This window comes from Lathamus discolor, chromosome 2, assembly GCF_037157495.1.
Source record: "Lathamus discolor isolate bLatDis1 chromosome 2, bLatDis1.hap1, whole genome shotgun sequence".
NCBI classification, from domain to species: Eukaryota; Metazoa; Chordata; class Aves; order Psittaciformes; family Psittacidae; genus Lathamus; species Lathamus discolor.
This window is the reverse complement of record NC_088885.1, coordinates 24907342-25051520: the sequence shown is the minus strand read 5'-3', so window position 1 is coordinate 25051520 and position 144179 is coordinate 24907342. Positions and strand designations below refer to the sequence as shown.

Here is a 144179-nt window from a genome sequence, read left to right as displayed (position 1 = left end):
CATGCATATAACCCACAAATATACTTATTTCCAGGTGGTGTATTTTTAAGAGATTAAGTTCTAATTTTGTCACTGTATGTTGTCTTCATTTGCTAGGATGATGATTACAGAGAGAGAGCTAATTGATACTTCCACTAAAAGATTTTCTCTGGATCGCCTGTATAAGGAGCCCAGTGTTTCCAGTGCACAGATGATAGACTGCTGTAAGCGGTTGCTAGAAGAATCCCTGCCGTACCTACAAGGCATGCACCTTTGCATTTCTCACTTCTACTCTGTGCTGCAGGATGGAGACCTGTGCATACCTTGGAACTGGAAAAACTGAGGGACATATCTGATAATCAGAGGAATTGCTTATTTTCCATAAGAGGCTAAAAATATGAATGTTTTTAAGAATAAATTATTTAAATCTGTATTTTGATATCAGTATTCAACCCACAAATTTTCTTTGAACTGCTGCTCAAAAAGAATTGGAGTCCTGGACAATTTGCACAATGCTCAGTATTGATAGTTCTGGAAAGACATTTGTACATTCTCCATACTACTGTAGGAATCCCAGTGTATGGTAGCAGTTGTGAAACCATGTTTTTTTTTTTAGTGAATGATGAAAATATATTAAATTGCAAGTCTGCAAAAGTGTGCATGTGCATGTGTTTTTCAATATCCCAGATAGGTAATCTTGGATAAAGATGTCTCCAAACCAGACATGACATGTTACCTTAAGGTTTTGAATGCAGAAGTTGGGTACTTGAGTTATCTGGTGGCAATATTGACATTTCATATTGCTACTTGAATTAAGAAAGAAAAGACAAGGGAAAAGATATCTACTTTGCAGAAGAAGGCTGTACATTAACTTGGTCTCTGGTTTAATATGCTGGTCCTATATTGTTGCCTGTAACTGTGTGCAGTTTATAGGAGATGCCATTCCCTTTGTTTTCCAGCATTTGCTTCATAAATACAGACAATCCTCTTTACTTACACTAGAACAGATTGCAAATCTCATTCACAACACTTGAAACCTGGGTAGTTCAATGTGACATCTAAAGAAAGGAAGTATTGGTTTGTGTGGGATTGTCTGCAAGAGTAAATAGCTCTCGGTGAGAGCAAGGAGTTTGCAGTAAGGCAAACACATGGTTATTCACTGATACTTTATTCCTTGAAAAAATGGAAGTGTGAGTGTGTCAACACCTTTTCATTGTAATACATGCCAAGATTCATTTCATATTTGGGTTACTACTCTGCAAAATATCTTCTGCGGAGAACCAGCTGTTTAACATTTCTGAACTTAAATAGTTAATCGCCTTGTATTTATATTTTTATTGAGCAGGGAAGTTGTTGTGGGTCTCCTATTAAAAGGAGACTTGTTATGATGGCAGACTTCAAACAAAACCCACCCCCACCCCCCTGTGATCTCAAGCATGTCAATTTTAAAACATTGAGACAGAAGCTGTGATTCCTTTGGGCCTTAAATTCAACCAAATCACTAATAATTCCTGTATAGGTTCTGAAGATCAGTTGATAGTTTCTTCTAAGTAGTTAACTTCCATTTTGCATTACTTCCCCTTGCTCTATCTAGCATCCATGATACTGTCCATGTCCCAGTTGTGCTAAGCAAGTGAGCCAGTCCCATCAGCTGTAGCTTGGCAAGATTCCCTCTTACAGCCCTTTGAAAGTAGGGTTTAGAACCCTGAAAGCCTTTTGTCACGGCAGCTGTGCGTAGTAACGGTTTTCTTGCTTGCTTGAATTGAATTGAATGACCCTTTGCAGATCTTCAGGCAAGAAACAGCTGTTCAGTTTGTACAGGAGATTAAAAACACAAAGTGCCTGAGGGAAGGTGAGTACACTTGATAAAGAGCCTGATGTGATTCTGCGAGGACTGATGCTAATATCACAGAAAGCAGTGCCTACACCTAGGAACCTTCACTTTGCAGCGCAGAGAAGACTAGAACTGGCTGGAGGAGATGTAAGCTGTAAAAAGCCTTTATGAAGTGGAGCATGGGATGTTTCTGTGAGTAAAACACGGTGGTGGAGCTGCTGACCTGGAATGGGCATCGGAGTAGCAAGGGCAGGCAAAAGGGGATGGGACTGAGTTTAAATGTGGAAGCAGTGAAAGTTGTTGCTGTTAAACATTATCAGTCTGGGGTAGATCTGAAGATTCTCACCGTTCCCTCTAAGAGGAAGTAGCCAAAATCCTCTGGTAAAATGTGTTGGCTCTCCAAGGGTGGCATGGCAGCCTGTTTTTCTGATGGTTTTCTCCAAGCCAGGGGTCTGTGCAATAAGCTGAGCAGTTCAGTCCTGCTGCCATCTCACCAGAGATGGGATCAGCTCTAGTACCATTGGAGCGGTCCTTCCCTTTTCTGTTAGGTTTGGGGTTTTATTTTCCTAAGTTCTGAAGGAGATGCATGTCATAATCTCTAAAACTGCTCAGAAGCTGATCAATACACAAATCAAGGTTGTGTATGGGTCAGTAATTCAGCATGGTAAGGTCTGCATCTCAGCATTTGTGGTGCACTTCCTCTGAATTGATTTTACTGCAGATTGGTCTAGTCGACTTTACAAACATGGACTTCCCAGCACTTTTTAACATGCTTAGAAAAGCAGTGAAAAGAAACCCCATAACGGGATAGACTTCACGTGGTTGTTGTAGGTACTTATTTTGACAAGTTTTACTTATTTTGAAGGCGGTCTCAAAAGTCACAGAGAATTGTCCCATTTAGGTAGATGTATATGGGTTAAATGTCAGAATTGTATTTTGCTTCTGACATTTTAATGAGGTAAAGAAAAAAAAAAGGTTTAGAACCCTGAAAGCCTTTTGTCATGGCAGCAGGGTGGAAACGGACAATGATTTGGTTTTAATATTTTTAAACTATGCAGAATACCTTCAATTCTGTTCCAGACTGTGCTATCCACTCACTGTGGAAACAGATATGAGTAATTAACATCCACTATAGTTTTGTTCAGTACAGAATTCCTGCTTGCTCTGTGGCCAACAACCAAAAGCATGCTATGCAGTTTCGAAATCGTCCTCCAAATTAAAACCAAATCCTAGTATTAAATTAGGTGGAGCTGATGTCATAGGTTGCTGTTGTTCGGCTTAGATTTGAGGTTTTCTCCTGTTTAGAAATTTGCCACAAACATTGCAAAGGTAAGTATGAATCTCTGCCAGTGATCAAAGACTTGAAACCTGTGTTGGCCATCCGTCACGAGTTAATAACCCATGATGCCCAGATCGTGTCATTGAGCCTCTGAGAGTGGTTTAGTATTTTAGTGCAGCTGCCAGATGGAAATTCAATGCTAGATTCAATACTAGAATAAAAGAGATGGGGACTTAAGACAAAATTTATCACCTGAAGTTACTTTGATACTTTTTAATGCTGTGACCTTGAGATGCAGGCATTGGCAAAGAACAATTTCCATTTGGTCAGGTGCTAGTGTAATGTTTTACAGTATCAGTTCTGTATGAATTCCAGTGTTACAGGCTTCCTGACAGTGTTTGAACAGCTTGATATGTGACTTTAATATGTATATTAAAATTGTATAAAATCATGTGAAATAAGCCCTTTGTCATTGTTCTTTTGGCTATTATTATTATGATTATTATTATATTGTTGCTGTGATAACAGTCTCAGGGACTAATAGGCTTGTCTTCATGTTTTGTAAGGCATTAAAAATGCTAATAACAAATCTTGAGAAAGACTTAAAAAGAGAAAATATTCCGTAAGGCTAGAGCTGATGTATCAAAGCACATCCAAAATTCACCAGGACTTTCATGGAGAACGTAAATCTCATCACACGTACATTACAGCTAAAAAAATCCCAAAACTTTCTGAGGAAACTGAAATTTTAAAGCTTATTAATTTAAACTTTCTGAGAGTATACAGTATTTGTCTGAATGGGGTTATCCCTGTGATTCCTTGAATGTGTGTATTGTATATGTACAGTACATAAATATTTCTTTATATGCATTAGATTATACAGATTAGTAAAAGCAGAGCCTAGCTGAGAAAAAATAGCTGTAAATACAGTAAAACAGTTGATTTAAAAAGTTCAGAGATGGAGATCGTGCTTTTTTGTTGCATATAAATAGTAGAGTAATTTGACTTAGAAATATGAGATTAAAAACTGGAATCTTGATTCCGTGAATGGAAAAACTGTTTAGCTGTCTCCCTGCTAGGCCCTGTTAAAACTACAGCATATACTGAAGTAACAGAATAATCTTGGGTTGCAGTTTGTCCTTTTCAGCTGCGTATTCCTTACACGATTGCTTAAATGTTGAATAACTTAGTGCTTCTTTTTTGCTAAATCCTCCAATGGGGCGCTGTGTGTCCAGGTAGCCAGACTGATTGATGATGATCTCACTGTTGTCTGTAAAACAAAAAAGCTTTTGAAGGTATTTTATTTAGTAGAGTTGAAATTTAGTATTTTGTAGCTTTTATATTCTGCTAGTGTCTTTTCTGTATTCTTCTGTTTCCATAGTTTTTGCCTATTGTGTGGCTCCATATTTTAGTAAGTTTAAAAGTTTTTTAACTCTTCTGCTTTTCCTAACATGTTTATTGAAAGAATAGGGGTTTAAGTTAGCCCCATCTATGTTATGGACTGTGCTAACTATACACACCCCACCAAACATGCCTTAAACTGAGCTGCTCAACCTCCTTGTACAAATCCCTTGGATTTTGACAGGGAATAAGATTTCAGATGGGTGAGAGTAGCCAAAATTCCTACCAAATATAGCAGCTGCAGCAGCAACATGAACCGGTGTTTAACAGCAAGGTTAGATAAAAGAGCAGGGTTATAATTTTCTTCTTGATTTAGTTCCAGCATCCCGTACCTAGCTGCTTGGGAGAGCATGAGGCAATTTGATGTAGCTTAAGATACCAGTCATCTTTAATCTCTTTAAGATTGTTTCTCTTTAATCATCTGCTTTGTCGTTTGATTTTTAGATGTTGCAGGGGCATAGCTGAGTAGTCAGCTAATGCCTGTGTTAGCTGCATGCACCCGCTCTCTGTAATAGGATATTCTGGGACCATTCACTAAAAGCAGCAATAGGATGAGAACCTGGTCTCCTCCCTCAAGACTGCTCTGTGATCTCACAGCCACAGTTCAAGATCAAGGCGTTTCCTTGATAGTGCTTTGTCCAGCCCACACGTTATTTTACCCATCACTTTGTCATGCTCCTGGGATCCAGTTGTTCTGGGTTGGTTTTTTTAATGGGGTGTTTCAAGTTCATTGAGTCACAGTTGTAGGCTGAGTTTTTGAATTCTGCTTGTGTTACAGTCCAGGGGCATGGGTAACTGTTTTCAGATTGTGTTGATTTCAGACAGTCCATCAGGATAGAACTGGTATTACTACACAAACAGACAACACTCAAAAAAAGAACAATTGAAGACTCAATGCAAATCCCTCAGTTTCACACTTCATTAAAATTAGTAGGAAGTAGTTACTAAGGAGCACTACATCTAGCTTAAATTTGATTTCTTTCTTGCCAGGTTGCAGCCAGGGCAGTGTTGTGCAGAGTCTGCATGATCTGGGGCTCACCCTCCTACCCGGGACCTGCAAAGGTGATGTGGCTTGGAGAGGGAGAGCTACCAAGGGTGAGTCAATGCTGTCTCCACAAGAACTGCCTGCGCAGCCCCGGGAGGGGGTCATCCAATCACTGTAGCCTCTGGTCGGGTGGCCTCAGGAGCCCTGTTCATTTGAAAACCCAAAATAACTAAAAATCCAAAACCAGGCCAACCAACCTCAAAATGCCCCAAAACCAAAGTGGGGAATGGTCTTTCTGAAACTGCTGCCTGGTTTTGTGACAGTGTTGAGAAAGTAACAGTTCATGGTGTTACGAGCCAATTCTCTGGTGCAGTTTTGCACATTTCAAATAAAGGTTCCTGGAGGATGATGCTGCTGTCTTCAAAATGGGCAATCCCTCTAGCCAGGTGATACTTAATCAGGGGGCTGTTGGTATATTGCATGATCAGATGCACATTCCTCTCTGTTTGAGCTTGTGAGACCTTTCTCCAAAGGTCACAAAGTGTTAATCTAAATGTGACTAACCAGTTCACAAAGGTTTTAGCAACAGGGAATGTTGTCAGTATTTATATGATGCCTAGAATATCTGGGTCTCTTGCACTCTTTTATCAGCAAAAAAAAAAATAAAAATCAAATTAATGAGTCAGAATTTAAAAGCCTGTATGGTTGCAAATGTTTTTTCACCGCTCAGATCCTTGCTGTCTTGATATGACAAACTTTGGAGGGAAAACAAGCTGTCCTGTAAGCTGAGGATGTATTATATGCATTCTGGTTTTAGCCAGAAGTCTGTGCTGAACTCCAATATCCCCTATATCGGTTTTGAGATGCTGAAAAGTGGGTGGGACAAAAGGTCCTGCAGGTCTGAACCTCTCCTGGCCAAGATCAGCACCTAAGGAAGAAAATTATATATGTATGTGTGTGTGTGTGTGTATATATGTCTTTCTCACTACTGTATGGTTCTTTCCATCTTTTCTGAGTATGAAAACCATTAATTATAATCTTCTGGTAAGAACAGCATCATCTACAATTCATGCTCTGGTCTAAAAATGAGGAAAAGTACCAACAAGGTTTGGGATTGCTGCAGCTTGGCACCTACAGTATCTGCCCACCCCCTTCCTAATGCAGTTTGTCATGGCCAGCACTGAATGGCAGATCTTAAGAGCAGGTTTCAGCTGAGATCTGTAGGTATAATTTAGTAGTATATTACTTCCTGAGTGGCAGCCCTTTGAAAGCTGTGGAGACCTCACTGCCTTTGTAGGTATCTTCAGATGTCTTCAACAAGTCCTGAAAGAGCTTCTCAGCTCACAGGTCTTTCTTAGAAGCCTTGAAACTTCACTATGTGTTGATTTGAAAAACACTTTCAAATAAATTGTGATGTGAAAAGATACTTTCTCATGCAAGTAAAGCTGTGCAAGGCTGTGCACTGAGTGTAGTATGCCTGCAGAGCTGGTTGGCACTTGAAGTTTCTGTCAGAGAAAAGGACTGCTGTTCTGGTTAGGTGTGTCTCCTGAATTTCTCCTTCATCAGATTATTCTTGGTAGGTACAAATGATAGACTGGTTTATTCTAAATGTCCTTGTTCAAAAACGGCTGAGAAAGGGAGCATGAAGGAATCGGGTGTTGAGTTCATCTCTGTCTTCTTCATTCCTCTCCTCTGTTTGTTGAGCAAAGGCTTCTCCACCTTGAGTGAACATGGACCAATTGGCTGCGATGGTTACACAGTTTGTCAAGAAATTACAAACCAGAGTTTCCAAAACTGCTTTCTGCTTCTGATGAAATAAAAGCTTTGCTGGGTGCAGGCTGTCACTTTGTGTCTTAAACCCTCATGCTCCTTCATAGCATGAGAACATGTACTCCACCTGCATTCAAATATGTTCTAGTATGCTACTCATCTCAGCAGTGGGCTGTAGAGATTGCATACAAATATCAAGTCATCCATGGCATGGGTTAATTGGTAAACCCTCTGTTCCTTTTTTCTTTAATGTTTGTGCTGGTTTTATCATTCTTTCATTGTTACCTTCTTTTGTTATGTTTATTTATTCCAAAGATAAACCGGCCTTTCTTGAGGACAGAGTTTAATATGAAGTGAAACACTATTATGCAGCGATGAATGGTAGCCTAGGTGCAGTTAGCAACTCCTTAAAATGGGCTGGATTTCCTAATGATTGCTTTGTTCTGTACAAATCTGTTTTGCAGACAACTTATTACACTGAATTCCTCTTGGACAGTGGATTTGTGAAATGTTTTCAGCATCACCCTGAGGCAGTAGCAGAAATTGCTTCTTAGGAATAGATAGACATAGGATAAATAACTAAAATGAATAGGGTCTTGCACGCACCCTGCACACTTGGAAGCCCTGTGCAGCTCCTAGCTTCTGTGAGGGGGTGGAAAAGTGACCATTTAAGTGAGAAGAATTTGAGCATCACTGTCATGGTGCACTGTTAAAGTCATGGAATATGTCTTTAGGCAAGAGGCATAAACAAATGACATGTGAAAACAAAATTGGAGTAGCTGTAAGCTCTCCTAGTGTTTCCCTTTCTGCTTTATTAGTCACTGTAAACCTCCTGCTACCTGCATTGTAAGCTTGGGATTATTCTTCATACAATGAGCATATTTAGTGAAATTGTGTCCCATAACTTTAACTGTGGCATACATTATTAAAAATTAATTTAATGGTCCTCTAGGATCCAACTCTGGAGGCAGCAAACAAGCATCTCAACTATGCATTGTCTTCAATTATTTATCAAGAACTATTGGGATTTTCTAAAACATATCTCTAGCGAAGCTCAAAGCTGTTCTAATGCCAGCAACAAAGCTCTGCTACTTAGTTTAACAGAAATGGACATGATTTCCCTGCTGGGTTTTTCTGTTTGAACTGTGTCATATTTTATTGCATTTAATAAAGTTTATTACAAACACAACTTGGTATGAGAAAAATCCTGGTGGTGAGGCTGAAGCATCACTTAATTTTTAATGGGCATTTTGCCAGCAAGAATTTTCATATATCACCATGTGTGTGAGCATAATAAATAGTTTAAGAGACAAATTTGGTTGTATACTAGAACCGTTCTCTCAGCAGTTTGCACTCCCGATTACTTTTCTTCTATCCTCAGTGTTATTCTGGTATGGACTTTGTAGTTGCTGCCAATTCTGTTTTACTAAAGCAAACCTGTTTTCCTGAAAGAAACTGCTTAATTATGGAGCTGCATCCTCACTGTGGGAAAGGGTCTCTGTCCACCAGCTTTACGGTTGCACTGCTGTACAGGGGTCTATGACAAGGGTGAGAAAATGTTACCAGTCTGAGAGCCAGAGTTGAATTCAGGGTGATTAAAATAGTCACCTCTTGTGTGGATACGTGTTGCACCATTGTTGCGCTTCTTTAAGCGCACACTCTTAGCACTAAGTAAACTTTACAAAGTATGATAACTTTTCCAAAAGTTCTAGTTCCCAGTAGAGAATTACGCCAGTTACCCTAAGTTGAATGTGCACTTACAATGCCATCGCTTTTGTGATGAGAAGTTCTTGCATGGCTTCAGTGAAGCTGTTTCTAATTTACACCTCAGCTGATGTGTTTTAACATATTTTGCCATTCCTAAAGGACCGTGTTAGAGTTTGGTGTTTCTGTAATCTCTGCTGGATGCTTTGCATCCAGAAATTGCTGTTTAAATAAGAGTGTGCCAAGTGCCCTGGATTTTTTTCTTAGGATTTTTCAACTCCTGCTATGAACATGTTAAATGCACAGATTTTGTGAAAAGCATTTTTTCTGTAATACCTTACTTTGAAGGGTAGAGCTTGCCTTCTCCCATAGTTTTACTGCGCTATCAGGAAGGCAGAACACAGGGAGAGGTATGGAGGAAGAAGGTAGATTGATACAACTTCCAACAATTCTAACTGAACTTTGGAAAAAACAACATGACTTTTCCCTCCTGCTGTAAGGGGGTTCAGAAAATACTGTACCACAAACTCCCTCTGCAAAGGTAGGCACTGCTGTTGGAAACTGTGGCATCCACTTCTGTCTGCATTTGCACTGTGCAGAGATTCGCTTTTCCCACAGGATTCGTCTTGGAGAGAAGTCCTGGCCTCCCACACTCCCAGGGCTGTGCTGCTTCTGTGGCAGAAGAGCTTGCCATAGCCAAACACTGAACCCAGCTCTTTGTTCTGGGTATTTGCTTACTGATACCTCCAAAACCAACTTAGCTGCAGCCTTGCAGGTACATGCCAGCACCTGCTCCTTTCCCAGTGGCACGGGTGTGAGCTGGAGTATGAGCAACTGGTGACACTGTTTGCACTGACTGGAGGCTTGAGGGGAGCTGATCACCTGCTATCCTTCATCGATGCCAAGGGAGGGTCGAGTCAGTGGCAGGGAACAGCCTCCCCCAGCAGCCAAGGGGGACCTTGAGGCATACTGGTGATGCCTGTGTGGTTCCTTAGGTAACATGCTGAGGTGGATTTGCTGGGAGAAGCTCTCTGGATTTCTGTGCCCTTCTTTTCTTTGGTAAGCTAGATTCATATTTGACACTGGTATGATGCAAGGCAACCACCACCACCTCCTTCCATGCACATGTTTTTAAATTGGGAAAGGGTTTTTAGTCTTCCTGGCCAGATGCTGTCCCTTCCAGCTTTAGAAAAGCTGCTGCACATTGTATACGGACATTTACCACCTCCTGGCACGGTAAAAGTCATGCTTTTACTATCTTTTATCACCTCCTAATGATTCTTCCTGTACTTGCTTTACCTGTGACTAATTCACAAGTAACCCATTTTGAGAATAAAAACATCATTTTCTAGACCAAGTGGAGCATCCAAAGTACTGCTTTTCCACACACACGTTTTTCAAATGTGCCTTTATATTCCAGGCATGTGTGAGTATGTGTGTATTTATTTGCTAGTGGCACCTTACAAAGTTTTATATCTAGGCCACTGTCTGCATGCAGTGTGCTCCTATCACTTGAGGTGAAGAAAGCTGCTGATCAGTCTCTGTGGGGACAACAGGACCCTTGGGTTAATTGAACACCTAGGCCAGGTGTTCTTAAATAGCTGGATCCTCTGCTGAGTTTCCAGCAGACAGAAAATGAATGAGGGTATTAAGTGATGCAGTAGCTCAGAACAGTTCAAAGCCAGAGGAAGGGGCTGTTAAGTACTCGGGCAGTGCTAGGACTTACGTGGACCTCCGGTCCTCCTTCCTTAGCACCACTTCCATTCTCGCTGCAAGGGGAAGGTTTGGCTGATCCTTCAGTCTGGTCCTTGTGAGGGAAGATTGATGCATACTGTTGGATTTACCAGTGTCCATCATCTTCGCCATCGCTGGGAACAGCATGAACCAGCACCTGAAGGACCTGTTGATCTGCACAGAAAGACCAAGAAAGCAAAGACATTGTCAGTGGTTTCTGATCATCATTCAGGTCATGAGCTCTGGGGAGAAACAGCACTTGGTCCTGTGATATACATACAGTGGAGACCAGGTAAGGATCAGAGTGTGTCTGCAGGACTTGTGGAGACCTCAGCAAAAGGAAAGAGTTTGTCATCCCTGCAGTGGTTTGTTTTCAGGTCCACTTCAAACAACCTGGCTGCGAGGCTGGTCACATCAGACATCTGCAATTAGGATGCTACATCTGATGTTATTTCTGTTGCTGAGGGTGATGAGCCAGCAGTGCCTGGGGAGCACAGGAACATGGGGACCTGCAGTGAGCACGTATATCCTGGTGCTGTGAGGGGCTGGCTGGTGCGAAACCTCTTGCCCATAGCTGAGGCTCCCCACGTGGCAGAAAACAACTTGTTCTTGGTTCTCCAGCCAGGAGAGCTGGAGGCTGCAGGGAGATGGGGCAAGGACTGCACAGAGGGAGAGCTGCAGTCCTGGTGAAGCTGAAAGCAGTGTCAGTCTCGTGGAAATGCTTCTTACGCTGGAAATACTTAGGTTTGGTATGGGGTGACTGTGAGAATTGTAACCCTGGTATGGAGAGGCCACACCTGAAAAGACCACATAGTGCTCACCAGCATGAGGCTGCTCCAAGCTCTGGGAATGGGGCTGCTCATGGGGCAGAGGAGGGTGAGCAGTCTCCCCCTGTTCACTCACATTGTCTCCATAGGTTTGCCTTATCTCCAGGCTTTACAGGCTGCTTTTCCTCCCTGACTAAGAGCAGTGATAGTCAGCAATGAGCATCCCTAAGATGCCACCAGGGAAGACAAACGCATCCTGTAGCAGCACAGTTGGCTGTAGACACCTCACCACACTTCTTCACTGTGTGAGGCACCCTTCAGCATGGGCTAAATACCCTGCCTCCCCATCAACACTGTGTGCCGGCCTCCTCAAACATGCGGCAGCAGATGCGTAATGCTTGCAATGCACCATGCTCCCAACACATTCACTCTCTGGCCCTGCTGTGTCCCTGGGTAGCATGGCCAGGCCCCTCTGCTCCAGCTGCAGTTCAGGATGCACTGTTTCAGGCTCCATTAGCTGGTAAAATGAATTACATTCTATCTTCTTGTATAGCACGTTCAAAGACGGAAATATCCAGGTTATTTGTGCGTCTTGAGGCTTGCATTCTCTCTGTCCAGGTGAACTCTTTGGGTTCTAATACAAAATACAAAATGTCTATTTTTAGCCTGTCTCTTTTAAAGGTAAATTTATTGCAAAAGGGTGGTCTAATGCAGAATGAATCTCTCAAATGTTTTAACAAAGGGGAGGAGACCTGGAGCTCTGTCCTGCCAGGGGAGCAGCCCTGCCAGCACAATGAAGGATATTCCACTGGGGAATTTCTGACACACACTGGCCCTATGTTTCTGGTATTTATTATAGAGGGAAGGGAAGACAAAAGCTCAAGGGAAAACAAAAATCTAGGTCTGTCTCACATTATTATAAACTGAGAATTGATAGGCAGGCACAATTGCCTGTTGCTAGGCAGCCAAGAGAGTTGGTTGACCATACACCCTGGGCCTTTAAGGAAAAAGTAAAACAGAGCAGAAAGCTCTGTGTGTGTTAGGGGTGTGTGAAATAGCGTGTAAATAGCATATTAGCATACAGAGATCCAATGTTATTTTTGTTCAGGCTGTTTGGAGATGATTTGGGTGATGCGAAACAAGTCCTGCCTTGGGTAGACAGGATAACCTTGGCTTTGAGATATAAAGTAGAAAGGGAGAGAGGTTGTGCCATGTCAGCAAGGCCAAGCAGCACCTTCTTGGGCTTTAAAGGGTCCCTTAGGGCATGGTCTTGCACCTCCCTAAGAAGCTGCATGTTTGGTCATGGGTCATGGGGTTCAGTTCCTGGGGATCCAAGTTGCTCCTCTCCCAGCCATCAGTGTCCTTCACCAATGTATGAACCAGCTCAAAGCACAGGAGAGCCCCTAGCCCTCATTCCCACCAGTGCTGGTCCTGCAGGAAAGGCAGGATGCAAAACACGCCTGGTGAAGTAGCATCCACTGACCAAGTGCTGGGAGGGAAGGGAGAGCCCAGACCTGCCTGAGAGGTCTTGCTAAGGTCCCAGCTTCCCCCCTTTGTGCTCCTTGTAGTCAGGTAGCTGGAGTGGGAGAAAACCAGTGTCAGCCTGGCAAAACAATCTGACAGAAGGTTATGGGAGGGCGTTGTTATTTTCCTGCTGCTCAGCTAAGCTGAAATGGTAAAATAGACATTACGCTTGGCGAAGGGGGTCCTGGAAGCCAGCTCTGCCATCAGAACCCATGATTATTTTACCACCTTTCCCTTGTTTCTGCAAGCGTGATTTTGCCCATCAGAAAGAGGAAAACCCCACGGCCCATTCTGGTTTGCAATAAGCAGTCTCTAAATCGATGATTTCTGTGTTACACCTCCAGTAGAGTCTGGAAAATTCCTCCTCCAGGCCAGCACTTTTGCAGCAGTCCCTTGCTCACTACCTGTGCACACAGGGTTACCCCAATACAGAACATCTGGCAGCTGCCATGCTCCTTTGCACCAAACCTTGTCTTTCCCTCCACCCTTTGGAAGCTGCTCATGGCCAAGCATTGCTCCCTGTCCACACTAGCTGTACCATGGGCTTCTTCTCCTCGCACACACTAGGTGGATGGATGGGATGGATGTTGGTCTGCAGGGGATTTGGGATGGTGAAAGCGCCCCAGTACCAAACGCGGCTTGCCTGGCAACACAGAGAATGCATGGGCACGTGAGGCCATTGCTGTAACGCACAAAGAGGGGAGGGGAGGCAGCGCTATTGGGCAGGGTCAGGCCACCCCTGCCCCCTCTGCTTCCCCAAGCACGGGCCTAAAAATAGACGTAATCAAGTTTCAAAGAGGAAAAGAAATGAAGAGGTCAAGTGTCACGACCACAGACATGCTCCGAGGCTGCTTTGCTCCCAGCATGGCTCTCCTTCCCTGGGCCTCCCGCTGGCGTTTCCGGACCAGGAGCAGCCGGGGCACGCACCCTGGGCACTGCCATCGGCTGTGACCTCTGGTTGGGATGTTCTTCCTTTCCGTCCCTCCCTGTCTGCGCTCCTGCCGCCTGTGACCAGCTCCCTCTTTGCCTGGGGAAAAGCACCAGCCCTGGGCTCCATTCCCAGCTCCTCACTGTAGTTGCCTCATGGGGCTATAACCCGCTCAGATGGGGCTCCTGATGGAGTCACACTGAGCCCCACTCCGTGCCAGGTTGGATCTGGGAGGCACCCGATGTTTTCCCTTCTCAAGCCTTACAAGCATTGGGTTTCCATGTCTGGCCCATGTGGCCACGCTGCTCTGTCTGATTTTGCTCATAATAATGCGGTGTGTTTCATGCTGGGAACTCAAGACCCAGCGCGGGGAAAGCAGAGGATACAGTGTCCTTGCAATTAGTCTCATTTTTCGCAGCTGGTGAGAAATCCCGCTGTCTTCCTTTGCTTTTTTCTTGCTCAAATAATGTCTGAAACTGTTGGACGATTGTTTTTAGGGGGTATGTGTTCTGTGCAGTATGCGTCAGGATTTGTGCTTTGCTTTCTCTTTCCTTTTGCTGCAGTGAGGAGCACATAGCCCACCACCTGGGTCCAACCAGAGAGACATCTAGACCATCTTCTGTCTCACCCATCAGCGAGTCTGCCCCAGCAGTCTGCATTTATGAAAGTCGAGCTGAAGACACCATATTCCACTATCTAGCAATGTGTGCAGGGCTGGCATGATAACAAAAACCTTTTCTGTGTTTTCCATTTGCAGAACTTCGTGTTTCCTCTCGGGAGCATTATACTCAATGGTTTGACTTTTCTTGCAGCGAGAGAACGTCGCTGAGCAGCAAAACCAGTCTTTGGGTGATTTCAGCTCGCTGTGTCCCAGGGGCAAAATCTGCACCACATCCTGCTGATGCTTGCTGGTGCAGGAGCTGATAATGCAGGATTGCTGCAGGCAAAGCTCTGATAACACACTTCTGCAGAGGGGAGCGGGGTCTGAGACTCTGGGGATGCCACGAAGCATCAGCATGGGAGGAAAGCCCCTCACTCTCTGCTGGGCATCAAAGCACTGCTGCTCCCTCCTCTCCAGAGCTAGGGGCAAGAGGGGAAAAAAGCGACATATTAAATAAACCTCGATGTTTCTGAGGTGTGACCGGTAACTCCAACCACTTGAAATACCCAGCACTGTAGCACTTCAGTGTTTTGCTGTCCCAATGCTTTGTCCTTGTCCTCATTTAATCCTAAAAAGCTCCAGCCGCTGTGTTCCCAGTGCTACCCCCTCTCTTGCCTGCACCTCAGCCCACTTCCTGCATACCTGGGATCCTTCCTTTTAAAGTGCAGCGGAGGATTTCAAAGCCAGTCATCTCCATACCAGTCCACCCAACCCTACCCAAAATAGCTGTGGCACAGAGGGAGGCGGTGACGGTGTACAGAAATTAAGTGTTTTCTAGGAGCAGCAAGTAACTGCGCACACACTTTGCACAAGCCACCCTACCAGCAGCTGATATCCTGGAAGGATGTACGAGCATATTACTGCATTTCCCCTTTTGCTTGCTCCTGCCAGGGCTCAGTGCCCCACACAAACCCCTTTCCCCCTGCCAGAGCCTTGATTCTGCTCTTGCATCCTACACAGCTGCCCTCATCCTCTTCCACCATTGTGCTAAATCTGAATGAATGAAGTTCTGAACAAGTTTATAATGAAAATAAGTAAATTAAGCACTTATACAAGAAGAGGCAGTAGAAAACTTTAATTATTTCTAATTCTTCTCTTTAATTCTCATTAAAAACAGTGAAGAAACTGACAAGTGAGAACTGAAGTTGCAGCTGATGAGCACAGGATTGGTTTGTTCTGCTTTTCAATTTAATACTATTATCATATTGATACAATAGATCAATATATTGACGGAAATATAGTATGTCATGTATCAACAATATAGTTGATTCTTTTTTTAAAAATCCAAAATGTTAATACTAGAAAATCACTCTGAAAGGGCATATTCAGAATAATACCCCTTTTCTTTAAACAAGAAAAAAAATCTACTAAACAGGCATATTCTCTGCTTTAAAATGTGCATTTTTCTTCTTCCGTACATTTTAAATTTATTCTGGCCATGTGGATCCCTTGATACCAATGTGTGGAAAACATGGGGAGTGTTATTTACTGGTTATTTGCTCCATCTGCAATTCCAGGATCTGAGGCAGGATTTGCTTCTGGATTGGTAAAAAAAATGAGCTCAGTGAAGAAATCAAAGAGCTGCTTTAAAAACATTAAACCTGAGCCCTTACAGTAGGAACTTTCCCTGTCCCAGGTGGGATTTGCCGGGCAAACTGATGACAAACCTTCTGTAGGAGATTGTCTCAGCCTGGCTGGTGGTGCCAAGGGGTACCTGGAGACGTCATCGGGGGTTGCATGAGCTCTTAGTGCTCCTGGCTGAGCACAAGAGAGTTCATGGCCATGGGTATCTTCTAACCTGGGCCCCAAGGGAGAGCAGCGCCTGGAAGGCTTTGATGATTGGTTGTGTGTTCTCAAGCACTGCGTGTGCTGGCTTAGTGCACCCCTGGCACAGCAGCCCCGCACTGCTGGTGAGTGAAGAACGTTATTTGGGGGGTTGAAACCTTTCTCTTACCAAGCTGGGGGGCTGTTACAGGCTCACTTTTCCCACCAGAGTCAGTGGGGTCATCTACTAAACTGTGTCGTGTCAGCCCTGTGACTGTCCAAGTATGTGAGCCTTGTGCCAGTGGTGGAGTCACAGGATTACATTGCGTCTGGTCCCAAAGACATCTGTGAATTTGTATGGGCAAAAGATTGCACCTTCTGGAAGCTGATGAAAACTTTTCCCAGAAGAATGCCCTGTATCAATATAATAAGAAGACTTGCTGGTGTGAGGAAAACTTGTCTTTATGTCTGTCTTAGCTGAGCACCTTGAGCAGCTTGAGCAGCGGCACCAAGCCTACCCAAGAAGGCTGGACCCAAGCCCTGTGATGTGTGGTATGGCCTATTCAGGCAGACGGGGAGCCGTGCTGGTGAGCCAAGCTCCAGGTGTTTATCTCAAGGCCTTTTTCCACAGCCTTGGCTGACCTTGGCCAGACCCTCAGATATTTACCCACAGGCAGCAGAGCGGCAGGGGAACAAGAGCATGGCAGCATGCGGCGAGTTCTGGTGCACAAAGCACATGCCCATGGCGTGCAGCAGTGTAAAAACTGTGTCAGTGCCTCTAACACATTCAACAAAAGACCATCACAGTTGTGCTCCAGCTGTGTTCAACCCACAAAACTGACCTGATATATTTCAACAAAAGCTTTTTAATTTCCCTTTGGGAAGTGCTGACGGATTATCAGGAGGAAAACTCAGCTGGATATTGTCAGAAGCTGCTGAGTGGCTCTCAAGGAGGGTGGTGGATGAGCCTTGCTGAGCTCTTCAAAGTCAACTGTGGGTAAAAAATGAACAGTACATAGCAGAAAGTAAAAGAATGATGACAGTGAGTCAGATTTGGGGTGTCTCCTCATCCCAAACTTCCGCTAGCAACAAGTAGCAGATGTCCAAAGAAAGACGAGAAACAGGGTAAATGCAGAAGGGATCTCCTTATACATTGTCCAGGCTTTAGGCACGCAGTGGTGTTGACAGATCTGTAAGTCTCAGGGAAAAACCATATATGAGATCTCTTTTAATTCTTATTTCTGTGATACCTGACTATGGGATTTTTGTCCTGCACCCACATGAGCTCATGCAGCTACTGAACAGGCTTTTCAGAAAGACAACATTATTGCAATAGCCAGATATTCCCTGCGGCTTTCCACATGACTGCTGTGGAACAGCAGCCTGCCAAGCTGTCTAAATCCAGCCAGGAAGCCTACCGAATACCACTCAACAAGTCACTTCAACTCCAGTTTCCTAGTGGCTACATTAATGGTTGTGACTCTGACCAAAGGGGGAATGGTGCATACTCCTCTGAGGCATGAAAGCAAGGCCACAGCATTGTGTTGGTCAGTCCTCTGGAGCTAAAGGGCCATTAAGGTCTGTTGGGATGGCTGCAGATTTCTCTGAAGCTCGCTGGAACATCCCAAAGGTTTTGTGAAGAAAGGAAATGCCTAAAAACACAGGGAAGAACATTTTGTCTGTGCGGGGCGCTTTACCCGTGCACAGTCCTAGGGTGCACCCCAAGGCACTGGCCACCCTGTGATGCTCAGAGGCAGCAGGTCAAGGAGAGGACATGGCCACCACAAGGGGCAGTCCCCGGCTGTAACCCACACTAAGACCACCCGCTTCCTTGGGCTGAGCTGGCAGTAGGAGAAGAAGGGAAAACTTGGTGCAGCCTAATCCAGCATTAAAGTCCTCACTAATTCTCTCCTTCCTGAGGACACCTGAGCCACGGGGCTGGTGCATGGGGGCCAGCAGCTGCCGTCCCAGTTGGCTTGAGCAGCTGCAGCCGTCTGCCGTGCTTGTCTCCAGCAAGGTACCGTGTCTGCAGGATGACACAGGGTTGGATTTCTGCTCCTCGGGAATCACCCCAGACCTAGGGAGAGAGGGATACGGCTTTATGGATAAAGAGAGAGGGGATGTGTCACATAAACCTCTCTGGTGCCACTTAGGAGATGCTAAACCCCAGTGTGTTTCCAGTAGCATTGCTTAGGAGGAGGGAGAAGTGGTTGCACATAGCAGAGCTCTCCCGTTACCTCAGTAGTCTGATCTGGTGGAAGCCAGCAGAAACATGGATGCTGTACTGAAAAGGCAGGCAGAGAGAAGGCAGGGAAGTCCTGTCCCACAGCAGGAATAAGGCATCATGTTGTAAGCAGTTCAGCTAGAGATTTTATCCCCAGTTGCTACCAACAACAAGAGAAACCATTCAGTCTGTGAAGAGGTGAGATGAAAAATCTCAAGAGTGGTTCTTAAATGTAGACTTATAAAAGTAGCAATGATAAGTGAATTGTGGCTTTCCAGCTTTGGATCTTTCTAGCATGGTGATACACACACCCAGATCCAAACTAGCAGTAATATAAACTGTCCTGAAAAAAACATCAGACTGATGAAAACCTAAAAAGGAGAAAAGATACAAGAACAATGTGCTTTGCATTTCCCTGTCTTCTTGGGTTGTGAGACCCACTGACGCTGAAGAAACTTTCAAAATGCATAAACAAACCAAAGAATTAAAAAAACCAGCAAATCAGTAACTCATCCAGATGTATATTCAAAAGTGATGCTCACTTCTAAAATAAAAAGATCAAGATTGTATTTCTAAAATCCTTCCTATGTTATTTAAGTACGGTAGTGAGTATACATACCTATATCCTTCCTTGACTTTGCTTTCTGCCCTTCACACTGTTGGTTTCGGGCTTTTTTAAACCTTATTTTAGGGACTTGAATTTCACATAACTGATGGCTAACTGAGCATGATAAAATGTTTCATCAGTCTTCTACCTTAGGTACAGGTTTGCCCCACCAGTCACTGATGTAAGAGGCTAGTGCTTCTGTTAAAGTTTCTTCCGGGTTTTTTGTATGCTTCTCAAATGTTGGGTAACTTAGCCGACGTCTGTGCTGAAGAGCTAGGAAGAGGCGGATGCCCACCAAACTGCCCAGCTTTGGTGTTTCTAGCCGGTGGAATTGGCAGTTACAATTGCCAACAATAGCAGAACCTCACACCTTGGAGGAGACCTCCATGGGAGAAATGAGTGCATGCGTAACTATAAACAGGGGTAGGTGGTGCCAGCTGCACTGGCACTCTGCTTCTGCATCTCCAGTGAGGCCAGGCGTGCTTAGCACTTGGACTCTGCTGGGCAAGAGTTGGAATCACCGTCCATGAGTGTTAAAAAACTTGTAGATGAGGCCCTCAGTGATATACTGTAGTGGTGGCCTTGGCAGTCCTGGGGTAATGGTTGGACTTGATGAGCTTAAAGGTCTTTTCCAACCTAGCTGATTCCCTGATTCTATAAATTATTTTCTGCTGCCTGGAGAGTGTAATCAGCCCAGCCAGAGACGCTTTCTGGTTCTACTGCCCTTGCACAAAGCATCTGGGCCAGTCTTCACCAGGGCAAGAACATCTGCCTAGGAGCTCTCAGCCCAAGGCGCAGGGGCTGAGATCCACCTTGTAGGACAGTGGCAAGGAAGGTGAGCAGGGGATGGGAGTGACCCCCACAGGTTTCGGTACTGGCTCAACTGCAGGACTGCTCAGTGCCCTCAGGGAGGTCCTGGACCAGAGCCCCACGCCTGTAAAATGGGGATAATATTTTCAAAGCTGGCATGGCTCTCGGGTGACTATTAATGGTCATGACCAGCTCCACCATGGCAGAGATGTGGCACGGCTGCTGTCTCTCTCTTGGGAGAAAAGGCTTAATGCACGTCAGCTGTCCCCACTGGTATTAAAACTGTTATCACCGTTCATCTTTTGGCTGTCTTGATCTTTCTCCTTTTACATCTAAAACTGCATTTTAAAGCTTCAATCTGCAATTTGATCTCCATGGCTTGGCTGGATTCCTTGCAAATAGGGGTTGGAGCTTACTTTTGATTTCTTCTTACATTTCTGGCCACAGCTGGGCTTGAAAACATAAATAGCAGCCATCACGTTCAAATAAAAATGACTCTAGAGTCCAAGGGAAAAAGGTACCATTATTTGGAAGCCGTACTACAAACCAGTGGGTACCCTCCTTCAGAGCAATAAAACACAGATAGTTTTAGTGAATAGGTGAATTTAGTCCCTGAGTTTCTGACCTGAGTTTTCTACTCCTGACTGCTACTCCAGAGTTCGGTTTAATTCAGCAGTTTACGTGAAGATGCCCTATTGGGATAAGGCAGTGTATCCAGCCAGTGTTGCAGAGATGAATGCCTTTATTCTTCTTGAAATAAAAATGGTGTCATGGGTTCTTTCATGCCTCCCCGCAGACAGAAGCTTGATTTAAAACATCATCTAGGGGATCACATCACTAGAAGCACATTTCACTTCCTAGCTCAGTGCGATGGTGTTGACAGAAAGCAATAACGTGTCCTCAGCCATGACGTGCAGTCAGACGTGCTCCAAAGTGTGGCTCAGCACCCAGGCCGCTGTGCCATGGCAGCGACAACCAGGCTTTTTGGTGCCTGGACCATCATTGCAGCATTGCACCCCTTCAATGGAAATATATTTCTATTTGATTCAGTGTAAGTATGGCTTTGTAAAGAGGCATCCCCACTGCAGCATTTACTCAGCTTGGCTTTTGACAGTGTAGTTTATTTTTCCCCATCCACACTGCTATTTTCAGACATAGTTAGTACCAGTATTTCAAGTGTAAAGACCCTTGCTAAGCAGAAACTTCCTCATAATTTATCTATTATTTAAACCACCCTTTGAAATGTGTTTTCTTAATGGTGTCCCAACCTCACATTGACATCACTGGACATCATGGATCGCCTTCATACCCCTGAGGAGGTCTGGAGCCTGGGGCATCAGGAAACAAAGGTGGTTGCTCCTTCCATCAACTGGGAGCGACAGAGCAGCAGGTACCACCACACCTTCCTCTACCCGCTGTCGCAGGAACATCTCTCAGTCCAAGCCTCCTGACCCAAAAAAGAGCTACAAAATCTCTGGGGGTCATTTGTTTTGCCACATCTTCACTGAGTTTCTTGATGGAGGGAGAGAAAGTAAATGTTTTCTGCTTAAAGAGACAAAAGGAGGAGCAGTGGGGTTGCCCTGAGGAGAGCAGGTCTTACTGGGGCTTCCATGGGCTTCCAGCCCCTGCCCAGAGGTGAAGGGCAGCCCAGATGTGGAGAAGCACCCTGAGATGAAGAGTGTTGCTGTTATCAGTCTGTGATTCCCAGGTTCCAGAAAACAGCCAGCCTGAGGGCATGGAGTGCATTTCCTCGCCAGGTACACTTGCAGAAGGAGTGAAACTGACTGAAGTTGCTAAAATGCGATTCATGAGCCCGGTTTGATGTCCTGCCCTGTTGCCCTGTGCGTCTATCGGAGGCAGGCAAGGCAGTCAGAACATTGCTTAAACACTTGGCCATGACAAAAAAACCTACTTTAGCCATCACATGGAAATCTTGACTGCACTGAATTTACTATCAGTAGTAGAGCTGTCTCACCACCACCACCGCCCAGCATGCTTGGCTTTCTGCCCCAGGAGCCTATGTCCTCCAGAGTGAACCCCTTCTGTGCTCCCAGCCCATCCCCAATTTCCTTGTGGGAATTTGCTGTGTTGAATACCATCTTGGGGCTAATTTTAGGGCATGAAGTCTCAGGGTTCATTGTTGTTATGGCTTCCTCAGGTGTCCTCCAGAGATGTTTTCAAGTGAGATGAGTAGGTAAATTCTCCTGGAAAAAAATAGGGGGTTGGTGATTTGCTGGCTTTTTAATGAAGGCAGCTGCCCAGAGAAGTGGTGACCGCTCCGTCCCTGGCAGTGCTCAAGCCCAAGTTGGAAGGAGTCTCGGGTAACATGGTCCAGTGGAAGGTGTCCCTTCCTACGGCAGGGGGGTTGGAACTAGATGATCTTAAGGTCCTTTCAGACCCAAACCATTCTATGATTCTATGATATTCATGAGGCCATTAATATAAGAGGGAAGAAGCTTTGCTAATGGGAAAATGAAGACTCCATGTTAATCATGTGAAAGGGTTTAATGGCAGATCACTAATGAACTCTGGTTCAGCTCTTGCACTGCTCAGATCTCTGTTGTGGGTGGGCACCAGCCCGCACCACTGCTGACCATGTCTGCAAGCAGGGAAAAACTGCTGGGCAGCAAACCTGCGTGTTTCCCTGCAGCCAGGCCAAGGGCTGCCTTTCGTGCCTCTGTGCAGCATCACTTGGTCTGCAGGAGTAAAGGGGCAGCTTTTCTTTCGGGTCTGGTCCCAGAAACAGCTCCATGTGAAGCCTGCCAGCGGGGGGCGAGGCAGCGGCTCCCCTTCTACAACTGAGCTGCTGAAACACAACCCTCGTTTCAAATCAGCTGCAGTGAAACGGAAGGCTTTGAGAAAACAAACTCCCTCCAAACACATCCTTAACTTAATTTCCTCTGGTGACCCTCCTTCTTTCTGGGCTAGGTTTCATGGGTCACTTTGTATTCTTACTATTTTTTTCCTTCTTCTTCTAATTTTAATTCTTGTCTCACCAGGGGTTATTCTTCCATAGGATCCCAATCATGAGTTCTCAGATGGCAGTGAGAGCTGAGATGGAGACTTGCCTGTGTTCTCTCTGCTTTTTTCTTTTCTCTTTTTTTCTAGGTTTTAAGCTGAGCTCTGACATAGCCCATATTTTATTCATTTAGGAGGATTCTTTTACACCACAAGAAAAGTAGATTGTCTGCCTGGTCACGCTAAAAAGATTAAAACCAATAACAAATACAGGGTTTTTTTCCTAAAATATTTTTTTCCACTAAACTCCACTTCTATTGAAATACAGCCATTTGAGCACCATTTATTGATCACATTTCCAAAACCACAGTTGGATCATCCTTATCAACAGTCTCTTCTTACAAAGACAGCAATTTTCATTGCCTTAAACAGGAGTAGGGTTAAGATCCGCTTGCCCTAGTTCAGTCAGCGTAAAACCAGAAGAGCCTGGCACTGTCTCTGTTGGAGCTGCCTTTTGCCACACACCCCGAGGAGGCTGATGAGGCTGGCTCCTGCTCTCCAGTTTACTTTCCCCTGGCCGGGCTTGGTGGCCCATGGCTGCCATGGCTGCTTGGCAGCAGACACCACCTATGCTTGCTGTGGGCTCTGGGGCTGGTTCACACAAGCATGCAGACAAATCTTTACTTGCTAGGCAGAGTTAATGTAGTCTTTGTCACTCTAAAGTAGTGGATTAAGTTATTTTTGCCAAAAATCTGTTCTCGAGTACAGTACTCCCAACCCAGGCGCTCTGGCGAGCTCAGAATTCCACCTAAATGCTGCTGACTGGGATTGGAGTTAAAGGCTAAGAGGTTTTCGTCTTCTCTTCCATTTCTCTTGTTGGCAGAAAGAGTTGAGGTTTGCCTCATGCAATCCAGCCCTGGAGCATTGATGGTGCCTTCTTGGAAGGACGACCTCAGATCAAAACTGGATGGAGAAACCCCACTCTCTTGTAATAGCAAGAGAAAGGTCTCAAAGCGTGTAATCCCCTTTTCTCTTCTGCCCGAGGCACAGCAGCATCAAGCCCACACCTTATGTCTGGCTTCCTCAGTCCTCTCCCACACCTTTGTGGGTGTGTTTTTTATTTAAAACCAAAAAAACACCAGTTTACAAACCCTTCCCAAGGCTGGGATCCGGGGCTACAGCCACATCTCCAGCCTGGTGGTAGCACTGGTGGTGTCCTGCTCCCCATGCAGCCCATAGAATCATAGAATGGTTTGGGTTGGAAGGCACCTTAAATGTCACAGAATCATAGAATACTGAGTTAGAAGGGACCTCAAGGATCATCCAGTCCAACCTTTCTAGACAAAGCATGACCTAGACCAGATGTCCCATCACCCTGTCCAGCTGAATCTTAACAGTGTCCAGTGTTGGGGAGTCCAGCACTTCCCTTGGGAGATTATTCCAGTGGCTTGTTGTTGTCATCGTGAAAATCTTTCCTGTGTCCAGTCAGAATGTCCCCAGGAGTAACTTCAGTCCATTACCCCCTATCTTTTCCATGTGACTCCCTATAAAAAGGGAGCCTCCATGTTCCTTGTAGCCACCCTTCAAATAATGAAGCATGATGATGATAAGGTCTCCCCTGAACCTTCTGTTCTCTAGGCTGAACAAACCCAGCTCTCTCAGCCTTTCCTTATAATACCGGCTTCCCAGTCCCTTGATCACCTTTGTGGCCGTTGTGATCACCCAGTTCCAATCCTCTGCCGTGGGCAAGGACACCTTTCCCTAGGCTGCCTCAAGCACTTCCCGGGATGGGGCAGCGCGGCCCGCGGCCGTGGCGAGGGCAGGGAGCATCGCTGTGATGGAGCCACCAGCCGCTGGGTGCCACTCTTGTCCTGCCGAACCCCGCCGGGGCCGGGCCGAGCTCCGGGGGCCACCTGCAGCGGCGGCCGCGGGGCTGAGCCCGCCGAGCCCGCGACACGCAGAGAGGAGTCCGGACAGAGAGAGCCCCGCGGGGTCCGCACTCGTGTCCCCTGCCCGCCTGTCCGGTCGCTGCTTCCTGAACAAGCCTGAGCGCTCCGCAGCCGCTGCCCTGCGCCGAGGTGGACGGAGCCCGCGGTGGCTCAGCCCCATTGCCATCAGGGAAAGGCGCAGCGGGCTCTGCCCGAAGACCGGGGGTGCTCTCCGTTGTCCCATAGCTTCCCCGTCGGAAATACGGGCCGCGGCACTAGGCAAACCTGTCCAGGAGTAGGAGACAAAACGCGTGCCGAAGCCCAAGCAGGGTAATGCGCCGTGCGAAGCTGGAGACCCTCAGGCTAAGCTCTTGTAACAGCATTTACGTGCTTTACTCCCATTGAATTCAATGAGAGTTTGACACTCGAAGAACTTTGTGGACCTGAGTGTTAGATTACACTAATAAAAGGCAGAAAAGCAAGAGAAGTAGCCTAACACAGGTTTTGAAGCTCTTAATTTGGCAGCAACATTTTACAGCATGTTTTCACAAAGTGAGTTCATTTTGCCCCTCTGCTAACAGTAGGTACTCGTTGTTTTCTTCTTTTTAACTGAGCGGAAACACTGAACTGTGTAGCATCAGGATAATGCTCTAAATTAGTATATTTTCATATTACTTGTGGGTGTTTGCTTTTAAGCTGGCAAAGCACAGACGGGCAACTATCAACAAACACAGGACAGTGGCAAGAGCAGCTGGACAATGCATTGGCTCATCTTTATTTAAAAGTACATAATTAGGACGTCAGTATCAGAAGTCACTTAAAAATGGGGAGCAAGTTATTACACAAGCATCAAACCAGTTTTCCTGTGTTTGTCACCGGTGAAGTTCAGCAATCAGCTGTACTCAGGGACGTTTCAGTCTATTTAGAATATTGACACTGACAGTTCCCAAAGAAAACAAAAACCCGGACATGGGAATGACTTGGTAAGTACAGACTTCAGATGCGACATCTTCTGAACAATTCATTACATACATACCTATCTATCTGTTTGACCCCAGTCCCATCAATCCCAGAGTGAAAACTCTCCCAATGTGGACTTTCAGAGACGCCTTTCTTCTTGGTGCCCTCCACCATCCAAGGAAGCTCCCATCCCTCATGTGCACAGCAGCAGTGTCCCTACGTGACTTTTATATCCACTGGAGATTGACGGATCTAGATCTCCACTGACTTGTGGCCATTAAGCTCTGAGATACCTTCCTGTGTGGCTGCCAGCTATGCTCAATCAGAGGAATTCCTCCTGGAAATGTGTACATTGAGGGAGTGTGGATTGCATGGGGTTTTATATTCTGTAGGATTAACCTTTACTCAGCCTGTATGCTGGGGAGGAGGATTTAAGTGATGTGCTGGGAAATGTCCCCTGAAGATGCTAATCTTTTCCTCTTCTTTCTTGTTTCACTTTAAGATTTCTTCAGGAAATTGCCTGTGGTTTAAATGTGAGATCTCAGATCTACCAGCAAATACATCTCCCAGGGGCCCGAATCTGCATTTCACACACACAAAAAACCACTTTAGCCAGCTCAAGTGTCTGTCAAACCACCAGCACGTAAACCGAGGAAAAGAAGAGATGTAGAGAATGGAAAAATGTGCTCCTGGAGCCAGGGCTGGGACTCAGCAGGAGCTCTGAAAACCAGGACACGGCACTAGAGAAACAGTTTGAATGGCCACAGGAGCAATTATTTACCCAAATAAAAGATTGTTAAAGGCTAAGTGTGCCTTTTCTTGCACAAAACTGCATGCTATTGTTTGGGTGGTTTGAATTTCTGAAGGCTTGATTTCGAATGTAGTCCAGATATAGCTGGAGTGATAAATCTGGCAATTTATCACCCTGGGAATAGAAATCATACCACAGACTACCCCCAAGCTGCCCCTTCTTATAGGGGAATCATGAACACGAAACTGGTTTACGTGCTTCAGAACTGAGCAGCCAGTACTTAGCATGGCAGGCCAAAGAGCATTTATTACCCCAAATCCTGCAACGAGCTGTAAAGATTTCAGTTGTATCCAAAACATATCATCAGTCCTTCTCTTGACTTTTGGTAACTAGAATCTCCCCAAATATCTCTGAGCATTTTCATTACTTCATAAATTTCCCCCAAATAGTTTAGACAAATTATTTTCAGCAGATGGCTTGTTATGAATAGCTTGTGAATTTTTCACTTTGACATCTGTACTGTGTTTACTGGGTGGTTTAGTCAGTTCCTGGGCTGAATGACTGAAGTGTTTGCAAGGCAGGAAGAATGAACACAGGATACTAAATAAGAAACAGTGCGTTTCAAATACATTCAGCTGGCTGCACTCACAAACACTTTCCGAGATTTCCAGTGATCGCTGACTACCCTGCAGATGCTGGATGCTGTGGTGTATGTATGTGTGTAAGGCTTGCAAATCAGACTCATCTCACTCAGACTGAAGTGAACCTCTTCTCATCTTTTTAGCAGCCATGGTATGTAGTCAGAGCTTACTAGCTCACTTTTTGCTCCAACAAGTTGTATTTTAACCACATACCCAATTCTAACTGTCTCAACACTGATGTGGAGTTCTTGTTAAGCAGAGCTTCTTGTTCAAATGGGCTACTTTTATCTCCTTGCTTTGTCTTTCTCAAAATAACATTGAAAGATAAGGTACACTCTTTCTTTGATCACTAATCTCCGACTCTTGAATGTTGACCATGAAGGATAAGTATGCTTGGAACAGAAGTCCTAATGATCAGCACATGGTCATAGTTTCAAGGAATGGGAAAACCAAAACAGAAAGCAAAAACTTCAAACATGGGGGAGACTGGAAAGGAGAGAAAAAGGGCCAGGGTAAAAAAATAAAATATCTTCAGCAGAGCAAAACCACGAAACAAACATGTTTGCTGAGAAGATTTAACATATTCTTGCTTTAGGGGTATCCTCTCCTACCTGAAGACAGTTTAATTACTAAGGAAATCACAATAATAGGGAACAACCCATTGGGATAAAGATTGTCTCTGTGGTAGTTCACATGGCACATGGTACAAAGGGGTCTCAGTACTGCCGTCATGCAAACATTAAACAGAAATAGCATCGGGATGAGTGGCAGGAGGCTGTGAGACTGCATCACTGGTGGCAAAGCTGTCTGCAGCAGCACAGGCTGCAACACGCTCCAGGCTCCAGCTGTGCCTTTTCTCACACCGGATGCTGCTGCAGCCACTGCCTTGGCTCACCCCAAGTCCCCAGCACATCTGGAGAGTCATGGCCAGCCTCAGGTTTCTTGAAAGACTTGTGATTTTCTGTGCTAAGTTGCCATCCAAATGGTAAGTAATAAACACTTTAATAATTCATAACCAGTTGGTGATATCTTCAATAATTTAACAAACAATTTGTCATCTTCCCTGGTGCTAAAAGATGCGGGCTGAAGAGCAGCTGAGAAAGGTTTCATGTCCACCTCACCCCAGCCTTTGCTCCAGCCTCAGCCAGGTGGATGTAGCCTGCAGGGGAGCAATGGGAGCTCACCTCAAGCAGGGTGAGACCCACTGGTCAGAGGGACCAATATTCAGCAGTCTTCTCCTGTAATTGCTGAGTACCCTCAGAGCCCTATTTCTGGAGCTGTACTCCTACCCACTGCCCTGGTGACAAGACACTGAATCCTCACCTCCCCTGTCCCTGCTTTCCTATGGTTAAGCATTACTCTTCCTTGCAGAGCAGCAGAGACCCTGGAAGCCACAGCTCTTGCTTTGTCACCCAAGCTGCTAAAGGACAGCAGCAGGCCTAAGGCAGGCTGGCAAGTCAAACGGCCCTTCATTCCCACACAGTTTAAGGGGCAAGTCCCAACAAGATGGATGTTATCTTCCAAAGGCATGGAGAAGACCTTGGAGCAACGCTTAGTTTATAAAACCAGCTTAGAAGATAAAACGCCAACAGAAATAAAAGACCAAACACGCCTGAGTCAAAAACAGTAATTTTACGTGGTTGGAGTGTAGCATGTATCTACAACATAACCCTGGCATCACATGAAACACAAACAGCATACAGTGAAGACAGCCCAGCTCTCCAGGTGCTTACACCCATACAAGTGCTTAAGATTGTGAGCAAAGCACACAAGGAACACAAGCAGTGTCAGCTTAGGCATAAGGACTATGTAATAACTCATAAAGAAGCACTCTTTTTATTATGTTTTTAAAGAAGTTTCTGCTCTTAATCCAAGTAGTTCCAATCCTGCTGATAGATACGATCCCCTGCACATTGGCATTTTAGGAGGTGTTGTCCTGACTCCAGTGAGGTTATGCTGGCATCTAATGTGATTCTCTGAAACTTAGCAGTTCCTCAAAAGCCCCTTTAGCAAAGGCATTTGCCATGCCTAAATATGTGTTTTCATTTAAGTTGTGTATTTTCAGGTAACAGCTGACAATCTGCTATTAAAAGCATTTAAGATGACCCCAACCTTGCTGCAAGCATCCAAGTAGAGCAAACAGGCAGACAGCCCAGCGGAGCACTGCTGAGCACCAAAAAGGGTGGCAAGGGGAGCAGAACAGAGCATGGAAGGGCTGCTCTGCCCAAAACTCACACCAGAAAGAAGTGCAGCCTATTCCTTCCACCACAATGTCCGTCCTATGCTATGAGGGAAGGTTTTGCAGGGCTTGATCCCAAGAAACAGTCTAGCCCACAAAAGCAGGACAAACTCAAGCAGCACCATTCTTACCCTGCAAATATATCTGCAGATAATTGGCATGGCACAGCATTTTCAAATGCACCAAAGCCACGCTTAGGAACTTTACCTGACCCAAACAGGTGTAAACTTCTAAGCATTACATCACTTCAAACATTCCCTTTGGGCTTACAAGTCACTTTGCTGACTCATGACAGCAGTCTGCTCTTTCTGGGCCTTTATAATGGCAACCTTGTGAAAAGGGAGAGCAAAGGGAGGCGAGCCTTTCCTTGCATGGGAGTGTGCTGGTCCATGGAGATGCTTTTGCCAAGACCTGCGGACCTCTGGGCTCCTGGGGACAGCCGCACCACAGTGGGAAATTGCTGGAGATGGCAGGCAGCCAGCTTGAAGCAGTCCTGGAGGTTTCTATGAACCAAGGGACTTGGACTTTATCCTGTAATGGCTCTTCTGTAACAAGTGGCATCTAATTTATCTTTCAGAGCAGCTAGTATGTGTGTGAGGGCTGGCTCGGTGCGGCGGTTTGCCAATGAAGAGAGCTTCTTTGGGGATTTCTAAATGATGTCATTAATATATATACCCTTGCTCACAGGTCTGCTTAGCCACAAACACCAATGTAACACTAATTAATTCTCAGAAGTGTTCTCCTAGGCTGCTTCCTGCTGTCTTTACCCAGCCCTGCTGATGTTTCTTCTTTGATAGATTTCATTGTGGTCAGGAGAATCCCAACATTGCAGGCACTGTTGGCACAGGGCTGTCCCAAGAGTCACTCCCATTCGATGGCTGCAATATTTTTTACTTCTTTTTGAAGCAGTCCTTCCTCCACCTTACAGCCTTCTCCCTTCAATATCGCAAAACCTTTTCCAAAAGGATACAAGCTGACACATGTCAGGAAAACTGTCAGTCACTGCATGGGCAGAAATCAGCCTTCTGGGAGATGCAATACATTATTCATCATCTTCTGAAGATCATCTAAAGGTCAGGCTATTTTGGCCTCAAGGTGGATAAGATATGCATTCAGCCTTATGGGCTGCCTAAGGTTCCTAGACCTGGAAGCCTGAGGTATTACGCAAGGCACTTGCATAGGAAACCCGAAAAGCAGAGATGTCTTCATAGCTTTGCAGATCACTGCTGCCGGGATCAGATAGCTATTTATGGATTTTTGGAGGCACCCTCGGTCTACCATGTCAGAGAGAATCAGCATTTAGGCTCTGAAAAGGTCGCACTGTTTTGCTGCTGAGGAACTACAGCTGCTACCAGGTTTTCTCCAAGCTCCTGGATCTGTGCAGTCAGAGAATAGAAGTCTAACAAACTTCATCGTAAAATACAAATACATGAATTCAGTTCAGAGCAGCTCCCTGCTAAGGCCAGCGTGGCAAGGTGCCACATCAAGGCAGGGCAGATGCTGCCTCAACGCTCAGCTCCTGCTGTTGGGGCTCCCGAGATGCCTGGTTTCATAGGGGTGTTCAGTGCTCTGGGAGTTTCATTTTGACAGTCAGATAGTCAGCCATCCCCCAGCCATGCTTTGGGCCAATATTGGAAGAATCTTTGGGAGCTGTTAAACATTATGGGAAGTTTCAAACATTTTATTCTTAAAACCCAAATATAATAACCAAGTTAGGTGAACGCTTTTAGGGTGCTATATCAAGAAAATACACAAAATCAATTTTAAAAATATACAGTTTCTGTATCTGGTATTTAAAAGACAATGACTGAAAGACAGTCAGTTCCAGCATAGCTATTACCAAGTAGAAATATTGTTTGCATCCAGGAAATACCATGATATTTTCTGTCTGCTCTGATGCTGCCCTTGTTTTCACTGGTGAAAATTGCCACATCAGAAGGGCTTAAGCTGCACTCGGTTTTCACATCCAGAATTGTGCCTCTTGCACACTCTGCAATATACGTGTAATTAAAAGGACTAACAAGTATAAGAGAGAGCTGGGCTTGTTCAGACAGGAGAAGAGAAGGCTCCAGGGAGACCCAGAGCAGCTCCCAGTGCCTAAAGGGAGCCTACAAGGAATCTGGAGAGGGACTTTTTACAAGTCCTTTACAAAGAACTTTTTTACACAAGCCTGTGTGCTCCCACAGGGATGAAGGCTAACTCCAGACAGGGTTGGACCAGCAAGTGCGTAACCAGCAGGCCAAGGGAAGTCATCCTTCCTGTTTTCAGCAGTAGCAAGACTGTACCTGGAGTACTGTGTCCAGTTTGGGCTTACTAGTGCAAGAAAGATATCAATATACTGAAGCAAGTACAGCAGAGTGTCACTGAGATGGTTAGGGGGCTAGAGCATGATGTCTGAAGAAAAGCTAAGGGAACTGGGTTTATCTAGCCTGAGAAGACTGAAAGCGCAAGAGGCAGCACTCATGAGTTGCAGCAAGGAAAATCCTACCTCGACATAAGGAAAACCCTTCTTTGTTGTGAGAGGTGGGGCAGACATGGGAGCAGGGCCGCAGAGAGGCTGGGGAACCTCCATCCTTGAAGATTTTCAAAGCCATTTCCTCTGCCTGCTACCAACGCAACAGCCACCCTTGCAGGGACTACAAGAAATAAGTACTTTTACCCGGCTTGTTCTTTAATGTCTAGCAGGCGCCGGAGCAACAAAAAGTGCCATTTTCTGAGTGAAGACATGAACATCTCTTAGAAACAGAGAGGCTGTGACTGGCCCAAGGGCAGCTAAGGGCAGGAAGGTGCATGCCTGGGGCTGCAGCAACACTTGGTCTCATCACCTTGGTATGGGTCTTCATGAAATGATTGAAAAAGCTGCTAGTAGCCACAGTTTAGCTGGAATTTGGCCTGGAGTGAAGTCAACAAAAAAGAAAAAAAGCCTCTAACATCAAAGCTTTCCTTTCAGGATCAATTTACACCCTCACATTGTCTGTTGTCTGAGTCAATCTAACAGCTTGCTGCTGAACAGAGAGAGCTTCCTTTGCCTCCTCAGACACCAAGCCTCTCCTGCTCATCCAGCTCTGTGGTCCCACCTCCTCTATTTGAGCACACATCAGCCCCTGCTGTCAGCTGCCCTGGGTGTCCAGAGATGAGCGGCAAAGAGCAGGAGCTAGAAGGAAGGAGCAGGACTTGCCCCTTTCTGAAGTGTTGAGCTGTTAGACTGGCTCAGCCACCTCCTGTCACCTCCTGCCAAAGGGCTGGGTGGGAGGGAGGGAGAAGGAGCCAATGGAGCTGTCTTGCTGCAAAAGAATACCCTGCCGCTGGAAAAGCAAAAGACCAAATTTCCCTAACCTGGGAAGTTAGGGAAGTGCTGGCAAGATCACTTGGACAGGTTCAGTGTGGAAGAGATTCCCTGGTACATGGTGGCTGCAGATGTAGCACCAGTCCTCCCTGAGCACTTACCCTTTTATGCCATCAGCAATGTGAAGACATGCACTGGCTTCTCTGCTGGTCTTGCACAATGGATTGCATGGTATATTGACCCCCTGGCAGAGGGGAAATCACTCACTCTGTACTCAAATGCCCAGAAGGCCAAAACCACAATTCCCAGATGGAGGTTATTCCTCCACCTACCTAAAGCTAAGGAAGCAGGATCCGCAGCTACCTAATGTTGCCTGGCATAGACATTGGCAAGGGGAGATTACCAATTAACCGTTTATTTTTATATAAAAGGAGCATGTGTGAGTCAAATTGTCTTTCTGTTCCATGCATCACAACCTAGAAGGCTGCTTTCCTACCACTGCTGCAAATCCATCCTTCAAAAGTTTCTTGGCTGGGCCTCCAAATCACTTATCTTTGATTCTTTCTAGTGGTCCATAGCGTCTTGAGGCCATGGGACAAAAGCCAGGAGTCCTACAGTGCAACTGCTCACTTAATTCCTTGGGTGTCTTCCCTGCTGATACATAGCAGAGATTGGCAACTAATCTATATATAGTACAGCACCACGGCCGAGACACAATGGCTGCATTCAGCGTGCATACATAATGATGTCAGCAATGGCTGTTTAATTGCATCATGGGAAGTGAGGGAAGAAAAGAATTGGAAGAAAAAGGAAAAAAAAATAGAAAGAAGAAAGGGACCCCCTGGCCCCTCCACTTTACATAATTTCCTTCACTGCCAGATGGGAACGCATGGGAATGCTGGCCCCGCATCTAGGGAGCTCCTTCCCCAAAGCCTGGCATGGCCACATCTGTTTCCCTGATTTCCTACACTTCTGATCTTCTTCACCTGCCCTGCACCCCACCACCTTGGGCGAGCTTCCTGAGATGCTGCTACCGCCATTTGATTTGGCTTCCTGAGGCTCACTCCCTCCTTCCGTGTTTTTACTCCTCTGGCTTGCAGTAGCATCCACAGGCCAGTAGCTGTGAAACACGGAGGAAGGGTAGGGTCTGCACTGCAGAGACCACACAAGCCCCTTGGCTGCTTTTATTTAAACAAATGAGCACCTGTACTGCCGGGCAGTGGTTCGCAAAAGGGGCTGTCAGGCTCAACACAACTCCACCGCTCTGCGGCTAACAAACAGAAGATATACAAATTTCTCTCCCCAGCAGGCATCCATCATCACAAATGTACATGGGTTTTATTTGAGAGGCAACACCCTGCTTTAGTAAAGCAAGAAAGGGAAAAGATCTTCAGAGTGACAGCATTCCTCTCTCTGAAAACTATAGCATCAGTCAGATCAACAGCTTTAAAAGTTTCCCGAATCCTTGCCTTCCCTTTAAAGTTCCACTCCTGCAAACAGGACCTGTGGTACCCTCCATTTTAAGAAAGCTTCCCTTTTTCTTATCCCCCAGCCTATTTATAGCTCCCACGCTGGAGGTATCCTGGGAAGGATTTACACCAGCAGGCGCAGGGACCTTTTGCACACAGAGAGAAGGCACGCTGCAAAGGGACATTTAATAGCCTCCAAGAAACATGTGGCTCCTTGGAACCCATTCTCTGGGAAGAGGCTCTCACCCAAAGGGTCTCAGCCACCTTTTTCCCAATGGTGTGTGAGAGGGTCTCTGGGTTGTGCTGGGAGTGACTGGGTGCTTTTGGCAGCCCAGTTTTATGAAGGACCATGGGAATGCCATCAGCGTCCCACATAGGAGAGGAGAGACCCGCCTGCTCCCACTGCCAGGGAGAGCTGTCCAGGCAAGAGCTTCTCCCTTCTCGGTTCCCTGGAGGAGCATCAAGAAGGGGAGAGGCCTTTCCATGGGTTAGTTCATGTCCCCAGAGACTCTGCAGAGGAGATGGGATCCAAGACTCCAACCTCTTGCATGTCCCATGGGTGCACAACAGAGTCATCCTGTAACCTGAGACTGGAGGAACCACATGATGCAAGGCAGCAAAAGCTTCCTCTGAGTCCATCTTACAGCCTTCCCTACAGGAAACACAATTAGAGCCACAATAAATACTCACATGAACCAGGAACTGTGATTATCACCCTGTATGGCTGCTTGCTTGTTCATTTGCTCTTGTAAAGGAGCACGTGACCTTTGCATCCCTGACCAGTGTTGGTTTCAACACATAAACCCCTAAACATTTCAGGTTCAGAGTAGCTCAAACCCTGTTTCCTGCTAAGGACAATGCAGAAATACCTCCACTTTTCTCTCTCAGCATTCAATTTGTACCTCTGGACCTGACCTGCCTTGATGCAGCTGTGGGAGAGAGCAACACATGAATGTGGGTCAGGATAAGTGCTGCACACAACACAAAATCATCTGAGGGCACATGCTGCTTTCTGAGGGTCACCATTTGCTGATGCTCACAGAATTACACTGCCTGCCCCTGAGGGAAAAGTGGTCTGTCCAGGTCCCCCAGGAATGATGAGATGAGGATGGGTAGCACTTGGACACAGATAGTCTTAAGATGTAGACGATGTCTCTTTGCAACCATCTGAAGAGATGGAAGATTCCAGTGTCCCTCTGAACAGGCTACAGGGTCAGCCATTGTGGCGCTGTTAGGGGACACTCACACGTCCTGGTGCAGGGGGCTGGTAATGAATAGCTGTGGGTGCCAGGCTTCCCTGCTCCTGCAGCCACATTTGGAGGGGAACAGCTGCCCGCGCCCGGAGTTTACACAGCTGTGGGGAAGCGTTAGCAGCTGACAAGCCGTTCTCCCTCAAGCGCTAGCCTATTCCACCTCTTGCACTTAACAGCACTCCCCCAGCTGAGTAAAAGGATCTTGAGGAAGTGAACAAGAAGGAAGGTAGGGTGGACTCCTGAGTTACAGCCGAGTTAACTGTGCAGAGAGGATGAATGTGAAGTGAGGTATCGGGGCAGCAGCAGCAGTGTCAGGAAATGGAAGGCTAATAGCAAAACATTTGTGATTATTAGCCTATAATGTTGGCATCTGCTTTCTATCTCCAGCTGCTCAGAGTCTGCACTTCTTGACCTGCAGAGCATGTCTACAAGACATGTCTATTCTGCCTTTCCTGAAGGGAAAAGAGACCTGATGCAACATTTTGTTGAAGGTGAGTTGGGGAGCCTTTAATACTACTCCAGCATCACTTTTTGTGTAAGTGCTACATTCAGTCAATGAAATGTGGGCTAAACCCTGGATTTAGACCATTCTTAATGGTAGGCATCATATTTGAAAGCTGTGACAGCATTAGAACAGCATCAGGGTAAGAAGAACAGACACCAGCATCTTCTGGCCCTGAGCCCATCCTGGGGGCTGTCATCATCAAAGATTAAAGTGAACACAGGTACTTAGTCTAACAAGAAATCTGATTGAACAGATGGTGAATAGAGGGAGATTTGAGAAGTCTGGAGAAGGAAAATGGTTTTAAAGATGCAGCCCTTGGGAGGTAAAGGTGCTGAAAGTCTTTGTGATGCTAAATACCGTGACATTGTTAGAATTGCACGATTTTCAGCCAGAATTTCTGAAAGGAAGAAGGAATGAATCAGAATGCAGATGGGGGAAAGGTCATTTAGTTTCCTCTCAGGTGTATACCAAGTATTAGGAGAGCTAGAACGAGGCTTAACCACAAACGTGCTCTGTGACACTCGATCAATAAAAACTTTCTTTAGCGCGTCCAAAATGACACCTTTGCATCAGCTACCCACAAAGTTCAGTGCTGTAAGGCAGAACAGTAGGGAATCATCTGGGAATGGAGAGTAGAGGGTTAATCCCTAAATCAGGCCATGTCTCTGGGGTTAAAAGTTATCTCAGCTGTTTGAGTGCAAGACCTTCGCTTCTCAAAGCTTGAGGGGTGTAGAGATGCGGAGATGCACACCAACAAGATCTGTAGATTTCACTTGCACGTGTGTACGGGGGAGGCTATCTCTGTTCCCCTCTGGATCCCATCCCATCCTAACAAGGACATCTTTAAACTCAAGGTGACCTTGCTATAGGGGAGATGGATTGGTGGAGGAAGGGGTGTCAAGAGCTTGAATTAATATGCTGAGCAAGCCAGTTCCCAATGATTTACACCATAGGCACAACACTTCTTCTTTGCTCCCCAGCCCTCCACCCTGCTCCAGACCCAGCATACCATACAGGAAAACTCAGCAACACATGCAGAAAGTTGAGCTTGCTACTGTACTTACTAATGGATCCAATGACAGATATACAGTTGAGTGAGAGTCAGTATGCAATAGCAGGCATGGCAAATGTGGAATCTGATGCAAATTTAGAAGTTAGTGCTCACAAGAGGAAAAAACGAGAAAAGGGAAAAAAAGAGACAAAAGCACAAATCAGGGCTAAAGTGGCTGGATTTAAGTGGAACAGTTGTCCATGGAGTACAGTCATGATGAAAGCCAAAACACAAGATGGACATTCCTCTCAGTGCAATGAAAAAGTTGCTAACAGTGAGCTAAAAATCAACAGCAAAATGTTCCTCTTTCATTTATCTGGTACCTACAAATGTGAAATCCCCAAAGACTCCACCAGCATCAAGGTCTTGCTGCAGCTTTTCCCTGTGGATAGACCTGTTGGAAGTGCTCCCTTCCTTCATCGATTTACTAGCCAAATGCTTCAACGCGCGAGGCAAAGATCCAAGTTGTATGCAACACTGTCATTTGTCTCTGTTAACAAATGAAGAAGGAAAGGGAATCTTGGGTGAATCAGGACAGGGAGAGTTTTAGGTCTTTATAATCCCTGGAAAATACCATGTAGAACTTGAAGCAATAAACTTGAAGCAAGTCTTAGCTTTTTATTTCCACTCTGGTATAGCAGTACTGGAGATGGAAATGTTTTCTGGGTCGTTAGGTGCAAAACAACAACGACAACAGAAGTACGGTCCTACATGCTTATTATTACCTGTGCACATTCAGGGACTTGCAGCAGCTACTCAGCATCTCCTGTTCACAAGCCCTGATGAGCTTTGAGCTTGCACACTGCCTTACTGCTCAACATAGGAGGGCAAACAGTATCTGGCTGCTGGACCATTTCGCACAGGTGGTATAGAGGAGAGCTCTTTATGTGAATGTTTGCCTCTAAAATTACAGCAAAATATCCCCGAACCCACAATTCCTGTACCTGGTTCTATTTAACAAAGCTTTTAACCTCCAGACCCCTGGCTTTTCCAGCTGTATTGCTTTTGGCAGGAACACCATTCTGTTTGTCTTGTAGTGCTGCTGGCAGAAAGCAGATGCCTTCCTTCAAGAAAAAGAAGCTTCCAAGTACAGACAGTGGAAAGCACATCCCGGCATTGGAAGCTGATACTACAGAATGACTCAGGTGCAGTTTTCTGCCCCAATCTATGTCCTATTTTCCACTTAAATATAAGGGGAAAAGGGGAAAAAACCAACACCACCTTTTTAATGCACACTTTAGTTGCGGTGGCTGGGCAGTTAGTCAAGGACAGGCAAATGTTGCCAGAGGTTTTTCACTAGGTGGAAATACCTTCAGAGATATTTTGATGCTCCTTCAGATCTCCTGAAGATCTGGCCAATCATGCCAAGATTTTATCACTGTTAGAACGTTTTAATGGTTAATGTTTTAACACAGTTCCGATGTGATCTTGGCACAGCTATGTTTTCAACACAGTTTAAATGATGGGTTTGCCTTTAGCACAAACTACACCCTTTCAAAAACAGACCAGCAACAGCATATGAACGGAGGGCAAAAGAAAGATGAGAGAAACAGGTGTGAAAAATACTGTAAAGAAGGGAATAAATGCAAGAAATCTCAGCAGAGCGACACAAAGGAGCATGAGCAGAATGCAGAGAAATACCTCAGACACTCACGTAAGCAGTAAGATTTCATGTATTTGGCACAGAGGGACAATAGCCCCGCTAACCAGGATAGCTATTGTTCTTTTGTTTTTAAGAAACAAAAAGGGTAAATGTGAAGCACCAGCTTCCCAGGGAAAAATCATAAAAATAAGTTCTCATCCTGCTGTCTACCAGAACCAGAAGCCTCTTGTACTTCACCTATCGCCCTCGCACTGTTGTTCACCCATGTGTGTTTTTGGCTTAGAGAACAAATGAAATACATTGATGCCTTGCTCTCTCTGGTGGTTTTTTTTTTAATGCAGAACAAGTTAATCGGATCAAAAAAAATCCAGTCAATGCAGTAAGCAGAAAAATGCACACAAAAGTGCTATCTGCTGTGTAGCTGAGCGCACAAGTGCTCCAGCAGCTAATGTTTCAGAATGGAGTATAATATCGGCTTATTCCTTTTAGCTTTATTTCAGCATTTTTTTACAAGGACAAAAAGCCATCCATAATCAGAGGAAGCCTCAAAATATTTCGTTCCTTTGACAGTGGTGGAGGGACAAGAAAAGGACTTTGATTTAGAGAGACGGAGTGCTCAAGTACGAGGATGACAGCTGAAGAATAAGGACCCACTGTTCAGCGACAGTGAATCGCTTATGCCCTTTTACAAGCTCAGGGAGGGTCGAAGCTGCAAACGAGCTTCAGGAGCTTTGGCACAAATACAGTGGATCCTGTCAGCAAGATGGACCTTCCACAGCATCTAGGTAGTCCCGTGAACCCTTTAGAGCCATTTGAAGCATGGATGGGCAGAATTCCCCTCTTCAGCCAGGAAGCTGGAACGCAAACAGCTGTCACTGAGGAAGGCAAGGGGTGTCAGATGCCTGGAGACGTGCATCTGGGAATTTCTGCCCAATTAAAATATTTCTGAACACACAAGATGACGCTTCCTACTGTAGGGAGCTAGTGGAAAGGGTTATCTGGGAAACACACATGGATCCACTGCACGTTTGTTGTTCGGGAAGTTACCATTCTTCTCAACTAACAGGCTTCATCTGGAAAAGGACAAGCTCTGCAGCATCATAATCATCTGCAGCAACCACAGGACAAACACAGGCAAGGCTCAGTGATTTTTCAACCTCTGCTAGCCAAAGCTGTGGTGGGTTTCACCTGCATGTTCAAATGTGAACATATAAAGAACATAGACCCCAATCCTTTAGTGATACATAAGGCAAGTTCTCAGCTGAATATACTAGAGGGGCATAATAAATATAAATGCTTAATAAATAAATATAAATAGTATAAATACAAATAATATAAATGCATAATAAATACTCATGCTGGTTTACAACTTAACACACGTTTGTTGCCCATAGACTCCATCAGCAATTCCCATCACTTGGCCTCCCATAAGGGCATTAGCATTCCCTAGGTGCTCAGTTCTCTGAAGGGCTTTTGGTGAGCAATCCTCACAGGCATGGCTCATAGCTGCCTTTAGTACCTGTCAGCAAAGGAAAAAAGACATTTTTAAGTAGACTATTTAAATTAGTGTTATTTGTGTGTGTAAGGCCTAAACAGTGTTAGTTATTTATATATCTAAGGCCTAAACAGAGGAAGAACATAATTCGGTGTATTTTAATAGCTGGGTTTTGTTTTCTGTGGGTTTCCTTTATTATCATTACTTAATATTATTTTGTTTCGAGTTTATTTTGCTTATTTACAGATTGTTTCATTCACAGCTCTGTCTATATCTTTTAGTACGTTCCACTTTTTAAAACGTTTCAGCATCCCCAATTCTCTTGTTGAGGGTAAGATACCATGTGTCCTCCCCTACCAGCACAAGCCCCACCAAAACGACGGTGGCCACTCACTTGTGCTGCAGCTGCAACTTCTCCTTCCAGCAGCCGCTGGTTGCGAGGGGTTCATTAAAAAACCGTAATTGTTGCGGGTTTATTTAGGTTTGGTCTCGCAGCGAGAAGTGCAAACGGCATCGCCGGTAATTTTTGCTAACTTCATCGCGGCGGTTTGAAGGAGAGGAAACCCCTGCCTGCCCCCGGCGAGCAACAAACCTGGGGCTCTCCCTCCCGGGCGCGGCTGCCCCGGCAGCGACCGCGACGGCGCGGGAAGAAGCCGGTCGCCCATAGACTGGCCGTAAGAAAACAATTAATCGAGCGACTTAATGTTTAAAGCTGCATTAACGCCCTGATGCTTTCAAAGAACGGCCCCCGGAGCCCCGCTCCTTCCCCGCTCGCATCTCGAACCGAAAAAGAAGCGCGAGCGGGGAGGTAGCGCGTCAAACCCAAGGGAGAGAGTGGCGGGGGGTCCTGCTAACGAAAACCGGCATTAAAATACCGCGGGGGGGTAGCAGGGGCCGGGGGCCGGCGGGGCTGGATGCGGGCGGGTGGGGGCAGGTCGGGCGGGCGGAGGGCGAATGTTTCCTGCCCGCCGCCACCGCCCCCCGGTCGCCCCCCGCAGCCGGGCGGAAGTCAGCCCGCGCCGTCGGAGCTTAAAAGGCTCTCGCACGCCGCGCCGCGCCAGTGCCGCCGCCCGCTGCGGGGCCGGAGCCAGCGCCGCCGCCAACACCGCGCCCCCAATTCCCCCTTCCCGAGGGCCGCCCCCCCCTCCACCCCCCCCCGGCTTTGCCCCTCCGCACCCCGCCAGGCAGGGGGAAGGCGCCCAGCGTGATGGCTCTCCCCGGATCCCACGCCGCCTGGGACAGTGCTGCCGCATCAGTGAGTAATTCCTGCTAATTCACCCCCCAGGGCTGGTGGGCTCCGGCTCTGCAGATCGCAGGGGAGGCGGGCGTTTGAGGCTTTTTTTGGCTGTTTTTATTTTTTCCTTCCCTTCCTCCCTCCCCCTCTTCGGGTTTTATATTATTTTTGTTTTCTCAATAAAACACCACGCGAAGAGGCGAGATGACAAAGGAAATGTGATCCTAGGCGCTGCAGGGGCTCAGAGCGAGCGAGAACCGGAGAGGAGGAGGAGGGGACGAGCGTAGCGCTCTCGGATAGCATTGCACAGCGGCTCCAATTTGTGCGAGCGAATATAATACCACCCCCCCCACCCCCCCCCGCCATGAATAATTCAGGGCGGCCGGCGGGGACCTGCCGCTGCTCCTCTGCCCGGCGGCCGCGGCGTGTGCGAGCCGCGTCGAGCCCTCGGTGCTGACCGACCGGCCGGCCGGGAGAGCCCACCGGGCACCGCTTGTGGCTGGGCTCTGTGTGCTCACCGTTCCCCTCGCCACCGCGGGGAGCCCCTCATAAAGGAAGGCGTGCGGCGGGAGCTCTGAGAAGCGAGGGGGGGGTGGGGACTTGGTCTTCTTAGCCTGCCCTTCCGAGCCCTTTTCTTCTTCCCATCTCCTCCTTCGCCTCCGTGTCCCGCCAGCGTGAGTCTCCGCCGGTGGGGTGGGCACCAACGCCGGCCCCCATCCCCACCCCCCGGTCATGCGGTGGTGGAGCAGGCGTCGGCGGGGGAGGACTGGAGCCGGAGAAGTCTGCCTGGCCACTGTGTTTCAGTGCCTCTCTCTCTCCTAGAGCTGCTCTGGATTGCAAAAGTGGAGGGGGGAACTGAAACGAAATTTCCCCTTCCCCCCCGACAAGCACAGGTTTAAAGGAAAAGAGGAAAAAACCCAACGCCCCAAGAAGAAAGAGCGAAACTTGTGCTAAGCCCCTGCTGCCCCCCACCCGCGTCCGCCCGGCCAAGAGGAACTTGCACTGCCGCCCCTGCTCCGTCCTGCGGCCGTGGGAACCGGAGCCGAGCCCGGGCAGACGAAGACCCGGTCCCCGCTGGATGCGGCGGGGATCGGGCCGGTGGCGCCCATGCATTTTCTGTTCAGGAAGACGACAAGTAACCAAACCACGTTGTCAAAGTGCTGACCCGAGGTGGAGATGGGAAGACTGAGTGAGGTATTGACAGATCTGGAATCGATACAATTTGTCTAATGCAGCGGGGGATTGGGGTTTAAGTACATGTGAGGGAAGAGAGGATCCATTTGCTGAGGGAGAACGGGACAGCTATACCTTGATACCAAAAATATCCCACTGCAGCAGCAGCAGCAGCGGGAGCAGCAGCAAGTCCGGTGGCGGAACGGGGCGAGGACCCAGCTCCCTGCAGACCGCCGGATCGATGACACCGTATTTGCAAAACCGGCCAATCGATCCCACTAGGCTAAACGACTGATCGTTGCTAGCTTGCTCGCAAGCCGCTCACAGAACTACCTTCTCCAAACGCCCCCTGCCTCCTCTTGTGTTTTCTGAGCACGTTTTTGTCTTGTTTTCTTTCTCATTTTGGTGAGGGAGGGGAGATAACATTTTTACCCCCCATCGAGGAATCAGGCCCATCGCAAATGGCTTCGTTTCCCGAGTCCGACTTCCAGATCTGCCCGCTGTGCAAGGAGATGTGCGGCTCGCCGGCTCCCCTCTCCTCCAACTCCTCTACCTCCTCGTCCTCATCGCAGACCTCCGGCTCCTCCGGGGGCGGCGGCGGCGGCGGCTCCTCCTGCGGGGGCCCGCCGCGGAGGCTCCACGTCCTGCCCTGCCTGCACGCCTTCTGCCGCCAGTGCCTGGAGGCGCAGCGGCACCCTGGCGCGGGGGACGCGCTCAAGCTGCGCTGCCCCATCTGCGACCAGAAGGTGGTGATCTCGGAGCCCTCGGGTATGGACGCGCTGCCCTCCTCCAACTTCCTCCTCAGCAACCTGCTGGACGTCGTCGTCGTGGCCGCCGCTGCCGACGAGCAGAAGAACGGCCGCGCCGCCGGGGCCGGACCCGCCGCAGGCTCCGGCCCGGGAGGGGGCAGCGGCGGCAACAACCGCCACCACGGCCGCCCTCCGCCGCCTCCCCGCGCCGCCGGCTCCTCGCCCGCCGCTGCCTCGGCCGCGCCTTCCTCGACATCGTCGTCCTCGGGCGGTGGCGGCGGCGGCTCGGCGGCGCTCCTGCTGCGGCGGCCCCACAGCCGGCAGGGCGAGCCCCGCTGCAGCTCCTGTGACGAGGGCAACGCCGCCAGCTCCCGCTGCCTCGACTGCCAGGAGCACCTGTGCGACAACTGCGTGCGGGCGCACCAGCGCGTCCGCCTCACCAAAGACCACTTCATCGAGCGCTTCGCCGCCGGCCCCGCCGCGCCGATCGCGCTCAGCCCGCCCTACCCTGCCTCGCCCTACAACATCCTCTCGGTGTTCCCCGACCGGGCCAGCTACTGCCAGCACCACGACGACGAGGTGAGCGAGTGCGCGGGAGGTGAGTGGCCGCGCTCCCGCCCCTGGCCGGCGCCAGAGGGCCCCCGCCCGCACTGCATGCGGCCCCGAGGGGCGGGCGGGCGGCGGGGACCGGCCGCGGCGCTTCCCCTTCCCTGGCCGCGGTGCGTGGGGGACGCGGGTGGTTTCGGGGGGGGGCGCGGAAAGGCGGCGGCGGCGGCCCGGGAGGAAGAGGTGAGCCGCGGAGGTGCGGGAGGCGGTCGTGGCAGCCTCGGTGCGCGATGTGCGGTGGGGCGTCGGACGGTGCGGGCGCCGCCGTTCTGCGGGCGCTTAGCGGGGTGGCGGGGCCGTGGAGGGGCGATGAGATGAGGAGAAGTCTGGAGTCCCTCCCGAGCCCCTCGACGTCGCTAATGCAAAGTGAAATTACTTCGTGGAATATCCGTGGCGTGTAACCCATTGAAGACAGAAACCCTTGATAGATATGAAGGAAAATGATTGTGTCGAGGGAGGGATCCTTTTCTAATTAGCTGGAGGTAGTCAGAAAGGTAACAAAGATACTCACGCTTGTGTATAGCAGCTTCATCTCTTGCCCTTGGGTCACACCACCTTAGATGTCTCCGTGGTGCAAACGGGAGCTTCACTGATGTAAGAATGGTAGCTTGGCTTTACGTGCTCTTCATTTAAAGCACTTTGCTTGCAAGTTGTGTTTCTGATGATCCTCAGTATTGTGTCACGGATCTAAAAGAGGCTGCGGCTTCTTCAGAGTTGAACTGGGATGTGTTAAGCTTCATCAGAACACAGTTTCTCGCTGTGATGGTCTGAGACTTGGTTTTCATCACCGACTGGAAAATGGCGGTCTGCTGTTCCCCCTTCTGCTCCCGGTGTCAGTGCAGGGGATTTTCCTGGAATTTGCCAGTAACTTCAGTGTTTGAGGTAGTTTCCTCCCAGTATGAAAGTGGGCAGCTTCAGGGGAAAAAAACTGCCCGAGGACAGGGTAGTATGAGAGTTTTCTGTGGGATGCTGCCTTGACTGATAGAGGAAGGCGGTTAGCCTAGTGAAATGTGGTGGTGCCTTTGTCTTGGGTTTGCAAGGATGCTTTTATTATCTCCTCTAATGTTGCTGTACCTCTGAAATAATTTTCTAGGGGGCTCTGGAAGAGCTTTTACTTTTTTCTTAAAGTTGTTGGTATTGGAGGACAAAGTATGAACTTTTGGGAAACTAAAACTTTCAAAGTGTGTAAAATTAAGCAATAGAGGGCTTTTGGCCATAGCAGATAGTATCTTCCAAAGCAGATGTATTCACCACCACTTAGTGAAGATGTAGCTGGGACAGAAGCTCCAAGGTATTTTGTAGACTTAAAATCTTAAATTGTAAAGCGGAAAAAAAGATATTCTATCCTTGCTTAAACTGTACAGCTTTCCTAGAAGTAACTCCTAAAAAAGCTCATTAGCTTATTTTGCATAACTAATTTTCTTTTCATTAGTGTCTTGAAAAGTGTAAAAGAGTAGATGTCTCTTAGGATTGGTTTTGGGTTGCCCCTGTGTCCTGTAGACCTAGAAATTGTTTTAAAACAAGTGAGCATTTTCAAGCCTTTGGCTCCTGTTGAGAAAGGCTTTTATTCTGCAAATTAATGATCTACTAGTGTTCTTGATTAGGGTGAGTTTTGGTGGTTCCTTAAATGTGGGTGTGCCTGATCAGTACTTATCCACTCAAGTGAAAACTTTTGGGAGAGACTGGCTGTTTTGAAGAGTTTATACTGTTAATCTTTCTCACTTTTGCTGGGAAAAACAAAAAGTGGGTGAGGTATACCGCTTTTTTTGTTTGTTTTTGAGACAGGACGGCTGCAAAACTGAGGATTATTGCTTGTTTAATTCTAAGAATACTATTTACAACCTCATAAAAGTGATGAAAATAGAAAGGCAGCCTTCCAAGAGGGTACTTAAGTGATGCATTAAGTACTTTGTTTGGCTGTCTAATAGTGTGAAAACAAACCTAAAATGCAAGGTGGGAATGGCAGATTGGAACCTTAATTTAGTAGTATTAAACAGTGGTTTAACAGTGGTTAAAAGCAGTGGTTCTGCTCAGTAAGTGAGAAGAGCTGGTGACAGAGCAGGGTATTCCTTCAGACTAAGGTCATGCAGGTAGGTTTGAGTGCAGGTAGATCTCATCTGCAGGCTGCTAGAATAGTCATCTTGGGTGTGGAGTTCTCCTTCCCCAGGATGTATCATCCTCACCCTGTTTGGGATCAGTTATAAGGAGTTAAACTGACTCTGATCCTGCCTGTGAGGCTTTTCTGGCGCAAAGCAGCTGTGTACCTTATTTTCTACCTCCTTGCCTAGAACATAACTTCCTGTCTATCCAACATCACTACTTCATTTGTAACCTTCTGTTCTGTTCCTTTCTGGTCTTTCCGCTCCTTCTGGGAAGCACTGTCCATTCTCCCTAATGTTCCCTCTCTCCGCTCCCATTTTGAGACTCCCTCAAGTGAGGAGGGAAATAGCACTGTGGGTGGTTACTTACTGGGTGTTCCAAGTCTCAAAGCAACTACAGATAACGCATTTGCAAGAAAAGAGTGACTTAGTTGTTTGCTCATCAGAGAAATGTTTCAGCTCTTCCGGGATGTCTGGAGCAGTCTGTTTTAATTGAGCTGGTTCTGGTCTCAGTTGAGCTGTTGGAAAAACAACGGTAACCTGTTGTGTGCTACGAGTACATAGTCACTGACAACATAACGGGGAATATCGACTGTTAATGTAGTGGCGAACACTAAAAAAAGTGTAATTCTTATCACTGCTTTCAGGGCGGCTAGTGCCTGTAAATACTACAGTGATGCATGGAAGGAAAGTAAGTAAACTATTCCTTGGAGGGAAAAGTGGCAAAAGCCAGTCTTGCTTAGTCATGGAGCTGCTGCTGAAGCCTGTTCTGGTTGCTTACCACTTGAAGCCTCACTGTTTGAGGTAAAAGGCTATCCTGGCACCAAGAGCAATGCTTAATGTCTACAAATGCAGCAATATTTGTGTTGCAACCCTGAAAGCTTGCTTCTGTGTGACCATGCTTGTATGGCTTAGAATTATCAATGTTACAGTAGTAACTAGATGCTACTGTCATAAAAGCCACTAGAACAGGACTTCAAGCTTGAAAAAGGCTTTACCTTTGTCTTATACATAATTAAATGTGTTAACTGATATGTCAAAGTGTGCTTGATTTGTGTTGTGCTCTTCTATTTTCTTCTAATAGCATTCTCAGTAACAAGCTGCAGACCCAATGAAATGCTTGGAAATTGTTGGGACAGCTGTAGGATTCTTGGATTCAACCTGGATTCAAATGTGTTTGCTATTGCAGAAAGTGGAAAAGGCCATAAGTCTGCAGTTAATGTGGGGTTTCCTTTATACCAACTCTCAGCTGCTGTGTTCTTTAGTGTCACTTAGTGATAATGGTGGATGGTTAAAGTACTTCAATAGCAGACTTCTAATGCTGTCTAGGGAAAGTGCAGAGTTGCTGAATTCAGTCAGCTTAATGGTCTGTGACCCCTTAGTTCTCATATTGCTTTACAGATTCCATTTTAGAAGTGGTTCACGGGCTACAAGGGAAGACCCTGTAGCACCACAGTTCCCCACCACTGCAAGAAAAGATTTTAAAGTTCTTTCTCCCCTTACCCACATTGTTCCTTTCTCTTGCTTACATTAGTTTTGGCTTTGGTCATGTTCTCTATTGAGCAGATTAATTAACAAGCCCAGAAGATTCTTGCCAGATAAGTGAGTTGAAATGGCTCGTGGTGGGGTATCAGTGCATATGAACAAGACTGGCTAGAATTAGTCTGTTGCACTGAATTCTGTTGCTGTATATGTTCCTGAAAGCTTACTGTCTTTTTAGACTACCAAAAAAATTACACTTCTTATTGTCTTCCATATTGTAAAAGATGCAACTTTAGAAGGCTTGTGTATATGTAGGGGAAAGCATTTGAACATTTAACTGTCTTCTGAACTGAAAGCTACTTATCTGGTACCTTGGCCAAATTTGCTCATTGAATTTATACCTTTTTCTAGCATTGGAATAAGTTTATTTGAATTGCAGAGGAATCTGGCCCAAACTGCTGTGAGATAAAAGGAGGGATAGTGTGGCTAGGAAGGAAATGTAGGTTAGAAATGGTTCCTTTTGTGTAATGGCTTGCCATCATTGCCTGTCACTGAGCTTTACTCCATGGTGCTCTTAAAGCTGTCCTCCCACGTCTAACCAGAACAGTTGGCTAACACAAAGGGAATATGCTTGTGTATCCCCACTTCTGTGTCTCTTGCTCAAGGGCTGTTTATGTGAAACTGTGGTATGTGACAAATATAGTGCATACTCTTGCTGTTCCTATTTCTAATGGTTAGGGGTTTTCTACCTCCTATCAAATGACTGAAATTTTTAGGAGGGCATCCTGGAGGCACTGGTCTTACCATGTAGTACTTTGTGTTGCTGCTGTTGTGGCTGCTATAGCTTCAGCTTTAGAGGAAAATGTGTATATGAGCTAGAGAAATTCATACTTCCAATATATTTTTCTGTAAGCAACTGTATTTATTTCCTTATGCTGATGTGCCCTTCATTTGTTGTACTTGTTTTGTCTTTTTTCTTCTGGTATCAAATGCACTTGCAAGTGCCCAATCTGAATGCAATACTTCAAATTCAGTTACTGACACTTGGGTTCTTTAATTTTTTCTGGGTGAAGGCAGCAAGTTATTTGGTTCATATGTGGTCTACATAATGTGGATGTAACATACTCGGAATGAAGGGGTTTAATAATTTCACACTTTTTTACTTGGACTGTTCAGATACCTGGTGCATAACAGGTTGTCTCTTAGGTTACTCTGCCTTACTTGTATTTTAGCTGCTCCTTCTGAGCACACATGTAGCTCCTTTATCTTCTCTGTATGTAGAAGAATTTTACTTAACTGCTGCTTTATTTATTTAACTGATATTCTTATGTTACTGGCCTAATTAAACATGACTTGAGATAGTTTTCAGTGAGTAAAAATGGGAAGAAACAGAAATGCTTCTGTCTGTTCAGGCAAGTTTCATGGAGTGTTCTTACTTTGAGAACATCTTTGAAAAAACAGAGTACCAATACAATAGAAACTTGCAGGCTGCAGCATAGACCTGAGGTTATAATAACCCTTGAAAAAATAGGAGTGGAGATAAGCATACAACAAATAGGTTCTCAGTGTACAGTAACTAGTTTCATGCCTAATTTTCTTTAACTTCAGTTTTACTAAAACTGATGTCTCTTAAGTGTATTTCCTAACTTGTAAGACAGGGTCTGACTCAATTTGCACTTCAGGTGATGAAATCTTGCATCATGTGTAATGAGTTTCTCTTCAGCTGAATCTTCAGAGCATGTAGACATGCTTGCTAGACCATGCTTCCTTGGAGGAAAACTATTTAGCTCCTCTGGTTTAAAGTTAAGAAGGTGTATTACTCCTTTTTCAGTACAGTCTTGGCCCTGTTTTTTCCTAGTTCTCCTCCCATATTCTCTTCCTTCCTGCAGAGTTCTTGGTGTCTTTCCATCAAAGAATCACGATGTGTTAAAAGCACAGATCTTAAGATGTATGACCAATGCACCAAATGCAAGACTAATGTTACCACAGATAAGATTTGACAGAAGGGGTTTATTTTCTTTAGGGTTAATCCACTTTCAACAGAGCAGCTACAAATACAACCTTGGATCATAATTATGTAGTACATAATTTTTGTAATGCTTTTGACCTGTCATTCTAAGACTTAATTAAAGTGTAGAAATACTGGATGGGAATAGGACTACTGTTTGGCACTGCAAGTATTGGTTAATGTAATGAATGGATGTCCCTGATCCCAAGATAGATAAGTCATATGTCCTTGTTTTAGGTGTTCTCATCATGGCCTCAGCTGCAGTTCCTTCCATGGGTTGTTTTCTGCTTTCCCTGGTTGTGCTTGTTGAAGGTCTGTGTGGGTGAGATGGGTTTGGTCCTGTTATTTAACAAATTGTGTTCTCTGTCTAAATTGATTTTTTTTTTTTTGAAAGTCACAGGAATAGACCAAAAACATGTCAGAGAATTGGAGCAATAATACCTGCTGTTTTCTAACTGGAGTTCAAAAGTTTCTTTACTATGTAATATCACTTTGAACAACTTTATCTCTTCTTTCTCCCTTCCCTTTCCCACCTTAAAGAGAAAGTGTAGGTAGCTAGTAAAGGAGTAATATTAATTTCCTAAAGTTCTTTTGACTCTAAGCTAATTTGTTCTTCACCAACCCTCAACAAAATGGCTAGATTCTCAACTATGGAGTCTGTAGGTAATCTTAGGAACTGAAACTGCTGACCAGCTTTGAATACTAAACAGCTCTAGCTGTGCAGTATGACAGGGAGGAAAACTCAGTACCCACAGATGAGGCTCACTATGTGTTCTCTGTTGTCCTGCTGCGCTGCCTCTTGGATATGTGTGCTATACTGGCACTTAAGTGTCAACTTACATGGTCAGCTGGAAGAAGTAAGAGCTCCATTCCATTTCACTTGAGTGTGTAATATGCATTTCTAAAACCTCAGATGGTGGGCTTGTTGGGTAAGATGATGACTGCTAAGCAGTTTTCCCCCATATGTAGGCAAAGCATTGAAGTGACTGAGCCTTAAACCAGAAACTATATGAGAAGCTTATTGTTTTATGATCTGGCATACTTTGTGCTATATGCCTCTGCACTGTTGCTGACTTGGGGAAAATGGCTTATCTTCCAGCAGCAGGTAGGCTGTTTGAAGCAATCTAACTAGCAATGGTTGCAAGTAATTTTTCAGAGTGAACATTCAAAATGCTGAATATTGAGGTCCCCAGTGCTATAGTGGAAAGGGTCTTCACTGAATGAAGAAGTAATAACCAAGGCTGCTCCCAGTACTGGTACTCTGCAGGACTGTTAAAACAGTGACAGCCTGCCCTTGGATCTGGGTGCTTTGTGAGGAGAAGGGTTCTTTAGTGAGCTAAAGGTAATAGTTAAACTTGTGTTGCATCATTTTCCCTTTAATGTTGGTCTCCATGCATAACCAAAATATTTAGCAATCTTGACAAAATACCTTTAACTCATATCTTCTAGTTGTTTGCTTGTATTACATACCCATCCCATACATTGTGTGGGTAGCTGATAAACTACCACCCACTGTAAATATTTCCTTTCCCTGCTTAAGGTATCATAAATTTAGAGAGCTATCAAACACTGTGTTTGGCTGGATTAAAAGGTTGGTAGGGACCTGAGATCTGGCAGTCAAACTTCAACAGGATTCTCAGATGGTAATGTCAAAGCTTGTTGCTGTATCTTACCCTTGTTGTATGTTGTCTTGGGTTATGTAGGTTCTCTTTCCATGTTCTGGTACTTGCTGTCCAGAGTGGCAGACATATGCTAGAAGACTAATTTTATACAGCCTTTTGTTCAGCTGCTCTTGGTCAACAAAAGGCAAACTATTATTTAGGGGAAAATGTCAACTATCAAACTTCAAATCCTCCCTTTTCCCTCCCCCTGTGCTTCAGTGGTTCTTACTATTCAGTCATTCACACTGTCAGATGGTGAAGTGTATACCATTGCCTTAAATCTTCCGTGCAAGCAAAGCATGAAAGCTGTCTACATTATGGATGCCTTTAAGCTTTGTAATCCAACCTAGTGCTGCATTAAGGGACTAGATAATAGAATGCCCTCTTATGTGAGGGTTGGTAGTATGGTCTGCAAATTGCCAGCAAACTAGTTGATACTGGTCCCTGTCAACAAGGCTACTAACCCTGATATTCTGTAACCTTGAGTCATGCCATGTCAGGTGATTAAGGATGTAAGAGATAACAATCATTTAGCTTCTAGGGGCTCCCTGTTGCTGTATCTCTGTGGCTTGGGAGTCAACTATATAGTCCTAAAATGTTTTAGCAAGTGCATGTATATAGGAGGCAGTATGTTACTTTGAAGAAAAACATGCTACAGAATGGAAAGGATCATTGTGCCTCCAAACCTCCTTTTTCCTTTAAAAGCAATGCTGTTAAAGAGTTAAATTCCTGCCCCCCACCCCACCACAGCTCACCCTGCCCCCACTGCTATATGCTGTGTGCCCACAGGCACTGGAGATTTAATACATTGAAGTTGGAGCGTGAAGGCGGTCTGCAGCCTGCTAGACAAAGTCACTCAAATTTCAAGAATACTTGATCCATACAAGGATGTTACTTGAGAAAGGCATGACTTCTCCATAAGAAACTGGTTGCCAAATGAGCAGAGTGTATCCTAAACAGTTTTGTGTATAGATGAGCAAACTGGAAACCAGATTTTCTTTAACTGAAGACTGATTAGCAATCCAGCTAAAGTGGTTTGTAGGAACAATGGTTATTTGTAGGGGAAAATGAAAATTGTGATTCTCCCACCGAAGTGCTTGCAAGTTATAGAAACTATTGTGCAGATAACTAAATTATCTACTATATCATACTGAATTGACTGAACACTAGACTGAACAAATGGCAAATATAACCTTCCCCCCTCTAGTTACTGTAGAAGCAGCTGTAGTGTCACAGTGGTGTCACAACACAGGGTATTTGCTATCAACTTCTTTTCAAGGCTTTTAAATGAATGGGCAAATACTTTGGGAAGAGAGGAGGAACAGTTACGGGGGAGCAATAAAACAGAAATCAGAACTGGAAATGTCAGGCAGTGGTCTGGAGTAGATTCTACCCTGAGAGAAATAACCAAGCTAACAACAACAAAGTATTAGGGAATCGGAATGGGTGAAGTAGAAAAGAATTTCTGGAACACTGTTCTATTTATCCTAGTGCTGCTCTCATACTCAATAAAATGGTAGTAGAAGGAAGATGTAGTATTCTTCTTGCTTCTTCCCCTCTTGTACCTAACATAATTGTGAATAGGTGGATGTAATACTACCTCCCCCAATATCATGAAAGTATTGATTAGAATTGGGAATTAGATGAGGGTTATAAATGGTGGCTGTTGACAGTGACCCAAAAGGTGACAGCATGCACTTTCCTAGAGTGAGAGTGTCGTCCGTCTTTCTCTATTCCAGACAGCCTGTATTTTAATTGACAGTACTGTTTCATGGTAGCTCTTGCTCTATTCTGACATCTGTTTTTTTTTTTTTAAGGGCTCTTGAGCCTCCTAATAGAGCAGAGAGAACTTCTGTTGCTGAAGCATGGTTCCCTTACTTGAGTTACCCTGTATATACCCTGTCAGTGGGATGGTTACTATGGAGGTTAGTGGGCAGTCTTAAGCAGGCTGGTGTTGAGTGGAGGCAAGTCTATGAGGGTTTTGAGGTGACTTCCTCTGCCTAGGTGGCATGCTGCTGGACGGCTGTCTACTCCACACCTTGGGCCCCTCTTGAGAGGTGTTCTTCCCAATGACAGACTGCATGTGAATGCATACAAATTTGATATACTTGATAAGGTAAGTTTCAGACAGTTGTGACTTGTCAAAACAAACCTGATTGTGTCTTCACATTACTGCCTTTCTGGCAAAGGTAATGTTGTTCCATCTTTGCACCTTGCTAAAAAGTAGTTCACAAAGTACCCGTAAATCTGAACTGTAACTCTAAACAGTAGCAGCTGTGTCAAGGCAAACTAACTTCTGTGTCTCTGTACCAAATGCAAGTGGGAAACCTCTAAGGCAATGTTCATGTGAGCCTGAAAGGGAGGGGAGTTCCATTCCATGTGGCTTACTCTTGAAATAATGTTTTCAGGGAGTAATTGTATGCTTTGATCCCATGTGATGCAGCTACATACAATTAAAACTTCTTTATGATCCAGGAAAACAGGCATTCAAGAGAACTAGTAGAGAGATTCTGCTGGAAGTTCTGAAGTGCTGCAGCTAAAATTAACGTAATGCCTGCATTTCATTTCCCCTTGAATGAGCACTTGGCACTGACTGAGTATAGGTAAGGTCAGGATGTCTTTGCAAAGACTGCAGTAGTTGGGTTCTTTGGCCACTTAAGCTTGTAGTGACATACTGTATGTTTGGGCTTGGATTAGGTCCAGAGGCTCTTTCACCTGAACGCTTTCTTGTCAATTCTTTCATTTCCTATGCCTCTGAGTCAGTGAAGTGACTTCACGTAGTACATGATTACTGACAGTATTTACTAGTGTTTCTATCTTGGTCTCTTCGCAACAATGCCAGAAAAACCTTCTATGTTAAGGTTCTCCCGTTTTCACTCTCAATGTAAAAGTGTGGGTGTTAACATGAAGTACAAACTAGAACAAAACAAATACTTGAACCATTCTTACAGTTGATAGTTTAATTTTCATATCTCAGTTCTTAGATGCTACAAGCAAACACACCTTATTTATCTACAGAAAATACCATAATTTTTGTTACAGAAGTCACTGTAACTGTTAAACTGGGTGTTAAACTATATGCTAGCTTTATTTTAATTGGTTTCTGGCTTGCTCATCTAGCCACAAAAACTTTGTGTGGAGGATTTATTCAGCTGATTCATTTGTCAACTAGTTTCTTACAGAGAAGTCACAGCCTTCCAGGTAACATCCTTGTAAATACAATTCAAGGTGAGCATTTTCATTCTGTGTGTTTTCAGTTTCTGAAACCTTAATGCCATGCTATGCCATTCAGCAAAAACCAGGGCTGCTAAGGAGCTCAGGCTGATAAGACCCCTTAATGGTGTGGGGTACAGGCACAGAAAGTTGTCTTCATTATATACAACTATATAATGGGGAGGGAAGTGATAAAATGCTTGATATGCAGGCAAAGCAGAGGGGCTTATGTAGAAATCGGCTAGTTGCCTTTCTAGCCTTGGCACAGGTAACCCTTGTCCTCTTAATCTGCAACTCCTTTCTGCTTCAGCCTTCTTCAAATGGTACGTGTTCTGCATCTGATCCCTTCACACATTGATTAGCAAAAAATAGCTCACATCTAAGAGGAGGGAAGCCAGTGCCAGGCTGGCTAAAATCATTGGACAGTGGAGGTAGCAAAACCCTGCAGCTGAAGATTCTGTAGGGAAGAAGGAGAAAAAGTACTGAAGTTCCTTTTCTCATGGTCAAACCTGTAAATCTGCTCTCCTCCCTGAGTTCTGCCTTAACTCTAAAACCCAAAATTTTGAAAGGAAATTGAATGGCTTGAATGCTTTGAATGAATTTTTGTGAAACCCATAGCTCTGCTTTTCATTATAAAGGATTCTTGTGACTAAACATCTTGCTTTTAAACTGTCATCTTTTGCTACTGCAAGCCACTGTCTGAATGTGGAGCATGTGTTCATTCTTCTCAGCTGTTTAGTAATCTGCTTTTTCTGTTGCCATTCATTTGTCTTCATTCTATATTGTCAGTGTACTTACATAAACATAATATTTTATGTAGTATTTATGAGGGTTTGGCTAGCATAATAAGATTTTTTTTTTTTTTCCTAAATGAAAGATAAAGCTTGACAGTTAATCAATCTAGGAATAATGGAACCAGTATCTTGTCAGAATGGCTGTTTTGTCTTCACCAATCTTGAATACATCTGTTCCAGAAAAAAGTATGGAAAGCTGTATAGTATATAGTTCTAGAGTAATTGCTCCACAAGGTGTCCTATTTTAATTTGTACCTAAAATCATCATGGGGAAGCCTTGAAGATGTCCTGTCTGTCGTACATACTCCTTTAATATTACTTTCCTAATATGAGCAACAAAAACCCTCCATGGTCTCACCTGAAAATACCATATGATATATGAAACTTAATACAGTCTTGGTTGGAGGAGACTATTTTCATAAATGTTTTTATTGATTAAAACTTAAATTAATGCCACCCAAGGAGGTAACATAGAAGGAAACACTTCTCATAATCTGGGGGATAGGTTGTAAAGAGGAAGTGTTGCATGTTGAAACAAGTGCCAAAATAGAATAGTGACACTTCCCAGCTGAGATTACTGTGTGCTATCCAAATATGCCATCAGGAGGTGAAGAGACTCACTGAGGTGGTAGGCTGCCTCGGAAATCTTGTTTACTCTTCCAGGTATTCTTTACTATATGGGGGAACAGTGTCGCCTTTTTGCAGAATTCAAGTGCATTTGTGTATGGCTTACCTTGGAATGGAAATCTGATAAACTACTCATGATAATGAGCATATTCTCATTCTAACTCTATCCTAGTTGTCTGTCCTTGGGGAACTGACAGAATTTGGTTTATTCCTTGCTTTTTGAACAATTATGTCATTCTATGCTGTGGTTTATGATTTTAATAGAAAGGTTCCTGTTAAGAATTTTCCTGAGGTGTGTGCAAAGAAATAGTTGCCACCTGCATTTGCTGGATTCTCAGTTTGGAAATAGGTTGGCAATTTTCTGTTTGGCTCCTCAGACAGTTACATAGTCCCTTGTCCTAAGGAGGGAAGTAAGGGGAAATAACCCAAGGTGACTTCCACAGCTGTAAATCTAGTAACTTGTTCTGGATGCATGTATTCTAAGGAAGTAGCATGTGTTTTTGAGTGCTCTGATGTGAAAAGATAGAAAATACTATGCTTGTGATCTAGGGAAGGAAACTCCTCTTAAGAGGCCCCTGTCTGACCCAGGCAAACTGCTGCCAGCAGTTCACTAGGAGCAAATGGCTGTTGATGAAAGATACTCCGCTAAATCAGTGCAAGTCAGAGCATCATGGTGTGTGCACTGTTTTTCCCCACTTCATGTATCTGTTTTTCTCCAAGCAGGGGAGACATCCCTACCAAATACTCATGCCATGGCTCTTTTTCCATTACAACTAGATAGAAATGCTTTCAGACTGAAAGATCTTTTATATATCAAAGCTTAAAGAAACAAAATGAAACAAACACAGCCAAAACTAATTCTCAAAACGCCCAACTCTGATGTGGTTGAAGAAGCCACTTATTGGAGTAAGCTGACTTGTTTCATGTTTGATCGCATATGGAGTTACAGAGGGAAACCATTCCTTGAGTGCTTTTGTTAAATAAAGCTGTTGCTGTGAATTAAGCAACACTGCCCTGGAATGTTTCTGATCATCGTCTTGCAGAGCTTGTGACCTTTGCACTGAACATGTGAACTGAAACTTCATCTTCCAGTGTTCAATAACCATGTTAGAAATTCAGAGGTGAGGCAGTCTTGGGATTTCCTTAGACTAGCTTAAATGCCAAGTGATATTTAAGTACTGATTTATACAGTTACTCTTTTTTTTTTTTTGTAAATCTAATTCAGATTGAAAATGCTAAAATTTTAAAGCTGAGATTTTCTTTGTCAAGTTAAAAACAGCTGTGTAGATGATCTCTTAAAATGCTTCCATTTATTGGAGCCTACTAAAGCTCTAAAATACAGTCACCTTGGCCAGAAACATCCAGTTACTATTAATCTGGATGTTTGTAGTAGTGTGTACTACTACTGCTTCTTAAAGCAATTGCTTTAACCAAGACCTGGATGTAGTGCCCGAAGAGGCTATTCAGCTTAACTGGGCTGCAGCTGAAAGGGAAAAAGGAGGAGTTTAATATCTGTGCCTCTTGCAGTATAGCACTGTTTGATGCCACTGGACTTCCTACCCTACTAAAATGCCATAAACAATTAGTATTGTTCTTGTTTACCAGATAGAAACACTGCCATCTCTTGGCTATTTGTTGTCCTGACCCTTTTAGCAATTTTCTAGTTTCTCACAATGTTCTGATGTGTGTTCCTGCATTATCAGGTGGTGGTGTGGTGAAATTATTAATATAATGTACTGCAGACCTGAGGTTTTGATGCAAATCTTAATTTACTGATTTTACTTAATTTACTGGAACAAAATGAAGAGGGGGTGCTACTTGGTTTAGTGACTACCAGTTTGCTGACCCATCTCTGTGTATACTTCCCTGGAAAATACGCTATGCTAAGTTTGGGCTCCTGTCCTTGGGTAGGTTAGCTGACTAAACAATTAGGCAGCAGTGCTGGCATCTGAAAGTCATGTCTGGTACAAGTGAATTCTGCCTTTATGCCTTAAAGGGATTGGCAGAATATTTCCTACATACCTTTATTTGAATTTGGTAAAAACTATGTTGATCAACTACTGAATTCTGCATAGTTGGGGAAAGAGGGTCATGCTAGGTTCTGACCACGTTTCTGGCAGCAGTTTCAGCAAAGCTGGCTTGAGGAGTTCTGTAAACTCCTGCAGTAAATACTGCAGCTTCAAAACTACCTATATTGTGTGGGGTTATAATAATTTTAAATCCAGAAGACTTTCCATTTGAGAAGGAAGTTACATGCGTAACTTGCGGTAAGCAGCCTTGTCTATTGCTATAAACATCCAATGCTGGCCACGTCTTGGGTTGTGCAGTGAACCTTAATCCTGAGAATGCATAGCGAAAGTGTCAACTGTGAAACCAGCCTTGAGGAACCTGATGCTGGCTCTTACTCTTAACAAGTCAATCCAACAGGGTGCTGCAAAGACCTGCAGCTTAAAACCTGCCCAAGTGAGGAAGAGGTCTGACTTGGACACTTCTCAGAGGATTTTTCCCATACAACAACTCTTGTGCAAAGCAGTAACATCCATATCTCAAAAGGCAGCAGTAGTAGTTAGTGCAATCCCCACCCCAAGGAGAAAGTTTTAGTGAAATGCAGAAACTTGAGATGGAGACAGGGTGCTTGTAGAACATGAGTGGAGCTCAGTGTTTGAGTGGGATTGTCAGGATGCTGTTGGTGTAAATCCAGCTCCTGTGAATGAACTTTCGGAGTGTCTTGTGGGAGCTGTTCCAACTTTATAGAGCAGAACCTGAGTGACTGGCCCAAGAGAGAGCAAGGATGAACCTTTCTCATCAGTAGGAGAGGAAGGGGAATCTGGGGTGCCAGTCTGTGCTCCAGTGGCTCTTAGTTCATATTACGAATTCCTTATCCCGAGTTAAAAAGATGAGGATTCAGACTTTCTATTAACTGCAGTGCAAACTAGAAAATAAGCTGGAGTTGCTTAACAGCAACACTATAGCCATAGCAAATAAGGCTTAACTGTGCAAACTATATGGTTCCTTTTGTCAGATTTTAGAGTGAGGAAATAGAAAAGGCTGAAACGTACTGCACAAATTTTATTAAGGCTTCTCTTGCATCTTGACTTTTTGTAAGTTACACTTGTCTAGCTTTGTGCATCATAATGTTTAGGAGAGCTCTAAAATTTCATTCTCGAATTTAAGTGGAAAGTAATGACAGTCCTAGAGGTTCTGAAACTGTTCTTGTTTAGCAGCAAAAACACTGGCATACAGATAAAAGGTGTATTGTGCTGATGCTGTGTCATTAATAAAACTGATATCTTGTGTCTTGTATTCCAGCATCTTTACTATTGCAGAATCACTCATTGTATAACCAATGGTAGCTGACCTTTTTAAAATGGAGCCTTGCTGGAGAGGGGAAGGATGGGCAAATATTGCATCTGAAAATTACAGGAAAGCAGTAGTTTTCACAAGTATTCTTTTTGGTAGTGGTAGATTTAGTCAGGATAAAATACTGACTGAATAGTTCTGGCTACTTTGTGGTAAAAGTGAAAAGATGGGAATTTCAGAATTGCTTGCAGCCATCTCAGTGGCTCAGTATTTTGAATGGAAGAACAAAAACCTACCTTTAAGATTTTTATTTTTGTTTTCAGTCTTTTTAACAAAGCTTAAGAGTTTAACATCTCAAAACATGCTTGACCTTCCCACCCTTAAGCCATTTTGACACTCTTTACCATTGCATTTCAACAGGAAAGAAAGATCCTTTTTATAGCCAAATGGCTTCCTCCTTCTCTTCTCCCTCTTTTCCCTTCCATCCCCCACCCCAGAGTGCCTTTCTGGTGCTTAGGCTTCAGCTGCTGCCTGGATACTGGCTACATGTCTTGTTTAGATGGTCCTAAGGAAAAACAGCACAGAATGTGACCGCAGGGCCAACAAGAAGATACCTTTCCTTTCAAATCTGAAAGGAAGCCCTGCCTTTTTCCCTAAACTGTTTTAAATCAATCATGGCTAGGGCTGGAAAACATCTCTTCCCTCACTTCCTGAAATGGTCAAAATCCAAAAGATTTGAGGGGTCTAACGAGTTAAATATGGTGGTGTTCACAGGACTGTTCCCCCATGTACAACTTGCAGTTTGAAATAAACTTTTTATGGGCTCTTGCTTTGAGATGGCCATTGGGAAAGGCTTTGGAAAGGAATAGTGTTGCTCTGGGTGGGATTTTGAGGTTTGCAACTCCATAAAATGCTTGCACTGACAGCAGGCTGGGCTTTTGTTCTTGCATTAAAAGGGACAGCATTAAAACCTGATTTTGGTTCTGAGCAGTGTTAATGTTTTGTGGGGATTGTGGTTTAAATGATGTCTGTCAAGGGAAAGAGTAATTATGTGGGGCAGATAGAGGACAGTGCAGTTCCTACTTTTGGGGGAATTTTCTGGTATTTAAGTGAAGGATGGATGCTGGAACAATGACTTTATGCCAGCCGAGAATGGTGTTATAAGCTTGTGGGGTGGTGGTACTTTTTTTAAAGTTAATCAGCTTGTGAGTGGGGGAAAGCAATTCAACTTGACCTTGTTCATAAAATTCTGCTATAGCTGAAATGGGTTTGCCCTTGTGACAGTGTGTTGTTACACACAAAATAGGAGGCTTGTCTTAAAACATCAGCATGTTCTCCTGCGTTTACATCGCCACCTGTGTGTGCTTGGCTGTTCTGAGGTGCTAGCTTGTGGTTAGCAGTCTCCTTACCACCCCCACTCTGGATAAAGGTGCATTATAGTGAACTGCAGGGAACAGAGGAGAAACAAACAGTGAAAGAAAAGGCTCTTGCAAGAGTTCATGTTGATATCCCTTGTTTTAAGAATGGTAACCGGTACTTTTATCTGTTCAAGAACTTACTAACCATTTGACTTTATAATAGGCTTATACTGCAGTGAGTGGCTATAGATGTATGAGCTGTGTTTTTATTGTACATTGTGATGTTTTAAAGAGTCGTGGAATAAGTGTATAGGCTCAGGAGATGCAGCCTAAACAGTCTGCATGTTCCTGGTGTGACAGAGGTGTCTAAAGATGTGGTCCTTTAAATTTAGTGAAAACACTGCTTGAGTGAGACTCTGGGTTTCATTTCTGTGCTTCTTCTGGAGTAACAGTGCTTGAACTTTGGAATCCACTTTCCCGGCTTTTGTGTGGGGAGGCAGAGCAAAATGGATGTTTGCGATGAACTCAGCACGTGCACCAAGCTTCATATAACAATTATCTGGCTTTTTAACAGCCTTATTTGGCATGTTGAACCAGCCACACAGGGTTGTCGTTATGTATTCATGCACAAGGTGCAGAAAGTGACCTAGCTGGCTTGCGAAGCTGAAAACTGGCTTGTGACTCTGCGCAGAGGCGTATTAACCTAACCCAGCTCTGAGGCTGCTCCAGCTTGTGCTGGAACAAAGATTCTGAAGCATGTTATCAAGGATGTGTTATAAGGACAGTCTCTGCCTCAAGGCAGATCTCAATACGTGCTGCAGGATCTGTTCTACAATGGGTAGCTTAGGCCTAAAACTAAAGGAATTCTTTTAAAATGTGTTTCCCTGTGGGAATGTGGATTAAATAAGGAAATGTATTTGCAAAAAGTGGATTTAATACCTCTTATTCCATTTCCGCTGGGCTTGAACAGGTATATTTTTTTTCATTCATTGATTTTAATAAAAAAATCAGTGGCCTAACATCTGTTGATTCTCAGCAGACCTGAAAGAGGTTGCAAACTGGAATAGGCTGTGCCTCCTTCATTGTGCCTATACCGGTGGGATTTAAGCATTGGCATACACTGACATGTACACTAGGTGGATTTTTGCCTTTACTAAAAGATATGTGGACCCTGCTGAGCCCGAACAGCTACAGTAAATAAATTATATGCAGCTCTGTCTTCAGACTGTTGTTGAGAGGTGCGGATTGATACGTTGAAATGGTTAGCCCTTGCTTTCACTGCCAATTCAGTAGTAGTTGAGATATTTTTGAATTTCTCGCTTATCATGCTGTGAGGGTAGGTTCCGCTCCCGAGATCCTGCACTGTGCTCATGGCTCTGTGTGCAGCCCTCTTCCTCTGCGGTGGGATGGGAAGGGGGCTCAACGCCCAGGGTGCTGGGGAAGTGGACCTCAAGGATAAATACTCACTATACACAGAAGTAGCATATGAGTTGGGGGAATGCTGCAGGCACTAAGGATAGCCTATGCTGAAAAGCACTAATACAAACCTGCCATTTCTGTTTCTAGTCATTGGCAGCTGATGTTTGGCCTCTCCAGAGCGCCCTGAACGCCTCGGGCTCCTCAAAATGGAGGCTGCTTGCTGATACAAAGGCAATCAGCAATGCTGCCAGAAGGCGTTCCCTCCCCACCACTGTTCTCCTCCAGGCTGTGGTTCTGCAGTGGCCCCATGAGTGAAGCGCATGCTTCTGCAGGGAGGAGGGGCAGGCCTGCCCCTCTTATGCTTGGACTGCCTCTTCCCACCACTTGATTTTACACCAGTGTTTACACCTGTAGTATTCCTATTGCTTCCCCAGCACTGGTATAGCAACCCACATCAGGGAACTGATCTGACAGGTGAGCAACTTTAGAGATTATGGACAAGTGCAGTGTAGTGTTCAGCCACATCAGTTCTCTGCTTTACAAAGGTATTGACTAAACTGGGGAGATGCTGATGGGGTAAGCCCTCCTTCACTGGTAGGATTTGCTTGGGTCAACCTTGAAGCAGTTGTAAACCCCCTGCTGCATATTTACAAACACAAATCTGAGGTGTGTGCTGCATTATGTAAGTTTGTAATTCCTTTGGAAGTGAAGTGGACTTCCCCATATTGCTTCCACAGTGCAGCCCTGGGGACCTGTAGTGCTGACTAGAGGGGAGAAGGTGTGTGGGATTGGGATAATTGAGGATCTCTCTGGGTTGCATGAAACCACAGTACTGAACAGCTATCTCTTACAGTAAACGTTGAACTACATGCACCTTCAGGTCCAAAGTATTGACTGCAGTGAATTTGCTTGCTCTTTGTTTTTCCTTCAGCACATTAAACTGTGCTGCTAACAGAAGAGCAGTCTTTATCAAGAAGAGGCATTGGTCCGCTGCATGAACTGAACATAAAGTCAGTTGTTTGAACCAGCAGTGTTACAACCAAAATCTGTAATAGTGGGTTCTTCGCTTACTGAAGCCTTCTACAAATACTGTCTTAGAATGGAGCTCTCAACGCTTCCAGAGTTGTTGAGTTGTAATCATCTATCTTTCAGATTTGCTGCTTGTGTCTGGCACCACAACTTTTCACCTGTCTTCTCATTCAACATTTGTTTTTTGAGTCTGGCTTTAATGTACAAATGTAACTTTGGGTTAAGTGAAGAATATTAATGTACAGTGTAACTGGGGCTGCTGTTCACTGTAACAGTCTTTTGACCTGCTTATTAGTGGGGGCATTGTTCTGGTAAGCCATTCCAGGACCCATCCTGCCAGTTTTCTGCACAGGATTAATCATTTCCTCTTGACCTCCTGCTCTCTTTTCCTAACATGTTGCATTGATCAGAATCCTTAACTCACAAGTTTGCTCCTGTTTTTTAAAAATGTGAGGAAAAGGAGGGGGGAAGGAACTCAGAAATTATATATAATGTCTGCTCTTAACATTCTTAGTAAGCTTTTTCCTTCTTGAGTCCTCCTTTCTCCCAAGAAAAGAAATCCCTTCCTGGTATGTATTAGCTCCAGATCTCAAGCATCTTGACTGCCTCTGTTTCACTGGAATTAATTTTTATTTGAGCATTCAGCTTCCTGCAATATCAGCTTTGCTTATAAATGTCACATTTAAAGCTTTACCTAGTGGAGGCTCTCAGCCACTGATCTACCAGATTAGAGGGCTGTAATAATCTTCCTGATCTGCAGTATTTCCATCATAGGTAAGGCAGTGTCAAGAATACTGCATATGACTCTTAATTTCCCTCTTTTTTTTTTTTCTTTTTATGGCAACAGAGGAAGGTATTTGAGATCATACAGTTCTAATAGAGAAAATTCCATGTTTGTCTTCAATGACAGAACCTTTGTTATGCCTTTGAAGGGGCTGTTGACCTTAAGGTATAAGGGTCTGCTGACAGCCAGTCCCAGGTTATAAGAGTAGAAGAAAGGAATATTTACTCTGTTCAAATTATCTATGGGTCCCTGTATTCCCCTACTGTCTGTGACTGGTGGCTGAACCAAAATGCCCAGGAGCAGACCTCTAGGCTTCAAATTTCACTTCTGCCTGAGCCTGTTGTTCTGACCCACTATGTCCAAGCATGATCTGGCTTTGTGAAGGCTGATGTGGCTTGTGCTTCCTTTCCTGAGGTGTTGATAGCGGCTCCAAAGGAGAGCGTTAAGCTGGAGAAAGCTAATGAGGTAAAAGCAAAGGTCTGGTTCCTCTTTCTGGAAGACCCTCTTTCTGCATATCAGAGGTAGTCTTCCATTCAGCCCTTGCTTTTCTGCAAGCAGGAAAGAAACCAGTGGTAGGACTTAACATCTCGTGGACGTAAATCATTTAACCTGCTTTGTATCTCTTCTGGCTGATAAGTGGTTCTAGGTTTATGGCCTGGCTCAGATCAGGAGTGCTAGATGTCTGAGCACTTCCTGCTACTTTGGAAAACTTGGGGATTCATCTTTGCATCCCAGTTTAAGCACAGAACGCTTACAGAGGAGACTGAACCACGTGACTGACATGTCAAAGCAGAGATTTGGACATTCATTTCTGAATAGTAGAAATGATAAAGCCGAAGTAGGCTGTGAGCTGGAAAGTAAAACTGGATGTGGTTCCCCTATCAAAAGCAAACAGCTTTCTCTCTAATGAAACTCACAGTCCCATGGAGTGAGCTGACTAGAAAGCCCATCTACTAAGCTCATGGAAGCCTGAGCTTGAGACACCATAGCTGTTAGTTCAAGAACTGATGGTTTTGGAGGAATCTCCAAATTCCGTTTTGTCTCCTGCTCCAAGATAGGGTTGTGGGGAAACTGATGGCTAGTAATGTCATCTTGCTCCTCAGAGCAGCATGTTAGGACCAAGCAAAAAGACCATATCACAAAACCCCCCTACCATTTTGTTGCTCTGTATGCATCACAAAGGACTTGGAAGCAAGTGGGCCTTTCCCAGGAACACATCTAGAGATGGAGGATGGCTTGTTGCCTGCTTGATGGTAGACAAAGTGAAGCAAACCTCCTGCACTGAAGGAAGCTTCAGGCTGATGGTTCTGGCGCTATGCAGAGGGGGTCTGGTGCTGGCTGATGGGAACCATACATCTTTTGTATTTCTCTGGTTACTGTGGGGTTGGGGTACCTTCAGCCATGTTGAAAACTCTGTATTAACATAGTTGTTATTAGCTGTTGGCCTCCACACCCAAACATCCTGGGTATTGTCCCTAGCTTTGCTGCTGGCTGTTGAGCTCTGCACCAGCTCCCCGAGCATCTGGCTCTAGTGATAAGACACAGCACACTAGCAAAGATGCAGTCACAGAAGGGGCCCTCTTCATTGCCCCTGGTCTAACTCCCAAAGTCTGGCTTCCTTCTCCCTAACTTTCACTGTAGAAGGTTGCAAGCTGTTCTTACTGTCATTAGGTGATATCAAATGGACCCCTTCAGTTGGGGTGTGGAAGGGGATAGTTGCTTAACACTACCCTCATGTGTGTTATCTTGATGGGATTGCATTGGTGGTGGATGTTTGCAAAAATCATCATGTTAGTGATTGTCGCATAGTTTCTGGTGAATGGCTTCAAGTTTTAGGGTGTTTTACTGTAAACTGGCTCTAGTCCATTTTCAGAGATGAGAATGGGGGTCTAATGGAAAATACTTTCTTCCCCTTCTCCCCCCCCCCCCCCCCCCCCCAGTATAAGCAGAGAAGGTATTTTTCAGCTTCCCATGGCAGCCAGAACAGGGATGAGGCCTATGCACATCAGGGGTAGTCAGTCACCTGGGTGATTCCCAGCTTGTTCCACTCCCATGCCATTTTATGTTGAAGAGCAAATATTGTAATGCTGGTCCAGCTTTTAGTTGCTGGTTACGGCTCAGTGAGTATACTTGAACCCCTGAAGGGCTCTAAGGCATAGTCTTGTCTTATTTCTAGCTCAAATAGTGAAAACCCCTACCTTTTCAGGAAAGGTTTTGTAAGTAGCCGGATTTCATAAGTTTTTGTGGTAGGAGTTGTGTCAGGGTAGTAGTATCCAATCCCAGAAGCAGCCTTATTACCCAGTCCAAAACCAGCGTCACTTGGTGACTGGCCTTTGGTTCTTTTTTCTATCTGAAGGGTCTTAATGAGGAAATATGTGTCTTCAAGTCTAATAGAAGGTTTCTTTTTACCTGGTTTGCTGCTTCAGTGCTACTTGAACTGGGTACCTGAAAGGATCAAGATCAGCTAGTGGTTGTACCTCTTAATAAGCCCAATGGGTGAACTTTTGAAGTTTTTTCTTCCAAGAAATTACCAGTGTGGTCTTTTCAGTGTTTTGTTTTGGCACTATTACTTATTGAAACAGACTTGGTTATTCTTTCACTGGTTTGAGCATTGTAACATTGGGCTCTTTGGAGAGAGAAGTCTTGCTTCCTGTGGTTAGCTCTGTGACTTGTGTATAACAGCTTGTATGTTCAGAATGTGGTGTTTGTATTGGCTGTGTTATCTCGAACCTTTCCTAGAAAGAAAGGGTGTGGGAAGTTGCTCTGCTCATCTCAGTTCACTAAGGTATTTGTTAAAGGTGGTGTGGTTTTTCACCTTGGCAGTGAAAACAGTGATGGTGTTTAAACAAACAATCAATCCACCATGTGACTAGTGGCATAGGGATGTATTTTTACTCAAGTCATTAATGCCTAATTGCAGTTTTCTGAAAGCCTCCTTCTCCCCTTCTTCCCACCAGGGTTGTGGATATATGGCTCAGTCCATGCCTGAAGTCGCTGCTGTGACTCTTAGTTTATGTTTCTCATGTGAAGAGCTGGTAGTGATTAATCCTGGAATACTAAAGCGAAAGATGGTGAGGGGGTGCTTTGCTTTGTTTGAACAATTTGGTGCTCCCTGAAACACAAAGTAAAGCAATAGATTTAATTTTTTTTAAAAATTACCTTTAGAATGTTGTGGGCTGGGTGATCCTTTTAGACTAAAGAAATTGCTTGAAATTGTTTAAATACACTTAGAAATGTCTTACACACAGAAATCTTTCCAGCTGCTTGTGTGCAGACTGGTTTTGCATGTGTGTGCATGTGCTCAGCTGCTAATGGAGGATCAAACATGCTCTTCAAATGTACCTTTGATACCTGTGCTGCTCTTTGCCAAGCAGCAGTAAAACCAACCCCTTTCTAGGAACTTGGAAGCAGCCAAACCAGAACTCTGGCACATACTACAGACATTTGTCAAGGCAGTTCATAAGGAGCAGTCGGGAACTGTTATCAGAGGGCAGCAGCAGATAAAATTTAAGATCATGGGAGGCTAGGGAAAGACAAAACAAGAAAATGGCCTTTGCTTTCTGTCCTTGCTATCTTAGCTATGTAGAAAAATGATTATTAATGGGAGATACAGATAGACTAAATGCAGTGTTCTTGTGCTTTTCAGTCTGAGAGAATATCTCAGGTGTGTTTTTAAAAATGTGCAACCAAGTAAATTGGTTTTGACTGTAACTTCTGAAAATTCAAATAATTCCAGGGATGAAATAAAATATTCTAGTGTTCTCTAAAGTGCATTAATTATATTCTTAAATTCTACTTGCTCTCCCTGCGAGGGGAAGAAGTTCCTTAAATGGTTCAAATGCTTGAGTATCTTTAAGTTTGATAATTTCATAGTCATTATTTGCACTTACAGCCTCACAGTGCAAATTTAGTCTGGAGAGATTAAAGAGTTAGTTTAATCTCTGCTTGCAAGACCTTAAACTCCTCCTTCCCTCCCACCCACCCTTTTCAAGGATAATATTCCACTGTGCCAGATTGCCCATATTGCCACCAGAAAATTGCTTGGACCACTTCTTACAAAATCAAAGGTCAACTCAATGGCTTGGTGGCAGCTGGGAAACTAATGATTTAATGCTGCTTTGACCTTTGGCTTCCTGGTCCGTTTGAATCTGACCCAATGTTTTAATTTTCCAATACTGCTGGGCAGTTGGCTTTTGTCTGTTTCCAGATGTAACTTGCATATTGAGGCCTGTTACTGAAGTGAAAACAAAACAAAACATTTCAGCCTACAAGGGGAAGGAAAAGTAACAGTGCCTAATTTTTTTAGTGCTAAAACATACAGCTGTCCAGTGAGACTGATTCTTCTACAGTGAACAAGATCAGGTTCAGGGTAACAAAATGTGAGTATTTGTCCAGCATTTACACCTAGAAGTATTTTAATGGTAGTCTTGCTGAAATGCTGCCTTTTTTTACAGATCTGTAGAAAGTAGCATAGTAAAACCGGTAGCTCTTTCGCCTTCTGCCCTCAGTCTCTCCAAATCAGTATTTTTTTTATTGGAATAAAAGTCAATGTTTGATCTGATACTGGGAAATGTCAGAAAAATAACGAGTTCTTGAAAAAGCATATGCATGCTGTTGGTGGGGAAATAGAAGTATAAAGTGAGATGGAAAGCAAGGATGACTTTGCTTTTAGTGTGATTAGGAAGTGGCAACCCTTGATCAAGAGTGCTTTGTGATGGATTTTTTTGTGTGTGTGTGTTTATACAAGGTGAATATTGCATTAGGTTTTTGCAATACCGGTAATTTTGCAACCATTACCGATATGGTTTGAATTTGCTATTAATGGTGTGATAATGGTGGAGAAAGCACCCTAAGGTAGCTGGCCTTTTCTTAATGAAAAGACTGCTGATTGCTTGGAAAGATTACCATTGAGTACTGATGCATGTGGAAACTGCTCTGTGCCTGAAAGTGCAAATCTCTTGGTTTGTCCCCCACAAGTACCAATCCAGTCGGTTCCTGCCTGAACTACTCTGCAGCTCTCAAAGGTCACCTCAGAGCCGGGCTTGTGTGCCAGAGGTTAGTTTGCAGAGCAGATGGGCTCCTAAAACTTTTATGGTCTCCAGTCAAATCACCTCAAGCTGTAATCTCATTAAATCTTAAGTGAATCAGTGGGTCTGGTTATTACTTGAAAGCAGTGTTACAGGAAGCGATGTTCCTGATGCAGTAGGTCTGTCTTGGTAGTAAGCTACCAGAGGTACTTGCCTGTGTGTGGCTCAAAGCCGCTGTTACTTTGATAGTGAAGGTGGTATGTGGGGTGCAGCAAGTTAACCTTTTGGTAGAGGACAAAGGTAGAAATGCAGCTTTTCCTGAAGTCTTTGTGTTAACATAAGGAGGTTTAATTCTCCCGTGCACTTTTGATCACAATCTCCATTAATGGTGCTGTACCAATTGCAAACCACTTGTATCTTACAATAAATTTAACCTAAATAGCTAAATAGTTTTTTAGAAAACTAGCAGAGTACTTAGCACAGTGCTGAAAGAACTGCATGGCAGCACTGTCCTATACCTTGGCCTTCCTCTTTAATTCAGCATGATTGTCTTAGGGAGTTTCTGTGCTGGAAAACATTACATAGAAGAATATTCTAGAGTCAGGCAGGTAGCTTCCTTCAAAGTCTTCTGTTACCAAGCAGACTTGAATCAATAGGTCAGTTGTCCTCTTCTTGGAAATCTGGTTAAGCATGTTTTGTTCTTCTGCCTGGATTGTAGAAAATCCTCCTCTTTTTAAAGAGAGAATAAATCTAATCTATGACCTCCTCAAACTTTATCCTAAGCAGGTGGGGAACATGTAGGACTAGTTTGGCAATACATAAAAAATTAATGATCATGGCTTAACATGCAAGATGTGTGTGTACACTAGAGTGTTCATAAAAACTCCTTGCTGATTGTGCAGAGATAATAAAACTTCTGCCTTGCCTACCTGTTTCCTCCCTTGGGAGTGGGAAAGAACCATACCTTGTGTAAACCCAGCCTTTTGGTCAGTTGGGATACCTAAACTGCAGTTAAAACTCCTCTGCCAGTGCTTGTCAGAAATGGTGTATTTCTAATGTTGATGTTCATGGTGTCCTTTTACTGTAAGAATGGTCTCTTCCTTGGAATTGTGTTGTATAACAAGATGGGGCAGAATTTACCATAAAATAGCTTTTTTTAATTCTTTATAATAAGACTAGTGCATGTTTTTCTTTTCAAGAACTAGGCATTTAACCTTCTTAGCCATCCCTTTCTTCCTTTAGTAGAGTGAGTCACACTTCTTAACTCTTCCCTCTAGATCAGCCTGGATAGCTTTTCTTCACTGATTGAGCAAGCTTTTTATATTTACATTTATCCTGATTTAAAGCTCAAACAAGGCTACCGTTAAAGGTTAGGGTAAGGCTAACTTGCCTGCACAATACAGAAGCAATCTAAAGGCTAGTGTTATGTGGAAGGCTTGCTTCTATTTTTCAATAGCAAGATCAAGGCTGGTGTTATCACTGAAGGATTCGAAGTATTTAAGCATTTTCAATTTTTAAAAGGTCCTTGAAATATCACTGACCCCTGTGACAGGGTGGCACTAAAGCACTATGGTTCGGTTAGACCAAAACTGTAATACTCGGTAACAGGATTTATTTGGTGGCTGTATGAATGCATACACTATGTACTTGACCCATTGGAGACACATGGAATGGGTCAAAAATAAAGTGTGTATATCAATTGTAACTTAAACCTTGAATGGAATGGAAGATTGTTCTCTCCCCTAACTGAACCTACTTCATAATAATGTCTATGGCACAATGTCAAATGCAGTTATTAGTGTTTCTCATTGTCGTGTTATGAAATCTACCCTGCAGTTTGAAGCAGTGGTAATTCTGTTCTCCTTCAGGTCTCATTTAATCAAATGTTCGTCCTGGAGTGTCTATCTTTTCCTGCCTCTCCCGAATTAAAAAGGGAAACATTCTTACACTGTTTCCATGAGGAAAAGTACTCTTGTAGTAGGATGTTATGCAGGGCTTAAATCTGTGACAGAAAGGTGGGGAAAAAAAACCACAACAAAACAAACCAAACAAAAAGCAACAAAACAAAAAACCAAAACCAACAAACCGAAACCAGATCTGTGCAACAACAAAGACTACCACTTTAGGAGAAGGGGAGGTGGAGAAAGGGAATATAAGCTTTAAACTTGCTTGTACCTGTATTTCACCCATTTGGAAATAAGTGCAAGGCAGGAAAGTGATTAATTTAGAGTTCTGAAACTCAGGAGGTCCTGCTTGCCAGAAAGGCAAACAGCTAGGGATAAATGAATACTTAAATTGTCCATCAGGACTTGTCTTTTCAGATGGAAATAAAAGTGCCTCTCATTTTGTGTTAATGGCTTGTAAACCTTAGTTTATCTGTTGTTCTTGCTGTCCTGTAGTGAAGGAGAAAAAATTCTTCTGAGTAAACACTTTTGACTTCCTGGAATAGATCTCCTTATTCTTACATGGTTTTTTATGATTTACAGTACCTTCTTGGCAGTAACTGCAGAGCTGTATCATTATATGATAGATGGACAAGCATTTACTCATTCACTCACAAGGGATTAAAGAATAACCTGCAGTAGTGTTTGTTATATGATTATTGAAATGCCCTGTGGCTGTTAAGACAGCTAGGTCTGCCAAAACAAACATTAAATACTAGAGTTCAGTTGAAAGTAATAGTGCACTAGCACCCATAGGATAATACTTCCATGAGGAGTCTTTTCATAAAATGGTTGTATAATCCTCCTTGAAATTACGAGGATTTGTAACAAGCATATTAATCTGCCCAATTTAGTCTGGCATTTTACTGCAAGCAGCAAAACTTTGATCCTCAAGGACAACATTGCTTCTCTGAATAAGATAACTCCAGTTATGTGCCAAGTCCTATGCTGGGAGCAGATAATGATAATTTTTCATGTGGATGGTACAATTTGATGTTATCTGAGGAACCCTAATATAGCATGTATATATACACTTTGGTGTATGTATGTGTCTACACATATATATACTTGTATATATGTGTATATACACTTGTATATAAACTGGTATATATACCATATATGTATGTGTACACTTGTATGTGTACTTTGGAGGAAACCTTTTTTCTCTTTCAATGCAATCTAAATTTGTTTTTTCTTAATTAAGATTCTTCATTTATGAGGGAATACCAACTGAAACCTCAACTTGTTGTAATTTTTCTTCCTGCTCTGAAACATGTGCTTTGGCTAATAAAACTTTTACACTTGCTTATTTTTAGTGTGTGAGCATTTGAGAGGATGGTGATAGAGAGGGAGAGCCTGAATGCTTTTTGAAAAGATGCCTTCTAAGAGTTCATGTTAGCCATTTTGGATTTCAATGAAGAGAAGGTCCTTTAAAGTCAGTCCTTATTCTATAATGACTTGGTATGTTGGTATATAGCTGTTTTAAGAGTGGGTTTTGGGACAGAATAAGGCAAAGAGGAGCAGGGAAGGCAGAGTAGGCCAATTCACTGCTGCCTTTGTGCTTTCCATCAAACCTGTCCCACATAAGCAGTAACTAAAAAACATTGCAGTATAAAACACTTGTAATGGGTTTATATGTCAATTTTCCCAGACAGCCGTCTTGCCTGTATTTCCTAATAAAAGGCTATAGTTGGTCATATTCACTTTGACCTGAGTTTGATGTGCATATGGCACTAGCGGTAACTGGATTTGTTTAATAGGCATGGATTGTTTCACAGTTGAAGGAAAAAAATTTAACAGCTCCTGCTGTGGGGGTTTAGTACTGTGGCTGTTTGTGTTACAGCTTTCCTCTGCAGACAGAAGAGGTGCAAGGCAAAAATGTGAGGGAGAGCAGAACTGTGCTATGCTCATCAGACATCCAGGCTGCAGTAGTAGCTAGTGCCCCATGTTGGGGTGGTGTTGCAGGAGCAAAGGAGAGAAGAATGACACTTTCTTCCCCCTCCCTTGCCTGTCTTACATGCTTGGCCAACTAGGCAGTTACCTATGGAGAAAATTAGCACAGAATGGTTTGGGTTGGAAGGGACCTAAAAGCTCATCTAGTTCCAACCCCCCTGCCACGGACAGGGACACCCTTCTGCTAGACCAGATTGCTCTGAACCCCATCCAGCCTGCCTTTGCGTGTGAGGAGGGAGGAATTCTTTCCTGTAATATTCCAGCTGATTAACTTACGCCCTATTGCATAAATTTCTGGTCTTGTTTAGTTTTACTCCGCATAGTTTAAACTGCCATAGGATCACTGTGATTCTGTTTGTAAGTTTAAACTGATAGAGGCATTTAATTTATATGTAAGAATCTTCAGTCTTGCCACAAGGATTCATTGCAAGCAACCCAGTCCCTTTAGTAATTGCTATCTCTGTAGAGATATTAGCTTGCATAATACTAGGTAAAATCTGTGCTGAAGAACTGATACTGGAAATGGGGGAGGGACAGTGTCTTGTACAAGTATGTGGATTGACCATGACTACCACACTGTTACTCAAACTGGAGTTACCAGAGTCTAGTAGTGGTGGTGTTGGATATCTGAATTGCTTCATTTTGCTAAATGTATGTTAACAATCCTGTTTTTTATAAGGGCTTTCAGATTTGTTAGTGTGAAAGTGGATATATTTTTGCTTTCACCCTAACACAAATCCTTCTTGTCAAAAAAACCAAACAACAAACCAAACAGAGAGAGATGGGTTTTTAATTCCATAAGAGGTTATGTAATTTTACTAAACTGGTTTTAAACAAATAGTTGGTACAGAGACAAACCTCTTGTAAGTAGAGTATGCACTTGAAGATAGAAATTAAAGATGTTGAGCTACCTCATCTTTGTGGTTTTAAGTTAATGGTACTTACATATAAAATGTAAATTGAAATTCTTTACTTTCTGAGCACTGTTTTTTACTAGTTGCTTTGACTCTGTATTCTTATGCTCTTCCCCTGTGATTGACAGTAAGGCCACACAAGGTGGAACAGCCGGAGTGTAAATCTACAGAGTGGGCTCAGAATTCATAATCGATTCACTTTCTAGTATTCTCCAGCTACTGCAGTTTGAGTTACAGGTTAAATTCATGTGGTGGTTCAGCTGTGGGAGTTTTCAAATATGTGCTTTCAATCTTTTTCCTTGTAGCAGGCAGTTACTAGATGATGTAATTGAAGTGCTACACTGTGTGAAAGAATAAGCAGAAACTGGTGTTCAAAAGAATACTTTTCTGAAACAAGCTTTCTGATACTGCTGAAAACAACTAAACCCCCAAACAACCAAAATCCCACCAACACCACCGCCCCCCCCCAAAAAAAGGGGTAGAACCTATTGCAAAGGTAAAATAGGTAAAGCCATAGTTCCTTAGATAAATGTGTTCTTTCTCCTCATACTCTGTTTTTCCCTAACAGTTGAGCATTATCAATTTAAGATATCTAGCCTGGTGGGCTTCCTGTTCCCCCAGAAGAGCCCTCTAAAAATATTAATAGGAAGCTGTTGCACCAAAACAAATTTTCTTAGGTAGTGGTGGCTTGACTGCAGACTAGCTCTATAAGGAAATGAAGCCTACAAAGACCTGTTTGTTCTGGGCTCAGGAAAACTCTCAGGCAAACTGCATGCAGCCCATCTGCTTAAGATGAGGTTTCACAATTGGCTTTTCCTCATTGTGAGGACTAGCTGGCCCTTGAGTGGAATCTGCAAGCTTGAGTTGTTTGTTTCCTCTTCCCACTCCCCCCATCAAATAAAGTTTGTCTCCAGTATATTAAGAGACAAAAACATTTTCTAGGTATTTGTTTGCAGGACATATAATAGCATCCTTGCTGTCAGCTTTCCATGTGAAGGTCAACAGTTGCCTGGGACCCGAATGGAGGTAGTGTTCTCTGCAGTGGTGTAGGAGCAGTGTGGAGTTGAGGAATACAAGTTTTTGAGAGGCAGAGGCTGTACTGATAGTCACAGAGCAGGATGCAGGAGCCATGCGTGTATGCTAACTCCTAGTTTAATTCCTTCTGTGCGTAGAATGAAAAACTTCAAAAAAACCTTCAAAAGCTCTAATGCTGAACTGTGCAGGAAAGGGGAAAATCTATTATGTAAGGAGTTTGTAAAGATGTTGAACTTTGGTTCTGTCTAGAAAGCAAAATGCCATGTGCAGTAGCAAAGTAATTGTCAGTGCATTGAGTTACAGCATGACTGAAACTGTGGCCAGCCTTTGGCTGAGAACTGTAAGCACTAACTTTCTAAGAGCTGGAGAGTTAGGGAGGCTCAGTGAAGGATTTGCAGGGAGTCACACTAGTGACTTGGACAGATGGACTTGAAAGTACAGCTGGGTCCTGATGCACTCATAGCTAGTGTCTGCTTCCACAGCAGGCTTTTAGCTGCCTGCTTGAACTGTTGAATATTTAGATCCACCCACTGTCCCCTGTGCCAAGACCACCCTGCTGCTGCTCCTGTCATGTAGATTTGGCACAGAAGCTGCATTTAAACAGGTAGTGAGCTGCATGTGGAAGCACAGGCTGGTCTCCCCTATTGAAAAGTCTAAAGAGCTGACTTACACTGGCTGTTTACTAGCTACTGATACTATTTTGTCTTTCCGTAGACTGGCTACTTTACCTGCTTCAGTGCTGAAGCAAATACTGTGACTTTTAAAAAACAAATCAAATGCAGATTTTCTTACCCCAAACAGTTTATTTAACAGAAGGATGTGAAATGGGCTTACCGTTATGCAGTAAGGGAACGGTAGCCCACAGTGGGAAAATTGTATCTGTACCACCTCAGTACTGATTTTGGAAAAATACAAAGATTTGCTTATACCTATTTAGGAAGAACCTGAGTGGTGTGTGTAAGGTGGATGTGAGATGTTCTTTCCAGCCCATCAGTGATTGGAATCTCTGAGGTAGTGTGTTACATCAGCTGGCCCTGTCACATTGCACCCGAGAGTTTACAGAAAGCTATGTGATGAGGTGGGCAAAGCTCCCTCCATATTTAGAGTGAATGAACATGGGGCATCACAGCTGGCAGATGCTGCTGAGAGAAATACTTGGGATGCTCCAGCTCAAGGCTAGTGGCTATAAGCAGGAGCTACAGTCCTCACATGAAGTTTTAACTATAAGATTTTAATTCAAAACACAAAGGATGGGATAGTATGCTGGAGCCAGCAGATCCTTGACCAGCTTTGTCAAAGGTGTGACTTCCTGTCTCCAAGCCCGTTTGCAGCCTCTTGTCGCGCCATTACAGCGATGATACAGAGTGAAGTGGATCTTGATTGTCTCTTGTAGCCCAAGGCCTTTCCAATTTGAAAATGGTCTTTGTATTGGCAAAGGCAACTTAAATGCACTCTGCTCCACTCTCAGATGACTGGTAATACCCACTGGGTTTTCTAAACTCTTAATGAATCTGTATCTTCCAGTACCTCTTTGCTCTTAGCTAGTTGATTTGACTGACCCAGTCACCACTCTAAAATATGCTGCTGTTTTTACTGGCTTCATAATATCATAGCAGGACTGAAAAAGGTAAACATCAAGAATGTTAAGAGTGTGGTAGCCTGTTTAGTATATCTGACTTAATGTAGGTTGGATACTCTTCTTCTGGTTAGAATTTGAGGTGAATACTATCAATGAGAAGATTTACACTAATTCCAGCTGTGAGGCTGGTGAAGTACCAGAGCTGAACCATGTGGCTTAGTGCTGTAGCTCAGCTGGTATTTAATATACTTGTCATCAGATGTCTCCATGTCTTTAGTTGTGGGTTCTTCTTCCTCCCTTGTGCTGGGTCTGCTGTGGTTCTGATCGCACAGTCAGCTGATAGAAAACAGTTTATGAAAAAACTAATATTCCACTGTCTGCAGAGATCCCTAAATTTCTTCAGTGAGACTGGAGGAGCAGCGAAGAGGGGGGGGAAAGGAGGAAGGCAAGAGGCATAGGGCTTCCTTGTAGAGTGGTTGTCAGTTTAACTGTGGAGTGAAATGATAGCATTGAGCTGTGTGTGGTTTCACACTGGGAGCAATGCTGGTTAGATTGGGGGTTTTATTAGTGAGCTTCCTCCCCATCATATGCTGGGCCAGGAGATACCTCTGTGACTGAGAAACTGGAGCAAGGAACAGAACCCACTGGAGCATTTGGGAAAGTGTTAACACTGGTGCTTAGGAAAAAATGCACATGAAATTACAGCTTTATTTCCTAAAAAGGGACTTACATGAATATTAATCATCTGTTAGCTGGGCTTTCTGTTATTTTTATGGGCTAAGGAAATAAAGCTAAACTTAACAGAAGTGCTGAATGATCATCTTGCACTTGAACTTATAAATGGACCTAGCTGTATCTCTGTTCATCCAGATAGAAAAGAAAGGTAATAAATAGTGAACTAGCTTCAACTAATCCTACTAGGTACAACTTTCTGTGCATATATTGTATGCCTCGTGTAATATAGGGCTGTAATTTAAGGTGCCCATATTCTCGGGGAAATTTTAGTAGAATATTGTCCTGAATTTGAGAATTAACTCTTGTTCTGCTGTGGAGGCCTTCTGGAGTTGGTGTATCATTTCCCATTACATGCAGCAAAGAAAACTGGTGTTAAGCCAGTCTCTTCTACACCAGAGCATTAAATTAAAATACAGTTTCTAAGGTAATTTGATGATTAATGGGTACACGGAAACACTAGGGTTTTAAGTCTCTCTGAAAGCAAAATGCTTCAGGTATGCTGGCAAATAGCCTGTAGTTCCGATGTGTATCGCACTGCTTGCTTATATCTTCAGTCTGCTTATATCTTCAGTCTTTATATTTTAGCATTTAAATGTAAAGAGTGTTATCAGTGCAGAAGTGAAGGTTCTTAAAATGCTGCTCTGATTGTGGTATGAATCAAGGTAATTGTCATGAATTGCTATTAAAATGGAAACTAATGACCAGCTTCCTACTGAGTAAAAATATCAGTGCTTTCCACTTAAAACTTTTAACACTTTTAAAACTTGTAATGCTTATCTGCACCAAACTTTGAACCAGTCATCCTGGGTGGTATATTTATATGCTGTTCAAATTAAAAATTGCTGTGGGCAATGCAGGGAAGCAGCTTTTTTTTTGGGGGGGGGGGAAGGGAAAAGGGCCACAGAGCTGAGGGAAGAGGACCAAAACTCATTGGAAAATTAGTTTATACTAAATTCATGCTTCTCTAAGTCTTACACTAAACCTTACACACTGCCTAACAAAGCCACTGTTGTTTGAGTTATTGTCAAGGGAACTAGATAATAAAACACCTTTAATTATGGAAAACTTTAGATTGTAAGTAGTAAGTATGATACTTTTATTTTTGGTCATAAACTAAGTTAACTTACAAATGCCATACTGAAACCAAGAGGCTACTGTTTTGTCTGTAGGCTTTTTGTAATTGTTGATTACAGGGTGGCTTTTAGAGCATCAGACTTGTATTTTAAAATAATGTGACCTTATGTGGTGCTGCCTTGTGTGAATTCTTAACACTGTAGCCTTAGATAAAAATCATTGCAAGACATGAAATGTGATGGAAACCAAATGCTTAAATGTGACTAGATTCCACATGCTTTGATTACTGCATGCTTATATGCTCTTAAATATGCTCTGAAATGAGGCAAATCAAGTGTTTGCAAGCTGGGAGGAAAACGGCAGAGTAACTGGTGAGAGAAAAATTGTTTAAACACAGGTTAAGGCTAAGCCTCCTTAGATGCTGTTTCTGCTGAATTCTTCTCTGTCATGGTGCCTGCTACATTCCACTGCTTTTGTCTGGGCTTGGTATTTGGGATATTTTGGTGTGAGGGCTGGAAGGTGGGGGGGGACGACACACGCTGGAAGCTGGTCAGCAGTAAGGAGAGGAGCGCTGGTGTGGGAATTGTGGAGTGGGGTCAGGGTTTAACTTTAGTGGCCATTCATCAGATGATGATTGATTGCTGTGCAGTCCCGGGGGACGTTTAACAGCATCTCCGCCCATCCCCCTGCCCCCTTTGAAAGCAGATGGACCAAAAAAGAGGGAGAACGACACCCAGGAATTCCTGCTGTTGTAAAATGTTTTTACGGTGCACTGTACAGCCTTTCCTGAAGCAATCACATTTATGGCGTTGCTGTTGTATTTCTTGGGCTGCTGTGGCTGTAAAAGATGAATAGCCCTGTAATATGGTTCACTGATTCTGTTTAAATTGAAGTAGACTCCCTTTATTGTTTTGTGTCTAAAATTGTATGCCACCAATTCAGGAAATATTTCCTGTTTGGGAAATAATCAACCCATAGCTGATTTATTTTAAAATAAATCACTTTTAACTATCTAAAACGAAATTCCCCCCTTGCTTCTGACTCCTTTTCATTTAATTTGGGTGGAGAGTCCAAAGTACTAATTAATACAGTGAAGCAGTTCTTTAAAGCAAAGCAAAACATGCACACAAAACTAACCGCACACAGCAGAAAAGCCTACTACTAAAATTGATTCTGAATCTTTTTTTCTCCTCACTAGACATTTAACAGAATAGATACTGGAAAGGCAACAGCTTTTATCTTAAACATTTATATTATTAAAAAAAAACTCCAAACAACTGAAACTGTCAGATTTTATTTTTATTAAAACCAACGAAAGCCCACAAACCCCCTTCCAAACAATTGTCTTTACTTTGAAAAACAAAAAATAAAATAGTTTGTATTTTTACTTTAAAACAGTTGAATTTTTACTTTTATTACTACAAAAAGAATCAATTCACTAAATGCAGTTTACGCAATTCTGAATTTCTTTTGAAAGGTGTAATCTGCCTGCTTTCCTCTCTCTTTCCTTTCTGCCTATCAGAATGTTTGTGTAGTTTGGAAAAAACCAGCATGTTTGGTAATTCCTTAAAATCAATTTTTTGTACACTTAGGAAAATGGTAAAATAGCTTTATTTACAGCTTGGATCTTTTGACTATCATCTCTGCCTCTTCAGATAAGGGGGAGGAGGGGGGAGTGTTAGCACTCTCAAAGTACTGTGTGGTGTTTTTAAGCTGATGTCTGTTAGGGGAGAATTAGTGTTTTATTATTCCTTCCCACTGCCCATGCACATTTCAAGACCAGCCTTGTTACTTGTCATATAATGAGCATAGAAGGAGCAATATGTTGCTGTATTAACAGCGCAACTGAAATGCTTTGCTTTTAGGCACACAGTGCATGAAGTCTGAATTGAAAACATACTCGTGTATTGTCCTAATTACATTGTTGGGATGAATTTTTTGCAGGGGGTGCTTTTTGGTGGCCTGAGGTGGGGGGTGCTTTTGGGTCATTTTCTCCCCCTTCTATTTAGAAACAGGCATAGAAACTTAATCTAGCAGTACGTGACCTTTGTGGCCATGACCTAGGGACTGGTGTGTGAGCAGGCTTGAGCTTTAACAATAAATGCCTGGTTGTGGTTGCAAGCACAGGCAGGCTGGATGTTGTGCTGAAGCTCTGTTAGCCTGGCTGGCACAAATAACCCCCCCCTTGCTGTTGCACCCTGCACAGCTGGGCTCTTTCCAGTTTAATTCTGTAGGAGTGTGGCCCCATTGCTGGGTAGAGCTGATGTCCAGCCTGTTGGGCGCTCCTGACAGCGAGTATATAAGATCAACCACAAGCAGGAGAACTCCCCTTGTACCTCTGTCGAGTTTGAGGTTTCTGTTGTAGTCTTTGTATCCAGGAGGGAGTTTTTTGGGAGCTGCTAGTTCATCTTGAAGCTGGCTGACTCTTTCACTTCTCTTCTGGTGTGTCGCTCCCTTCCCCACTGAGAGCAGTAGGGATTATGCATTTGTGCTTCCTCTTGTGTGCATTTAAGGTAACTGTTTTGAGTAACAGTTCAGTGATGGAGGTCAGTCCATCACTGTCTACTTTTTTCACCCAAGTTTAACTCTTTTGCTCTCAGATTTAAATCTAGGTTGTTTCCATCATTTTGTTTACTAAGAAACAATTATCAATACCTTTATAGTATTTACCCAAGGCTTTCCTCTGCTAGGTTCTATGTAAGCGGCATATTTCTGAAATGCGATTATGGCTCTTGTCTCTCTTCATTCTAAATTCATGAGTGATATTTTCCACCACATTGTGGTGGGTGGCAGGAGGCAACTGAATAGCTAAGCTTCTCTTTGGTTTGAACAGCTGGATGACTCCTTTACCACTAGATGATGTTACCTTACAGGAGTGCCTGGGTGACAGGGCTGATCTGTGGTGTCTTGCAGAGCTTTTGCTTCTGGTATCCTCCAAAATGGAGGACTGACAATAGATTTAACTTCCTTCTGGACTTCTGTTCATATGGTCACAGCTTTCCTTTCAGCTGCTTCTGCTTGATTGAGGCCCCAAATCCCTGCTCTATGTTTTTAAAGTATATCAGATTCATATGACTTAACTTGATACCCTGTCTTGGTTTTCATTCTCTCAACTTCTCAGTTGTTTTAAGTGGAGTCATTCAGCAGCATGTAATAAGCATTCCCTGTAATTTCAACGGCGAAATTACAGAACTGCATGAGCAAGTGAACATTGTATACAGATTTAGACAACCGCAGTGTAAAGACAGGGGACCCTCTAGTTGAGGAAGATGATGCATTTGAATAATGAATTTCAGAGCCAAGGCAGCTCTTTACTCACAAAAGATGGAAGACCTTAGACACTGCTTGAACAGAAGCAAAACGTAAGCTTGCTCCAGTTTTCCTACAGCAAACCTTAACTTGAGTTTTACTAAAGCTTTCCCCCATGCATGCACAAACACACACATTTCCCTTGAGAAATTAAGCCATGTACCACTTCAGCTGTTGTGCTTATAGGAGCTTAACATGTCACTTTCTACAGCACAGGCAATCTGAGGGAATCACCTGTTCTAGCCTCCCCCTTGCTTTTGAGGGAGAAGGGAAAGGGGGATGTCATGCACCATATCATGAACTGTTAGCTGGAATTGGGAGTGGCTGGATGACAGCTGTGAGAAGACAGGCATCTCAAACACTTGTCCAAGCTTTGTTCTGCTCTTGCTCCTTTCTGTGAGGTAGGTTTCAAATAGCAGGTGATGTTAAAACTGTAGCAGGAAACATTTTTTGCCATTTTGTAGTGGAGTTTTGATTCTTCCATGGTAATAAAGATTTTTCTAACATATCACTCTAACTGAAATAGTGTATGTAATGAAGAGCAAGACTTAGGATGTAAAGCTTTCTTGTGTTGAAGTGTACTCCTTGCATCTTTGAAAATAAAACAGCTGGTTTCAGCTTGCCTCTAAGGAAACGCACTTCCATGGAAGATGCTATTTCTGTGTGCTGCTTCCCTCTAGTGGATGGAATGGGAACAGTTATAGCTGAATGGATCCAGCTTCCTAGGCTAACATCTTGGTGTAAGACTTCCATTGTGATTTGAATACAGGGTTTTTAAGTGCTTTGTGAATAAAATGGGGGTTTCGTGGTTACCCACAGCTGGCTGTAGCTTTCAAATGCTCTGGTAGACATGCTAATGTTCCAGTCTTGCTTTCTGGTTCTGACTATCAGTAGTATAGGAACATTATGTCGTAGCAAAGGGGTTTTTTGCTTTGTTGTTGGGAGTGGCAGGAGGGCTCTTGCATAATATTGTCACTGCCCTGAACAAATAAGGTATTTGCATGTTTTGAAAACATAAAGGATGGGTTTTGGCATGCATAATTTGTTTTCCCCTTTCTATGGGGTTTTGTACTGGAGCTACAGTTCTCCAGTATGTTGGTTGTTAAATGACCCGCTCAAGAGAATGTGGTGGTTGTGTATGCAGGAAAAGTCTTCACCTGAAACTTGCTCTAGATGACATCTCCAATCTGCAAGTGTTGGCAGATGGCTTCCGCTCCTAAGAGGAGCTGATGTGGACACTCTTCCTAGTATTGTATTGCAAAGAAAACAATGACACTTCCATCTGACTGTGAGAGTATGATTTGGAGATTACTGGGGGAGGATAGGTCTTACTCTGTAGAGAGAGAATTGCAAAGTCTTTGCCTACTGCTTCTGTCTCCTTTTATAGTTGATCTCTTGGCCTTTTTTACACCCTGACTCTGTTTTCTCCTTAATTTTTCATTAGATAGTTATATAGTTCTTTTTTATTTTTTTTCTTATAGGTACTGCATTTCTACTGTGATACCTGTTCTGTCCCCATATGTCGGGAATGTACCATGGGGCGACATGTGGGTCACAGCTTTATCTACCTCCAAGATGCCCTACAGGATTCCAGGACTCTCACCATTCAGCTCCTGGCAGATGCTCAGCAAGGACGACAGGCTATTCAAGTAAGATGCTCTCAACTTGAATACTTTTTCCCCCCTCCTTCTTCCCCCCACAGCTTGTCTGTTACAGGGCAAGGTGTCAAGGCAAAAAGCTCTCTGCTTCTGCTGTCAGTCTTCTCACCCCTTCTGTTCTCTCAGATCTCTGACAGAAATGGAGTTGAAAATAAAGTGCTGTTATGAGTTTTACATTCTTGTAGCGTAATCTTGTCATGTAAATCACAATATGAAGCTCTGTACAAATGTGTTTGTGTAAAGCATTTTGAAGAAAGTTCTGCTCTTGTATAGTAGCGCCAAGTATAGTTTTGTTTTTATGACTGAGACTTTTCAGCTGTCTTTCATGCCTGTACGGCATCTAACACATTAACTACCTATGGCTCTGGTTACCTTTTCAGTGTTGCCACCAAATATAAAATACCAATTGGCTGTTGGATTAGTGTGAAACTTCTAACCTGCCTGTGCAGAGGAGCTGGAGCTACCTCCATACAAAGATTACTCTGCACGCACACACAGATGCATACCGTAATTGCCTATTATTACATTGTACCTCAGCTATGTTTTATAATGCAAAGGACTGGAAGGAAGGTAGCACAGTGCTTCAAACTACACAAGCAATTTACATAAGGAACTAACCTGCGGGGATATGCAGATACTTACTTTTGCTGAGTAATAACTTGTAGTAACAGTTATAATCTTAGTAGTAGTTTTGCCTGTATAAAGAGACTTTTGATGGGGAAAGCTTAGTGGGAAGCTTTACTCCACACTACTGCTTTCTAGTTTTGTTAGCCTCAGATGCCTTAGATTCAAGCTGGAAATTCTGAAACTCAGCGCTTCAATGTGATTTAACTAAGACTTTTTTTAGTAAACATTGGTAGAATGCCATGGTTAGGAAGTAAACTTGCTTTCTGCACTGGGTTTGCTTTCCTGGTACATGCATGGTACAAATAACACAAAACCCAAACCAAACCTGTTGTCCACCCATCACTGTTTGTTTCTGGTATATGAGGAAGTACCTTGTTCAGTGAAACAGGGGCAGCTAACTTCTGTCCTTAAGCCTTTGTGCCTGTGGAATGAAATAAGTATTGTGGCAGTCTAGATAGTAAACTGTTGTTGATGTCTCCCTTTAGCTTGTGATGTTTAACTTCTTACATCAGAACAGCAAATACCAGATTTCTGAACCGGGATGGCTAATTTAAAACTCTGCTTAAAACGGAATCCTGCAAACCATAGCTTCCTCTAATACTTGTTGTAAATGGATCATAAGGCTCTTCAGCAGCATCCATACTGAAGCATTTCATGTGTCCCCAAAATGATCAAGAAGGAAGGGATTATACCTCACTGGTGTTCTGAATTTCTCATTCGTCATAGACAAGGGCTTGTCTGTTAGTAATTAAATTACTGCTTTTGACCTCCAGGGCTCTTAATCATCTAACTGATGTGGTTAAATCCTCTAAGAAGGGACTGTCTTTTGGAGTAGAAACTAGCAGAATATCACCGAGTACCACTCTGCTGCTATTGCATGAATGCTTTTGTGCCTGCCTGCTTCACACTAGGCTTACTTTATTCTTCCTCTCCATTTTTTTTTTTTTGGCTTTTGTGTTAGAGGCTCCTGCCACTGGGGTGAGCTGCTTAATATACGACAGTACAGGTAGGAGGGTGGTACTGGTTATGTTCATGTAATTGAAAAAAGCAGCTCAACTGAAGTCAGTCTGCAGTTTTGCCCTGGTCTAGCTACAGCCCATCCAGGTTAAGAGCCTATCTTGGAGGTGTTAATAAAGCAGCTTGTGTGAAGATAATGAAAAATGAACCATGCTTAAGAACTAAATTGTTGTATTAGCTTAGCGAGCTTTTTAATCTGGACCACTGTCTGGAAAAAGGGTGGTGAGTGAGCAGATTGGTGGTAATCTGTGTGTGCATGTGCAGGAATTAGGAAGACTGTACAGCTAAAGACAGTTACTAAGTAATAACAGCAACAATTAGAAGAGCATGTGATGCAGGGAAAAGCAGAGGTGTCTGACTGAAAGGCTGATGCAGTGAGCCTGCTGCATAAGGAAGCTTTCCTGGAGCAGAACTTTCCCTGTTCTTGGGCTGTGAAGCAATATATTTATCCTAGGGAGGTGACAGCATGTCAGCACAAATTTAAAACAAGCTCTAACTAGCCTCTAAATTAAAAGGAATTGACTTCAGTGCTTTTCTTACAGATGGGAAACAGCAGAGAATTAATGCCAGGGCAAGCTGCAATACAAGGAACATGGAGGGCTAAGAGCATTGAAAGTAATACGGTGTAGTAACACTTGTTAGTGGGACTGATTCATACTGCTATATTAGTAACTCTTTTTTAATAGGCTCTGAAATAGCTGTCTTGACATGAGATGTGGCTGGATGAGGAGGAGTAGTTGTGAATAAAGGGGAAAAGGTGAAATTTGAAGGGTGTTGCAGGAGAGAGGAAGTCAAGCCGTGAGTCAGCTGGCTGGGGAGAGTATCTGGTTAACTGAAGTTGAAGGTTTTTAGGAAAAACTGTTTATTTAAACTCTTCCTGTGGCTGTGGAGGAAAGATTGTTTTTCAGACTCAAAAGAAAAAGAAAAAGGCAAGCTGTGAGCTGGGATACGTTTCATCCTCTTGGTCCACAGAAGCCTGATGTAGCCTGTCACTCCTGAAAGTCCAAACCTCACTTTCCAAAGGAGTTGAAGAGAGAGGCTTGCTTTTACATCAGTGAAGTTCTGCAGCAATGGAGCACTTCCTCTGCTTCCCTGTGCTGTACTGATCCTGGCCTGGATCGTGTGTTTCTAAGCCTGTTCCTAACACAAGAACTTCCGCTTGTGTGGCCGGGTGGTGAGCTGATGTAGCTGAAAGGGTAACCTTTCTTTGGGATTACTTTTTGGCTGGGTCAGCCTGCTGGCTGGTTTATTGCAATGCTCCAAGGCCCGTTGATGGTGCCAGGGAATGGAGCAGGAACACCCAACTTTATGGCTCGTAGGACCTCTTTCTTATCTCAGTGGAAAGCTATCCTCCTTGCTGGGATACTTTCCTAGCCTTTTCAGAGGCTTGTATTGGTTTGCAGGATGTGCAAGCCAAAGCTGACATTGGATAAATGGCACGGGGGCAAGCAGGGTTGCTGGCTTTCTGTGTGGGGAGCTTGCTCTGCTGCCTTGTGTTACCCCATGAAAGTGCACACTTAGCTGTCTTCTTTCAGAATTTTTTCCAAGGACTGGGCCACAGACTAAACGTAAATCTCTTATGATGAAAGATAGATGGCTTCTTCAAAATGTCATGTCCTTAAAATACATCTATACATGTGTAATTGTATATATGTATATGTGCATGTAATCTAATGCACTTGTGTTAACAGTAAAGCATTGAGTGCTCGTTCCCATTTAGGGTCAATTTCCAGGTGAAGATGTTAAAATACAGTTTAATCTGTTCATGTCAGTTGTCTTAAAAGTGGTTTTAGTGGAAAACATTCTTTCCTGGATGAGTCTATAGCCATTTTTGCTGGGATGCTTGAAAGTGCAGGCTTCCACGCTTAATGCAGTGACATTGGTCATGCACAGGACCTAGAGGGAGCTGCTCTCTAACAGCATGAAATGTTTAGGAGCTGGTGGTAAGATAGGTCAGCCATTAAGGCAGTGCCTCTTCCCTTTCAAATATGGGATATTTTAGGAAAGAGGCGTAGGGAGGTACTGCAAGAAACTTGGCCAGCCAGAGGCAGAAGCTGATCTATTGCTTTGAGCCTCTGCCCTTCAGTGGAAGCTTCCCTGTGGGTTGCCGTATGGGTCCCTGCTAAAGGGAGGTCAGTACTGGAGAAGGATGGCACAGCTCTGCTGCAAGGGATCGTTCTGGCGTTGTCACATTGAGTTAGCTCGCGCACCCTTGTGCCTGGCTTTGAAGTCAGGCTTGCAGTTGTGAGAGTCCAAAACAAACCAAAATGGAGTCTGTGCCTTTCTGGATCCAGGATGTGATCAACAGAGCCTGAATTTCTTTGTACTTCTAGTTACAGTTTTGTGTTGTGTTTGAGTTCTATAGCATAACATATGAGCAGCTGGTTATTGACAAAGATGGATTTGACACTTATGGCTGTCCATACTATTGTTCTGCCTAAAACTGTGGGCAAAAGGTCTGTTCTTACAGTAAAAACCAAAGTGATTGTCAACTTTTGTCAGAAGTTAACTTCTAGCCCTCCCCCTCATCAAAGCTTCTCTTTAAATTCTCTTTGTGTGAGAATTTTTCTTCAAGTGAGTTGAAGTGGTTTACATGTTTGGCCTGAAACCTTTAAATTGGTCCAGTTACTATGGAGTTCTATAGCTGCACCAATATTACTGCAAAGCCACTGTTAACTAAGCCTGTTAATCCTAGTATCTTTACTGCAACTATACTTTGTATATGATCTTGCAGTTAATTTTTAAGTATAAGAGCATTAGGAAGCTTATATCCAGTTCCTGATGCTGGAGAAAGCTAGCTGTTATGTTCTGGTTGCTTTATCCTGCTCTGAAACAGTCATAAGTGATTTGAAAAGTTCTGGGAAATAAGCCTTTGTTACAATAAGGAGCAAAAACCAAACAAGTTAGGGATGGAGCACCTTCCATCTGGTGGAAGAGGGCTTACTTGAGAGATATGGAAAGGTTTCCTTAAGCTTTTTGTATTTAGTGTGCTTTTAAAAGCTAGAGAGGGGTTTGTCAGAATATGCATCTCAAAGGTTTTTTCCTCTAATGAGGATTAACTTCCTCTTAAATTCCTTTGTGTAAATTCTCCATAGTGAGGTAGGCAAGTATGCATTTACAGTTCTTTAGCTATACCTGTGGTCCATTCACCCCTGAAATACTGAAGGATTCATCTGAAGAAAATAAACTTCACTTTCAAGCTTGAATTTTCTCTCCAGACACTTGCACCTTCATTAGAAAACTTAGGAGTAGCAAACTTGAATATTGGAATTAATGCCTGAAAAATGATGCCACATTCCCCAGTGTTTAGATGAATGGAATTAAGTATCTTAAAGACCTTTTTAACAAAGCTGGCATTGATGAGTTGCAATGCAGTTCCCATAAGCACCTTTTATATATCTGCTGGTATTGCCACAGTGGCATGTTGTTGCTGCAATTTGTTCAAATGGATAACTTGCTGTACTGAATTGGTGTAATCATGGCTCAACATCTGGATTAACAGGCTCTGTTAAGTAGCTGTGTGGACATAACTGGACATACTGATTTAATTTGGGTATTGGACTGTGGAAAGCCCTGCAGTGAGGGCATCAGAACCTTCATGATAGCTCTGTAGTTTGTAGTCTGTCAGAACACATGCCTTATAATGTTTTTCTTTCTCCTGGAGTGTTATGTGCTCCCAGTCATAATTTTTCATTTAAAAAACCAGCACTAGTGAAAACGTGGAGCAGTGATATTTCTAGAACACCACATTTAAATGTTCCAATATTTAAGATTAAATTGTAAAAAGCTTTTTTGTTAACTTGAAGCTCCAGCTGCTAATGACCAATAGAAGATGAGAGATGTGAAAAGTGGCTGAAACCTGCTGTTGTACAAGATGCTGAAGCCCAATTTGGGCTGTTCTGTAGTCAGCCCAGATATCCATAAGTGCAGCCATGTTTTATGATACTCCTTAGCTGCTACTGGCTCTTGCAGATGGCATCTTCATAGTTTAGTGTTGTAGCATCAGTTGCCATGTCAGAGCCACCGGAGCAAGCTCATTACTAGTTTTTCTCCTAGGAGTGTTTGTTTTAGCATGTTGTGTGTAGGCACTGAGTGCCAGTGACCCTTTACGTAGGGTTTTGTTTATGCAGAGCTAGGTCTAATAAGATGTAAAATACTGTATGAATACAGGAATAGTCTCCTTGAGGTGTTAACAAAGGTGTTTGTACAAAATGTCCAGAGAATAAAAACTTAGACATGCATATTAAATAACCCTCATTAAATGCTTTGAAATATGAAAGCACAGTTAATACCGAATGCCTCTGTCCTCTTCTGCTGAAGTGTGTGTTTTGAATGTTGTTTGTTGCTATTTGGGTAGGTCTATAGAGAAGAGCAAGAAAAGTGCTGGTTGCAGCTGGTAGTGATGGATGTCTGTGTTGCTTTCCTGCATGGAAAACATGCTTTTCTGCCCCTCGGGAAGCCCTAGATGCAAGGTTTCCATTTGTTGTGGCCCTCTGGAACATACCACCTGCACAAACACTGTTACCTGAAGTTTATTCTAAGGAATTGGAAGTCCTGGTTTCAACCCTAAACTTCAAAATATGTTGCAAAGTCCTTTGTTTTTTAACACAAGATACTGGTGACATCACTAATAAAATGGGGTGTGGGCCCCTGAGAAGTCACAAGTTAAATAGGTACAGCTGCAAAAGTCAACTTACTGTAATTGGCCAACATCAGGAAGCAATAGTTGTTCTCCATCTCAAATTCAGTAGCCCAATTCTTCGCTAAACACAGGCCTTGTCTTCTGTTTCCCAGATGTGTGAACTTGCTTATCTCATTCACTAGCACTGGAATAATGATGCCATAGCATGAGGAGAGTGTATTGTAAAAGCTGCTTTTCTTTAAAAAGAGACAAGTTCTGCACAGGAAATGCCTGCAGAACAGCTGGAGAGAGTTATGATGAAGCTGTGATATCTTGCAGCAATCAAAGAGAACAAGGGATTTCCATGTAAAGAAGGCTCCCTAAAGTTGTACTGAAAGCTCTTGGCTTTTGCTTCAGGTAGGTAACTTGCCTACCGCTGTGCCCCCCATCATACCGCTGCCTGCTGCTGTGCCTTCGATGCTGGTCAGCCTTCCTAGGCTGTTCTAGCCCGTTTTGGAAGAGTGCAGGATCATGTGATTTTTGCCAAAGCTTTACCGATACCCTGAACAATGTTAGAGTATTTTGGGCATCCTTCACCGATCTAAGCTATTCAGTCTTGGGCAAGTAAAAATAAATTGATGATGGTAGGAGTTATTGGTAGACAACCTTGTGTTATTAAGTGTAGTGACTTGCCCTACCATAACTGGTTCCTATGGCTGAAAGATCACAAGATCCACAGGGAATTAATACCTCTTCTGCTGTGGAGTTCCTGAAAGGTGGATTCTGATTTTAGTGAAGAACTGCTTTTAGCTATCTAATGCTCAGTGCTGTATAAAAAGCTCAAATAAGCAAATAAAGACCTTCCTGCTTTTACAGACATGCTTGCTAGGATTGGAATATGAGTGGATAGCATGGTTCCCTTCACTTCTAGCTATTTCTCTTTGCGAGAGGAGGAAGGTGTTTTGCTGTAGTTAACAAGAATCCAGGTCTGTACTGGAAGAAATACATACCTTTTTGCTGCAGTAGGTTCTGTATTTGAATGGCAAAGCAAAGATGATAGAGGTGCAGTATTCCTATATGTGGACTCTTCTAGCTAGGACTGAGACTTTCTGGCTTTTATGAAGCCTTAATCTGTGGCCAACTGTGACTTCGTGTCTGCTTTGCTAATTGTTTTAATGAGATTTTTCACTTTCTGTCAACTTGAAGCATTGAGTCAAATTTGCCTGCCAGAAGCTTTGTGTGAAGGCAGGTCAGGCCTTCCTCCAGTGGGATGTGAGGTATTTAGGCTGTCCATGAGTTTGAAGACATTCCCTGTTAAAAATGTAGTGACCTGTAAGTTGTACAAAGGGGGAACAGCTAAAAGGCATGCTCCTTTTACTTAGCCCTGTGCTGCAGAGGGGCTCTCAAGTAGCAGTCCTATTTTCCTCTGCCAGTTTGCAAGATAATTATTTGGATTTAAGATCAGAAGCTTTGCCTTCTTTTATTTTTCTCAGGGTTGTCTTTATCTTGTCTCCAGATGCTACTCACCTGACCCAGGTAGTCTTCTTTTTCCTTTTAGTTCTTTATTCCTACATGACCTGGAAGAATACATTTAACTCAGATTAGTTTAAAATAACTACCTGGAATGAAAATGTCCAAGTAACAGGGCACTTTGGGGTTTAAGTTTTAGCGTTCTCTTTGTTGGCATAATCTAGATACTGTTGAACTTGTCAGATCAGACTTTGAAAACACCATGAATGATAACAAAAATCCCATATGACTTTCTAGATGAAGCTGGATCACATTGAGTAGCTCAGAGATTGTCGCATCACCTTTATATACTCATACACAGAATTAAACTGAGGATGTTTTACAGCCTTTAAATTACTTTTGCCAGCTTTATGAAGCCTGCATTTCTAAAGATAGGAGATGCTTTCTGCAAGAGCATTCTCTGGTCTGGCTAGTCTGAAACAGCTCGTGTTGTGAAGTGGTTCCTTGTATGAATGTGAGGGAAAGGTGGTATAAAGTCTATATAAAATGCTGTATTTAAAAACTAATACCCAAGCTTATTTCCATGGCTCTTTCTGTAATGTTTTGTGAGACTGGGAACAGTTTGGAAAGGATTTTTTTCAAGGAAGCAATTTTTCATATGAGGGGAGAAATGAGACTTGTTCCTTCCAGATGCATTCCAGATGCATCTATTCCAGATGCAGAATACTACTACGGAGTATTTTTAAAATACTACTATTACTGAGCTATATTGGGAGGAATTTGGTCTCTGTCCAAGGTATGTGTCCTGGGTTCAGCAGTAGCAGTCATTTTTCTCCTCCTTAGTAGCTGGTGCAGTGCTGTGTTTTTTGACTTTCAGCCTGGGAACAGTGCTGATAACACTGTTTTCAGTTGCTGCTCAGTAATGTTTACTCTGACCAAGGACTTTGTGAGTCCCATGCTCTGCCAGGGAGGGGAGAGGAAGCCGGGAGGAAGCAGAGACAGGACACCTGACCCAAACTGACCAAAGGGGTATTCCATACCACAGCACGTCATGCCCACTATATAAACTGGGGGCAGTTACCCAGAAGGGCTAGATCACTGCTCAGTCGGGCTGGGTATCGATCAGCAGGTGGTGAGTGGTTGTGTTCTCTTCCCTTGTTATTTCCCTTATTATTATTATTGGTGGCAGCAGTAGTAGTTTGTGTTATACCTTAGTTATGTTCTTATCTCAACCTGTGGGAGTTACATTCTTTCCATTCTCCTCCCTATCCCTCTGGGGGCGAGGAGTGACCTAACAGCTGTGTGGCTCTGAGTGGGCTTAAGCCACAACAGTGTGAAAAACTGAGTGCTGTTTAATGATAGCCATCTAATCTTTGGGGTTTTTTTTTTTCTTTTGAGGCTGATTCACTTCACATTCTTCTAGGGGTATTTCTGTGCAGCTCAGATGCACAGAGAACACTGTCACTTTTCTACAGTGTCATTTCTTAGTAGAAGCAGAACCATCACACAGCAATGGTCTGAATCATTTTGAGGGACAAAACAAACTGGGTTCTCTATATGGGAAAATGGGAGTATAAATTTCTGTGTAAGTCTCCTGTTTGAGTTCATACTAGCTGCTTGCTGAAATTGCACAGGGAGTTTAGTCCTGTGGTGTTGGTGCATGGTACAATGAAGGTGTAAACTCCATGTAATAGAATCATAGAATAGTTAAGATTGGAAAGGACCTTAAGATAAAGTTCCAGCCCCTCTGCCATGGGCAGGGACACCTCACACTAAACCATGTCACCAAAGGCTCTGTCCAACCTGGCCTTGAAAGCTGCCAGGGATGGAGCGTTCACAACTTCCTTGGGCAACCCATTCCAGTGCCTCACCACCCTCACAATAAAGAACTTCCTCCTTATATCCAATCTAAACTTCCCCTGTTTAAGTTTTAACCCGTTACCCCTTTGTGCTATCACTACAGTCCCTAATGAAGAGTCCCTCCCCAGCATCCTTATAGGCCTCCTTCAGATACTGGAAGGCTGCTATGAAGTCTCCACGCAGCCTTCTCTTCTCCAGGCTGAACAGCCCCAACTTCCTCAGCCCATCTTCATACGGCTGTATGTATAGCTGTATTAATTGTCGTTTTCAGGCTCTGATGTATGAAATAGGTAAAGGCCTGGTAAAAAAACAAGAGTTGTCACTTCATGCCTTCACCTGAAGGAAAGTGAAACATAAACAGCAGTCTGTCTTCTGAAGCATTTCTAATTGGTTTCTTGAGCCCTAACTGTTTCGTGTTTTTTTTTTTTCCCCTCCCAGCTGAGTATTGAACAGGCCCAGGCTGTGGCAGAGCAGGTTGAGATGAAAGCGAAGGTGGTACAGTCTGAAGTCAAAGTTGTGACTACTAGACATAAGAAGGCCTTGGAAGAGCGGGAGTGTGAACTGCTCTGGAAGGTAGGCACCTTGTATGTGTTATGTGAACTGCTGACATGTACCTTCTCAAACCTGAAAGCATGTTTTTTAACTAGCGCATGGCTAGATTCCTCCAAAGGAGCAGTGAATTGAAACACTGTGGTTTACTCTGAGCTCATTTTGTGTAGGTGGGATGCTGTATTCTGGCCCTGGTTGGTTTTGTGCTGTAGATATTTCTAATCTGAGAAACTGGCTGTGTAAGGACTGCTGTATGCTCGGTCCTGCAAGCGGAGTCGGCACTCCCTCTGCCTCATCTTGGTGCTGACCCGAGAGAGAAGATAGAATAATAGAATCATAGAATAGTTAAGGTTGGAAAGGACCTCAAGATCATCTAGTTCCAACCCCCCTGCCATGGACAGGGACATCTCTCACTAAAACATCCCACGCAAGGCTTCATCCAACCTGGCCTTGAACACTGCCAGGGATGGAGCACTCACAACCTCCCTGGGCAACCGATTCCTATGCCTCACCACCCTCACAATAAAGAACTTCCTCCTTATATCCAATCTAAACTTCCCCTGTTTAAGTTTTAACCCATTACCCCTTTGTGCTATCACTACAGTCCCTGATGAAGAGTCCCTCCCCATCATCCTTATAGGCCTCCTTCAGATACTGGAAGGCTGCTATGAGGTCTCCATGCAGCCTTCTCTTCTCCAGGCTTCCTCAGCCTGTCTTCATACGGGAGGTGCTCCAGTCCCCTGATCATCCTCGTGGCCCTCCTCTGAACTTGTTCCAGCAGTTCCATGTCCTTTTTATGTTGAGGACACCAGAACTGCACACAATACTCCAGGTGAGGTCTCACAAGAGCAGAGTAGAGGGGCAGGATCACCTCCTTCGACCTGTTGGTCACGCTCCTTTTGATGCAGCCCAGGATACTCTTGGCTTTCTGGGCTGCAAGCGCACACTGAAGCCGGCTCATGTTCATTTTCTCATTGACCAGCACCCCCAAGTCCTTCTCCTCAGGGCTGCTCTGAATCTCTTCTTTGCCCAGTCTGTAGCTGTGCCTGGGATTGCTCCGACCCAGGTGTAGGACCTTGCACTTGTCATGGTTGAACTTCATAAGGTTGGCATCAGCCCACCTCACAAGCGTGTCGAGGTACCTCTGGATGGCATCCCTTCCCTCCAGCGTATCAACCAGACCACACAGCTTGGTGTCATCGGCAAACTTGCTGAGGGCGCACTCAATCCCACTGTCCATGTCAGCGACAAAGATGTTAAACAAGACCGGTCTCACCACCGGTCCCTGAGGGACACCACTCGTTACTGGTCTCCAGCCGGACATTGTGCCATTGACCGCAACTCTTTGTGTGCGGCCATCCAGCCAGTTCTTTATCCACCGAGTGGTCCATCCATCAAATTGATATCTCTCCAATTTAGAGAGAAGGATGTTGTGTGGGACAGTGTCAAACGCTTTGCACAAGTCCAGGTAGATGACGTCAACTGCTTTACCCTTATCCATCAATTCTGTAGCCCCATAAGGAAGGCCACCAAATTGGTCAGGCAAGATTTCCCCTTAGTGAAGCCGTGCTGGCTGTCACCAAGCACCTTGTTGTTTTTCATGTGCCTTAGCATGCCTTCCAGGAGAATGTGCTCCAAGATTTTACCAGGCACAGAGGTGAGACTGACTGCTCTGTAATTCCCCAGGTCTTCCATTTTCCCCTTCTTGAAAATGGGGGTTATATTTCACTTTTTCCAGTCGTCGGGAACTTCACCTGACTGCCATGATTTTTCAAATATGATGGCCAGTGGCTTAGCAACTTCATTCGCCAGCTCCTTCAGGACCCGCGGATGCATTCCATCAGGTCCCACGGACTTGTATGCATTCAGATTTTGAAGATAGTCCCGAACCAGATCCTCTCCTACAGTGGGCCCAAGGTCTTCATTCTTACAGCCCCTGCATCACCTTTAAACACATTCTTTAAAGAGTGTCTTTAAAACCTCTTTAATACGTTGCTGTAGAACTAGTATATGGGTTTTCTTACATGATCCACTTCTCATAACAAAGGGGTAAAGCTCTATATGCTCTTTCCTTTTTAGAAAGACTGATAGAAATTCTGCAAGACTTCCATTGTTCCCACACCTAAAAAGCTACTCTCAAAGCAGTGTCCCTCTCCAGCCAGGAGTGCTTTGTTGTAGGTGCCAGTGGCAAGATAGAAACTGTACTTTATATAGTTGCTGTACTTCTAATGCTTCTTTTTCTGAGGTACTTAGATTGAGGGACATGAGTTCACTTTCCACTGTTAGCTGCCAAGCTTATTGGGGAAGGCTATCTCTTGAGGTATTTGTAGTAAAAAAGAAGTAAGAACTGCTCCTGTGCAATTTGTATCTTGAGAGGCTCCATAAATCCACTTTAGTGGAGTCTGCACTGAGAGCAAGTTCTCTTCAGTTTATATAAAACATTAAGAAGGAAAACTTAGTTGCGGTGATAAATCGTTCTAGCAAAAACAGCTGAGTATATTAAGCCTTCATGTGAAGCATGTTAGTGAATAATTTTTGGGTACCAAAGATGAGGCTAGATTAAGTTGTGATTTAAGATTAAGTAATCTCATTTGGAAATGTGCTGGAGGAAGCATTTGACTTCCTTTTCATTTTGCAGTCTGATGCATGCCTCATCTCTAAGTGAAATAGCATGTTTGTACATCTGTTATCTAGTCAGTGTATAACCAAGCAGTCATCAAACAGTGAGCTGTCCCTCATTAAAACACGTTTCTGGTATTGTTCTGCAGCCAAGCAGGTGTTCAGACATACGGAAAAGTATTTTTGTAACAATAAAGCAATTGCATATTTGGTTAGTTTTACACAGCAGGTGTCTTTGCCAGATGGTCTAAAGTGGTTTTTCACAAGGAAAGATGTAACTATTTTATACAGGCTTGTGTATAAGTAAACCATTTTCGGTTCAGCTTCAGACCCCCAAGCAGGGACTGGCAGTGGCCTTCTGTTATTTGAAATGACATTATAAAGTGTCCTGTTATAAAGCACTAGCTCAGCATAACTGCCACAGTTTGCAGTAAAATGTTAAACGGATTGGACCCTACAAATCCCTGGAGACATGTCTGGTATTGTCCAGTCACATGAACACAGCCCTGACAGGTAGGGGAATGGCAAGAGCCCCTGTGCATTAGCTGATGCTGACTCCTATCCTTAGCTTTATGTGATAGCAGCCTACCTTCTGAAATTGGCCTCAGTTCTGGTTAGAGAAGTCTCAGCCTCTGCTCTTCCTTGAGAGCCTGCCTGTCCTCCCTGGAATCTAAGCAAGATACACCTTTGGATGATCTGTCAAGTACCTTGCGATTAGAATAGCATTTGGGGAAGCAAAACACCATTAGTAAGCAGGTGATTTCCTTTCAAATGGCACTCCAGCAGATCTGCAGAGTAAGAATGCATGATGTGGGCTGGAGGGTGGGAGAGATTAATCCTGAATTGGGATAAGTAATACCTTCCCTTATTTCTGCTTGTCTGCAGCATGGCCTTTAGAGGCCTGTCCTGCAGTTGTGTGCCACAACACTGAAACAACTGCGCAACCAGTTTTTATGTAGGACGGTGATGTTATGGAATGTTTGCATTATGGGTTGTCTTTCCTGGTGTAAATGTGCATTTTCTCTCCCTCCTTGTCCCCTGTAAGGTGGAAAAGATTCGTCAAGTCAAGGCTAAGTCGCTCTACTTGCAAGTCGAGAAGTTACGTCAGAACCTGAATAAGTTGGACAACACCATTAGTGCTGTTCAGCAGGTCCTGGAGGAAGGTCGTACCATGGATATTCTCCTGGCTCGTGACCGCATGCTGGCTCAGGTACAGGAACTGAAGAATGTGAGAGGCCTTCTCCAGCCACAGGAAGATGACAGGATCATGTTCACTCCCCCTGACCAGGCATTGTATATGGCCATTAAATCAATGGGATTTGTCAGCAGCGGGGCTTTTGCTCCTCTGACCAAAGCCACTGGGGAAGGCCTCAAGCGTGCGCTGCAGGGCAAAGTGGCCTCTTTCACAGTGATAGGCTACGACCACGATGGTGAGCCTCGCCTCTCGGGAGGTGACATGATCTCTGTGGTGGTGATGGGCCCAGATGGAAACCTCTTTGGGGCAGATGTCAGTGACCAGCAGAATGGAACCTACCTGGTCAGCTACCGTCCACAGCTGGAGGGGGAGCACCTGGTGTCCGTGATGATGTGCAACCAACACATTGAGAACAGCCCTTTCAAAGTCGTGGTGAAATCCGGGCGCAGCTACATCGGCATTGGGCTGCCAGGGCTCTCCTTTGGCAGCGAGGGAGACAGTGACGGCAAGCTCTGCCGCCCCTGGGGGGTTAGCGTAGACAAAGAAGGCTACATCATTGTTGCTGACCGCAGTAATAACCGTGTCCAAGTGTTCAAACCATGCGGGACCTTCCACCACAAGTTTGGCACACTGGGCTCCCGGCCAGGCCAGTTCGATCGCCCTGCTGGTGTGGCCTGTGACATCTCGCGCCGCATCATTGTAGCTGACAAGGACAATCATCGCATCCAGATCTTCACGTTCGAGGGGCAGTTCATTCTGAAGTTTGGGGAAAAAGGAACAAAGAATGGGCAATTCAATTACCCATGGGATGTGGCTGTCAACGCAGAGGGCAAGATCCTGGTCTCTGATACAAGGAACCATCGTGTTCAGCTGTTCGGGCCAGATGGTGTGTTTCTGAACAAGTATGGCTTTGAAGGGGCACTCTGGAAGCACTTTGATTCCCCCAGAGGTGTGACTTTCAATCATGAGGGCCACTTGGTAGTGACGGACTTCAACAACCATCGCCTTCTGGTCATCCATCCAGATTGCCAGTCGGCACGCTTCCTGGGCTCGGAGGGTACTGGCAATGGCCAGTTTCTGCGCCCACAGGGAGTGGCGGTGGATCAAGAGGGGCGCATCATCGTGGCTGACTCCAGGAACCACCGGGTGCAGATATTTGAGTCAAATGGCAGCTTCTTATGCAAGTTTGGCACTCAGGGAAGTGGCTTCGGTCAGATGGACCGTCCTTCAGGTATAGCTGTCACCCCTGATGGCATGATTGTTGTGGTTGATTTTGGAAACAATCGAATTCTCATCTTCTAATCGGTGTTTGAATTAGGAAGAAACTGTCTCAGGGAAATTCTTCTAAGAGAAAATGAAAAGAAATACAACGTTAATTCAGACCTACCTCATCTTTAATTTTTTTTACAGATGAATGTACTTATCTTTTGTGCAGGGAGTGAGCCTGTAAAGTTTAAATTCTATCTACCTCATTGTCCTCCCTTCCTTCCCTGGTTTCTTGCCCTCGTCCCCATCCCCACACACTCACAGTTCAGAACGTTTTACCTCTTTTTTTCAACCCCCAATGGGGTTTCATGCACAAACAAGTGTTGCTGTGCACATTAGGTGGTTTGTGTGGTGAGTTCTGTAGACGAAGCCAAAAAAGGCTCTATGTAACTTTTTTAATGGAGAAAATGGTAATAGGTGTTTGTAGAGAATTTGTGTTCTTGACCATACTGCAGTTCTGGGGGTGGGGATTTGGGAGGGGGGACTTTTGTTTGATTGCTGCTGCAGCAGAGAACTTTATCCTGTTCTCCTTTTTATACCTCAGTGTGTTTAGCGGTGAGCACAGCATCTTGCTCCCAGATGACTTGGAACATTTTGTGACAGTGAGTGGGATTCAGTCGCTGGGAAGAGCAAGTTTGTGTTATTATTGGGTTTTGGCATTTCTGTGTATTTTTTTCTGAAACACAGTAATCCAACAGCACAAATTGAAGCTGATGAAAATGCACAAAAATTCTTTAAGTTTAAAACCAAATTGTTCATTTTAGTGGTTTGGTGCGGTTGTTGTAAAGCTTAGGAGGAAAGCAAGGCTTCCTTTAATGTACCCCATCAGTGAGTATTTCCTTTTTTTACCCTTTTTACCTGAAAGCTTAAGCGAGTTTAAAAGTTGCTGTTTATTTTGTCATTGCACCTAATCTGAGTAACAGAAGAGGATACAAGGAGCATTGAAGCGGGGAAAATCAAACCCTTTTGATTTAATTTCTTCTAAAATGACTAGCTTTTCTTTCTTCTTTTTTTTTTTGCCCCTCCCTATAGAAAGACTTTAAGAGAAAAACGTTTGGATTTGCTAGAACAGAAGTGGTACCTTTTTCCAAAAGTAAGAAATAAGCATAGCTTTGGAGATTCAGGGTGTGGAGAAGCCAGCAAGTTTTTGTGTGTGTGTTTAAAAGAGGATTGCAGTAACTGTCAGTGACAAGATAGATATATTTTTTTATTTTCTTGTTTTCATCTGGCTTCCCCAAAGAGCTGGACTGAAAAATTCAGGAAGGTCTGCTGTAGTTTTTAGGGTCGGGTGGGGTTGTAGCTCCATGTAACTCTTGCTACAGATCCAAGTGAAAAGTTACCAGTACCAGCATAAGGCAAACTGCGTCAAGATGAAACCTCACTGCTTTTTTCCAGGGTAGTACCAAAGAATTCTGTGTAAAATAAACATATATGATCCTTAAAAGCTTGGAGGGAGGGGGAAGTTGGCTTTTTCAGGGATATCAAAATAGCTTTTTGGAGAAGCAGAAACGTCTGGGGAGAATAGAGATCTCTAGCAAAATGTGACTTTCTGAGTCCCTGGAAGTATTTTTGTCTATTCGACGTCTCACTTTCCAGTTTAGCTGTTGCTTTATGCTCTGCATAAGGCCTTTGGTGGCAATCAGGAATGGTTAAAGTAGGGAACAGAGGGCTTTTCTATCTCTCTGCAGTGGAAAAATTTGTGTATCAGTACTCTTAGGCTTGGAAATGCCACGGGATTTACCTTACTGCTTGGAAGAGAGCATCTCTGAAATGTCAGTGTGGTTGTTACCAAAAAGTCCAAAGAGCCTTAACCGTCCTTCAAGGAAAGAGTTCATCTCTGCCAGCCACCATGCACAACAGTGACCTGAGATTGAACGGCTCTTTACAAGTTTGTGAGAAATCACAAGGTGCACTTTCCTTCTTGCTGCTTTTCCCCTCCGAGGAGTGTTAACTTTCTAGCCTTTGTAGAAATCCCCATGATGTGTGCAGACCGATGGCTGCCACTGTAGAGGAGGCTGAAACTAAAGGACCAGAAAGAAACGGGCAGATTCATGAGATGGCAAAACCCCTTTTGAAAGAGGGGTGAGGAAAGAACACCTGACTTCAATGAGATAAAATAACTGTGCTGTCTTTCAGCCAAAGCCTCAAGGAAGCGAGCTCTTCAAAGCAGTGTGTTTCAGTTAGGCTTAATCTTAGGATAGCATGGTTTAAAAATAGTCTTTAAAGGATAATCTTTATATGGATGTCTGTCATTAAATTGCTGTGGCCATTCCAAAATATGGGTATGAGAGAAAGCTAGTTTACCTTCAGTTTTGTCAAGTTCTGCTTGTATACATGCCTCACTTCTTGGGGGTGGCCTTCAGTTGTGACAGATACCCGTGCTTGTCTTGTATTATTCAGTCCAAGAATGATATTCAGCTTGGGCTGTGAAAACCTAATAGCCTGAAAGATCTAGATACCAAAGAAAACTGGTTTAAAAAGCTTTAAAGTTTAGTTTGGTGTGTCCTTGCATTTATCCTATCATGTCTTAATAGAAATGCCAGGTCTTTTGATACCTTTGCCAGTGTGGCTGACCATGTTACAGTGCCCTAGACATGTTCTTGTGCTTTAATGCTTGTTGGGTTCCCCCTTCTCTGGGGCTAGAAGGGAGGTGTTTTCCGGGCACTAAAGAAGTGTGCATTCAGGATTATGTTGAACTGCAGAAACCTTCTTGCCCCTCTGCAGGCTGCACCGCATAGAAGGTGACAGACACTGAAGCTGCCCTTTGCTATTTTGTATGGAGCCATTGCACAAACCCCCAGTCCAGCTCTGTCAGGAAGCAGAATGACTAACTCTAAGCTGCTCTCTGTTTAATCCAGTGCGATTTGCTTACAGACCAAACCTCAAGTGTTTGACCTCACGTGTTGGGGAGTTGTTTCGTTTTAAAAACAAGACTATTTAGCTTTCCCAAAAGAATTCCTTATCTTTGTCATAGGTAGTGCGAAGCACACTTGGTCTCATTGAAAAGTGGTAGTGTAGCTTATAAAATGGAGTGTTCTATATGCAATGAAAATAAGTAGCGGTGATATACAATGCCAACATAAGATGCCTCATAGGGGCTTTTAAAAAGTAATACTTACATGGCATTCAAACCCTGCTCTGGTTTTTCCATGCGTGTTCTCAGGTTAATAGCCCAGTATCGTAACATACATACGTGCATGCAGGGAGAAAAAGCAAGGCTTTGAAGCTGGATTTCAAACTGGACAAGCATTCAGAGTAACATTAAATAGTGGAAATGACCTGGAAAAGGGAGAGGTGAGCATGTGCCTCTTTCCCTCAGCTCTGACACTGGGGAACAAAGATGTGGGTGACAGAGCTGCCTACTGGAACTCCCAAAGGAATTTCACTGTGCCAGGTTAAACCAGTGGCTCTCAGTAAACTTCCTCAGTCAGGAGGGCTGCTTTGGGTTCAGCCTGTGAAGCAGTCTTGTCCTTTCCTTAGAACTATCTGAGAAGGAACTTCAGTAGCAACTGAAGCAGTTGCAGCAACTGCAACTGAAGCAGACTCAGTACTTGGTAATGCAGGTCCTTCAGATAATTCACTCCTTTTTGTTTAGTATCTATTAAATACAACTGATTTACGGCAGCCCATAAGCCTTAAACTGGTAAAGAAAGTGAAGGAAGGCAACACCTGAAAACTGTCATTAGTTAGCATATTGGGGCCAGATGTAATCAACTTGGGAGGAAATACAAGGCATGTGGATGTGGCATTCCCTTGGAATTGCAGGCGAATGGGTCCAGTTTGTTACGTTACAGTTAAACCAATATTAATTTCTGAAGAGAGCAGGCTTCTTGGCTTATCTTGCCATAACTGTGATCATAAGATTCCTTTGTTCAGTTCTGGTTTAAAAGAAGTAAATTGTGCCAAAGTGGTGTGGGTTTTTTTTTTCTTTTTCTTTTTTTTTTTTTTTTTGAAGGAGTGTAAGCCAAATGGTGCCAAAAGGTAATGGGGTATTTAAAAGTAGAGATATTTAGACAAACAGTTTGGAGCTGTATAAAAAATGAACACTGGTACTTGCGTTAGACAAATATTGTACCTTTGGTCTTTGAGTCCTTGGGAGTTTGAACCCCAGTTTGGTACAAAATGCACAACTAGAGATGCCACTATCTTCTTGAAGTTCTACCTCACTTTGCAGAAGTAAATCATCTACCTCAATTTAGCGTCAGACAGATTTGAGACATTATGGAGAATCTGCCTGGGGGAAGGATTCATCCTGCCTGTTGGACAAGCATTTCAGGTTAAACAGAGATACTAAGTGTGTACAATGTGGTGACTACTTTTGTTTGCTTTTGTTTTTGCTGCCTGCCCATGGAAACATTAAGCTGCCCTTGCTAGAGATGATCTGCAAATAAACCCAGGTGAACTGGACTGAGATACCAAAACACTTTGAGTTTGTTCTGTTTTCACTACAAAGTATGGAAATGTAAACTTTTTCAGTATTATGACACTACTGGCTGATGTGACACACACTTCATGGTCACTTGCAGTGTTCTAATGTCCATAAGGCCTTTAGGTCTTCTCTCTACAAGAGAAAAACTTTGATGCATGGCTACAACTGTGTCCTGTTCGGAAAGACGAACATTACGAGTGCTGTAAACACAAATGCGATACCAAATGCTTGAGGGGAATAAGATCCTGATTATCTTTATTTTATTTTGACCTGGTGATTGTATTAGCCGCTTTCCTGACTCAATGGGATTTTTTCCACTGTGACAAAGCAACCAGGTTCCTGTTCCTGAAGGGCGGTTGAGGTTCATTCTCAGGAAGGCAGTTTAAAACCAGTATGTTGGGGTTTTACGCAACTGGAATAGTGACATGCAACGTGCCCCTTGTTTTACCTGTGAAGTTGCAGAAGCACATTTTCAGATTACTGTGTTGACAAAACCTTTTTTGTTCCTCCCCTGCTCATACTTGGGGGTGACAGCAGTGGGTACAGGAGACCCCTAGTAATGATAGGCTGTGTTGGGTCTGGTAAATGTTCTGGTGGAAAATGTACATTGATGTCTCTAAGTGATCTTACGGGTGAACGAGCCAGACTGGCATCTTTTTCCATCATTTTTTAACCAATAATGGTTCTAAAAATGCTTTGTGTACCTGCATGGTCTTAGACCTTCTATTAATGATTGTATCAACTTACAAACTCAGGTAGATAATTTTTTTAAGCTCTTTTCATAGAGCCTTACTGACTGAATGTTAAGTGTCTGTGTAGTGATATAGTTAAGTAACTTCTCCTTTTGAACGACCAGACTAGTTTAAAAAGAAAAATAAGTCCTTTTATAGGTTTGTAGAGTACTCTTCAGCCAGTGTAGTAGTTTTTCCTTCAGAGGGAGAGATGTCTGTTTCTGGGTTTTGTTTTTAGTTCCTTTGTTAAAATGACTAAGAAGTTTTTAACTAGTTTGTAAGGTGTGCGTAGTCACCTCAGTTGGTGGGGGTTTCTTACTGTGACTCTTGTTTGTACTGTGCATCACCTGTCATGTGCTGCCTGGTTCGTGCACAACTCGTTGGAGTAGTGAGGGTGCAATTTCAGTCAATTTCAGATTGGCAGCCCCCAACAAAACTGGGGTCATCTACAAGCAACCAATGTTATTGCATGTTCCTCCCCTCATGTAATTGTGGATGTATGGCCTCATCTTACAAAGCTTCATTACCACTGTCTGAGCAGTGTTGCCTCAGTGCAGGTTTGCATCAGGACCCAAAAGGACTTGGTCAGTCCATAGATGTTTGGCATCTTGAGTCGATTTGGTTTTGTAGTCCCCTCTTCTGTTGCAGTTGTTTCTTTCCTACTGTAGTGATTGATGCTGTTGCTCTCCTAATGATAATAAATATCTCTCTCAGCAGCACAGATACTGTTCTGCTTTTAATAAGCTGCTCAGAGTTGTCACTGCCAGTCTCATTATCAATTAAGATATAACAAGAACTTCCATGCTCCAAAAAGGATATCAGTGACTTCACTACTTGGATAAAAAAGTGACATGATTTTCAGATGTTGAGCATGACAGGTTATGTGCAAACTTTTACATAGAGTAAGCAAAAATGTTAGAACCCTTGTGTTAATGGAGGCTTCTGAATGTATCTTTGTGGTCCATAGGGAAGGCTGAAGGATGTAGCAAGGAGATGATGTATCAGCTACTGGCAGCCTTAAAACAAAGTCAGTGTCTCTCTGGACTTTAAAATGTTCCTATGCAGTTTATTTTATTTTTGTTTAATCAAATAAATGTGAGGAGTTTTTTTCATGGCAAATCTGTGTGTGTGTGTTTCTGTATTGCCCAGGCTAACCCTTCTGTCGGGATGCACTAAAGAAAACACTTGCCTCAGCTTGAAACTGCCTTCCTCTGGATGAGGGCTACTGGAAACTTACCAGAGGTACCTGCTTTGAGAGGAGAGAGGAGGAGAAATGGTGATGTACGAAATAGAAAAATCAACACACAGTGTTTTGATGTGTTGGGCAGGCTCTGATTGTCTGGTCTATTAAAAACCCAGCCTCACTGCCATAACTGGGGGAAATGGATTTGATACTGAACTCACTACCTGTAGTCCATGCAGTTTTTCTAGGCTTATGTGCCATCCTGCAGAGCTAAAAAGCTGCTTTTTTCTTTTTCTTTCCCCCCCTTGCTACATGGAAAAGGTGAAAAGGTTTGAGAAGAAATGGTGAGCAGGATTGGAAGATGGCTTGAGAGAATTAAGGTTACTGACTGAATTTTCACCATGGGTAGCAACTGAGGGGAAAGGCAAAAGTGGGCTGTGAAAGGAGACAGGCCCTTACCTGCTTCCTTCCTGGATGTGTTCTGACATTTCCCCCCACACACACACTTCTGTTAATGCTATGCACCCTGACAGCTGAATGTCAGCACCACCACTCACTCCTCTCTACAAGTAACAGTGCTGCAGCCGAGGATGAGAAAGAAATGAAACTGCCATGATGCTATGGTCAGTGCAGCAGGCATTGTCATGAGGGAGCTGGGCTGAATGCTGTATTCCCATGCAAATACAATTGCCATAAGCTGTGGGCTATCTGGGGAACAACACCTGCACCCATCCTTCCTGGAGCCCTGAGGGGAGCTGAGCACTGCTGGGACTCAGCAAGTAACTTCTGCATGTGAATGCCCTACATTCCAGGACAGGGGGAAGGGCAGAGAGGAATCATCTCTATTCAGGGCCTGATCACACAGGGAGCATCTTTAACCTTTTTGTGTTTTATCAGTCAGTCTGCTCTGGCTTGAGGGATTTATTGGCTCTATTCTTCCCCTCAGAAAGGTGATCTCTATGTACTTTTTTCCATATTTCTTTTAAATTCTTACTATTTCTAAACTGCCTCTACATGAGGCCAGAGTCAGTGCCACCTCTTGCAGTGAGAGAAAAGCTATTGAAAAAGCTACTCTGAAAGCCTTCAAAAGCAAAGAAACAAACAGAAGAGGAGATAGTAGCAGGCCTCAAGTTTCTTGCTGAAGGGACGCCTACTCGTACACTGTTTAATACACTTCTGTCATTTGTGGCTTGTTTAGTCAAGCTCCTGGGGGCAAACCCAGGACTGTCCCACAGGCTTCCTTACCTGAACGAAGCTGAGCTACCTAATGCTCAAGTTACTGGGAGCAAGCAGATTTAGGGCCCTGCAGCCTAAATGACTGCTTGGAAAAGTGCCTTTCCTGGTGATGGCTGGAGGCAAAGTACACTGCCAGCAGCACTGGGAGATAATGTATTATCCCAGCTCTACCCTGGAGGTTATCTGGGCAAAGTCAAAGAGTAGCTGAAATAGTACAAACTATCTGGGGAGAGGAAGTGAGGAGAGATGCTACCCTCCATGCTGGGCTCAGGTTAGCTGGATTAAGTCCCAAGGCAGGATCACTTCTCTCTTTGCCTGTGCTCACAATAAGCAACCAGCAGGGCCTTGGTTATGCTGCTGTGTTGGAGCCTCTTGGTTCAAGCAAAAGAAGAAAACACTTTTGAAAGAGGTATTATTCTCAAGTAAAAACTGCATTGAAAAAGAAAAAAGAACCCAAACAAAACAGACCTAAACCCAAATCCTGTGCCTGCACCATTACACCTTCCTTTAGCGCAAAGGAAACCCCAGGAGAATTAAAAAATAAAACCCAACACAAAACTGAGAGCCCCATGTCACTGAAGCAACAGTGTTTCCCAGCACTGGGCACTTCAGAGCACCCACTGCCTGCTGTGCCTGTTGTCCTTCACCCCTATGTCCTTGTTCTGCTGGCAAAGGCTAAGCAGCCACACTGAGTTTTGCCCCTGCTGACCAGTCATCTCTTGCATCTTTCCCTTCTTGGGAACCTGCATTTTGGCTCTTCCCATCACTGAGCTGAAGAGGCAGAAGCAGGCAGAGCCCCTGGGCTCTTTGGGAGCAGCCCATCGGCTGCAGCCTGTATGCAGCAGAAGGGGCCACTTACCAACCAGCTCACTGGCCCCACTCGCTAATGCAGCATTTTAGAAGACAATAGAAGGGAACCTGGCCCTATGCTTACACCAGTGTGTTCTCCTGCACGCTATGATGCTATGATCTATGATTCAGCCACAGCAAGGACCATACTCCCAGCTGCTGCAGGGAAGTGGGGCATAGCTCTGTTAACTAAGAGCCTCTTTGAGGAATGGGATGCTGGGGAGGGACTCTTCATCAGGGACTGTAGTGACAGGACAAGGGGTAACAGGTTAAAACTTAAACAGGGGAGGTTTAGATTGGATATAAGGAGGAAATTCTTTCCTGTTAGGGTGGTGAGACACTGGAATTGGTTGCCCAAGGAAGCTGTGAATGCTCCATCCCTGGCAGTGTTCAAGGCCAGGTTGGACAAAGCCTTGGGTGGGATGGTTTAGTGTGAGGTGTCCCTGCCCATGGCAGGGGGGTTGGAACTAGATGATCTTAAGGTCCTTTCCAACCCTAACTATTCTATGATTCTATGAATACAAACCCATAGCTCATGTGTGTCAAAACACAGCAGCCAAAACAACACAACTTCAGGTAAATGGTACTCTCCTTCCTGTCACTCACTTCCAGTCTCTTTGAAGAGAGCTGAATTACAGAGCTGCTTTGTATTGGTAAGTAAACTGACGCCCACATTCAAAACAGATACCAATCTCTCTTCCTTTAAGGAAACACTTCCAGGCCTGCCTTTTTGTTTCCATGTTTTATTAAAAATTTACATAAATGAACACACTCCAGCAATTGGGATATGCAGGTGTCATAGGTTAAAAAACTATACAAAATCCCAAGCCCTGGTGGGCAGGGCAGCTGTAGGTTGAAACCTCATTTCCTTTGAACAGTGGTAAAGGCTGGCATCTGAATAGGCTGGATGGAGTGCACCAGCTGAAAACCAGGCTTCTTCCGCATGTCCGAGAGTGTCTTCACAGAAGGGAGCAGCTGGTTTCTCTTGATGATCTGCAGTGCCAGCTGTGTGTTACCTACAAGACAACTGCTGATTAAAGAAAACCCCAACAAAGCCAAGTGCCTTCGTATGACCCATAAATCACTGTTTTCAGAACAGAGCCCTGGGCCTAGGCCACATACAGTGGTAGGCTTCCTAGTGAGTGAAATGCTGCCATGGACATGAAAAGCATTAGACAAAACTAGATCTGAAAAGATAGATAGTATTGCTTGGTTCTGCCTACTCAGAGCTGGAAGATGCCAGAGCACCTTGGAAATTCCTGAAGGGCACCTCTCCCATCCACACAGCAAGACTCTAGATCTCACAAAATGCCCCCACAACGTGATGTTACAGACAATAATGCAAATGTCAAGAGGATTTATAAAACATGCTTTTAAAATAATCTGATTTTCAATTGGATGCATGGCCCATCAAATAAACACCAACGTAAATGGAAAACTTACTTTTTGTTAAATGTTAAACCTATAAAACTGTAAGGGAAAACCTGCTACATTCTGAAAAGAAAGAATGTTTCTTCCTCTTATCAAGTACTTTCTTTCACTAAAGTTTTTGTTTCAGAAGAGATACACTGTTCTGTTACCATTTATAGAACAAAAAAAGAATGCCTGTAGCTCCTTTTGATTATATACTTTCAAAGGAGAGATGAAAATCCCACTTTCTGCTCTCTTCTGCTCTGTATGACTTTGTTGCAGAAATTAAGGTTTCCAAAATTCCAACTTAGAAATATCTCTGTAAGAAAAGCTTTGTAGAAGTCTCGATTCTGAATACAAATGCTCAAGTACACTGCCTGCCTGCAATGCGAGACAACTGAAGGGAAACAAGCACACTGAACATTTCATAGTATGAGGACATTAAGCACTAAGGGCCACAGGTCCACAACCATGCCCATGTCAGTAGCACAGCTGCACTAGTCTGCTCATGCTGCAGAATTGAAGTGCAATCTTTCCAGTTCCCCATTATATAGTTAGTTTGGGTTTTTCTTCCATGCAAACTCAATGAACCTTCAGAAAGAAGGAAGGGTTTCAGAAGAGAGAGTTATGAATATTACAAGCTTCACTGCAGTACTTCCTACATAGGCTTTGACATGGCTTCTCTGGGAAACCTGGTTTGCAGTTGTCTTTTAATGAAAAGCCTTTCAAACCCTCTTTATACCATAAACCTCACCACAGGTTTTACTGAGCCTATCCAAGATGGCTGATTCCTGCACAAAGCTTAGAAGTTTTCAGCTCTGAAGATAAATGTTTAGGAAGTCAAGAACAGGATGGCAATAAACTATGGAATTGAGGGTGTGGATACATGGATCCATAGCAGTGTAAAATGAAGACAGGACCTAAAGGGTGTCATTCAAAATACTGGCACAGCTCTACAGAGACTAGGAATGACTATTACTGCCCACCTTCCCTTGTATCCTACATCCAGGTTGGTAGAACATTCCCAGACTTACTTACCGTTCTGTAATTCAAGATACACAGCCAGCAGAATAGCCTCCGGAGGGATCTCTTTGGGGTGGATCAGTGAAGCAGCCTTATTGAAAAAGAAAAGGATGGGGAGAAAAAGTGCTTGAGAAACATCCAGCCCAAAGAAAGTGCCTTGACAAGATTGTTACCATCATCTGAGCTAACAAAAACAAGTAACAATTCCTAAACTAAAGACTTTTTCAAACTAATACACTCCGTCAGGTTTATGCATGGAAGGAGAGAAGGAAAGATTATCTGTTTCACGCTAGCTAGCAGGACCATCTGCTATATGTTTATGTTAATATGAATCTGTAGTTCTGTCGTGGTTTGAGCTCAGTCATAAATTAGCCACGCAGTCCTCGCTCACCCCTCCCTCCCCCCGTTCCTGGAGGGATGGGGAGGAGAATCGAAAGAATGGCACTGCCATGGGTTGAGATAAGAACAGTCCAGTAACTAAGGTATAACACAAACCACTACTGCTGCCACCAATAATAATAATGATAAGGGAAATAACAAGGGAAAAGAATACAACAGCTCGCCAAACCCAACCCGACCAAGCAGTGATCTAGCCCTTCCGGGTAACTCCCCCCAGTTTACATCCTGGGCATGACGTGCTGTGGTATGGAATACCTCTTTGGCTAGTTCGGGTCAGGTGTCCTTTCTCTGCTTCCTCCCAGCTTCCCCTCCTCCCTGCCAGAGCATGAGGCTCAGAAAGTCCTTGCTCAGACTAAACATTTGAGCAGTAACTAAAAACATCGGTGTTATCAGCGCTGTTCCCAGGCCGAAAGTCAAAAACACAGCCCTGCACCAGCTGCTAAGGAGAAAAAAATGACTGCTACTGCTGAACCCAGGACAAATTCCTAGGCCAATCTATTGTGGTTTCCTGGTGAGATGACAGGTGAAGAAGGTAACCTCCACTTCTCCAAAATTCAGAATACAGAGTTAACAGGGAGTGCTCATTAGCTTTCCATATATAAATATTTTCGGCTACAAAGTCAAATTCCTTAATTTTTTGTAGATGCAGACACCTGCTATACTCTACATCCACAGATGGCCTTACACTCCTTTGGGCTTTACACATCTGCTGCAGAGGCCAACACAGACACTTGGCCAATCCTAAGAAGTCTTGGGAGAAAAAAGATGAAGACAACTCCCTTAAACAGCTGAGAACCTCAATGAATTTGAATCTGTCCACTACACAACTACTGTGAAGTAATTTGGAAGATTCTTGTTTCAGTTTGCATCTCAAAAAATCTTTTGAGTAGTCTTTCTTGACAGACAGGAATGGCTACAAAAAGAGACAAACATCATCATTGAAAGAGGTGGTCCCAGCCATAAGAAAGACCAAATGAGCCAGGCTTAAGTGAAGACAGAGCTTCAAAAGCAGTGCTCGAGAACTCTTGGGACAAGAAGCAGGCAAGGAACATATCTCCAGCAGCACTGCAGTATGTTCTCACAGTCCTAAAGTTAATACTTTAGATGGTGAGTTATAACTGATAAGAGAGAAGTAAACTCAAGGCCCTCAAGAACTTCCTCCTCTGAAATATAACAATTACTATTAAGCCATTAAAAAGAAAGAACAAGACACACAAACAAACAAACTTGGAAAAAGTGAAATGGCTTCCTAGTCATATTTCACTGTTTTTTTTAGAAGAAAAAGTGCTTCCCATAGTGGTATTGAACTATTTACACAAGAAAGAAATTTGGAATCCTTCATTTTACGTTACCAGTAGAGATCAGTTCATAAAGACGGAAGAGAACCACCATCTCAGCAAAGTCTGCAAATAAACCTGGGCTATGGAATCACCAGGATTTGCTGTGATCTAAATGGCACTTTGAAGGAAGCACATTTGTTCCTGAAGCTGTCTTGAGATTTGTTTTTCATACCTGATGAAGACACTTTCGAGCTTTGTCATATTCACTCCTCAAGCAGTAAGCACTTCCAAGGTTAAATAACATCATTGTTCGTGCAGATGTGATTGAACTGGGGTAACACTGTGGGGTCTGCTTGCCAGCTGCAAGTAAAGAAAAAGAAACTACATTTTTATCCCAAACTGGCCAAGTAACTTCCTGTACTCTATGCAGTGGCTGGTACTTACAAGATTCCATTGCCTCATTCTCTCCTTTGTCTGACCCTGCAAAGAAAAAAGAAACACAAACCCCATCATGTTCTGTGAGCTTTTTTAAAGCTTATTACAAAAAGAATACAAAGATACAAATGTACTTCTTTCTTCACAGTCTGGCATTAAAGAGGGAAATTGTATCAGTTTGCTCAAAAATTTATGTCACTTAAGACAAGATGTCTCAATCATCATTGTATTTGTATATACAAAGTTACAGCAGGAAAGCAACGGAAAGCATAACTAGTTTAATGAAGTGTGGGTTCATTAACCTTGATCCTGCTCATTTGAAGAAATCCCAAGGGAAACATCAGTGACATTCTCCGGGTTCAAATGAGTGATGGCATCAGATATTCTGTCTAAAGAGATGAGAGCTTCTGCTGCATACAAATGGCCAAGAAACCTGCAACAGCAAAGGGTTAGGTACAAATGTCAGCTTAACAACCCCCACAGTTTGTTATGTAGGACAAACTGAATGCAGATTTTAATGTGAGCACATGAAAACTATTACTTGAAATGCCTGAGTGGAAGTTAGCCTGCTTAGAAAGTATTGTCACAATACCCAGTTCTGCCAGTTACTGCTTTTAGGTGCTAATGTTGTTAAAAACATCCGCACCTGAGTTATGACCATTCTTGAACAGGAATTGCCAGTCCAGCAAGACAGTGCCTTGGTATGGTTTTATCTCAGAAAATTAAAAAATGAATCCTTACAAAAACACCCCAGGATATGGATACTTGTATACTTTAAGGTGTTAAGTGACCTTCCATTCAATAAAAATCAAATAAATTCTCTGATATAGCTACATTTCTAAGAACAGCAACTATACAGGCCTGTCCACAGGGCACAAACACCTTTCCAACTGCAGGTTTTGTAAATTATTTAAGCAAGTCTAATGTTTGACACTTGCAGTTCAGCTCAGCTACTCAGCAGCTTTCCTTTTCAATTTTGGAACAGAAGGAATCCTGTCAATCAAGAGCATACTTTGCAAATATTTAATCTGAAACAAAAGTTGAGCAAAAAATGTTCATGCTTGTTCTATGCAGCTGTAAATAGTATACTTCAAACAGACTGCACAGCTGGTTGTAATGAATTACAAAATAGTCAGGTAGAATATCAGTCAGTCATCCCAAATAAATTCTGCAACTTGGATCTGATATAGAAAACATAACATCCTACATGCAAATTATTTAAGAAAACAGGAACAGTTCAATATTCCCAGTATGCAAAAGCTTTGTTTCCTGGGACCAAGAGACATGTCTCTGTTTTTCCAAAGCAACTGTCAGCTAGCATTTCTTGTATGTAATCATAGTGGTAACACTGTCATCATGAAAGTACGTGTACCTTGCGAACTCCTCTAAAATCTTGCTCGTACAATGACTGTGCAAAAAGATGAGCTCCAGCAATAGTCTGGAGCATAGGAGCCAAAGACTTTTATTGGTGCGGACCATTTTAGAGTATGCTGCCAGCATATAAATATAAGCACAAGTTAGCTTGCTCTCTGTAAATACGTTACCAGTTTTGAAAAATAGTACTACAATAAAAACCTCTAATATATTTTATTCTGTGTATGATACAGGAATTAAATGTACATACAAGGTCAGAAGGATGGAGCTAAAGCTGCTTAAAGAGATATATGAGAACTGGTGGGTAGAAACAGAATAAGCTTTGAATATCCTCCCAAAAATACAGTGTCAAATGAGAACTGAGAAAGTGAAGAATGGAACCTATAAGCACAACAGTAGCAGTGAAGTGAAAGTCTTACACACCCAAGATCTGGTACCCTACTAACTGAGCAAACCCTACCAGCTGAGGCTATAGTTTCATAAGTGAGCTTTTCAGCAGCACTCTGGTTTGGGCTGATGTTGTCTACCCCCAGCTGCTCATTTCTGCCCCTTGTGCTGCACCAGCACCAGCATGTGCAGCCCCACAGTGAATGACAGAGACCAGATGGTCTGCCACTGCTAGAGATTAACAGATAGCAACAAAAGCAGTGATAGATTCTGAATTACATGGAATTCATACACAAAGTAGGGGACTCACGTTCCTGCGTGTCAATGAACATTTAGTCAGGGCTTCAACAAGAACAGGAGCAGGCCAAGCAATTCTTTGCATCAGATACAGAATTGGCAAGCAGCTACAGACATTGGAAGCTTCAACTCTGAACTCTCCAGCAAAAAGCAGGGCTAAGAAAGAAGAAACGACCACATCAGACTTACTTAAGAGACCCTGACAGCTTTGGTTGCTGAAGAAGTTTATCTGCGTGATTCAATGCCATAAGGTTATCACCCAAAGCCAGAGCCACGTAAGCACTACACGCAAGTATTGAGCACCTGGAAGGAAAAAGAAAAAACAAAAAGAAAAAAAAAAGGGGGGGGAAGCCAATATGTTAAATGGAGAATTCTGCAATTCCAAATGCAGCTGTTAAATGTCTTGAATGGTGAAAAAATAAATCATAAACTTGCAATAATGCCTTTGCATCAATCTATGAAGGAGCTAGTATTCCATTATCTATGGCCTCAATTGCATTCTCTGAATTAGGAGATACATATGTTGTGTTCTATAAACCAAGGATCACCATGGTCTGCTCAGTAAGATTTTGCAGTCTGGACCACAAGTAACAGATTAAAGAAAGATGGACCTCACCACATATTTTTATAATTTTTCTCAGCAATGGTTTCCCTTTCTCACCCTCTTTTTATTTGTTTGGACTCAGATTTGTACTTGCCCACCCTCCCCTCCTGCTGCAGCAAAGGGTTGTAGATTCGTACATTTCAGCAAGGTACAATCTCTAGACACATAACAGTATCAATTAAGTTATAGCACATTTCACTCTTGTATTCTACAATGTTTGAACACAGGCAGACGACAAACACTGGAGAATTTGGCATTTCCAGTTTTGAGAGTTGTAACCTGCTGCCAAGACTCCGATGGATCTGAGGCATTTTGTTGCCATCACAGACTTTTCTTATCTTTCCAAAGCCCCCAGATCTCTGGCAGTTTCTGTAATAAAATCTGAACTACTTGCATTTTCCATCTTCAAACAATAACTCTATGCCAGGATGCCATTATTAGGCCACACTTCACACTTTGTAAAAACTGCCCTCTCCCTCCCCAAACACAGCACTTGGGGTTATTTTCCACTTGGTAAGACATTATTCAATGCAGGCTGCCTTGTCCTAAAGGCACAAGCCTCTGCCTGAGACACCTTGCTGTGAGCAGACTGTCCTACTCCAGGGAGGAAGAGCAGATCCTCTTAGTGGGGTCTCACGTTGGGAGCGATGGGAGGAAAGCCTTCGACTCTCCCGCTGGTAGGTGGGCTATTACCGTGCCAACCTTCTGGCAACTGTCAAGCCCATTTTCGGTCTAGCAGTATGTTATATAATTCGTGGCAGGACCTGGGGTGCCTTTATTCCCCTTTCCCAGGAGGCATGCTCCTTAATTACACACAAGCAGGATAAGAAGCTTCTCCAGTATTTCTCCCTACCCCCCACTTCCTCTGCACTGTGCCCAGATGTCACATCAAATCTGAACACATACAAAAGCTTGAGAGAGGGAGAGGAAAGCTTCCCCAGCTCAAATCTCAAACCTAAAATATTTCTGAAAGATTGTGACTGGGGAGGGGAAAGGAACGGGGAAATTTTTTTTCTTTTTAAATTTCTGTAATAAGTCTGTTCCTAAACAGTCTCTTTTCATCTCTGCCCCAAGGAAGCACAGCTTTTAAACCAGCAGAGATGCAAAGCGTCACCAGCTTTATCACAAGTCAAGGCTTGCAGAGTTGGTTTCTACTGGCCTTTATACCAATAGGTATCTTCTATTTCCCACAACATTTTTAAAGCCTTTTTGTACTTCTGAAAGTGTGAACTCAAACACAAGACACACTCCAATCACACAACAGTTAGTCCAGCAAAACAAAAACCTTCTCCTCTGCTTTAAAGACCCGTCACTGTTTAAGGCTTGTAAGAGCTGGAAAGATTCTTCAGCTACAGCCATCTAAAGAAGAGGAAAACATTGTTTTCTTCCCTGCCGTACTGTTCTTGCACACTTGGATCTTGTTGGCACAGCTAAACCAAATGCTCAGGAGACCTGACAGCTAACCGGAGCAGAAGAATTGCACAAGGGAAAAGACAAACTAGTTTTTCACCCTGGTCAGAATTCTGACAAAACTCCACAGGTCACCTTTGAGCATGGCAGACTTCCAGCATCACTGAGCATCCGCATGCTCAAAATAAGACTGCCTTTGCACTAGGAAAAAGAAAAATGTTTTTTTAAACTGCCAGATTATGTCAAACAGCCTCTTGTGTAGGTCTAGGCAACAGGATTTGTCAGCCCACACAGACTGAAAGCTTACAGAACCCAAATTCCCCGTCTGACTTGGCTTATTTCTCAGGCAAAGAGCAAGCCAGAGCAAATCTAGTTCTTCAAAATTTATTATGAAGACATAAACAATGGCATTTTTAAACTGTTCAGAAAGCATCACTAATGTGAGATAATTTCTACTAGCTAACTGAGCACAACAGTGGCTATAACCTCTCTGCTTTTTACCTTTCAACACAGCCAATACTATCCAAAATTTTAAGAAATACAGAATGCAGAAGGTGCTTAGTCAAATGGGGAAATTCAGCACCAGCAAAGGGAAGATGGGGAAGAACTACGAAGTGGCTGAGAGTGAGGAAGAGAGATAAACAGCCATGGGATGATTAGCATTCTGAGCTTCCAGTACTGTGACAGGGGCAAACAGCCCACTGCAACCTTTAAGTGGATAAAAGAGGCAAAACTGGGTAGCTGGGGGGAGAAGAGACAAGGTATATCAGTGGCTAAACATGGGCCTTACAGTATTACCTGTGAAATTATCAGCAATGTCAGTCACTGTCCTGGAATACCATATACAATACTAGGGTATATACACATCAACAATATGTAAGTAAATAAAATAAAGCATAATGATGGACTGGAGATGGCCAACAGAAGAGTTAAAAGAAAGGTGGGGGAAGGTACAATTGGATCATATGGCTTACAGCAAAGGTTTGCAGTCCATCTCTCTTCAGGACAAAGCAGGTGATCAAACTATTCCTTCATCTGTAGCTGATTGGTAGGGGAAAATCAACATTCTCACACAAAGTTGTTCAGTGCAGGGAGAAAAGGGCTATAACCAGGGCAGTTGCTAGCCATCTCAATTTTCACAATACAATCCACAAAATTTCAAATTTAGTAGCACTGTGGTGTACCAGACCTCCTCTACTCTTGATATATCCTAACAGTGTTGGGTTGTTCCGGTGTGCTGAAACATACCACAGGCTGAAAGTAAAGCAGAGGAACTGGCATCTCAGAGAATGAGAAGCAGCAAGGAGCAGAACTGTTTAGAAGAAACTCAGAAGAAAAATCTGGAGTTTCTACTTCCTATGCATCAATTCTTAGCAATGCTTGGTATCCTCACACTTCTGCTTGGTGCTTTTAAAACCTTGCAATTGAATTATTGCTTAATGTGAGAACAGTCTGCTCAACTACCAAACAATACATATGACACACAAGCCTTTTCTAGATGGTATTTTTAATTTTTAAGAACTATTTAGGGGCAGTCACTTTAAACTCTTAGGAGGATGTGCACCTGTACAAAATGGTGCAAAAAAGGCATTTGAGTGGCCTATTTCAGTTCTAGAAGCAAGAGGTTTTTATAATCCAGTGACTTAACAGAAACGAACTGAATTGAATAGACACCTATTCCTCAGGGTAATCCTTGCCACCATTTAATATTTTTTCTTAATATTCCCTGACGACAAGCATTTTCATTTTCTCACTTAGCTCCTTAGTGAACTTAGAGTCTACACGAAACCACTAACATTTGAGCATATTTTGCTTTTCACAGCTGTCTACAGAAACTTAGAAGTAGTTTTAGCAGAAGCATTCTAGGGATGTCTGGTCCTCTGGGTTTAACCACCAAAGCCAGTATTGCAAAACAGTAAACCAATGCTTTTCCTTTCCTTATATGATGTTCCTTACCAGAAGCTGTGCAATTCTTGCTAAACTAAGTTTCTCCTGACATGTTGTCAGGTTTCATCAATAGATAACAACAGTTGATTATGAAAGAAAAGACTACATATTAAAAAAGAAAACCACAAAGTGACACCATGTAATTTTGACATGCGGCAACCACATTTTCAATAGTCAGGAAGGAAAAAAAAAAATCCCAAACCAAAACCACAACCACTGTTTTTAATCCAGTGCTTTCTATTTGGAGTAGCGTGCTCTTGTACCACTTCAGAATAAATAATCAAGGTCTCACTAATGTCTCCTTACAGATTCCTGCTAAATTGCTTTTAAATGAACGCAAGTAGATTTGCTACACATAAGCTGGTCATTATGAAACACAGGTTACCTGGGGTTAGGCTGGAACAGTGTTTACCCAAGAGTTTAAGTGGGAAATTACTGTATGCTTTGTCCAAAATGGAAACTTAAAACAGATTTCTTTTTCCTAAACAGGTGGACACTTTGTAAGAGAGATTTTCAGCAGGCTGGCAGCCACCTGTAATACTTAACATTGCCAGGGAATGATAATATTGTTGGGGAAAAGTAAAGGGTTTCCAGATAACATGATACTTATTTAGACACACGGGAGTTACTCTGTTTGGAGAGCACTCAGACTACTGAACAAGTAACTTAAGTATCTTTGAGAACATGAAAAAAAATCTACAGTCAAATTTTACCTATGTTCTTCCATGGTGAGGAAGTCAAATGCCTGGACACCAGCAACTCTTCTTTCTCTTAAACGCAAACTACTGATTTACTGCTGCTGAAAGGGGCACCATTCTCATCTGAAAGCAGCATAGCTGCTTTCACCACTTCTTTTTCCCCATCAAACAAGTATACAATGTTGTGGGGGCTGAATTCCAAACTAGTCTTATCAAGGCCTTAAAGAGAAAAGCTACCACACAGTAATTCCACCCATTCCACCTACCAGAATAGCCATGGTCATGTTTTTAGCTTTGTCATTTATGGGACTTAGTTTTTTATTTTTGCACACAAGCCTATAACTGTGGGATCAAACAGACAAATCCACTTTCTGAACTGAAATTCTGGATGATTTCTATTTGTTTGAACTGAAAGCCTAGAAGAAAGGAAGCACACACATTTGAAAAAAGGCATCCTTAGATTAACAGCTACAATTCAGTGTTGCAAGTGCCTAAACAAATAAATAAACAAAAAGCTAGGAATGATTCCAGAATCATAGCACGGTTTCATATTTTATAATAGTATTTTATATTATTTACTTGCCTTAAATTTTCTAATTCTTGTTTCTTCAACGGCGAAGAAGGTGGAGCTGCAATGAATTTATCCCCTTCATGACTTTTATTGCTAGAATAAAAACAGTGTATTAATTATAAAAAGTGACTAAATAATAATCAATTAAAAAATTCTTAGTGCAATAAGCATCAATATTTATTCACTCCATTTAGAGGACAGCAAAAATTCTATAGCCTAAAAAGCAGGGGAATGAAGCTATACAGAAATTGAGACACATGCTCTTATCCAAACCATCCTATGTGAGAAGGAAGAAGAAAGATATTTGCTGGGAAGGATTTGACTGACAGACCAAACAACCCACACCATTCTCCACAGCCTTGAGTTATTTCTCTGAAGTTCAGTATAGGACAAGAACTTTAGACTGGAGAGACACAGAACTTGCTGCATTGGTAGCCTCTCTTTTGTTTCAGCCTGTAAGAAAAGCAGTAAACTAGTTCTCCCCCCAAATATCTTAAAAACTACTTAAATTCTAGAAAGATAACACACAAAGTTCCGCACCTTACTTTAGACTTCTAGCTGCACTTAATTTTTACAATTATTTCAAAAGAGTCTGTCCACTTAACATGAACTTCTAAACTGATGCAGTTTCATATCTGCTTATTACAAACAGGTAACTTCCAACTTAGACCTTCAAAACAGAAAGCAACAGACCCCAAGGAAAACTGTACTCAATGCTGTTGTAGCGTATATACTTCATGGCTTTGCCAAAAATTAGATTAAAAAGTACCCTTAACCATTGAAAGTGTTCACTGTTTTTTGTAGCTAAGCAAGAATCTGCCTCAGAATCAGCCTGCTCAATTGGTGGGATTTGCTCCAAAAGCATCCTACTCAATTAGTGTGATTTTCTTCAAATGCCTTATGCATTTCACTCTTCTCTCATGGAGGTTCCTCTGTCAGAAGTAACAAACTCCTAAGGAAGTTTTCAGAACATGATACACAGATTCAAGAACAGCCAGCTTTGTTGCTGGATATTTTGAAATTGGCAATGAGAACTGAAAGATATGAGGGAGGCTTTTCTGGTGTTGCTGTTGTGTTGTATTTTAAGCTGAAGAAGCATCTGGTTTTAAAAACAGAAGGTAGTAAAGAATCTTCCCATATAGCACATGTTTTCCTTTCCTCACCCCTACAAAACCAAACACCACCATCCCGCAACCAAAACAAAAAAGGAGGTCTTGTCTGAGTAAGGGTCACCATTTTGTTTTCATCACTGCCCCTTAGTGGGCCCCATAAGCTTAAAATTGACCTCTCATTTAAATCTGAGAAGCTTCATCTCAATGGGCTGCATACAGCTTGCCAGAGAAAGTTAGTTCACAACCTCCAACCTCGGTAAGGAAAGAAGAAGAAAGCAAACAAACAAAAAACCCCAAAACATCAACCACAGAAACCCCCAGATTTTTATAAGTCATTTAGTAACTTGTCAGGAAAGACTGTCATTGGGACAAGAAGGTTACACACAACAGTGAATAGACTTTAAATATGGTTGTAGGAGTAACAGCCACCAGCCCCTAGGCCATAGCCTACCTCCAGGCAACCTCAGAATAGAAAGGCTGTGTCTCTCATACAATGCACATATGCTGTGCTGTGCCTATGCAACACAGCATATGTGCAGTAAATCCTGGCAAGTGACAAATGGATCCTATGTTATTAAAATTTATCTGTACTTGAGTCTGACAAAAACATTGTGGGTATTTTATTACTAAGTAGTTCAAGTTCTAACATAGCCACTTTTCACAGATTAGTTATTGTAACTCTTCCCTTCTCAAAATGGTCATTAGTGAATGCACAGGCTATGGCCAGAAAAGTTACTCTTCAGGAAGAAGTTTTGGATGCATCAGGATAAATGCACACAACCAAAACAAAAACCAAACCAACAACAGCAACAACAACAAAAACCCCCCAAAAACCAAACAAAACCCCAAACAAACAAAAAACCAAACCAACAACAACAAAAAAACACAACCCAAAACTACCTTCCTGCTATTTAATGTTTACATTTGACAAATATTGCCAACAAGTTACTTTTTCTGAATCTTTAAGGAGAAAAAGAGCTTAAGAAGAAACTCTTTTTTGTAAATGGCGATTTATTAAGCAATAGCTCCATGCTGCTTTCCTACTTATCTTCTAAATCTAGTTTCTCATTTCTAGTCCAAAACAAACACAACAAAGCATACTAGGGCTGATAAATGTCAAATCAGATCATGGGGAAATGTTTACAGCCGAGTTGCCAGACATTTATATATTGAATCAGGTGCACGTGCACACACACATAAAATCACTGTAACATGTGAAAGTTCACTTATAATTAGAGAAATAGCACTATACACAGTGGGAGGGTGTCGGAAAACATAACATTTGCACCAGAGAAAAAAAATGGCCAGGGAAAAAATTAATGTCACTGTCTCATTGATTAAAGTTGTTAGGAATGGTAGGAATTAACTCAGTTTTGTAGTCTTAAACTAGCATTCCAGCAGTTAAAACAATGAGCAGCTAAACAATATCCTTGGATATCCCAACACTGCTGAGAGAATTTACATATATGTTATTTTTTTCTGCTGGACAAACAGGAGAGGTAGCAGACACAGACTGTCAAGCCCAGAGACAGAAAGAAAGGTTTATATGCAATTCTGTTTACCTGCATGCTTCACTGCTTTCACTGTTCTCTGTATTTCCCCCCAGCTGATTACTAGTTTTGGATCCATTTTCTTGCTTTAGCTCCTGCTGATCTTCTGGGAGCAGCAGCAAGGCATTTCTTAGACAGATTGCTGCAAATTCCATACTTGCTACAGGTATTGCTGAGGACTGCCCATCGCTTAAAGAGACACAGAAGTTAGCCAACAAATAGCAATCCTACTAAATTAAACAGTAAAAGCAGAGCTCCAGAAAGATCTGAATGCAGAGAAAACTTTACCCTAAAAAAAATTAAATCATGTTTTAATATAACAAATTTAATTTATGAGTGTATATGTATCTTGCTATTCTTGTTTATCAAAAGTATACCATGATGCCCAAATAGAGTGAGGAGACTCAAAAACATAATTATAAGTTGTCTTGGTTTTCTTGACTTCACTTCCCAAAGTCTTATGGCAGAGCAACTAGATTCTTCCTGCACTTTAGAAAAGTAGATTAGTGAAAAAGATGCATTTTTTAGTGAGAAAAAGAGGAAAGATTTAGCTAACTAAAAATACGATTCTCAGATAAACCAGTTTTAAGCTTTAATCCCTTTTAGTTACAACAGATACACAGTTGGGCCCTCTGCTGGCCACCATAGAGGAGGCATGCACACGATGTTTAGGACTCCTCAAACATTTTAGCGTGCCTCTCTCTTCACTATATTTATTAATACTTACAAAATGAACAGTTACTCCATTACAGTTTTGAAAACGCCTGATAAACAGACAGGTATCTTTAACAAGGCTATGATAACAAAAATAAACAGCCCACTGAGTAAGTATAAGTAAGTATACTTACTTATAAACAACGTTCTGTATTGACTGGGATGCTAGGACTATCTTACGGTGGTAGCCTTGACCTACTATAGATTGCACAATTCCCTTTTTGCTTGGAAGAGCTTTAGTCTCTTGTTCTGATGTCTGAAAGGAAAAAAAAAAAAGGAAAAAAAAAAGGACTAAAATATCAAGGCTGTTGAATGAAAGGTTGACAAAATGAGTGAAAGCTGGAAGACAAGTTTGAAGCTGCTAAAATGTAAGAATTAATATTTATATGGGTACAGTTTGAAATGTTGAGTACCATGAAGGATCAGGCACCTTTTATTGTCTTTGTGTTGCAAAGGAATTTTACTGCACACAGCGTAACCCCGATTAGTTCTGACAGTTTGTCCGACAGCCTACTGACCTAGTTTCTTCTCTGTTTTGAAAGCAAAAGAGCAATGAACCAAATCATATTAAAAGAACTGCAGGGATATCAAAAAAGAAATCATGATCTGACAAATATTCAGAATTGGCACTGTAACACTTGCCAACTTCTCTCCCTGCTTAAACAGCATTCAAAACACCCTCTGAAAAAGCTTTCTCAGCCGTTCCACAGGGAACGTGAAGCTGAACCATAACATATGCAAAGTTACATTAAATTAACAGATTTATGAGTATGCAGACATTTAAGACTAACTTAAAATCACTCCAATTGTCAGTCTCAGGACTCAAGGCTCTCTACGCTACATCTACTGAGGTTTGCTCGTTTTATCATCTTAACAACTTTGTTGGTAAGTAAAATTAGTGATGAAGTGTCACAGTTGTAAAGAAAAACCATATTTTAAATAGCTATCACCTTTTAGAAAATTTATTGTAAAGAAAAATTATTGACATCATGATGGCATTTACTGTCAAATAAAAAGATACATACAATGAGTTTGAATACAAAGCACATTTTAGAAGAGGTGCTGAAAAATGCAGAAGGGAATCATCTTCCATCTGTATTTTATAAACTAAAATACTAAAGCAGGTGAAGATTAGCTTCAGTGAAATTTCTTTTCTGCATGGTGTTCAGAGCATAATTGTGAACCCATGCTTAGATACCACGGATTATTGCAAATTGAGTTACAAGATTAAATTAAACACACCGTTGTCATGTTGCAAATCTATCTTATAAATTAAAGACATTTCCCTTTGCCTTTAACTTTAACAGCATCCATTAACATTAGAAAACCAAACACAATAGCATTGCAAAAAATTAATGAAAATATCAACATTAACGAAAGTTCATTTTTTTTTTCTTGTACAATTACAAATTTAGGAAGCAGCAAGCTGGTTTTGTAACATGAATTCAAGCTGTCTGGTACACCACAACATCACATCAGTACCAGGGAGAAAGCTACGCTTCAGAAGCCTGGCATCACCTGACCGAACACTTCAAACTTCAATGCTGTGTCTGTGAAATGGGGATATAAGCAAACCTCTCCTATAAAAAAGCTGTGAATATCTTCCTTACATTTGCTGAAATAGAGATACCAAAATAATGAGCACCACTGAAATTCCCTAGGGAAAAGTTATGCATTTTTTATTTTGAAGGATTTGAGTAGTGTGCAGTAAATAAAGCATACAGGCCACTCAGAGAGGGAAGAGAGAATTCAGGTGGGGGGGAAATAGAGTCAATATAACCATTCGTTCAATTAATCCCATGCACCCTGTGCACTGAGTGAAATGGGCCGAGTCTGGATAACTGTATGGGATCATTCAATTACAGATTACATCATCACACACACACACACACACACGAGGGTGAATGACAGCTTCACAGGGAATCAAGTACAGTATCTCTTTAATTTCGCAGATGCACAGATATTTTGGTGCAGTTTCCTGCTCTAAGAATGAATAATCCTGTCCCAAGCCCTCTGAATTTTAACAAACAGGCTTATCCTAAAAACACATGGATCAACAGGTTGAAAACAGTATGTCCCAGATGACACGCAATACGTCTGCTTTCAGCAGGTTTCCACAAACTTTGCCAGCAGAGGAACGACAAGCCTCAGCAGCTAGAGATTCAGTTCCCCAGCAGCTGTGATCAGGACTACTTCAGGATGGAGAAGGTTCATCTCTGCCTCCTCAGCCCATGCCAGTTTTAGGCTAAGCACACTACAGTAATCGCTTCTCAACCTCTAGTGGTAACTGAGTGAGGAAATAAATGAACTTTAGAAGAGTTTTGGCTGCATGAAGGGAAGGAAAGATCATCAGCAAAGATTTCATGTGAATTAATTCTGTCTACTGTAAATCATAGCAGATTTACAGTAGACAGAATTAAAAACAAGGAAAATAAGTTTTAAAGAGTTTGTATCACTTATACATCAAAAAAACTGTAAATAATTAATTAAGAACATCCCAGGAAGGAAGCTTCTCTATAACCACATACTTTTCCTCTACAAGAGTCTGCATCTTCCAATAAAGTTCTAGGACATATGCTATATATTTTCTTTTTTTAAACAATATTATTCACCAATCTGATTCAATAACCATATTCATTAAAACATAACCAGACCCCAACCTTACTGTCTGTTAAAACAGTAGCAACATACTTTCAGTTATACTTTTTACGCTGTAGCATCTAGCTTTAGAGACAAAGACTCTCTACTAGACAGATGTATGTTTTCTCCTACTACTCCAGCTAACATTTAAGCTAGAACCTCATAATTTCAAAAGCAGTAAATGCAGCTCCCAGAGTCTAAACATAAAAACCTAGGATGTCTCAGTGAAACATTTTGTCGTGGTATAAACCCAGCCACAAAGCTTGTCCGCTCACTCCCCCTCTTCTTTCCTTCCCTCTACTCCCGGAGCGAGGGAGAGGAGAATCAAAAAGAATGCAGCTCCCACGGTTGAGATAAGAACAGTTTAGTAACTAAGGTATAACACAAATCACTACTGCTACCACTAATAATAACAATGACAAGGGAAATAACAAGGGAAGAGAATACAAGACCTCACCACCAGCCAACCAATAACTCGCCCACCCCATCTGACTGAGCACTGACCGATACTTCCTACAACCCTGCAGTCCCTAGCCCTAGCCCTTCCAGGTAACTCTCTGTCACATCCTAGGCATGACGTGCTGTGGTATGGAATACTTCTTGGGTCAGTTTGGGTCAGGTGTCCTGTCTCTGCTTCCTCCCAGCTTCCCCTCTTCCCTGGCAGAGCATGAGGCTCAGAAAGTCCTTGGCCAGATCAAACATTTGAGCAGCAACTAAAAACATTGGCGTTATCAGCACTGTTCCCAGGCTGAAAAGTCAAAAACACAGTGCTGCACCAGCTACTGCTAAACCCAGGACACATTTTCAAAACAAAGGAAGAAAAACAACTCTTCCACCCCAAAGTATCAGCAAAAAAAGTTAGAGTTGTTTCTGTGCATCAAGCCTTGAAGTGAGTATCAAACCTTCAAGAGCAGCCACAACAATTTCCCATCCTTGAATATACGAATGGTCATTGACTCCAATCTCACCTTGTTATTTCTGCCATCCAGATATAGAAATCCTTGGCAGTACAGAAATTAGTACAGAAAAAAGATCCTGAGCAAGTTCAATTCTTATATTCACACACACACACACACACAAAAAAAAAGACAGAATTACTTGCAGGGCTGGATTTTTTGTTGTTTTTAATACATACCACATATGATTTTACATGGGGATTATTATTTCATTTTACTATTTTATATTATTATCATATTATATATTTTACCTATTATTACATTGTGGTAATTATATTATATATTATTATTATATGTAAACTGCATGTAAAATCATATATGGTATATACTAAAAATATGTACCATATATTATATCTTACCACATAAATGTTCTACATAAACCCCAAGATTTTGCAACCAATATGAAATGAGTGTGAGGCATCATAAAATATCCATAAATAGTAAATCAAACTAATAATGTTGGTATCTGCATTTTAAGTAGAGAGCATAAACTGCAGTAAGACCATATTGCTTCCTGTTATAAAGTGATGTCTCATTAGAGAATAATAAAGATATTATTTGGAAAAAACCCTTTGTATTTCTGAAATTATTTCACAAGTTTTGCTCAAGGAAGGTAAACCATCAGACGACTTGGGGAAATCTAATGTGCTGCAAACCAATTCAAGATTACCCATTCAGATTATGAGCTGGAATGTCAAAGGGCTGTGATGGCAAACAAAACCATGCTTAATCAGTATCTCCAGCAAAAAGCTTGTCACTTTATAGAAGAGCAGCTCTAACAGGCACTTACATGCTTTTGTTTGATCTCAAGCCAATCTTTCATATAGCCCATTCAAATTCTTCTGATCTTAGAAAAGTCAATTGAACACTGGGTCTCAAGACAGTTTCTGTGGTGGCTTTCCTCTACCTATTGCAGCTTCAGATTAAACATGCTAATGCACACATATACACAAATATAATACGGATTTACACAGAGGTGTTGCAACATTAGGCCTTTAAAATGTATAGTTCTACTCAAGGTACTATTTCTTCCTTTCTGTGATCACATGCCTCTCATAACTACAATCAAAATAAGGAATCTGCAAATCTACTTACCCCTTTATTGGCAGCAATGCAGCATTCTGCTATTCTTAGCCAAAGACGAGGGTTTGAGTGATAAACCTGGACTGCCTCAATCAGGCATTCAAAGGCAGCTAAGGGTCTCCCAATGTGCAAGAGCTGAATTCCACAATTGTAGAGCAACTCATACCGTTTGTTAGTCAGTAGTGTACACATGGGTCTTCCTGAAAATTTTTTACCTGCAGAAAAGATTACATTATACTGGATGTACAGCTTGGGAGAGCAGAAAAGTAACACTGGGAGGAGGAGAGAAGCTGTAGGAAACACCCCCAACCAAACCCCTTTCATCACAAAAATCCACTAGCCTCCCTCTGTGTACTCCTTCCACGTCAAAGGCAAATTAACTGTATTAGAATCATAGACTGATTTTGCTTGGAAGGGCATTTTAAGACCATCTAGTTCCAACCCTCTGCCATGGGCAGGGACACCTTCCACTAGACCAAGGTTGCTCAATATTCTTTTTCTGTGTTCTTAAAAAAGGTTGAGGTTCATTAAATGCCAACCACTCAAGCTAAACATTATATAAAAATACTGATTCCCAGATTTGTGAGAATACATATTTTTGTTAATCATATAAATTCCAGCAGAAAACCTCTTTGCTGTAACAAAACATGAAACATTTTCTGTCTTCACACTGCTGCCTAAGACTGCACTTAGGTACAGGGCCAGGGTAGGAATGGGAAAAGCAGTAATGTATGATAGTAACTGGATTTTAGAGAAACTTTAAAACAGGAACTTTATTTTGTCACATCCCCCTGACTGATGGCCCAAGACTATAAACAAGGGAGAAGTAACTGTCCCAGCCCCATAACACATCAAAGAAAACAGGAAAAAAAAACCCTACAAAACCCCCCCACTATTTCATCATCATCTATTTCTGGCAACAGCAACTGTACTCTGAAGTCAAGTTACAATCAAAATTCTCACTCTCCTTATTCTGTTCCCCTACAAAGAGATGAAACAGGAATTCTGCTGGTAATTACTGAAAGCTCCTATCATCTGCTTTCTTGATTCATCTTCCCCTCTTCCACCGTCTGTTTTTATCTCTTAAAAGTCTTACCTGGATCCGAGTTGCCCATTCCTAGCTGTGCACATGCATTATCATTTTCTTGCAAGGCTTTTTTAAAGTAAAAAATTCCTAAATTGTGCTTTCCCATTGCAAAGTGGATGCAGCCAAGGTTGTTCCAGAACATACACCTTAAGCATTCACCTGAGAGAACAAAAGACCATTTTTGTAAACTTAGAAATACCACTGAGCCTGTAAAATGCTCCCATCACTCTTTCACGGGTCAGCATCCTATGGTAGTCTATTAAACATGTTCTTCAGTGAGATGTTCATGGATTATGTAGTTAATGTCTCTGCCTTGCAAGCACTTCAATAACCTACATCGCCATATACCACTCTAGTTCTAGTACACAATTGACCTGAAATGTGAAGCAGCCAGATTTACAGCTACCAAGCATCATATTCTAGGAGAACCAGGTATAAAGCCAGTATGACAGATTACAAGCTACAGTAAGTTCACCTGGAGGTTTTCATACAGCTTAGCATGAAAGCACTTCAAGTTTTCTAACAGATGGCTCTTGTGAAAGGAAATTCTCAAGTGATGTTACCTGCCTAAGTTTTATAAAATAAACAAATATGTCAACCTAAAACAAACAGGAAATGCACTCTCCTTCCTAAATATATCATGTTTAGGTAACACTGTAAGAAGTTCCTTCTAAATTATGAAGGACAGAAAATAAAACTCTTACCTGCTGGTAACTGAAGCATTACAGGGTTATCATGGACAGAAAAAAACCCACAAAACCCCATCTTAAAAATCCAAACCACCAGGAAACACTTAAATTAATCAGTGTTTTAATCATAACCTAGAAAGACTGTTAAGTGAACATTCTACTGTACAAAAAAGGTGTATGAAAATTAAACTTTCCAGAAAAATTTAAGTTATAAAGAGAACTTTAAGCATAAAATTTGACAGAAAGATAAGTTACAGTAAATTCTAAAAGAAGTGTCAAGATATGCCAGAATAGGCATTATGGAAATATTTTGAATGTTTTCTATTAAAGTTATCTGTAAATACAGAATTAAAAAAAAAATATTCAGTAGTTTTACAGTACAAGTGTTTTTTAAAATCCTAATTCTCTCCTGACACCAGATACAGCTTTCTCACTGCATTTTTTAATTGAGGTTTTAAACAGTTAACTAAAATCTCAAATATATTTAAATAATACCATACACAGTGAGTATGCAAACACAGAATATATATTTATAGTATATGAATAACTGTTGTATCTAAATATCATACACATTGATGTGCTGGTAAATTTTTGTACATGTCTACACATATATACTTTCTAGATATAAAAGTAACTTAAAATGGCATACAATAGAAGTCAAACACTTCAGGAAACATTAGCATTTTCCCCACAATCATCTTTATAACTGCTATAGTCTCCTCTTTGAGTACAATCTGAAATCTCATTTCTAGATCCAGTACATCGCTGCTTGTTTCATGTCATGATTTAGACACACAGACGAGCCTTGCAAATATTACAGTTACACATTCACAAATTCATTTTCATAGACAACTGCTGCATTTTCTAGAACACTCAGTGAAAAATGCAACAGTGTTACATGAAGGAGCACAACAAGAAAGATTAAAGCATATCCAGCATATAAACCCATGATATTCAGGGCCTAGTTTACTGAGTAATCATTAATATGCTTTATATTAATATCAATGAGTACCCCTATTATACTACACATTTAAGTGCTTGCAGGATGAAGGTTTTCTATTTTACCTGTTTTCATGAAGCCCGGATGTTCAGCAATGTTTGCACTGTTTAAAAGTTTGACTGCTTTACGATAATTGCCCCTCAAATATTCAAAATTGCTCTTCAGAAAGAGAGAAGGAGCTGACTGTGAAGGAGAAAACAACAGTTAATTACCTCTTGGTTTATGATTTGTACTGCTAGTGTTAGATTACTCCACAGCTGGCCTCTACTGCCGTTTTAAAAATAAGTGGGCCTAGGCCCTAATACTTTCAAGAAGTAGCATTTCTTTGCTAAGCACATGATTTACACTCACCTCCTCTGAACTACAAAATGATTCATACACTGTTACTGCTCTAAAACCCAACACCAGTCTAGAGAACTCTGTCCTGGCAATGGCTAAGTGCAGAGGATCTCCTTTTTATTTAGGAGGATCTTTCTCTAACCTGTCTTCTAGTACACTCTTCCCAACAGTTCCCTCCCTGAGGAGTTCAACAACTTCCTCCTGGGTTGTGATCTTCCTGGTCTGCCGACAGAGACTGCTGTAGTTCTGCCAAACTAGTAGCTGTTGAGGCTGGCAACAAAAGGGAAGTGCTCTCTTCCCATTCCCTGCTCCTCAGTTAATGTAGAATTTATTTGGGATGGTGGAAGTAATTCTGAGTTGAGAACTCCTATGTAAAAAAAGAAACTGCTTTCTAGCAAGAGGTAAGCCTCAAATAAATTTCAACAAAAAACAAACAAACAAAAGCGTATCACAGAACTAATCATAATTCTTTTATGAACTGATTTAAATCACCACTGACATCGGACTTTTGTAATACCCGTGACATTCATAGTAAACTAAAATTTGTCTTGCGCTGCTTACATTATAAAGCAAACTGAATCTGTTCACTATATAATGATTCACTGTTAATTTGGGATCATTAATCATAAAGGACATTTTCTGAGCAACTGAAAACAGCACAAGTAAGAAAATTCTACACTAATTTTACTTGTGGTGAAGAGATTAAAAGCCCAACTGACCGCATAAAGCATTATTTCAGACACCCATTCTCAGTAAGATCTTGCTTTGTAAAGAAAGTTAGAAAATTCAATTTTAAGATAGAGAACATATTTACATTAGAAAAACATTAGCTTTAAGAATACTTACATTCCCAGCTGTATTCATGACAGACTTGATCTCCCTTTTGCATGCTTTTAGTGATTTCATCTGGATATAGGCTCTCACCTTATACTGTTAAAAAATTAAATTTATTAAATAAAAAACCAAGAACTTGTGCAGGTTTGCAAGATGAATTGTTTCTAGAGATTTATTACAGATACTTCATGTACATCTTAAAAACAGGTAGTAAAAAGCTGTTCAAAAAGCCTTCCTAAAAAGACGTTCTATTCAGACCTTCAACAACAAATGTTTTTTCTGCATTCACAGTAAGCAGATGCACATTCTGTTCAAAGGTCAACAACTAATCTATTCAAACACACACTAGCACTTCAAATGACAAACTAATTAAAATAACCTAACTTCTTAATCCCAGACATTTACCTACTAAACTGAATACACCAATTAGTGAATGCTGATAAAGAAGCATTTTGATTCTTCAAATATTTTTCCACAGAACAGTACAGTGAAATAAAGACTCTGCTGATTTAGACTGTTGGAGGTCTGACAGATATAAGGTCAGTGCAGCTAACTGTAGTTTAAAAAAGCATTATGACAAACTGTGAGGACTGAAATCATGGGGTTCTTTTGGTGTTGGGTCAGTTTTTCCTTTACATGGCTCTTACAAAAATGAAGTGTTAAATAAATTCTTTTGGTTTACCACATGAAATTCAAGACAGAATATCACGATTCATGCTGAACTGGACGTGAAGCAGATGGTACTTGGTTTTAAGAAAAACTTGAACTAATATACTTGTATAAGTAATATGCAGACACTTACCTGATGTATCTTAGATTTAGCAACTTCTATTAAAGCTCCGCTTTCAGCTTTTTGATTCGAGGAATCTTTATTTGTATTATTACCCGACTGTCAAACAGAGAAAGGGAAGTGTTACTATTAGTCACCTTTTAAATTCAGTTCACAGATTCTTTCATAAGCTATTTTTATCAATCTCACAAGAAGAAAATTATTTAATAGTAAAAAAAAGAAAAAACAACACATCCCACCAAATACTGTAACTTGAGCTTAACAATCAAAACCCATGAACAGCCACACCAGCCTATGAAAGCAGAATTCTATATTAACATCAGTGTTACATTATGCTGCTCTGCAGTTGAAGTATTTTAAAAATTCTCTTACCCTGAAGGATTATATGTACATTCTAGTCTCTCTTTAATATTTTCATCAATAGAATTACTATATACTTAAAGATAAAATATTTTATCTTAAGTATGACAATCCATTAACGGGAAAAGACTGAAACGTCCTTTTTTCACTTTCAAGCCACTACTCATTCCATTGATTTTTTCAGAAGACACATACAAAAGATTTCATTTGAAAGTATTCCTCATACTTTCAGATACTGTGTAAAAAAGATGCTTGACTTGGCATACTTCGGCATGCAATTGCAATTCCCCTCTGACACTGATTTCCCTTTCAAATTAAGAATCTCATGGTCATAATCCAAGACAAACAAGGAAAACTATTTATATTTGATCATGAAAACAACTGTCTTTCCAACACAAGTGTCTAACTTAAAACACTTCTTAGCTCCCTGGGAGTAGGAGAAAGGGATGAAATAGAAGGAAAAAACAGCTGCTGTATAAAACTAACTCAGTTACTAACACGCATAAGTTGCTGTCTGAAGTTAAAGGCAATCTAACAGTTTTATAATTCAGAAGTCTTATAAAAGTATTTCTGGGCTGTGTTAAAGCATATTTCATGTAAAGACTTAGTGGCACTTATTTTAAGCTCACCTCATTTTTTCCATTCTTGCTGTTATTGTTGCCTTGTGAAATCATTTTTTCCAGAACAGCAAGCAAATGCAAGGCTTTCTCAGCTTGGTAAGTTAGAAGGTATAGGTCTATAAGCAAGAAGCAGACAGCCTGAGCGAACTTCTCTTCTGTAGAAAGCAAAGAACCAAAACTGATGTTACAGCTCTAATACCAATCCTTCCAAACACAACAACAACAACAACAAAAAAAAAAAAAAAAACAACAAAAACCAAACCAAAACCCAGCCACCTGACTATAAAGTACATCTACACAACACTATGAGAAAAATACATAAATTACATTAAAAAAAAAAAAACAAAATGCAGATATGTAGAATCCCATAGAACTTGAAAGGATTCCATACAAACATATCTCTGCTGGGCTAGCTTCTCAGGATAAGTACCAAGCAGACGTACTGAAAACTAGGAGGAATTGAAGGAGAAACACAGTAGTATTTATGTAATTTACTGAGACACATACATCTTTCACCCTTGTCACCTCTAAAAGTCAATGAGGATTTTGAAGTTACTTAATACAAGTATGGCAATTACACAACACAGGGTGCCAGAGCTCATAAAAGCTGGAGACTTTATATTCAGATATGAGCACATACAATTATGTATGACATAATGCAGGTAATAAAAAATGTGAGTGCCTGACAAAACCAGACCTACCCATGAAGTTGCCTAATGACTCAAACTACTAGATTTTAAATCATTTAATTAGCTTGTACATATAATTTACATAAATATCTTTTAAAGATATCAAAAATCCATTTCAGTTTCATTATACTTGTCTGCTAAATGCCCTTGAAGTACCTTTCCCCCAAATTCGATTGCTGTCTTCGATACAAGTAAACCATATGCTTCATTCCAAAGCCTACCTACTTCTTTTAGAGCCATATCAGGAAAATTACAAATCACTTGTCTGGTAGTGAGAAAGACTGAATGATCTTTTTGTAGTTACTGAATGAACAAAACTCTTCTTTCTATGTACGTACCGAAAGGCTCTATGAACTGGTACAGCTTCTCCCCAACTGATATAGCTTCAGTATACTGACGCAGATGATACAGAATAACAGCTTGATTGTAGTACAGCATACTGTTTTCAACATCATCTAAACCATCCATTTCTTCAACAACAGAGTGAACCTAAAAAGCCCCACTTTTTAATAAAAGTTTTATTAAACTTTTAATACCTATGACTTTTTAAAGTGTCAAAAAAAAAAAAAATCCAAAGGTATGAATCTGTCTAAAGCGAGGTCAGCAAGCGCTATAGGCTAAGAAACTTTATTGCTGCCCACATAAATCCAGAAAAAAAAATTACAATTAAGTAGAAAGCCATCACTGAGTAGTAAAGTAACGTTTTCACTTTTTTACTTTTTTCACAAACTATTTCAGGTTAAGGAACTGTCTATTGAAAGAACATAGTAGGTGTTTCTATGGTTATAATCTCTGAAACATTTCAGCTTCAGATTAATTTCACCAATAACTAAAACCGTAACTATAAAAACAGTGTTCTTAAAAGATTAAACAGACTCAGAGGTTTAAAAGTGATGTTACTTTCTTATTCCTTTATTAAAATCTAAGGGACAAGGGGCAGATATTTTATTCCTATTTCACTGGAATATCTCACCACCATTAACAGTACCCACAATCAAGTATTATGTCAACACATTTGCATTACCTGGTTCTTCAGCTGGTTAAGGGTTTGCCTCAAATTGTCGGTTGTAGTCTGGTTACTTTTACAGAACTCTGCAACAGCAGTATTCAAAGTTATTTTGTAGTCATCTTTGTTTATGTCTTGAAGGGTATTCAGGTGTTGTAAACAAGCATCATAGTTGCCAGCCTGGAAATTGCACACATACCAGAAACATGCACTTATAAGATACAAAGTATAAACTAGGAGGTTACTAAGTTTTGATGAAAGTATCTTCTGTAAGTTTAAAAAGAAAAGTAGTATTTCCTTTATCAACAGCAACTGGAGCAAACTAAACATCTACACACATCCTTCGTTGTTTATGCAGACTATAATGTATGAGAAGTAAGTCTAAAAGTTGAGGTCATATTCAAACTTCAAGAAGAATTTTGTGGAGGAAGGCCAAATGGAGTAGTTGATTATTATAAACAGATGTTTCCATGAAAAGTGTTATTCTGATTTCTCTTCATCATACTATTTTGAGTTTCAAGATTCTTTGTTTCCTCAGTTTTCATTATCTTTCCCCATCACATGTACATTGAGTGGCTGCAGTTGCTTACTTAAGTCCCAGCCCATCATTCTGTGTTCATTCTTCACTTCACCTGGAGAGACTGAGTTATAATTTAGTCTGTGGAAGTCATCTTAACACAGGTTGGAAGAAAAGAGTGTGTCACTTTCACAGTACAGGTTTAAATATTTTTACAAGTTTTAGCTGCCGAATGAAGTATTCTATCACCAGTTTAGGCATGCCTAAACAGAAACTAGGACCCAAGCATGATGCTCCTCTGAGGTGTGACTTAATCAAGAAATCCCTTTTTTTGACCTCACTAATGAGAAAGGACTTCAGAATGGCTCACCTCTTTCTGCTTTCACTTTTAGTCTGTGTTTGTGCAGGAGGAATTTAGTGGCATCGAGGAATGAAAAAGAACTCCAGACTCTTTCAACTGTGTTAAGCCTAAATGATCCTTCGCTGCCTGCTGTTCAATTCCAGTACAGGAATTATCATTTTCACCTCTTCTGTACCAAGATTACTTCCAATCTGGTCAATCAGATAAGTAGATTCATTTCCATCTCTGTCAACACTTCAGAATCGAAAGCTACGCTCTTGAGCACCACGACCACTTCCTCCTCCTTTTTAAGTGCTGTTCCATGGAGCTTCTCCAGGGCTCCTGCCTAACTTCCTCTACTAAGGGAAGCATTACAATAGAGAAAGGCTCTGTGGTGCTTCTGCTCTTCCCAAGAAAGTTGCCATTCTGCAGCTACTCTCAAAAGAACCATCCGAGTTCCTTCAGTCTCCTATGAAAGCACAGTTACACAATTTACAGAGAGATGTAGCAGGGTGTTGACTCACAGTATTTTCACAACTCTAAAGATCAACAGCATGGATTGCCTAGTGACCATGTACATGAACACAGGGACTTGTAATTCAACTGCTGGTATGCTCTTTAACTGAGACAGTTCATCTCCCAGTGATCATCTTCATGTGTTCACACTCAGAGCTTCTCTTCAACAGGAGTAGCTTTCAGGTCACAGCAACAAGGCTTCTAACCATGGCTGGACTAAAAACCTCAAACCCTTAAATGGTCACCTTATTTATCCCTCAGCCAACAGTCCTTTACTTGACTCTACCAGACAAGATCTAGGATATGATATAAATTTTGCAGTAATTCTATCAAGACTGATATTGGAAACGAAATCTAATAAGGCAGCCCACAAAGCTATTTAAAGCAACTCAATAGCAAGCAAAACTGGCAAACGTGTCAGCAGATTAATTCTGCGAACATCTGCCACTACTTCACACCTCCATGAACTTAGGGAGTTCTTAAAGCAAGGAAGAAAGTATGAAATAAACAAGATACCCTGGACAAGTATTAAAACTGAAAGTCTGATCTGCTGAAATCATTGACAGATCAAAAGTATTTTAGGCTCATAGATCTCTGAGCAAGGTGGAAAATAGACAAACCTTTCATGTGCCTTCAGTTTTCAGGATCAAATGCCAATGAGCAAAGAGTTATTGAAAAAGTCATTGAGCTAGAAAGCACTCAAGAAGACATCAGTGAACAACATCAACTGTAGACAGTTTAAGGACCAACTACATGTAACAACATTCTAGGCAAAAAAATGTAACAAGTGAAACACACAAGAAGGAACCTCATAAGACAGCATTTAAATTCTTCCCCCAATCTATTTAATAGGTCCAAAACCAAATTATGTAAGGCATTGTGGAGACAGAGACACAACAATTGAAAGGAAAAGCAATTACACTTCCCGTCACGTGCTACACTAAATAAAATTAGGAGACAGTACAAAGAAAGAAGTAAACTGAAAGATGTGGTACCTGAATTTTAACACACTCAAAAAGATCTTCCAAGAAGCACAAAACAAGCAGCAAATACTGCCTGTGGGTGTTATGTGTTGAAGAGTATGTTTTAATGTAAAGTGACAGAACAGTATACAACACTTTCTGTGAAAGAATACAGAAAGATACTAAAACAAAAAAGGTTTGTTAGGTTGCTGGTTTTTAACTGCATGCAGTTCCTTTAAATCCTTTAACACAACATTTTTAACTTGAAGTAACTAATTCTTCAGACAGATCATGCATTTTCAACACTGACACAGAATAGCAACCTGCTTCTAATTAACTCAGTTTTTAAGATGACTAAGTTTTGAGAATCAAGATTAAGCACAATCTTGGGCACTTCATTCAAGTATCCCCTTCAGACTTCTCACACCACAGCAGAGAGAAACCCCATGTGCTGTCTTGAGAATACAACTAGTGCTACTTTTTATATAATATCCCATTAATACATTTGCAACTGTGCTAAGAAAACAGGAAGAATAATTATAAAAGCCCATTTAGCAGTTGTGATAAAGCAGAAGTCTCAGAGCTTGGCTGTCTTACCAGAAAAGCTTGTAATGCACTGCTTGACAATTCCTTTTCCTGATCAGTAATCCCAGAAGTACCAGCTCCTTCATGTTTCTCAGTACCTTGATCTGTAAAGTGGTCAGAAGGTTACAAGAAAGTTTGCAAATGTGATGCCAGCTCTTCAGTTTAAAAATTTTGTTTCTTCTAGTTCTCAAGATCTTCTCACCAGTACAAGTAACTTCCCAGATAACTGCAGCATTGTCTCCCTACTACACTGAAGTATCTCATTATCCTACACTCCCAGTGAATTCCTCTCTACAAAATGTAAATGTAATAATCCTAGCTAAATTACCGTGCTCAAGCACTAACCAAAGTCCTGCAAGTTAACTGACAATGCACACATTTTAGATTTCTCTTCAAAGCTGCAATCATATACTAGGATAGCCTTTATTTACATAAAGAGTACCACACTGGATTAGGTGAAAACCCCATGCATCCTGTATGTTGCTTCCCAAACAGCAAGAGAGGGATGCTTTAGGGAACAACATACAAAACTGCAGCAAACACTAGAATTTTCACCCAGCTCCCTGTTTTGGAGAATAAGTCTCCCTAAACAAGAGGCTGCAATCAAAACATCATTGTTAATAATCACTGGCAGACCTGATGTATTTTTTAAATCTCTCTATACTTTTGTATTCTTCAATTATACCCCACAAAATGCTACGTAGTGATTACATTGCAAGACAGGAGGAAATGCTGTCTATTCACTTTTTCCACCTCACTTCCAGTCTTGGAGATCTTTCTTTGAATCATTTCTCTTCCAGGATGAGCAGGCACAGTTTATTCTGTACCTTCCTTACATGTTTTTTCCCCAGAATCTTCTCCAGTTCTACTATATCTTTTTCCAGACTAAGACAAGAACTGAGTGTAGCAGTTAATGATGGTGGCCCCTTTGAGCATTTATATTGCAATATAATAAAAACAAGGACTTTATAAACCACTTTTGCAGAAAATTATTTCTTGAATTTCACAGTGGAAGCATTGCTCTAACCTACTTTTTGCTATCTTAATAGGCTAGGTAGGCTTTGTAAATTCAGTGTCTTTCTTCCCTAGCATTCACAGATGTAATGTAAACTCTGCTAATTTTGCTTTCACTTTGAACAAATGAAGACACTTATCCACGAGTTCTGCTGCAAAACAACATAAAACCAAACATACTGTCTGCTACTGACTACGAAATTTGCAAATATAAGACAAACAACAATAAGCGGCCACCAAACCTGAAAGGATTCATCAATTAACATCCTTAGTAAGTATAACACAGATTTAGTAATGTATTACTAGTTTGTTCTTGTTGCTGGGAAGACAGTGACATCCCTTCTATTGCCATATATAACAATACATTTGAGCAAGAACTGTAAATATTTGGATGTGGCTTTCATCCTGCTTCAAGACACCAACAAAGCTGAGATTTTAAAAACTCAATAATCTTACACCTGCAACTCACAAAGTAACCCACTGTGATTTAGACAAGATTCAGGATTCAGCAGTTTCAGTACTCTGGAGGGAAGGATCTCCAGGGGGCTACAGAACTGCACACATACGCGTACTGTAAGATCTGTGTATAAGGCATTGATGAGTACCACTTGCACTGCCTTTTCCTTGAAAGGGAAGAACAGGAGAGAAAATTAAAATATAAAAGAGCTCAGAAAACGTTTGATGTGCCAAGGTTTTCTGCAGCAAAAGAGGAAAGGAACAAGAAGCACCTCTCCTTCAAGCTAAACACAGAATAAATTGGATTTCTGCTCTAAATCTTGTGGTTGTATAGTTTAACAGAATGTTAGCACCCTCCAAGGACCTCTAGAACAGCAGCGAATAAGTAAACATTTTCCCTCATGCTTTCATGCTACCAGTTACATTATCTGCTTTACTTGCTCAGCACACCTTCCAGATTATGCTAGTGAAAGTAAATATAGTGCAGAGACTTACGACTCTCAGACTTTTGAAGTTGATAAGAGTCAATCTGGTCAAGAGGTTCCTCACATACAGATTTACCCAGCAGAGCAGTGCCATCGACTACAGAGTGCATTACTGATTACTGCCATTGTATGCAAGTTGGTAAAACAAGCATCTCAAATACAGATGGGCTTATGGAAGTATCAATCCTGAACTAAAATGTCTTAAGTGAAAGATAAGAGACTGTTGTCTAAGTTGCATAATAAAAGCACCACTTTTTTAGGCGCTTGATGTATTTCCTAGGGAAAAATCAGGGCAGGTCTACAGATTTCACTATGCCTCTAAGTCTGCTGGAATGTTAAAGGGAAGAAAAAAAGGGGACTACTTTAAACAAAATCAGAGCAGTCCCAGTTTTATGGCTGTAATCCAATCGACTACACCTACTATGACTCAGTAAGCAAAGCAGGTTTGCAACACTGGAAGTTTATAATGAAAAAATGAAGTGAAAGTCCAGCTGATGTGGTTCACAGCATAGCTCTCTCCTTTGAGAAAAAAATCAAAACAAAAAAAAACCCAAAAAACAACACCCAGACTTTGGCTAGTCTCTACCATTTTTGCCCAAATACACTTGAAACCTCTTAAAGAGCTAAAGGTGCTTCTAATCTGTTGTAATCCTGCCACTCTTGTTTAGACCAGGACCTGTTGCTTTAGTTGATCTTTATTATTATTGAGAGATCTCACAGACAGGAGTCATCTAAAAGCTGGCTGGTGCAACATACTGAAAAGATTCCACTTAAACGAAGAGAGAAAATAAAGCATTCTTGCTCCTTTGGCTGCAAACGACTCTGAAGCACTTGCAAATAAAACTATTGTTTCCATATTTCTTGAGGCATTTGAAAATGAAACAGGTAAGTGCATTGTTACCTGGGAAAACATACAGCATGCTGCTTGCTCACTCAGACCTAGTGATCTTTGGCATTCTTGCAGAAGCATGTGGTGTGAGTAACACAGCACACCACTCACTACCGGCATGCTCCTATCCATCAGCTGAGACACCCGAAACAATGCAGATTCTCTGCTCCACAAATGACAGGACTTGGTTTTTCTCTGTAAATTGTATTTACATACAGGCCTGTTTGTTTAACACTTTCTTTTGGCCAACTTTCGCAAGTACAGAGTAACTCTGTATCTAATAGTTGTCAGGCAAGTGACGAGGGGCAAAAGGGGCAACCTGGAAAAGAATCAACTGCCCAGATTTTGATCTGGAGGAAACTGCTGCACTGAGTTTGAAGTTAAAGCAGCAAGTCAGGAAAATAACTTCCTAGTGAGCAATCCTGGGGCGGGGCAGAGCAGTAGAAACACTATGTCATGGAGACTTGCTTGCTTTGCACAAGCAAGGAGCTGTCCCTACTGGAGAAGTTACAGGTGGACAGCAGAACTTTGGGAAACCTGTTTCTATGAGAGGAGAACACAGAAAATTATCAGACTACCACCTGAAAAGGGAGATTGCTCATCAACTTGCTGACACACCATATAAGCTATAAGAAGCCACATCTCCCACAAACACATACCCAAAGACATCCAGAGAGTGACTGCAATGATTATCCTTCTCATACCTGTTCTCCGTATCTCCAAGGACTGCTGTTCCTGAGCTCTCTTGTTCCTAGGCCCTGCAAATTACATCTGACATGAACTGTGCTGTTGAATACCTCTGGAATTCTTTTTCTGGAATTATTTTTATTTCCAAACTCTACAGGCAGAGGGATAGTATCTCCCTTGGATGTGGGTAAATCTGTCTCATAACTCTTGCTCCAAAAGCATTTTGAAGGGTACGAAGACCAACCAGAGTGTTCAGCCTCTATAAGATAATGACAGCTTCTGGCATCAAAACTACATTTTTCTATGAAGCACTGCACTATTAGTATAAATATAACAATTCTTCAGTGCTATATAACAAAAAAGCAAACACTTCTCAGTGGAAAGTTCCTTGTAACTCGCTGCTATGAACAAGTTCAGTATGTAGAAAGTCTTGCCACAGCTCACGGCTTTGGTTCACTGGGGCACATACTGTTCTGTTAGGAAAGCACAACTGAAAAGTTCCTTCAACACTTCTAGGACAACAACAAAACATAAAAAGCCTAATGTCAATTTCTTTCTCTTGTAGTTTTGGAGATGCTTACAGTGCTTACAAATAAACACAGGATTGTTTAGTATGCATCAGTCAGTGCAGTACACTAGTCTTTCCCACAAGCTTTTCCAGACACTGAGGAGTTTTGTATTCAGCATCCAGAGGGAAAAAAAAAAAAACCACTTAAGGCATTTTTAAATAATCTTTCCCACAGAGGTCTTCCTGCATGAAGGGCAGTCTTATGTGACACAGGTAAGCAGTATCAACACTAATGAGTTACATAGCAACTGTTCTTGAGATTTACTGAGGGTATTTACCAGATGATTTATTCTTTCTAATTCTGGTGATCTCTCTACGGTGTCTTTTCAGGCCTGAGTTTAGGGAAGACTCGCTCATCCCCTGAAACCAAAGCATCAACTCAGAGCGAAGCAGAGCGAGCTCCAGAGATTAAGTAGCAGCACAGAGCATTCGCATCTCCCCAGCGCCTCCCGAGTGTCCCAGTTTAACAAATTAACCCAGAACTCGACTCCTGCAGCAGTTACTAAACTCTGGGAGACACCGACACGCATCCCCACCAATATTCCCTCCCCATCGATTCCTGCCAGGCGGAGGGCACGGAGAGGCCCGTTCCCCCCCGCCACGGACCCGGCATGACACAGGCCTATGGGTGGCGGGGCTCGCCGGCACTTCGTACCAGCCACCAGCAGCCCGGCCACCGTGGGGCACTACTTCTTCGGCGGAAGGAAACAGCACAGCGCACGGTAAGCAGCCGTCGTTTCTCCTTCCGCGCAGGACGTATCGGAGCTCACCCCCCCACCCACGCGGAAACGTATCCCTCCGCAGCAGCGGCCCAGGCATGCGGCGGGCACGGCGGCCCGCGGTGGCTTCCCGCACGCTCACCCGCAGTCTTGTCCGCTGCCATCTCCCCCACTGTGCGGTGCAGCCGTGCGGCCCGCCCAGCGCCGAGAGTCCTTCCCGCACAGCGCGATACCGAGCGCTGCCGACACCACAGCCAATCAGCCGCTATCCCCCGCCGAACTACTTTGCCACCGCCGCCCTCCGCGCGCCGAGCCCGCCCCGCTGCCTGCGCCGCTCGCTCCTATTCGCCCGCAGCTTCCGGGTTCCCTGCTCCAGCGCGACGTACGGCCGTTGCCGAGAGACCGCGCAACTGACGTCAGTACGCCGCAACGCTTCCCCCGGAGGGAGAGGGCGCGCATGCGCGCTGCCTTCCGTCGTGGGGGCTGCCGGCGCCATGTTGGTTGCTGTGGTACGCCGGGAGGGGAGGGCAATGGCCGCTTCTATGTACGTGCCTTCCGGTCCTTCCGCTGCACTGGGTTGAGAGGCAGGTGTCGGTAGCTTGTTCAAGAATGTATTTTGTTCCAGAATGCAGCCGGTTCGGACGTGCCGGGATCCCCTCAGGAGCAGCTAGTGTCGGTAGCGGTGAATCGGGGCTTCCTTCAGGTGTCACCGGCTGGTGACGGGGAAACCTTCAAAATACTAGTTTAATGTGGGTTATCAGCCTGACTGGACTGTGTTAAGTGTCGTTAAGGTGCTCGCTACCACCGTTGGTGGTCTTGCGCCTGCAACCCGAGTTCCAGCCCGAGAAGTGGCTGGGCGCTGAGCATTGGTCCAGCCTCCCGCGAACCCCAGATTCACACCGCCAGTCCGAGGGGTCCTTGCAGCTCTGTGCGCTGAGGGGCAAAGTAACCCTCACCAGAGTGAAGATGCCAGTTAGCACGTTATTGCTGTTATCTTTGTCATTAAAGTACCAGGCATGGGATAAATTACATTGGTAGTGTTGTAAAGATTGTTTATAACGACTTGGATATACTACATATAGTATCTTGGATATACCATATATAGTATTTTGGATACACTATATGTAGGATTTAAGTGCTCACCTTTGCTTAGATGTGTCTTTGTAGGCCCAGCAGCCACGTATTGTTACAACTCTTGGAAAGAGACTCTGGATGAGTCTGGAGGAGCCACCTTCTCTCTTGATCCCCCATTCTGATCCTACATACCACGGGGGGTGGGCTGAAGTGGGGGGAAAGTGTCCCCGGAGTCTTCTCTCCCAGGCACCAAAAGGTGCTCTGTGTTTCTGTCCCTTGAGTCAAGCTCCTGAGAAAGGGACAGTCAACTGCCAAGGTTTGTAAGGAATGGGGATACTTTGTTTAGCAGAAGGATACAGTTAAAAAGAAACAAACACACTTTTAGAAACGCCAGCTTTGATCGCCTCTAAACCATCAGTGCTTTTTAATGAATCAGGCCCTATAAAATGCATATTCCAAAAACATTATTTCAGGAACTTCAAGAGCAGAATCATTCTTTTTATTTTGTAATTTAAATTCTGAACATTCCAAATCATGTCTAATGACTTCCATTAAACACCACTTCTCCAATTCCTCTTCACATAACTCCAATCTTCAGCATTTCTTTTACACATACACATGAGATAATCCTTATTCCAAGTCTCTGAATTTGTTGTGTTTTGTAATAAATATCTGCTGACCCAGACATTAGTTTTTATCTGTATTAGAAAATAACTGCCCATAAAGTTGCAATAGCAAGTTTTCTCAATGTGTATGTATTTACTAGTGTAATTATTTATTTATATGTGTATTTATATACACATACACACATATATGTAAAAACTTGTGTTTTGGTAAGCAATAGAGCATATATACATATATATATATATATAAAAGCACTGTACTACTACTGTAACTGCATATTCTCTTTGACTTTATGAAAACAAGAAAGTCACCAAAAACCCACCCTGAGCAAAAGGTACCTAATGTGGAGTTGATGTGAATGTCCGTCTCCTGCTGTCTCGGGCTTGTCATAGTGTTTATCACCAGTATCTAAGCAGCAGTCTGCTTTTTCTGGAGTGTGCCGCACCACCATGAATTTACTATTCCCTACCATAGCTTTTCTTTAACAATCTTGTCAAAGTTCATTCAGTTTCAATTATGGCAGCCCTGGTATCCAGCTGCTGCCCTCTTCTACATCATGACATCAAGAGGACAGTCTTAAGAGTTTGCTTTGGCTGTTGTGCTATGATTTTACCACAGGCAGGGCTTGTTTACCTGAGTGGCACTTACAGCAATGCTTGCTATTTCTTCCAGCATCATTTTGCCAAGTTTGTGTCTTGCAGTTTCAAAATACTTTTTCCCCCATTTCTAAGGGATAGACAAAACAATTCTTGTCAGCTGGCTTCTTTTCTTTTCTTCTTTTTTTCTTTTTTTTTTTTTTTTCAGTGTGATGATTTCAAAAAAGGAACTTAACACAAAATCAGGTCTTTCCTCATATTAATTAATACTCAAATCTTAATTGCTTGTTTGTGTGTAGGGTACAAAAGGAAGGAAAG

General features: G+C 42.7%; 3 protein-coding genes across 11 annotated transcripts in view; 2 read left to right on the top strand and 1 right to left on the bottom strand.

Annotated features, from left to right (window-relative positions):
• TCAIM (T cell activation inhibitor, mitochondrial) overlaps window positions 1–633 on the top strand; it is a 19461-nt gene extending 18828 nt beyond the window's left edge. For both annotated transcript variants that reach the window (XM_065666181.1, XM_065666183.1), the window contains exon 11: window positions 97–633. In XM_065666181.1, the coding sequence (XP_065522253.1) occupies window positions 97–322 (226 nt within the window). In that variant the 3' untranslated portion in view covers window positions 323–633. The remainder of the gene's footprint in view (window positions 1–96) is intronic.
• Window positions 634–41187: 40554 nt separating this feature from the next.
• TRIM71 (tripartite motif containing 71) lies at window positions 41188–104693 on the top strand. Of its 4 annotated transcripts, XM_065666180.1 has the most exons (6): window positions 41188–41365; window positions 42238–43845; window positions 82697–82864; window positions 92907–93041; window positions 96682–98062; window positions 104407–104693. In XM_065666180.1, exons 2-6 carry the CDS (start codon window positions 42979–42981, stop codon window positions 104409–104411), a joined length of 2556 nt encoding a protein of 851 aa, XP_065522252.1. In that variant the 5' UTR covers window positions 41188–41365; window positions 42238–42978; the 3' UTR covers window positions 104412–104693. The 4 variants fall into 4 exon arrangements, with proteins under 4 accessions (XP_065522252.1, XP_065522249.1, XP_065522250.1 ...); XM_065666177.1 differs by lacking the exon at window positions 104407–104693 and having other exon boundaries at window positions 96682–98536; XM_065666178.1 differs by lacking the exon at window positions 104407–104693 and having other exon boundaries at window positions 42233–43845; window positions 96682–98536.
• Window positions 104694–107252: 2559 nt separating this feature from the next.
• On the bottom strand, window positions 107253–141900 carry CNOT10 (CCR4-NOT transcription complex subunit 10). Of its 5 annotated transcripts, none has more exons than XM_065666169.1 (21): window positions 141710–141900; window positions 141127–141208; window positions 140298–140351; window positions 136762–136853; window positions 133848–134009; window positions 133162–133312; window positions 132144–132289; window positions 131167–131253; window positions 130377–130460; window positions 129257–129374; window positions 127512–127661; window positions 126428–126630; window positions 121871–121992; window positions 121035–121211; window positions 118373–118453; window positions 113320–113433; window positions 111375–111505; window positions 111082–111117; window positions 110870–110997; window positions 108974–109049; window positions 107253–107541 (listed from the first exon to the last, which is right to left on the bottom strand). In XM_065666169.1, exons 2-21 carry the CDS (start codon window positions 141203–141205, stop codon window positions 107387–107389), a joined length of 2346 nt encoding a protein of 781 aa, XP_065522241.1. In that variant the 5' UTR covers window positions 141206–141208; window positions 141710–141900; the 3' UTR covers window positions 107253–107386. The 5 variants fall into 5 exon arrangements, with proteins under 5 accessions (XP_065522241.1, XP_065522242.1, XP_065522243.1 ...); XM_065666170.1 differs by lacking the exon at window positions 141710–141900 and adding an exon at window positions 141504–141584; XM_065666171.1 differs by lacking the exon at window positions 140298–140351 and having other exon boundaries at window positions 141710–141898.
• Between the last annotated feature and the right edge of the window lie 2279 nt (window positions 141901–144179).

Coding starts and splice junctions, on each gene's coding strand:
- CNOT10 (XM_065666169.1), bottom strand. CDS start 141,205: ATGAGCGAGTCTTCCCTAAACTCAGGCCTGAAAAGACACCGTAGAGAG. Junction 129,375..130,376: donor TCATGAATACAGCTGGGAAT/GTAAGTATTCTT, acceptor TCTCCTTCACAG/TCAGCTCCTTCTCTCTTTCT. Junction 107,542..108,973: donor GTATCTTGAATTACAGAACG/GTAAGTAAGTCT, acceptor GTTGTCTTGTAG/GTAACACACAGCTGGCACTG.
- TRIM71 (XM_065666177.1), top strand. CDS start 42,979: ATGGCTTCGTTTCCCGAGTCCGACTTCCAGATCTGCCCGCTGTGCAAG. Junction 43,846..82,696: donor GCCAGCACCACGACGACGAG/GTGAGCGAGTGC, acceptor TTTTTCTTATAG/GTACTGCATTTCTACTGTGA. Junction 93,042..96,681: donor AGTGTGAACTGCTCTGGAAG/GTAGGCACCTTG, acceptor GTCCCCTGTAAG/GTGGAAAAGATTCGTCAAGT.